The sequence below is a fragment of the Salvelinus namaycush genome, chromosome 23, assembly GCF_016432855.1.
Source record: "Salvelinus namaycush isolate Seneca chromosome 23, SaNama_1.0, whole genome shotgun sequence".
NCBI lineage: Eukaryota > Metazoa > Chordata > Actinopteri > Salmoniformes > Salmonidae > Salvelinus > Salvelinus namaycush.
The window spans coordinates 43,169,525-43,313,703 of record NC_052329.1 but is presented as its reverse complement, the minus strand read 5'-3'; the positions used below and the strand labels follow the sequence as shown (position 1 = coordinate 43,313,703).

At 42.8% G+C, this 144,179-nt stretch overlaps 2 protein-coding genes across 6 annotated transcripts; one reads left to right on the top strand and one right to left on the bottom strand.

Annotated features, from left to right (window-relative positions):
* Window positions 1-26,374: 26,374 nt before the first annotated feature.
* LOC120018460 (ATP-binding cassette sub-family F member 3-like) lies at window positions 26,375-50,817 on the bottom strand. 2 transcript variants are annotated; one of them, XM_038961680.1, is made up of 21 exons: window positions 50,712-50,817; window positions 42,231-42,378; window positions 41,812-41,888; window positions 41,515-41,570; window positions 41,272-41,369; window positions 36,683-36,805; window positions 35,901-36,167; window positions 35,659-35,739; window positions 33,504-33,563; window positions 33,357-33,413; window positions 33,116-33,138; window positions 32,928-32,983; window positions 32,078-32,278; window positions 31,759-31,835; window positions 31,459-31,503; window positions 31,228-31,360; window positions 30,740-30,828; window positions 30,539-30,630; window positions 29,757-29,889; window positions 28,222-28,309; window positions 26,375-27,997 (listed from the first exon to the last, which is right to left on the bottom strand). In XM_038961680.1, exons 1-21 carry the CDS (start codon window positions 50,782-50,784, stop codon window positions 27,839-27,841), a joined length of 2,136 nt encoding a protein of 711 aa, XP_038817608.1. In that variant the 5' UTR covers window positions 50,785-50,817; the 3' UTR covers window positions 26,375-27,838. The 2 variants fall into 2 exon arrangements, with proteins under 2 accessions (XP_038817608.1, XP_038817607.1); XM_038961679.1 differs by lacking the exon at window positions 41,515-41,570 and having other exon boundaries at window positions 41,272-41,449.
* An 8,311-nt stretch (window positions 50,818-59,128) lies between these two features.
* On the top strand, window positions 59,129-137,402 carry LOC120018459 (DISP complex protein LRCH3-like). Of its 4 annotated transcripts, none has more exons than XM_038961678.1 (20): window positions 59,129-59,412; window positions 79,513-79,657; window positions 97,662-97,788; window positions 97,960-98,065; window positions 100,234-100,370; window positions 100,537-100,646; window positions 104,984-105,077; window positions 111,921-112,041; window positions 113,772-113,914; window positions 114,889-114,965; window positions 115,266-115,305; window positions 115,570-115,722; window positions 115,992-116,039; window positions 124,257-124,310; window positions 127,971-128,004; window positions 128,264-128,377; window positions 129,111-129,211; window positions 129,498-129,635; window positions 129,987-130,064; window positions 136,414-137,402. In XM_038961678.1, the coding sequence occupies exons 1-20, from the start codon at window positions 59,169-59,171 to the stop codon at window positions 136,555-136,557; spliced, it is 2,208 nt and encodes a 735-aa protein (XP_038817606.1). In that variant the 5' UTR covers window positions 59,129-59,168; the 3' UTR covers window positions 136,558-137,402. The 4 variants fall into 4 exon arrangements, 3 of the variants coding, with proteins under 3 accessions (XP_038817606.1, XP_038817605.1, XP_038817603.1); XM_038961677.1 differs by having other exon boundaries at window positions 111,921-112,053; window positions 127,974-128,004; XM_038961675.1 differs by having other exon boundaries at window positions 111,921-112,053.
* The last annotated feature ends 6,777 nt before the right edge of the window (window positions 137,403-144,179 follow it).

Genomic DNA, 144,179 nt, shown 5'->3' with positions numbered 1-144,179 from the left:
CCCAGAGACTGTTATACAGTAACGATTCTAGCTGTGTCGACACAGCCAACACATTGATGAGGAGAGCGGGCTGTTTGGGCTTAGACAAGCACCGTTTCCTCTTAAAGCTGGAGGGGGGTGATTTGCCTGGCCTGACTCCATTCTATGAGTCTGTTATGCAGGCTTGGAGAGTTCTTGTCAAGTCCCGTAAGGCCGGCACGCTACCAGGGATGTGGCTTTTTGAAGAGCTTCTTTTTCACAACACTGCCATCCAGTCTCATGCTCTGGGTTCAGCTAGCCTACGTTCATGCCTTTTAGGTGTGGGGGTGTACCAAGCTGGGTCATTTGATGTTGAGCAGGAGCAGATCGTTGGAGGAGCTGGGAGAAAGAGCGGGGATCCGGTCATCTCGCCTACTGAGAAAGGTCATCGCTGAGGTCTGTGACTCCTTGCCAGTACTTCATCTGCAGTATGTGACTGACACTTCCAATTCTGATCGGTGGAAGGAGGGTCTGTATTATGTGTTTCCTGCACTGATTGTTAGTGCTGCGGTGGGGGCATTCGAGGAGGACGTGGGGATGCTGCTTTCCTTCGATACCCCGGAGCTGGGGGAGTTCAAGGAGGTGGGAAAGAAGGCCATGTACAGAATATGTATAAAAGTATCCCATGCCTCTTCCCTGGAAGGGGTAAAATCGACGAGGTGGGCGGGTGTGTTTGGTTCAGGTGCATCCCCAAAAGGCTGTTGGCGGTCTTTATACAAACTGCCTATTGAAAAGAGGACAGCTGACCTCCAATGGAGGATAATACATGGAGCCATAGCCACCAACATGCATCTGGTACACCTGGATCCTACTGTTGGGGAAGGGTGTCCATTCTGTGCTGAGTCTGAAACTCTGGCACATCTGTTTTTACAGTGTCCCAGGTTGGTCGGGATGATTGACCTGCTCACTAGTTGGTTCTCAGCTCTGGGAGAGGTTTTCTCTTCCCAACTGTTTATATTTGGGCTAAAGTACAGGTTTAGTCAAAAGGGTGTAGTTGTGTTGCTTAATTTTGTGTTAGGGGCAGCTAAATTATCGATATGGAAGACCCGAAAGAACAGTATTCGGGGACAGGGGTCGGTGGATGTGGTGGGAATGCTGGAGGGAATGTTGGCAGCGAGACTGAGGGTTGAGTTTGCCTATTATAAACTGGTCAACAATATTGATCTGTTTATGAGTATATGGGGTATTCAGAGTCTTATGTTTAGTTACTGTGGAGGAGGATATGGAGTTGTGTTTTTAATTGATGTGTAACTATGGTTTTGTATGAGTATTTATTGTGTTGTGGGCTCTGACCCAATAAAGAGTATTTCAAACTCGCTCGCTCTCTCTCTCTCTCGCTCGAATGGAATCTCTATTCTCAGTGGGAGTGCCCTTTCCCACGCAGACAATTCTCTCGAACTTAAAGGTTGTAATTAATATAACTGTGAAGTATCCACCCTTTCTGTAATTATCCAGGGCTTTGTTTCCCAAACATTAAAAAGCAGACATATTGTACACTGCAGTAGTAAGGGTGCGTAAAAAAGGAAATGCTGAGAAATGGAATTATGTTATGGTCTGGATTATCTGTATCTTTTCCATGTGTCACTCTACCTGTACTTAGAAAAGTCCCCCCCCCCCCCCCCCCCCCACACACACACACAGAGATTCAAACGGTGGCGTCGTGAGTGCGGAAAGTGGAAAAGGTAGCCAATGGTTAGAGATATGGAGAGAATTAGGTTGATGCATTTACAGTGCCTTCAGCTTGAATTTAAAATTGATTAAATTGGGATTTGTGTCACTGATCTACCCACAATACCCCATAATGTCAAAGTGGAGTTAGAGTCAAAGTTATGAATTACATTTTGGAAGGTGTATAAATACACCCAGTCACTACAAAGATACAGGCGTTCTTCCCAACTCAGTTGCCGGAGAGGAAGGAAACCGCTCAGGAATTTCACCATGATGGCTATGGTGACTTCAAAACAGTTACAGAGTTTAATGGCTTTGATAGGAAAAAACCGAGGATGGATCAAAAACAATGTAGTTACTCTACAATACTAACCTAATTGACAGAGTGAAAAGAAGGAAGCCTGTACAGAATCAAAATATTCCAAAACATGCATCCTGTTTGCAAAAAAGGCACTAAAGTAATTCTCCAAGAAATGTGGCAAAGCAATTCACTTTTTGTCCTGAATACAAAGTGTTATGTTTGGGGCAAATTCAATACAACACATTACTGAGTACCACTCTCCATATTTTCAAGCATAGTGGTGGCTGTATCATGTTAAGGGTATGCTTGTAATTGTTAACTGGGGAGTTTTCAGGATAAAAATAAACAGAATGGAGCTAAGCACAGGCACATTCCTAGAGGGAAACCTGGTGCAGTCAGCTTTCCAACACACTGGGAGATGAATTCACCTTTCAGCAGGACAAAACCCAAAAACACAGAGGCAAAATCTACACTGGAGTGGCTTACCAAGAAGATATTGAATGTTCCTGAGTGGCCGAGTTACAGTTTTGAAAATCTGAAGCTTGTAGTGTGTAAAAATCGTTTGTCCATGGTTGCAACACTCACTACCGAGTTCCAACTTCAGTCAGCACGAGAACTGTTCATCAGGAGCTTCATGAAATGGGTTTCCAACAGCTCAAATCATGAAATACAGCCTCAGACCATTATTCCTCTTCCACCAAGCTTTACAGTTGGCACTATGCATTTGGGCAGGTAGCATTCTCCTGGCGTCCACCAAACCCAGATTCGTCTGTTGGATTGCCAGATGGTGAAACGTGATTGATCACTCCAGAGAACGCGTTTCCACTGCTCCAGAGTCCAATGGAGGTGAGCTTTACACCACTCCAGCCAATGCTTGGCATTGCGCATGGTTATCGTAGGCTTGTGTGCGGCTGCTTGGACATGGAAACCCATTTCATGAAGCTCCAGACGAACAGTTACTGTGCTGACGTTGCTTCCAGAGGCAGTTTGGACAGTTTGGAACTAGTGAGTGTTGCAACCGAGGACAGACAATATTTACGCACTATGGGCCTCAGCACTCGGCGGTTCCGTTCTGTGAGCTTGTGTGGCCTACCACTTCTTGGCTGAGCCGTTCTTGCTTCTAGACATTTGCACTTCACAATAACAGCACTTACATTTGACCAGGGCAGCTCTAGCAGGGCAGAAATTTGACAAAACTGACTCGTTGTAAAGGTGGCATCCTATGACGGTGCCACGTTAAAAGTCACTGAGCTCTTCAGAACTGACTATTCTACTGCCAATCTTTGTCTATGGAGACTGAATGCATGTTTGCTCGATTTTATACACCTGTCAGCAATGGGTGTGGCTGAAATAGCCGAATCCACTAATTTGAAGAGGTCACATACTTTTGTAGATATAGTGTCTCATCGTCTGACAAACACCACTCTAGCTCTGCCACCTTTCACCGCAGATGCGGAAGTGCGACATCGGCGGATGTGGTGGATTGAGACACATCCAATGCATCCAAACAGATATCTCTAGTTTAAACTGACGGATTGTGATGGGGATTTTTTGTTATTATGTTACTTAGAGTGACGCAACCGTGAGTCAATTGAATCTCTAGGGGGTTTAATAAGTGACAACAAACAACAACTATTTAAAGACAACTTCATCCAATTACTCAACAATATGAAAACAGATCTAATTAAATGGAGCAGTCTTCACATAAATCTTACAGGTAGAATTAAACCTCTTCAGAATGGCATGGCTCCCAAAGTTTTTATATTTATTCTCGGTAATAATCACCCCACCGAATACTTTCTTTAAAAAAGTATACTCGGTCATAACAGACTTTATATGGGCAAAAAAACTCGAACATAGAACATCTGAGAACATCTGAGGGGCGTTTTAACCTTCCAGACTTGGAATTGTATCAACTAGCCACCCAAGGCTTTTACTTGGGGTATATAGTTAAAGCTGCAATATGTAACTTTTTGTGCGACCCAACTAAATTCACATACAAATGGGCTTTATAAATCTTTCATTCTCATTGAAAGCAAGTCTAAAAAGCAGTAGATCTGTTCTATGTGCGCTATTTCTACTCTTCCCGTTCTCAGGTTTCGTTTCGAACAATGGGTACATATTGAAGATGCGCATGTTCATCCCCAGAATATTTTCATGTGTCTATTTCAAAGGATATAGCTAAGAACATTAATAACTTCATAGTTAAGAACACTATAACAATATGTAAGAAAATTAAACGTATTCTACAAGAAGCAATATCATTCGCTAAAAACAAAACCCTATGGAACAATGCTTGAATAGATTTTCAGAAATCACTGATAAATTGGTCCACATAGAAAACTAAAGGCATAGAAACTGTAAATTACTTGGTAATTGGAAATACATGTAAACTCAGCAACAACAAAAAAATATCCTCTCACTGTATTTTCAGCAAAAATAATTGTATGAACATTACAAGATTCAACAACAGAGACATAAATTGAACAAGTTCCACAGAAATGTGTCCCTGAACAAAGGGGGGGTCAAAATCAAAAGTAACAATCCCCTCGCACAGTCCCCGCAACCGGACAACTTTCTCATGGCTTCTGGAAGGAAATGCTGTAGGAATGCTCAACCGGTGTCGCTCATTCAGCCGACAAACTTTCAACCGGTTCTCCCCATTAAGCAGCGAGTCGGAGTCAGAGGCCGAGCCTTCTCTGGTCTCTACTCCTCCCGTTACGGGGTCTGAGACACCGAATACTCCCACCATTAGCTCTGACAAATTAAAAACCCTAGGCATTACCTGCAGTATTGGACTTAAAATGAATCATCCAGCGATCATACACTGTTTACCAGGGGGCAGGGCTACCGAAGTTAAGGCTAATCTGAAGATGGTGCTGGCTAAAGCTAAAACTAGCAAGTGTAGAGAGTATAGGGATATTGTTATCCAGCTGGTGGCCAAACCAGATACAGACTGTTCAATCAATCAATCAATCAAATGTATTTATAAAGCCCTTCTTACATCAGCTGATGTCACAAAGTGCTGTATAGAAACCCAGCCTAAAACCCCAAACAGCAAGCAATGCAGGTGTAGAAGCACGGTGGCTAGGAAAACCTCCCTAGAAAGGCCAGAACCTAAGAAGAAACCTAGAGAGGAACCAGGCTATGAGGGGTGGCCAGTCCTCTTCTGACTGTGTCGGGTGGAGATTATAACAGAACATGGCCAAGATGTTCAAATGTTCATAGATGACCAGCAGTGTCAAATAATAATAATAATCACAGTGGTTGTCGAGGGTGCAACAGGTCAGCACTTCAGGAGTAAATGTCAGTTGGCTTTTCATAGCCGATCATTGAGAGTATCTCTACCACTCCTGCTGTCTCTAGATAGTTGAAAACAGCAGGTCTGGGACAGGTAGCACGACCGATGAACAGGTCAGGGTTCCATAGCTGCAGGCATAACAGTTGAAACTGGATCAGCAGCATGGCCAGGTAGACTGGGGACAGCAAGGAGTCATCAGGCCAGGTAGTCCTGAGGCATGGTCCTAGGGCTCAGGTCCTCAGAGAAAGAAAGAAGGAAAGAAAGAGAGAATTAGAAAGAGCATACTTAAATTCACGCAGGACACCGGATAAGACAGGATAAATACTCCAGATATAACAGACTGACCCTAGCCCCCCGACACAAACTACTGCAGCATAAATACTGGAGGCTGAGACAGGAGGGGTCGGGAGACACTGTGGCCCTATCCGACGATACCCCCGGACAGGGCCAAACAGGCAGGATATAACCCCACCCACTTTGCCAAAGCACAGCCCCCACACCACTAGAGGGATATCTTCAACCAACTGAGACAAGGCCAAGTATAGCCTACTAAGATCTCCGCCACATCACAACCCAAGGGGGGGAGCCAACCCGGACAGCAAGATCACGTCAGTGACTCAACCCACTCAAGTGACGCACCCCTCCTAGGGACGGCATGGAAGAGCACCAGTAAGCCAGTGACTCTGGAATAGGAATAGGGTTAGAGGCAGAGAATTCAGGTGGAGAGAGGGGAACCGTCCAGGCAGAGACAGCAAGGGCGGTTCGTTGCTCCAGGTGCCTTTCCGTTCACCTTCACACTCCTGGGCCAGACTACACTCAATCATAGGACCTACTGAAGAAATGAGTCTTCAATAAAGACGTAAAGGTTGAGACCGAGTCTGCGTCTCTCACATGGGTAAGCAGAACACCCCATGAAAATGGAGCTCTATAGGAGAAAGCCCTAGAAATTCTATGGACAGTAAGGAGGCCTGCGTCTTGTGACCATAGCGTACGTGTAGGTATGTACGGCAGGACCAAATCGGAAAGATAGGTAGGAGCAAGCCCATGTAATGCTTTGTAGGTTAGCAGTAAAACCTTGAAATCAGCCCTTGCCTTAAAAGGGAGCCAGTGTAGAGAGGCTAGCACTGGAGTAATATGATCCACATTTGTTGGTTCTAGTCAAGATTCTAGCAGCCGTGTTTTGCACTATCTGAAGGTTCTTTAGTGCTTTATCCAGGTAGCCGGACAGTAGAGCATTGCAGTAGTCTAACCTAGAAGTGACAAAAGCATGGATACATTTTTCTGCATCATTTTTAGACAGAATGTTTCAGATTTTTGCAATGTTACGTAGATGGAAAAAATTCTGTCCTTGAAACAGTCTTGATATGTTCGTCAAAAGAGAGATCATGGTCCAGAGTAACGCTGAGGTCCTTCACAGTTTTATTTGAGACGACTGTACAACCATCAAGATTAATTGTCAGATTCAACAGAAGAACTCTTTGTTTCTTAGGACCTAGAACAAGCATCTCTGTTTTGTCCGAGTTTAAAAGTAGAACATTTGCAGCCATCCACTTCCTTACGTCTGAAACACAGACTTCCAGGGTTGGGCAATTTTGGGGCTTCACCATGTTTCATCGAAATGTACATCTGTGTGTCATCCGCATAGCAGTGAAAGTTAACATTATGTTTCCGAATGACATCACCAAGAGGTAAAATATTTAGTGAAAACAATAGTGGTCCTAAAATGGAACCTTGAGGAACACCGAAATTTACAGTTGATTTGTCAGAGGACAAACCATCCACAGAGACAAACTGATATCTTTCCGACAGATAAGATCCAAACCAGGCCAGAACTTGTTCGTGTAGACCAATTTGGGTTTCCAATCTCTCTAAAAGAATGTGGTGATCGATGGTAGCAGCAGGAGCACGAGGACAGATGGAGCACGAGGACAGATGCAGAGCCACGGGCTGACACCATTAAAAGGTCATTTACCACCTTCACAAGCGCAGTCTCAGTGCTATGATGGGGTCTAAAACCAGACTGAAGCGTTTCATATACATTGTTTGTTTTCAGGAAGACAGTGAGTAGCTGCGCAACAGCTTTTTCAATTTTTTTTGAGCGGAATGGGAGATTCGATATAGGCCGATAGTTTTTTATATTTTCTGGGTCAAGGTTTGGCTTTTTCAAGAGGCTTTATTACTGCCACTTTTAGTGAGTTTGGTACACATCCGGTGGATAGACAATCGTTTATTATGTTCAACATAGGAGGGAAGCAGCTATTTCAGTAGTTTAGTTGGAATAGGGTCCAGTATGCAGCTTGAAGGTTTAGAGGCCATGATTATTTAATCATTGTGTCAAGAGATAAAGTACTAAAAAACTTGAGTGTTTCCCTTGATCCTAGGTCCTGGCAAAGTTGTGCAGACTCAGGACAACTGAGTTTTGGAGGAATACGCAGATTTAAAGAGGAGTCCGTAATTTGCTTTCTAATGATCATGATCTTTTCCTCAATTAAGTTCATGAATTTATCACTGCTGAAGTGAAAGCCGTCCTCTCTTGGGGAATGCTGCTTTTTAGTTAGCTTTGCGACAGTATCATTTTTTTTAGGGGATTGTTCTTATTTTCCTCAATTAAGTTGGAAAAATAGGATGATCGAGCAGCAGTGAGGGCTCTTCGATACTGCACGGTACTGTCTTTCCAAGCTAGTCGGAATACTTTCAGTTTGGTGTGGCGCCATTTCCATTCCAATTTTTTGGAAGCTTGCTTCAGAGCTCAGGTATTTTCTGTATACCAGGGAGCTGGTTTCTTATGACAAATGTTTTTTGTTTTTAAGGGTGCGACTGCATCTAGGGTATTGTGCAAGGTTAAATTGAGTTCCTCCGTTAGGTGGTTAACTGATTTATGTACTCTGACGTCCTTGGGTTGGTGGAGGGAGTCTGGAAGGGCATCTAGGAATCTTTGGGTTGTCCGAGAATTTATAGCACGACTTTTGATGATCCTTGGTTTGGGTCTGAGCAGATTATTTGTTGCGATTGCAAACGTAATAAAACGGTGGTCCGATAGTCCAGGATTATGAGGAAAAACATTAAGATCCACAATATTTATTCCACGGGACAAAACTAGGTCCAGAGTATGACTGTGGCAATGAGTAGGTCCGGAGACATGTTGGACAAAACCCACTGAGTCGATGATGGCTCCGAAAGCCTTTTGGAATGGGTCTGTGAACTTTTCCATGTGAATATTAAAGTCACCAAAAATTTGAATATTATCTGCCATGACTACAAGGTCCGATAGTAATTCCGGGAACTCAGTGAGGAACGCTGTATATGGCCCAGGAGGGCTGTAAACAGTAGCTATAAAAAGTGATTGAGTAGGCTGCATAGATTTCATGACTAGAAGCTCAAAAGATAAAAACGTCTGGGTTTTTTGTAAATTGAAATTTGCTATCATAAATGTTAGTAACACCTCCGTCTGTGCGGGACGCGCGGGGGATATGGTTACTAGTGTAACCAGGAGGTGAGGCCTCATTTAACACAGTAAATTCATCAGGCTTAAGCCATGTTTCAGTCAGGCCAATCACATCAAGATTATGATCAGTGATTAGTGATCAGTCATTGGCTATAACTGCCTTGGAAGTGAGGGATCTAACATTAAGTAGCCCTATTTTGAGATGTGAGGTATCACAATCTCTTTCAATAATGACAGAAATGGAGTAGGTCTTTATTCCAGTGAGATTTTTTATTTAAAAAATTATTTCACCTTTATTTAACCAGGTAGGTTAGTTGAGAACAAGTTCTCATTTGCAACTGCGGCCTGGCCAAGAGAAAGCAAAGCAGTTCGACACATACAACAACACAGAGTTACACATGGAATAAACAAACATAGAGTCAATAATACAGTAGAAAAAGTCTATATACAGTATGTGCAAATGAGGTAGGATAAGGGAGGTAAGGCAATAAATATGCCATGGTGGCAAAGTAATTACAATATAGCAATTAAACACTGGAATGGTAGATGTGCAGAATATATATATATATTATATATATGAATGTGCAAGTAGAGATACTGGGGTGCAAAGGAGCAAGATGAATAAATAAATATGGTATGGGGATGAGGTAGTTGGATGGGCTATTTACAGATGGGCTATGTACAGGTGCAGTGATCTGTGAGCTGCTCTGACAGCTGGTGCTTAAAGCTAGTGAGGGGGATATGAATCTCCAGCTTCAGTGAATTTTGCAGTTCGTTCCAGTCATTGGCAGCAGAGAACTGGAAGGAGAGGCGGCCAAAGGAAGAATTGGCTTTGGGGGTGACCAGTGAGATATACCTGCTGGAGCGCGTGCTACGGGTGGGTGCTGCTATGGTGACCAGTGAGCTGAGATAAGGCGGGGCTTTACCTAGCAGAGACTTGTAGATGACCTGGAGCCAGTGGGTTTGGCGACGAGTATGAAGCGAGGGCCAGCCAACGAGAGCATACAGGTCGGAGTGGTGGGTAGTATATGGGGCTTTGGGGACAAAACGGATGGTACTGTGATAGACTGCATCCAATTTGTTGAGTAGAGTGTTGGGAGGCTATTTTGTAAATGACATCGAAGTCGAGGATCGGTAGGATGGTCAGTTTTACGAGGGTATGTTTGGCAGCATGAGTGAAGGATGCTTTGTTGCGATATAGGAAGCCGATTCTAGATTTAATTTTGGATTGGAGATGCTTAATGTGAGTCTGGAAGGAGAGTTTACAGTCTAACCAGACACCTAGGTATTTGTAGTTGTCCACATATTCTAAGTCAGAAATATGTTTGTTAACTAGGCTTTCGAAGACCGTAGAAAGGCAGGGTAGGATAGATGTAGGTCTGTGGCAGTTTGGGTCTAGAGTGTCTACCCCTTTGAAGAGGGTGATGATCGCGGCAGCTTTCCATTCTTTGGGAATACGAAAGAGACGATACGAAAGAGAGTTTGAACAGGCTAGTAATAGGGGTTGCAACAATTTCGGCAGATAAGTTTAGAAAGAGAGGGTCCAGATTGTCTAGCACAGCTGATTTTTAGGGGTCCAGATTTTGCAGCTCTTTCATAACATCAGCTATCTGAATTTGGGTGATGGAGAAATGGGGGAGTGCTTATTGAAATTCTCAATTATAGTGGATTTATCGGTGGTGACAGTGTTTCCTAGCCTCAGTGCAGTGGGCAGCTGGGAGGAGGGTATCTTATTCTCCATGGACTACAGTGTCCCAGAACTTTTTTGAGTTTGTGCTACAGGATGCAAATTTCTGTTTGAAAAAGCTAGCCTTAGCTTTCCTAACTGCCTGTGTATATTGGTTCTTAACTTCCCTGAAAAGTTGCATATCACGGGGGCTATTCGATGCTAATGCAGTACGCCACAGGATGTTTTTGTGCTGGTCAAAGGCAGTCAGGTCTGGAGTGAACCAAGGGCTATATCTGTTCTTCGTTCTAAATGTTTTGAATGGAGCATGCTTATTTAAGATGGTGAGGAAGGCACTTAAAAAAAATAGCCAGGCATCCTCTACTGACAGGATGAGGTCAAAATCATTCCAGGATACCCCGGCCAGGTCAATTAGAAAGGCCTGCTCACTTTAGGGAGCGTTTGACAGTGATGAGGGGTGGTCGTTTGACCGCAGACCCATTACGGATGCAGGCAATGAGGCAGTGATTGCTGGGATCTTGGTTGAAAACAGCAGAGGTGTGTTTGGAGGGCAAGTTGGTTTGGATGATATCTATGAGGGTGCTTGTGTTTACGGATTTGGGGTTGTACCTGGTAGGTTCATTGATCATTTGTGTGAGATTGAGGGCATCAAGCTTAGGTTGTAGGGTGGCCGGGGTGTTAAGCATGTCCCAGTTTAGGTCACCTAGCAGCACGAGCTCTGAAGATAGATGGAGGGCAATCAATTCACATATGGTGTCCAGGGCACAGCTGGGGGCAGAGGGTGGTCTATAGCACGTGGCAATGGTGAGAGACTTGTTTCTGGAAAGGTGGATTTTTAAAAGTAGAAGCTTGAATTGTTTGGGTACAGACCTGGATAGTAAGACAGAGCTCTGCAGGCTATCTCTACAGTAGATTGCAACTCCACCCCCTTTGGCAGTTCTATCTTTTCGGAAAATGTTATAGTTAGGGATGAAATTTCAAGGTTTTTGGTGGTCTTTCTAAGCCAGGATTCAGACACGGCTAAGACATCCGGGTTGGCAGAGTGTGCTAAAGCAGTGAATAAAACAAACTTAGGGAGGAGGCTTCTAATGTTAACATGCATGAAACCGAGGCTTTTACGGTTACAGAAGTCAACAAATGAGAGCAGCTGGGGAGTAGGAGTGGAGCTAGGCACTGCAGGTCCTGGATTAACCTCTACATCACCAGAGGAACAGAGGAGGAGTAGGATAAGGGTACGGCTAAAGGCTATCAGAACTGGTCGTCTATTACGTTCGGAACAGAGAGAAAAAGAAGCAGGTTTCTGGGCGCGATAGAATAGATTCAAGCCATAATGTACAGACAAAGGTATGGTAGGATGTGAGTACATTGGAGGTAAACCTAGGCATTGAGTGATGATGAGAGAGGTATTGTCTCTAGAAACATTTAAACCAGGTGATGTCATCGCATCTGTGGGAGGTAGAACTAAATGGTTGGTTAAGGCATATTGAGCAGGGCTAGAGGCTCTACAGTGAAATAAAACAATAATCACTAACCAGAACAGTAATGGACAAGGCATATTGACATTAGGGAGAGGCATGCGTAGCCGAGTTATCATAGTGAGTGGTTGGGCTGGCTGGAGACACGGTGATTCAGACAGCTGGCAGGCCGGGGCTAGCAAGCTAGCACAAGGGCCTTAGAGGGATGTCGCGATGGAGGAAAGTCTGTTTTAGCCTCCTCGTGCGGTTCCGTCGATAGACCAGTCATGATGGATTAGTAGGGTTCCGTGTAGCAGAGGGGTCCAGTCCAATTGGCAAATGGATCTATTCAGCTAACAGTCCAATATGCTCTAGACAGCTAGCGGGCCGTGGCTAGCAGGCTGGCAGATGGGCATTCAGGGGACGCCGCAACGGAGGGGCCTGTTGGTAAAAAAAAACCTCGGGCAGATTACGTTGGTTGTCCAGTCGTGATGGATAAGCAGGGCTTCGTGTATTAAAAGGTGCCAGGGCCGATATGCAAAATACGAATAGTGGCCTGAGAAATTGGCCGATGGACCTATTGGCTAACAGTCCGATATGCTCTAGACAGCTAGCGGGCCGCGGATAGCAGGCTAGCAGATGGGCATTCAGGGGAGGTCACTACGTAGGAGCCAGTTGAGTAACCCCCTCGAGCGGATTTCGTCAGTAGTCCAGTCGTGAAGGATCGGCGGGGTTCCGTACCCCGTACCAGCAGTAAAAGGGGTCCAGGCCAGTTGGCAAAATAGGTATTGTAGCTGATGGAGTGGCTGATGGGCCTAGCATGGGCTAGAGACATTAGCCAGGAGTAGTCACTCGGATTGCAGCTAGCTAGCTGCGATGATCCAGGTGAGAAAGTTCAGAGCTTGCGGTAGGAATCCGGGGATATGGAGAGAAAAATAGGTTCGGTATGCTCTGGTTTGAATCACGTTCTACAAACTGGTGAGAGCTTTCCGAGCTAAAGGTAGCTGAAGACCGCTAGCAGTGGTTAGCTGACTACTAGCTAGTAGCTAGTTAGCTGGCTAGCTTCTGTTGGGGGATTCCGGTTCAGAGGTAAAGAAAAATACTTTAGAAAAAAGCAGATCCACACCACATTGGATGAGGCGGATTGCAGGAGAGTATTTTGAAGTTGAGGTTTAGATAAATATTTTTTAAAGATATGTGAAGAAAAAGATATAAAAGATATATACATGGGACACGACAAGACGAAGGACAAAGACGTCTGACTGCTACGCCATCTTGGATAAATTCATGAGTGATCAGCATCTTCAGAAATAGTCTAATTTGCCTGCATGCAAATGAATGCCAGGCCTATAAAAGTGGGGATGTTTGATAGCCAAGTGTTTCTTACTGTCTTAACACACCACCACCAATAAGCAAATCCTTTAGCTCACCTCTTGGAACCCCATAGACCTGCTCAGTGACGGTGCCATACATTTTCCACTGGGGTAAATATGGGGTAGCTTAGCCATTGCATAGGGGTAGAGGGCTGCATTACTGCAGGATGCCCCGACATAAATCATTGTGGCGCAGTCAGACATATAGGATGAGTTTTAAAACAGGTGTCGTTAAAATAAAATTGTCAAGGTAGCCGGTGTTGACAGATATATTGGCACGGGTGTTGTTCGTTGAGGGCCGACAAACCATGCCTATAGGCTATCCTCCAAACAAGGGATTCGAGGCCATTATGGCTTTTATACAATGGTTACCAACATATTCAAAATATGAGGGGGGAAATACAGGACTAATAAAGGCCTAGTTCACAAATTTTGTGCAATTTTTTATTTATTTATTTTTTATCAGGGGGTGCTGCAGCATCCTCAGCAACCTTACCTCCCATGGTCATTCATTCTATCGGTTAGGTTGCCAGAGAGGAGACCCAGTCGTAAAGTATTTTTGTTCTATATCTAAGGTAGCGACCCAGTCGTTTGTTCTAAATATTACGTTGCCATGCTGGCTGGCAAACTTCTTATCCCTTGCTTGCTAGCCAGCTAACTTCAGCTAACACAGTTACGTCAAACAGTGCAACCAGAATAAAGGAAAAGTAGGCCTAGCTGCATTTGCGTCTGCTTAAGCTGTTTTCTAGTGACATTTATTTGTATACATCCATAACAATGAGCTAATGATGCACGATTTCGCCTGGCATAGAACATTTGCTTTCTCGCCAGGACACTGTTCAGAGGAGCTAGCCAACTACACAGCTTGTACTAAAACTTCAAACTGAAGCTGGAAAGACCGCAAACGAGTTGAATCTCATTTTGATTGACCTGTATTTCTATTGACATTACTTTGTATATATCCATAAAGATTATGCTGATTCATGATTTTGACTTGTGAAGAAAAGCTGCCTGTCTGTCTCGTCCAACTCCCGACACGATCATTAAGCCTACTATGGGACAGCTGGAAATCAATGTCTGCTGTTGAAAATCAAATGCTAGTCTAAAAGAAATTAGAGATAATGTCTAGACAAACAAACGTTTTGGATGCTGATTCGCTGCTTCTCACCCACAACTCTGCCCATAGTTACTGTTGTTACAACTAACAGACACCTGCAAGAAAAAGAATGATAGATCGGGAAGTCCTGCACAGAGGAAGTGTCATAATACCCATAAAACCTAGCTGTAAAACCCAGTAATGGTTCCAATTAGCTTTTTCCCCCATAAATATTTGCATCTGGAATTTTAGTACTACTTCATATAAGGTCTGTGTTTCATGTAGGCTTACCCTGGCTTGACATTTTGATAGTTTTAATAGCCTCTCTCGGACAAGGTGAGTTTTCTCAAGATAGTCGCCTCAATTTACTCAAAATTTGTTTTAATGCTAATTAGCAACAGAGAAGACCTCAGCAAGACTACAAATTCCAGCAGGAAGCTCCTGCATATAATCTCTGTCAACTACCGTTCACCAGCTCGAACAGAGAACTTTGTGCCCAGAGACCTTCTGTGCCCAATCCATGAATTTATGTCTCCTTTCTCTGTCTTAGTATGTCGACTTTGGTGTCTATTTTAGACCTTATGGCATTTTTCAAGGATGAGCACAATAGCATTAAAAGGGGAGAATATCACTATAAGTCTGGCCATGTGGAGAAGTGCCGCTATAGAGAGGGGCAAGTTACTGGTTTGGTCAGGGCCAGAATGAGGGATCCTGTGTCGTTGAATGTAGCTATTAAGTTAAGTTTGAGCATCTTAGCAATACAATGTGTTCTATAGCTGTCAACATTCTACAAGGAAAGCACCACTTAATCAATTATATAATCATTAACCAGATTACCCCAGATACCAGACTTCAAGGACTGATAACTCAGTTCTAGAATTTTATCATTGATGAGAATGAATCAGAAAATGGACTTTGTGTAGACATGTAGTTTCATGACCAGAGACAAATCTTCAAAAGCACAGTATTTATTTATTTATTCAGCGTGGTACATGCATTCAGTCTTGATTTATAGGATCCTTCCCATTATATGATTATGTCAAGTGATAAAATCCCAAGCTATCAATTAAAAGTTTTATGGAAATACGGCACTTGTCCTCGTGAAAATGTATAGTTGATTCAATATTCTATAGCTGTAATGTCAATCTAATCAAACTTTATTTATATAGCACATTTCAAGTGTTCAAAGTTTAATTGAAAGTTGTATTGAAAGGCATGTAAAAGGCGACATCCTTCCTCTTGGCAGGTCTCTATAGGTGACCAGTGGGTTCTCTCTACCACATGCGAAGGCCTCAGTGGAGCAATGCAGCCTATTTTGGCGGATCAGAATATCGGCCGTACGCATGTGGAATGACACAGGAGGAAGCCATCCGTGCCCAACCAGGTGCAGTCAGTGGAGGACCTGTACCTGGCTGAAGACTACAACCCTCTGTCCCGAGAATCCACAGAGGAGCATCTTCAGTGGCTAAGGAACCGTCTCCGGGGCAGGTTCAGAAGAATAGCATGTCTCCTTGAACCTGAGCCATACCAACCGCTACCCTCCCTATCATCCCTGTCTCTACCGGACATTGGTAATGAGTCAGGGAGATGGTCTGATGGTCTTAGTGACAACAGACCTAGATATGAGGGGAGGATTTAGTGGGGGGAATATTAGGACAATTGGAGGTTTACACAGTTGCAGCTACACTATGCTTAAAAGTGAAAATTATTATGTACAGCTATATGGACACTTAATCATCATGGTGCTTTTTAATGGTAAGTTTACAAACATTGATTGTGGTAAGTATAATTGAAACGTGGGTACCATTATGGTAAGTGGGGAAATAAGTATAGCAAGTCATAATTGTAATGGCTTAGCAGATCATAAAAAAAGAAAATACATTTTTACCTGGCTAAAAGAGTAATACAAATATAGATGAGATTGGGTGGAAAAGGATTGAGAGGGAAAAAAATATTTTTCTCATGGGCAAAGAAACTCAAAAGGGGTGATTATACTAATTTAATAAAAAATGTTGATCCGATTGTGCAAACAGATTCGCAAGGAAGATGAATTATTTTAAACATGCTATTGAACCAAAAACAGATCTGGCTAATTAATCTATATGGGCCAAATAATGATGATCCACACTAATTCAAAAATATATATAATAATCTATTGAGCTCACAAGCAACGTATGAATCTATTATGGTGGGAGATGATAAAACGGTTTTAAGTACCTCAATAGATCGTAAAGGAAATCACTCTACAAACTATCCCCCTCACGCACTGAAGGAGATCATGAAGATCATGGATACATTAGAACTAGTGGATATATAGAGGTTGAAAAACCCTGACCTAGTGAGATATACACGGAGGCGACTTAATTAAGTTAGCTGTCTTAAATACTTCCTGGTCTCATTCTTGCTGGCATCAAAAGTTTTCAAATTATTAATAGGAGACCGAATGCGATCGGACCACCATCTAATTGGCCTCCATATAACTCTTACAAAATTCCACGTGGACGGGGATATTGAAAATGTAATCAAAGCCTATTGGATAACAATTTGTTCTTAACTAAGACAAAATAATTCATAATTGACTTTGTTTTGCACAACATAGGTACAGCAGATCCCCTGATTGTATGGGACACTTTTAAATGTAATTTTAGAGGCCATTCAATGCAATACTCATCTTTAGGTCAAAAGAGATTAGACTAATGAAGGATATAGAGGAAGTAACAGCACAGGTAGTAATGGAAACTGTTCTATAGAGGCACAAAATAAGTTAGAGGAAAAACAAAAAGAAATGGAGGTACTTATTCAAGAATGATCAAGTGTAATGTATTACAAAAATAAATCGAATTAGGTGTAAAATGGTGTAAAATGCACAACATTTCTTGAAACTTCAACATAGAAATTCTACCAAAAATAATTTACAGAAACTCGTTTCAAATGGAGTCACCCATGATTCACCAAATTATATTTTGAAAGAGGAAGCAAAATATTTTAAGCATATGTTTTCTTTTCAGTCTCCTCCATTTCAACTGAATGATGTTAACTGTTAGGATTTCTTTCCTAGTAATAATAATATTAATAATAATAACACATTTACAGAAAGACCTGTGTGAAGGCCAACTTACAGAAGAGGAACTTTTTGAGGCTATAAAATCTATTCAGTCTGGAAAAACACCACGGCTTGACGGTATACCAGTAGAGGAATATCAGACTTTTTTTTAATGTACTCAAAGATCCATTATTAGCATGTTTTAATTACTCTTAGACAAAATGGTATACTTTCAGGTACTCAGATTTCATTACTACTAAAACAGGACCCAGGTGGTAAGTATAAAGATCCAGTCCATTTAAAAAACTGGAGGCCTCCAACACTTCAATGTTGCGATGTGAAAATCCTGGCGAAATGCATAGCACATAGAATTAAAGGTTTCACCAGATATTGTTCATCCTGATCAGACAGGTTTTTTACATGGACGATATATTGGAGATAATGTACGACAGTTACTTGAGACAATTGAACATTATGAAACATCAAAGATATCAGGCCTGGTCTTCATAGCAGATCTTGAAAAGGTGTTTGATAAAGTACGACTAGAATGTATATATAAATGCCTGGATTACTTTCATTTTGGTGAATCTCTTATACAATGGGTTAAAGTTATGTACAGAAACCCCAGATGTAAAATAGTAAATAATGGATACTTCTCAGAAGGTATTGAGCTTTTAAGAGGAGTGAAACAAGGGTGTCCAATACATTTAAACTCAGTTTCACAATTCCTGACATTTAATCCTTGTAAAAATTCATTGTCTTAAGTCAGTTTAAACCTCTTTGGGCTAGGGGGCAGTATTTTCACGTTCGGATGAAAAGCGTGCCCAAAGTAAACTGCCTGCTACTCAGGCCCAGAAGCTAGGATATGCATATTATTAGTAGATTTCAACTGTGTAGTGTTGCTGTACATGTTTTTTTGCTGTATGGGGCTCTACTACTTGCAGCAGTGTGTGTGCTGCCAGGCCGGCCATGCTAGTTAGCTCCGTTGTCGTTTGGCCCAGCATCGATGGCATTACTCAGTCCCTTCATGTGACAAACATGAGGTGGTATTGCAACACAACACTAGCCCTTTCTGGGACGGTCTCAACCCAACTCCCTCCTTCCTCTTCAAGCCCTATCCTCACCCCTCTTTAATTGGTGTTATTCTTCCTCCCAAGCATCACACCTCCACTAAGAGACCCATTAGTTATTCTTGTACAGGTCCCTGCTCAGGAGAAAATAATGACCCTTGCCGACCAAACATCTCTTTCCTCTTCATCGTCTAACTTCATTCCATTACCCCGGAATCCATCCTCTCTTATCATCCCCCAGATTTTGTTACCGATTAGTAATTAAAACCCAGATAATCTGCCAAAATACTATGTTAGTTAGCTCGCTGAGCTATGGCCTAGGCATTAGCTAAAAAGAGAACCACACGAGTCCTCAGGTTTTATGCAAAGTTACTTATGAACATGGTTGACTGAACAACCTACATCACACCACCACTGATCACTCCTGACTTCTCTACGGCCAGTACAGCAGCAGAGAGACAATTTAACTTAAAGGTCACGTTGGGCCTTCCAGACAATCAATATTAACAAAGATACATCCCGATATGCACTCCGTGTGAGTTAGTTGTCTACAGGTCAGCTGTTTGTTCAACCGCACCCGCCCGCAATTAATTATAACCCATCTGCAACAGCCTAACTATATCTGAGGACTGCAACCAACCCTAACCTGCGAATATAATAATGCCCTGTAGGCTAGTCAGCGACGGCAAAACAAATTTTTTGACAGGGGGTGCAGGAGTTCATTTTCCCAGATTTAGATATGTTTCTGCTTATAATTTCTGACATTTTGGTAGGCTATTTGTTAGTAAACTTGCCTATAATATAGATACAAGCAGCTTCTCGTCATTATATGTTGCCCTAAAAAGACGAAATAAACCCTTGCTCAACAGAATGTCATAAAATGTATAGAATGAATGCTTCAATCTAGTTGATATCGGTTAAGTTCTCTGTCATCTCTGCTTCATTGGCGGAGCAAAGAAGTTTAGGGACCGGGGAGAAAATGTAATAGGAAATAGAAAGCTGTGAAAACGACCCAAATATTTTCTGATAAGATTTCAATTCGGCTTCGATGCATATTTTATGTGGTTGAAATACTATCAGCTTTTATGATGCTGATAAAGATGGCACCCCTACAGACTAACTTCGCATTTGCATTTTCTTAAAATGCTAAAATAAATATTTCCCCACTCCTGTTCAAGTCACAATCTTACCTACATTTGGTGTATAATTTTACTGCAAGAAATGGTTAATTCTACAGGAGTTAATATTAAGGCTGTGAGAGGTTATAGACCTACAGGCAGTGTCCAGATTTCAGTTTCAATTTAACCTCTGAACAGTAGGCTACTGTTACCTTGACATGCCATAGGCCTATTTGAAGTCCCCGTCTTGTGACTGTTAAATTTGTATAGCTCCTCACAATCACATAACATAGCCGAGACTGGCATCCTCCTCTTTTACAACTTTCCCAAAGAATTTCTGTCCCTCCCTTGTCTTTATTTTCAACTCTCCATTTTGCAGCGTTACTGTTTTTCAATTAAACTCCGATTATTTTCCTACGTGGACGATGTTCACTTTCTGCTGTTCCCAACATCATTTGGCGTGTAGGCTATTTGACATGTGTACAGTTATAGGCCCTAAAGCTTAGAGGTTTACGCACTAATGCATGATAGGCTTTTCTTAAATTATTTTACGCTAAATATAGCCTATAGATATAAATTGCTTTCTCTTTTGGCTATAAAAGTGGAACTGACAGCGTTTTAACTACTTCGCATATATGAAACAGACAATCATATCAGTCAAAAATATAAAATTCTTAATTTACGGCTACAAAACACACTTTGAGAGGTTTACAAATACAGTACCAGTTAAAAGTTTGGACACCTACTCATTCCAGGGCTTTTCTTAAATTGTACTATTTTCTACGCATTTTGTCTCCTAGAGATGAACGTACTATGGTGCGAGAAGTGCAAATCAATCCCAGAACAACAGCAAAGGACCTTGTGAAGATGCTGGAGGAAACGGGTGCAAAAGTATCTATATCCACAGTAAAACGAGTCCTATATCGACATAACCTGAAAGGCCGCTCAGCAAGGAAGAAGCCACTGCTCCAAAACCGCCATAAAAAAGCCAGACTATGATTTGCAACTGCACATGGGGACAAAGATCGTACTTTTTGGAGAAATGTCCTCTGGTCTGATGAACCAAAAATAGAACTGTTTGGCCATAATGACCATCGTTATGTTTGGAGGAAAAAGGGGGAGGCTAGCAAGCCGAAGAACACCATCCCAACCATGAAGCACGGGGGTGGCAGCATCATGTTGTGGCGGTGCTTTGCTGCAGGAGGGACTGGTGCACTTCACAAAATAGATGGCATCATGAGGAGGGAAATTATTTGGATATATTGAAGCAACATCTCAAGACATCAGTCAGGAAGTTAAAGCTTGGTCGCAACTGGGTCTTCCAAGTGGACAATGACACCAATCATACTTCTAAAGTTGTGGCAAAATGGCTTAAGGACGACAAAGTCAAGGTATTGGAGTGGCCATCACAAAGCCCTGACCTCAATCCTATAGAAAATGTGTGGGCAGAACTGAAAAAGTGTGTGCGAGCAAGGAGGCCTACAAACCTGACTCAGTTACACCAGCTCTGTCAGGAGGAATGGGCCAAAATTCACCCAACTTATTGTGGGAAGCTTGTGGAAGGCTACCCTAAACATTTGACCCAAGTTAAACAATTTAAAGGCAATGCTACCAAATACTAGTTGAGTGTATGTAAACTTCTGACCCACTGGGAATGTGATGAAAGAAATAAAAGCTGAAATAAATCACTCTACTATTATTCTGACATTTCACATTCTTAAAACGAACTGGTGATCCTAACTGACCTAAGATGGGGAATATTTACAAGGATTAACATGTCAGGAATTGTGAAAAACAGTTTCAAATGTATTTGGCTAAGATGTATGTAAACTTCCGACTTCAACTGTACATATGAAATGAGTAAAGCAGTACATAAACATTATTAAAGTGACTAGTATTCCATTATTAAAGTGGCCAGTGATTCCAAGTCTATGTATATAGGGCAGAAGCCTCTAATGTGCAGGGTTGAGTAGCAGGTGGTAGCCATCTAGTGATGGCTATTTAACATTCTGATGGCCTTGAGATAGGTGTTTTTCAGTCTCTTGGTCCCAGCTTTGATGCAGCTGTACTGACCTCGCCTTTTGGATGATAGAGGGGGGAACAGGCTGTGGCTCAGGTGGTTGATAGCCTTGATTATATTTTTGGCCTTCCTATGACATGGGGTGTTGTAGGTGTCCTGGAGGGCAGGTAGTTCGCCCCTGGTGATGCGTTGAGCAGACCGCACCACCCTCTGGAGAGCCCTGCGGTTGTGGGCGGTGCAGTTGCTGTACCAGTCGGTGATACAGCACGACAGGATGCTCTCAATTGTTCATCTGTAAAAGTTTGTGGGTCTTAAGCCTCACTGAGATTTTCAGTGACGTGTACGCCGAGGAACTAGAAGCTTTCCACCTTCTCCACCGCGGTCCTGTCAATGTGGATAGAGACCTGCTCCCTCTGCTTTTTCCTGAAGTCCATGATCAGCTCCTTCTTTTTGTTGACGTTACTTTCCTGGCACCACTCCCCGATGTCCCTCACCACCTCCTTGTAGGCGGTCTCGTCATTGTTGGTAATCAGGCTTACTATGGCTGTGTCGTCTGCAAACTTGATGATTGAGTTGGAGGCGTGTGTGGCCACGCAGTCATGGGTGAACAGGGAGTACAGGAGGGGGCTGAGCATGCAACCTTGTGGTAGGAAGGGGATGTGAAGTGTTGAGGATCAGGGAAGTGGAGGTGTTGTTTCCTACCTTCACCACCTGGGGGCAGCCCGTCAGTAAGTCCAGGACCCAGTTGCACAGGGTGGGGTTCGAGCCCCAAGCTTGATGAGCTTGGAGGGTACATTGGTGTTGAAGGCTGAGCTATAGTCAATGAACAGCATTCGTACATAGGTATTCCTCTTGTCCAAGTGGGATAAGGAAGCGTGCAGTGCAATGGCGATTGCATCGTCTGTGGATCTATTGGGGCGGTAAGGAAATTGAAGTGGGTCTAGGATGTCAGGTAAGGTAGAGGTGATAGGATCCTTAACTAGCCTCTCAAAGCACTTCATGATGACAGAAGTGAGTGCTAGTCATTTAGTTCAGTTACCTTTGCTTTCTTGGGTACAGGAGCAATGGTGGAGACAAATTTTGCTTTTTGGCCAACAAGGAAAACGCTATATCTGGCGCAAACCCAACACCTCTCTCCCCCTCCCCTCTCTCCACTGGGATTCTCTGCCTCTAACCCTATTACAGGGGCTGAGTCACTGGCTTACTGGTGCTCTTTCATGCCGTCACTTGAGTGGGTTGAGTCACTGACGTGATCTTCCTGTCTGGTTTGGCGCCCCCCCTTGGGTTGTGCCGTGGCGGAGATCTTTGTGGGCGAAACTCGGCCTTGTCTCAGGATGGTAAGTTGGTGGTTAAAGATATCCCTCTAGTGGTGTGGGGGCTGTGCTTTGGCAAAGTGGGTGGGGTTATATCCTTCCTGTTTGGCCCTGTCTGGGGGTATCATCGGATGGGGCCACAGTATCTCCTGACCCCTCCTGTCTCAGCCTCCAGTATTTATGCTGCAGTAGTTTGTGTCGGGGGGCTAGGGTCAGTCTGTTATATCTGGAGTACTTCTCCTGTCTTATCCGGTGTCCTGTGTGAATTTAAGTATGCTCTCTCTAATTCTCTCTTTCTTTCTCTCTCTCGGAGGACCTGAGCCCTAGGACCATGCCTCAGGACTACCTGGCATGGTGACTCCTTGCTGTCCCTCCTTGCTGTCCCCAACATTCCACCTGCTGCTCCAGTTTCAACTGTTCTGCCTGCGGCTATGGAACCCTGACCTGTACACCGGACGTGCTACCTTTCCCAGACCTGCTGTTTTCAACTCTCTAGAGACTGCAGGAGCGGTAGAGATACTCTCAATGATCGGCTATGAAAAGCCAACTGACATTTACTCCTGAGGTGCTGACTTGCTGCACCCTCGACAACTACTGTGATTATTTATGAACATTTGAACATCTTGGCCATGTTCTGTTATAATCTCCACCCGGCACAGCCAGAAGAGGACTGGCCACCCCTCGTAGCCTGGTTCCTCTCTAGGTTTCTTCCTAGGTTTTGGCCTTTCTAGGGAGTTTTTCCTAGCCACCGTGCTTCTACACCTGCATTGCTTGCTGTTTGGGGTTTTAGGCTGGGTTTCTGTACAGCACTTCGAGATATTAGCTGATGTACGAAGGGCTATATAAATACATTTGATTCGAACACCTCTCGTCACCCCGAGAACACCATCCCCACAGTGAAGCATGGTGGTGGCAGCATCACGCTGTGGGGATGTTTTTCCATCGGCAGGGACTGGGAAACTGGTCAGAATTGAAGGAATGATGGATGGTGCCAAATACAGGGAAATTCTTCAGGGAAACCTGTTTCAGTGTTCCAGAGATTTGAGACTGGGACGGGGGTTCACCTTCCAACAGGACAATGGCCCTAAGCATACTGCTAAAGCAACACTCGAGTGGTTTAAGGGGAAACATTTAAATGTCTTGGAATGGCCTAGTCAAAGCCCAGACCTCAATCCAATTGAGAATGTGGTATGACTTAAAATTGCTGTATATCAGCGGAACCCATCCAACTTGAAGGAGCTGGAGCAGTTTTGCCTTGAAAAATGTGCAAAAATCCCAGTGGCTAGATGTGCCAAGCTTATAAAGACTCGCAGCTGTAATTGCTGCAAAAAGTCTCTCTACAAAGTATTGACTAGTTATGCACGCTCAAGTTCTGTTTTTTTGTCTTATATTTTGTTTGAAGATGCAAAATATTTTTTATTGTGAAACAGTGGTAGGCATGTTGTGTAAATCAAATGAAAGGCAACAAAATAGTCCATCATTGTAAATAAAATGGTGTCCTTAACTGCTGCCTTGCCTAGTTAAATTAAAAATAAAATGTAAGCCTACCTGTCCCCTTCCATTTAGAGACCGTGTCTCCCCCTCTCAGACCCAGTAAAGGACTAGGACGGCTGACTATGGTGATTTAAAAAAAGCAATTTTATTTAACCCTTATGTAACTAGGCAAGTCAGTTAAATTGTATATAAGAGTTTGTTCTTATTTAACTAGGCAAGTCAGTTGAGAACAAATTCTTTTTTATAATGATTCATCACTAGAAACCAAACAATGACGGCCTACCCAGGCCAAACCCTAATGACGTTGGGCCAATTGTGCGCCGCCCTATGGGACTTCCAATCACGGCCGGTTGTGATACAGCCTGGAATCGAACCAAGATCTGTAGTGATTCCCTTCAGCACTGGGAGCAGCTCCTGAACGTGGGTGTGTTGACACCTACGCCCCAGTGTTTGAGGACATAGCAGGGCTGCCAATGGAACAACCACCTGAATGGGACAGGCAAAGCGATCTGGAGATCATATGACAGGCTAAGAAAATAAAATCGAAATATACAAGAATTATGGTAAAGAATTTTTTTCATTGTAAGAGAGGGAATAAGTTTAATGTTTTTATTCAAGCAGGTGTTTGCATAGTAATTGAGGGTAAAGTACATCCCTGTCGGTATGTGTTGTCAGTGTTGAGGACTTCAGAATGTACTGTAGGCAGAATCACTATATTTAAGCACCAGTCTGATTTTAAAATGTCAAAACATGTAACATTAATTAATACATTATGTAGTGACTCAGTTCGTCCTGAGGTGTATTCATCACTAGGAACCAAACGGAACCATACAGGGAGGGACCTACCTGAATTTCTCCAATAGAAAACGTTTACTGTTTGCAAATGTACCCATAGTGGCACAGGCAATGCTTTACTTCTGCCACCAAGAAGCACTGATGTCAAACATCCTATCCCTCCCATTTCTCTTCAACTGTTGCATTGAAATAGTATCACGTTCCAAATCTGTGTGTTATTGTTTTGTTTAGTCTGATTCGGTTTTAGATCACTTTTGTCTAGTTTTGAGAGGCAACAGTGTAGGGTTGTTGAATGCACAAACAGCTAGGTACCAGGACTACTCTTTTTGGGCGGCAGGTAGCCTAGTGGTTAGAGCGTTGGGTCAGTAACCGAAAAGTTGCTTTGTCAGCTCGAACCCCCGAGCTGACAAAGTACAAATCTGTCGTTCTGCCCACAAACACTGGTCCCCGGTAGGCTGTCATTGTAAATAATAATTTGTTCTTAACTGACTTAACTAGTTAAATAAAAATAAAACTGTTATTTACGTTGGTCCGGGTTAAACCTGGCAATGCCCCGTCACGTCATCGGGTGAAAGCGGGGAGGGAGGAGTGCACTTCTCAAATCAAACCGTAATCTGCGCATTTTGTCAAGGCAGCATGGTGCATCGTCCAGAAACATACATTTATTTTCTGTAAAATAAATGTTTGAATTTTAAAACTCGTTTTCATTGGGAAGGCAGATAAACGCTTTATCTAAATAAATTACTTTTGCATATGAAAACACTGAATGCATCACTCCACGTGCTTGACTTCGGCACCTGGCTCACGCCCGGGAGGCAGTCCGGTTCCCAAAACGAATGCAATCACTTTTTAAATAAACCCCCCGTGTCAAGTAACTGACGATCTCCTTTTTACAGGTACACCAATCTGTAGAGAGCATTGAAGTAATCGACTAAAATAAATTAATCTTGACAAGTCTGTAGGGAACCATATTCACATGCGCGCACAGTCCACACCTTCTAGAACTCAAATTGTGATTGATTATGCATCTGTTTAGAATGGTCACAAAACATTATTTGAGTGTTTGTCGTTTGGTAGATCTTCTCTAGATTGTTATGGATACAGGTTCCATTTTGTCTGAATAATAAAGTAATGTTGCATGGTGTTAGTTGAACCATAGAGTAGATCATCAGACCTGGTGGATGGATTATTAAAGCTGTTTTATTAGTATGGTGTTATGATTGAATAGTTCTTAAAACACCTATTTATAAGTTAGCAAAATAACAGGAGGATTAAAAAATATATATATATATTCTGAATTTCTCTAAGATAAATAAACTGGGTGGTTTGAGCCCTGAATAGCTTAGTCGTATGGATATGACAGACTGTAGCATGGGTTTGACAAAACATTTATTTTAACTGCTCTAATTATGTTGGTAACCAGTTTATAATAGCAATAAGGCACCAAGGGTTTGTGATATATGGCCAATATACCACGGCTAAGGGCTGTGTGCGCGTAACAACAGCCCTTAGTTGTGGTAAATTGGCCATATACCACACCCCCTTGGGCATTATTGCATAAATAGTTTACTTGGTTGTAGATTCTGGGGAAGAAGCAGCAGTGAGACCTGGAGCCAGCTGCAGTTGCTGTAGAAATCGTTGTTTTTGTGCTGGTGGTTTCCCATGCTGACACAGATATGGATGTTTCCAGGATTGTGTTCATTAGGGCACGTAACAGGAAAGGTTTTGCAACAGAAAATGAGAATTTCTTATTGGACAAGTCCATGTAATCTCTCCCTGTTTCAGACTGTTTTATTTAGTTTGGTGCCTAATGAACAAGACCAGGGGTGTCTGAAATGACAATTTTGTCTAGTTCCCAAAATACTACACTATGTTGGGAACAGGGAGTCATTTCAGCTTCACCCCGGGTTCCACTGACTAAAGAGATGCTCCCTCTCAAGAACACACATGTTCAGGAGAAAAATCAATCCATATGCACTTAAAATGTATCCTCACTCTCTCCCACCCAATCACATAAAACACATGCACACATATTCGACACAGATTAAGAAATCGAGAATTTTTGTTAATTTTCTGATGTACATATTCGGCCCTTAACTGATATTACTCAGAGCTAAAAGGATGTAGCGTTATTCCAAGATGGTTGCCCACATGGGGTTAACAGTTAGAGGGTACAGCACCCCCACCTTCACATGATGGAATATCCTCCTTGTTAAGTGAACCAAACCAGCCCCAACTATTATGATCAGGAAGGTTGGGAGTGGGGAGGCCAGAGCAGTTTGAGTATACAGAGTGCACGCACAATTGACATTCCATTTGGACAGAGTTTGCACTCCATGTAGCCTAAAACCTGCCTGCTTCAGGACAATAGACAAGAGTATGTCACTTTGAACTGCCGGGCTGAGCTAAATGACAAACAAAACACAAACGGTGGTGTGGGGGAGCAGAGAGGATGATGGGAAAGCAGCCGGTAAAACTCAGTTCTCCCTCTGAGGATGATGATTGGCAGTCGGGGAATGGAGAGTGGGGGGCCTTTAGGTTATTGGGGGTTGAAGTCAGTTGGTAACTTGGCATGTCTGTCACAGTTGGCGTAATGGGCAAGTTGTCTGGGGTGGTAGGTTTTGGAAAGTCCTTCCTCCCCCTCACAGGTAGCCCTCCTTGCGGAACTGTTCCTGCAAGATATCCCGGTACTCGTCAAAGCCCCCCTCCACTCGCCGCACGTTCCCGTGCTCACAGACCCACAGCTCTCTGCACACCATCCGGATCAGACGCTCGTCGTGAGAAACAAGGACCACCCCACCCTGAGGAGAGGATAGAGTTTTAAAAAAGGGTATATACGCACATTAAAACTTCAAGTGTTCAAGTGCTATCACTTACATTGATTGTTAGACAAAATAAGCTTGTAGTGGCTGTTTAAAGAAAACCGATTTCATAGGTTTTCTCCAGATTTACTCTATTGATTAACATTGTGAGATAAATAAAAAGGACATTTTTCTCAGCGACTTAGTTTATTTAACAAGCTTACTTTGAATTTGTTGAGCGCCTTCGCTAGAGCCTCGATCGTTTCCATGTCCAGGTGATTGGTCGGCTCGTCAAGGATATAGAAGTTTGGGCTGAGAGAGAAAACGTGCATAAGAGATAAAATATGCTGCAAGCAGCAATATAACAGAATGCGGGTTTATGAGCAGGCTGAAAGAGACGGCTGCATTGAAGCAATATACATCCTTGTACATGGAACAATTCAAAATACTATGTGCAAGTGTTCACTAAATATAATAAATGATTTATAGCGTCATGAAATGGCTGTTTGACGTAGCAATTATTCCTTTGCAAACTTTGTTGGGACTAACAAACACTGTAAATCGCCAAATCTCTCGACCTTATTTGAAGAATCTCTTTTTAGCATTAGCATAAATGCTAGCTGTTGGAGGTTCACAACTGAATTACTTGCTGTTTCCATGTTCTTTTTTTTGTATTAACACTTCCTACTAGTGTCGGCAAGAGCCTTAATCAGTTTCAAGGTGATACAGCGAAGACAAGTTATTCATCTTTTTTACAAAGTTGCCATTTTCTCTTCCATCTTTTGACGTAACGCTTCTCTCAAACTTAGTAAAGACATACATTCTGAGTTTCTAGTCAAGTCAACCGGATATATGGTTCATGAGAAGATTTGAGTTGGAAAATTCAATATGGCGGACTTCATGGGTCCTTGAAGCAAATTTGTTCCTTATGAGAAACACTGATATACCAAATTCCGTGGTTATACGTCAAACAGGGTGGTGGGGCTGAGCATTAGACTCTGAATACAACGCCACCTAGTAGTAGTGGTTTTGATATACATTGATATTGCCAGTCTACATGTTTTGACCAATCGGGCATTGAGCTATTCTGACGAGCTATTCCAACAATATTATTAGGGGTGCTTCGCTACCAGCAACCCTAATAATAAATTCTGCGACGGATTATAACCATCTCATCAATAGGATCTTGACACTTCTCAAAATTAATAGCGTTTTCATGTCCCCTCCAGTTCTGTTCCAATTGTTATTACTTCTCAAACTGAATAGCGTTCTCTCATGTCCCCTCTCCAGTTCTGTTCCTAGTGTTATCAGGGCAGTTTGACAGATGTCCAGTATATTTCTTACTTACAAGGTAAGTTGGTTTGAAACAAATTATCATTTACAGCAACGACCTGGGGATGAGTTACAGGGGAGATGAGAGGTTGAACAAGCCAACTGGAAGCTGGGGATGATGCTTAGGTGGCCGTGGTGGATAAGGGGCCATTAGGGAATTTAAGCCGGACACCGGGGTTATCACCACAACTCTTGCAACAACTACCATGGGTTCTTGAAAAGACCACAGAGACGGTTTAACATCGGAAGGATAGAGAAATGTAATCCCATTATTAGACATCATGGTCAAGTTGTATACTGCTTGTACAAGGACGTTTTTCCCAACTCAACTAAACCCAGTTTACTACCATAAAATGACTATTTGACATTGTGAGAGATCATGTGTGAAATATTGGGTTCATGAAGTGTAATAATAAAAAGGCATTACCAAGGCATGGTCATCTGAGCGAAGGCCACCCGGCTCTTCTGCCCTCCTGACAGACTGGCCACCGGCCGAGTTGCCAGCTCACCGGTTATCCCATAACCACCCAGTTGGTGCCTGTACTCCTCCTCGTTACGACCTGGGAGGGAGGGACGAGGAGAGAGCGAGAGAAAAAAAAAGGGGTTACAAATTACAAAGATTGCAGGCTATAGATGGGTTGGTTGTTAAGCAACATTGGCCCAAACAGACAAGGTTGTCTTAGATTGTTGCCAGCACGTAAAATATATTTAGTCTCCAATGTTTATTGAAAACAAATACATTTGCACAATGCGCTCTTGTTGTCTCTCTAATAAATCTTTACAGTTGTTGGTTAGCTAGCTAGCAAATTTGAGTCATATTAGCATATAGTGACAGTCAAAACACCTCAAGAACAAGATAAAACTAGCTGAAACGAGCTACCTACGATTCCTCACATGACAGCTTCATGTCATTGTTGCTAGCTATCTGGCCATCCAGAATCACAGCACACTGCTTTTTGCACCATTGAAGCGTGTGCATTGTTTTTGTGACGTTGTCAGCTAAGCCATCTACAGGGATCCGTAACAACCACCAGGGTCGTGTTCATTAGGGTAGGCAACAAAAAAAACAGGGCATTTCTTATTGGACCAAGTCCAGGTAGCCCATCTCTGTTCCAATCGGTTTCCTTTGCATTTGGTGCCTAATGAACAAAGCCCAGGCTTTGATAATGATCAGTATTGGTATGTTTTGGTGGTGGTGGTGGTGGTCACCTGGGAATTTGTTGAGTAACAGCTCAATTGAACACACGTTGAGGTCCAGTTGATCCACGTGGTGTTGACTGAAATAACCGATCTTCAGGTTCCTGAGCGAGAAAGGGAAATAAAGCTGTCATTTACTTCCCTGCACGCACACCCACCGAGACACACACTAGCAGCAGAGGAACATGGCTGACGTCAAGCATGGAACCTCACCGATGGGCGTGTCTGATGCCATTGACAGGCGTTAACTCTCCCATCAGTAGCTTGAGCATGGTGGATTTACCCGCCCCGTTCTCACCCACCTGAGAGACAGAGAGAGACAAGAGACCGACTGTAGGTACTACTTTAGCAGTTGGAAGGTTGCACAGAGCATCGTCTGTGGAAGTGTGTCACAGATTTAAAGTACAATATTAATGGATGCACAATATATTAGTGACCATATTGACCCGATGTGGGGAAAAAGGCAGATATGTTCTTACTAGCCTTATGAACATAGAAACTTGTTTGCAGTTCAGATATGTGCTAGGATGATTAAAAATGGCCATAAAATGAAAAAATATCTGAATCAGTCGATATCGCAAAGAAAATATTGGATATTTGCATCAGCCCAGAATTATCACATCGGTGCATCCCTAACTATTAGCAGTGCATGTGATTTAGATCTGGTCATCAGGATTGAGAGCAGTGTGATTAATACGTACGATGCAGATGCGAGACTCCAGGTCTGCAGACACAGACAGCTGTGTGAAGAGGCGCTGGTCAGTGTTATAGTAGAACTCCACCTCATCCAACTGGAGCACCGGGGGAGACAGCTTCTCAAAGTTATCAGGGAACCTGTGGACAGACGCACGCACACACACACACGTTAGCGCTCAGATTAATATGAGAATTGAAACCTGACTTCATTTGGGACAGGAGGAGCGGTCTCTTACTTTAAGGTGACTTCGGTTTCCTTCTCCAGGGGTTTGAGTTCAGGCCTGCAGGAGACAAGAGAAGAGCAGCGAGGGAATGGATAACGGATGACAACAACAGATATTCTTTAATTCTTTACAATGACCATTCCGCTGTGCACAGGCAAACAAACACGCAGAGGTCATGATGCATGTGCAAGATGGAAGTTATCCTTTACAATGAATTGGACTTTCAGGCTGTAATTCCCAGGGAGCACTACGTGAGAGAAAGCAGGGTGGGGCGCATGTTAACATCTTATTTTGAAATATATGGTTACTCACAGTTTTTCTAAGAGCTTCAGTTTGCTCTGCACCTGTGCCGCTCTGTTGGCGTTGTATCTGAACCGGTCGATGAACACCTGTGACAGAGGAAAGTAATCAATCCACGATTATAATATAGTAATAAGACACTATAATATATATTCTAATAAGTATTTAGCAGGATGTTGATAAGTTAGGCATATCAAGATCTAAAGCAAACAAACACTAATCAGCAAAGATAAATGCTTAGAAGGTGCATTGTTATTACACTTGCCATAGGCCTTTCAGTTTATCTGTATGTAAGCAGGACTGTGTGTGTAAGCCAGTGTGGGTTCCTAACCTGGATGTGCTCTCTGTACTGAAACTGGGCCTCGTACTCCCTCTGCTGGTTCTTCAGGCGGTCCTCTTTGGTCTTGACAAAGTTCTCGTAGTCGCCGCGGTAACTCTCCAGCCGCTGCGAGTGCAGGTGGACGATGTCAGTCACCACGGCGTTGAGGAAGTTCCGGTCGTGGGACACCACCAGGATGGTGGTCTGCCAGGTCTGTGGGGGGTGGAGGAGTTAAACAGGCCATATGGACGTTGAACTTGTTGCTCATGCTTTAATCTCTCCATCCTCCCAAAGTGTGCATTCGTTCACTTCCATTCACTGATCAAAAGAAAATAAGTGGTATAAGAAATATGGTGGTAACTCCACCGAGCCAATGCCTCCACCAATCCAATGTCTTTAGATTTGTAGGAAGTATTGAACGAGTGCACACCATTTCATAAGTGGTGAAAGAAAACAATCCATTTGAAGCTAACTATGTATGCGTCACTGATGGGTGTGTCCCTTCCTGCCAATTTAGCGGAGCCTCTTTTTTATTGTTGCCGGACCCCTTTTTGGCTCAAGAGGACCCCCAGAGGCAGAAGTTGACAGCAAAGTAGAATTACCCACCACAATCTAGCAATGCAAAATTCCATATGTTCCTATTCTCTACCCTTCTCCCTGAAATGTCCACTCATTCACACCCCTTGCCTTGGACTGGTGTAAGAAATATGACGGAAAGTCCCTCTAGTCCACGCATGCCCATGCTTTCACCAAGCCAATGCTTTTAAATACTGTAGTGAGAATGTGCACACTTTGGGGAGAAGGGAACCGAATTGGATTTGGCATGCAATGTTAAGTGTGTCGGTAAGCAGGAGTAACCTACCTGCAGGTAATTCTCCAGCCAAAGAATGGCTCGGACATCCAACATGTTGGTGGGCTCTGAGAAACAAACAGACAGAAAGACAGAGACAGACAGTCAGTCAAAAGGGCGTTTTGCACTGACTATTGGACACCGTCAAACTGTTCAAAGATACTCAATACAAAAATACTTAATGTGGTTTAATCACTCACCATCAAGTAACAAAAGATCAGGCCTAAACAAATGAAAAATACACACATTATTTGGAGAGTTGAAGCTAGCCTTACAATATTTAGCAGAGCCACACCAATTGATGGTGTTTAAATTGAGATTCAGGAAACAGCTCATAAGAGCGTTATAAATGTACATCAATATTCTAATATAATCTCTGTCCTTGTATTTTAATTGGGTAGACTGTCCTTTGGATAAAAGAAGTGACAAGGAGAAACTCACTTGGCAAAGAGAGCTCTAGCCAGAGCTAATCTCATCCGCCAACCTCCAGAAAACTCCCTGTGGAGAACACCGAGATCAGTTAATCACATCTGCGCGTGCGTGCACACACACACACACACACACACACACACACACACGGTAACTTACTTGGTTGTCTGCGTTTGCATTTTAGGAGAAAAACCTAAACCACATAGGATGATTGAAGCTCTGTGTAAGAGAAAGAGAGAAAAATCGAACAATCATTAAATCAGAAAACGCATACACCCTGGCTACAATTCTACTGCACAGTCATCTGTTTTAGAAACACCATTGGCAATATGTATGAATATAAATGCACTGCTAATAGTGATGCACCGATATGACATTTTGGGCCGATACCAATATTTTCCTTCCCAAAAATCCCCCGATAGTTAATGAAGACAAATGTGGCTGTCTGTTGAATTGATGGTCTATAAATTGAGATATTCCTTGCCAAAAAACCCCGATCCAGATATTTTCCTTGCCAAAAAAAACCCCCAATACCGATATTTTCCTTGCCAAAAAACCCCGATACCGATATGTTACATTTTTGCGGCCTTTTAAGCATTCCAGTACAGTTAAATAGTTAACACACACACACGGACGCAGCGGTCTAAGGCACTGCATCTCAGTGCAAGAGGCGTCACTACAGTCCTGGTTCAGATCCAGGCTGCATCACATCCAGCCGTGACTGATTGGCCCAGCGTCGTCCGGGCCGTCATTGTAAATAAGAATTTGTTCTTTATTTAACTAGGCAAGTTAGTTAAGGTTACACACAGACCACACTGACCAAAAAGTTATTTTGTTGGCATTTACATATATGTCTCAATTACCAGTAAAAGATCATCAAAACCTATTTCTTTCACTTACTTGCTGTGCTGTTTCGTTGTTCAGTCATTTCATTCTCAACCAGGATTTCTTTGCGTGTCAAAAAATGTACTATTTAACACGGTCAAATAAGCTTGTTGACCAATCAAGACCTGAATATGACTGCACGTCACATAAGACAGTTCTTATTTGATTAATGGTGGTCGGACCCATCTATGTTAAGCTAGCCACAATAAGGATTAGCCACACTAGTGGACTTTGCAGTTAGCCTTCAAAATAAAAGTTTAGCATAAGTTTACTATTTGTATTAATTGAATTTCACTTTTATTTTGACGGCAAACCGCAAATTCCACTTTTGTGCCTAATCCTTATTGTGGATAGCTTCACAACACAAAGCTAGCTGGCTGCTTATAACGTTAGCTTTGGGCAATTTTCATGATCTGAAGTTCAATTTCAATAGGCGAACAACAAGTGGCAACCTAGCTAATACTTACTCACAAGGATTCCTAAACCATTGCTAAGAATAATAAAAATGACTGCAGTTTCTACTGATCATTATTTTCAGGCTGGTTGTATTGGTGCTAGCTAGGTACAAAGCTAAAGCTAGCTACCCCAGAAGTTGCTGTCGAACAAATTATGCTTTATTACCAACGCGATATTGTAAACACATCGTTCGTGGCCGGTGTTTGCAGACTTTTTTTTGTACAGCTTTGACAGTGCTACTGTATCTTTTTTGAAACAAAGATTCAAACGGTGTCCCACAGTATGTATGTCGTGAAGCTAATAGCAGTAACGCTATTACTGTAGGTAGGGCGACATCTGAAAAATAGCGGTGCTTGACCAGTTGGCGAAAGCCAACCATCACCCACGACAGAGAACGGTTGATTGTCAAGGGCAATGAATTCCATTATCTTGGCTTTAATGGATTTTGCCTTTGAGTTGTCTCGCTGAATTGTTCATACTCTTACAAATGACTGCTCGACTTGTTGACTGCTCAATCCACACAGCAGACATTTGTGGGCTAGATATGGAATGCTATGTGGTAGTGGTGGAGTAGGGGCCTGAGGGCACACAGTGCGTTGTGAAATCGGTGAATGTATTGTAATCTTTTAAAATTGTATAAACTGCCTTAATTTTGCTCGACCCCAGGAAAAGTAATAAATACAAATACACAGCAGACATTGTGGCTAGGTTAGGAATGCTGTGTTGCATGTGTAGCGCAAAATTTGATGTGGCGTTATTACGTCATGTACCTACGTTATATAGGTACGCACGGTAGCTTTGACATCGGTTTCTAACGTCGCCGTTAAACTAGTCGTCGGCCAATACCGATGTTGGCATTTTTAGCTAATATCGTGCGATTCCGATATGTTCAGCGATATATCGTGCATCCCTAACTAATGTAACAAACACAGATATGATATTATGTACAGACATGCTAAGTGTGGCTCTTTACCGGGCAGGTGCCTTGTCTGCTTCAATCTCCTCCAGTTTAGCATAGATCTCCGACAGTCGAATAGTCTCCATTCCTTCAGCTCTAAAATGGAATAGAATAAACTGCAAGTTTAGTGACTGTTGCAGTTTCAAATCTAAAATTCCTGCAACAATAACATTTAAGTCTGCCAGTATTGCCTCCTTCCAATATGAGCCGTCCGTTGCCAACTTCGGGGAGAATTTGGGCAAGTAAGACTGACTTACGTTCCGTTGGCTATGCGCGCATTGAGCAGGCGTTCCTCTGTCAGGAGCCCCTCCCGGACCGTGTCGCTCTCCAGCACGCTCTGAAGCGCCCCTGTTTCGTCTCCAGCGACCTCCTGCTCCACGTGCAGGATTGTGATGTGGGCAGGGACACGCAGGCTGCGGCTCGCCAGCATTTTTAGCAGCGTGGTCTTCCCCAGGCCGTTGCGGCCAATCAGGCCGTAGCGGCGACCTGTTGACAGAGACAGCTCCGCCCCCTGCAGCAAAGACCTGGAAATACAGAGCGAGAGAGAGAGACAAGTTGCTTGCATATTGCTTTATGGTAGAGACTAAGAAATGTCTCCGTCTCTCTCCTACTCTTTGTCTCTCTAGTATTAACTAAGAAATTACATAAAATTGTAATTACGCAGTAATAACTTTTGATTTACTCAGTTTGTAATTAATTTAAACAAGCACTGCTACTCACCATGTGATATCAGGTAGTTGTGTTGAATTCTTAAGTCATTTGCAGAAAGTAACAACCATAACCACACCAATGCCTTTTAAATGCAAGGTAAATACCGGTGGAAACGGTGTCCAGCTAACAACATTGCATGATGCTAATTAGAATGAATCACCTGCTCCAGTGCTGGATACAGTAGGAGAAAGCGTAAGTATGGTTTCATACCAAATGACACCTTAATCCCTATATGGCGCACTACTATACTTTTGGCCCTTGTCAAAAGAAGTGCACTTAATAGGGATGGGGTGCCATTTGGGACGAAGCCTAAGGGTTAAACACTCACCTCTCGCCAAACGACACATCAAAGTTCTCGATGCGGATATCGTAGCTGCGATTCTTCCCGGACAAGTCGACGCGACTGTCTTTCTTGCTACTGGCCTGGCTGGCTGATGCCTCCTCCAGTACCCTGAGACAAACAGAGACAGAGGGGATAAGGACAGAGTGAGACAAACACAGAGGGACACAAAGAGATAGACAAAGGGAGAGAAATAGAAGTACAGAGAGCAAATACAGAGCAAGAAAGTGTAAGAGGGAGAGAGAGGTGAAACCAAACTTCATCACACATTGGTGAATGGAAAAGTGTATTTTGCTATCGCAATACCAAACCAATGATCAGTGGTGTAAAGTACTTAAGTAAACATACTTTCAAGTACTACTTAAGTCGTTTTGGGGCAACTGTACTTTATTTACACACACACACTACCAGTCAAAAGTTGACACACCTACTCAATCCAGGGTTTTTATTTGTACTATTTTCTACATTGTAGAATAATTCTACAATTTCTACATTGTAGAATAATAGTAACCAAAACAGTATTAAACAATTTATATTCTTCAAAGTAGCCACTCTTTGCCTTGATGACAGCTTTGCACTCTTGGCATTCTCTCAACCAGCTTCACGAGGTAGTCAGCTGGAATGCATTTCAATTAACAGGTGTGCCTTGTTAAAAAAGTTACTTTGCTGAATTTCTTTCTTTTTTAATGGGTTTGAGCCAATCAGTTGTGTTGTGACAAGCTAGGGGTGGTATACAGAAGAAAGCCCTATTTGGTAAAAGACCAAGTCCATATTATGGCAAGAAAAGCCCAAATAAGCAAAGAAAAACGACAGTCCATCATTACTTTAAGACATGAAGGTCAGTCAATCCGGAAAATGTCAAGAACAGTCTCAAAAAACCATCAAGCGCTACGATGAAACTGGCTCTCATGAGGACCGCCACAGAAAAGGAAGACCCAGAGTTCATTAGAGTTACCAGTCTCAGAAATTGCAGCCCAAATAAATGCTTCTGAGTTCAAGTAACAGACACATCTCAACATCAACTGTTCAGAGGACACTGAGTGAATCAGGCCTTCATGGTTGAATTGCTGCAAAGAAAACACTACTAAAAAGGACACCAATAAGAAGAGACTTACGTCAAGAAACACAAGCAATGGCCATTAGACCGGTGAAAACCTGTCCTTTGGTCTGATGAGTGTGGTGGAATTAAGATTTCTTCAAAACAATCAAACTTTATTATTTAATTAGTGCAGTAATGGAGCTGGTCGGTAATCACCCCTGTAGGTGATCACTGAGAACTCAACCAGCTGGTTTGAGCCACAACATTTTATATCAAAGTCCATCCTCCTTCAGTCTACATGACACACAACAGATGTATGGAATGGGTCATGGTTAAGATTTGTATGAAAGATATTTATAATTCACTGCAGACAGTACCTGCTGTAAAAACGGTTGTCATTGTGTAGAGACCAGTGTCTGGCCACCCAACTCCATACTGGAGCCATCTCCCCCTGGTACCCCAGTACAGAAACATGAACTCATGCTCTGGAATGCGGTATCCCCAAAGACATGGTAAATCTTCGAGGCCCATCCTCAGTAGAACACACACACAGATGAGCATTCTAAAAAAAAAAATGTATTGTTTCATAAAACAGCCTTTTGATGCAACAGCAGCAGCATTATACGAGTCCAAATTTGAGATTTTTGGTTCCAGCTGGCATGTCTTTGTGAGACGCTGAATAGGTGAATGGATGATCTCCGTATGTGTAGGCACGAAGGTGGTGGTGTGTGGGGGCTTTGCTGGTGACAATGTGTGATTTATTTAGAATTCAAGGCACACTTAACCAGCATGGCTACCACAGCATTCTGCAGTGATACGCCATCCCATCTGGTTTGCGCTTAGTGGGACTATAAGCGGATAAAGAACCAAAACACCTCCAGGTTGTGTAAGGGCTATTTGACCAAGAAGGAGAGTGATGGTGCTGCATCAGGTGACCTGGCCTCCACAATCACCCAACCTCAACCCAATTGAGATGGTTTGGGATGAGTTGGACTGTAGAGTGAAGGAAAAGCAGCCAACAAGTGCTCAGCATATGGGGGGGGAACTCCTTCAAGACTGTTGGAAAAGCATTCCAGGTGAAGCTGGTTGAGAAAATGCCAAGAGTGTGAAACGCTGTCAAGGCAAAGGGTGGCTACTTTGAAGAATCTAAAATATATTTTGAATGAGTAGGTGTGTCCAAACTTGACTGGTATTGTACATACACATTTTTTGTACATTCCACAAAACAAAAAACGTATACATACGAACGACAACTTACAGACACATACAATGACTACATCTCTTCTGCCCAGACCCGCATGCTCACCCCCCCATCCCTATTGCCTGCATTATTGTGTCACTTGGCCTTAAATTATACCAACTTGTTTTCTCAGTCGCACATGCTATTTCAATATTTAAATAAGAAATCATTAGATGTTTTCCATTGTGTCAATGATGATTGACGTCTATGTTTTTAGTAACCTTATTTTTTTCTTCTCAGTGATGAGAAAATAATCGTGCATCTCACTACCTCCCCTGAATGTAATGTCTTGAAATATGCAGAGAGATGGATTAAAAGTACATTCACATAGTAATATTTCTGACAGCCAACTTTCAAGCTCCGCTCACAACTTTCAAACTTAATAGCATTCCCAGAAAGCATGGATTATTGAGTCATTATTAGTTTTACACAGAGACCGGACTCTGCTGTTGTGCTGTAGAATGTGAACTTTGTCTCATATAATATATTCTATACATTAGTTTATACTGGATGAATTTAGTTAGTTATGCTCCAACTTCCACTCCATTTTGTACTAACATCAGATCTTTTTCAATCTTGGTTCCAATCATTTCAATTTTTTTCTAATAGGTTGTCAGTTGGATATGATCTCTGCAAGGTTTAGCATATCTTCCCTATCATATGAACATCCTTTACTTACTCAAATAAGATTACCTCAAGGTTGTACTGATGTCCAAAAGATTTCAAATTGAAATTTCGTGATGCAACTAAAGTTTCATGTATTCCAAACTATCTACACTGAACAAAAATATTTTAAAAAACACAACATGCAACAATTTCAAACATTTTTACAGAATTAGAATTGATAAGGAAATCAGTCATTTGAAATAAATTCATTAGGCCATAATCTATGGATTTCCCATGACTGGGCAGGGGCGCAGCCACGGGTGGGCATAGGCCCATCCACTGGGGAGCCAGGCCCTACCAATCAGAATACATTTTTCCCCAAGAAAGGGCTTTAGAAATACTCCTCAGCACCCCCACCCTATCCCGCAGGTGAAGAAGCCAGATATAGAGATCGTGTGCTGGCATGGTTACACGTGGTCTGCGGTTGTGAGGCCGGTTGGACATACTGCAAAATACTCTGAAACGACGTTGAAGGAAGCTTATGGTAGAGAAATGAACATTCAATTATCTGGCAACTGCTCTAGTGGACATCCCTGCAGTCAGCATGCCAATTGCACGCTCCCTCAAAACTTGAGACATCTGTGGCACTGTGTTGTGTGACAAAACTGCACATTTTAGGGAGGCCTTTTATTGTCCCCGGCACAAGATGCACCCGTGTAATGATCATGTTTAATCAGCTTCTTGATATGCCACACCTGCCAGATGGATTATCTTGGCAAAGGAGAAATGCTCACTAACAGGGATGTAAACAAATTTGTACGCAACATAAAAAAATAACCTTTTAGTGGCTATGGAAAATATTTCTGAGATGTATTATTTCAGCTCATGAAACCAACACTTTACATGTTACTTTTATATTTTTGTTCAGTCCCCAAAATTACTTTTTACATTTTGGCATGGAAATAAATGTATCTCCTGTTACAAAGTAATTTACGGTTTCTATTCCTTCGGTTTTGCATGTGAACAAATTTAAAATCGATGAATTCTGAAAAGCGATCCAAGGATTATTCCATAAAGTTCTGTTTCTGGTTCTTGTAAAATAGGTTTCATTTTCTACCATATCGTTATAGTATTCTTAATTAAGAAGTTGTTACTGTTCTTTTTCCTTTTTTACTATTTATATATTTCACAACTTTTACTTTATTACATTCCTAAAGACAATAATGTACTTTTTACTGCATACGTTTTCCCTAACACCCAAAAGTACTCGTTACATTTTGAATGCAAAGCAGGACAAGAAAATGGTCTAACTCACACTTCAAGAGAACATCCCTGGTCATCCCTACTGCCTCTGATCTGGCAGACTTACGAAACACAAATGCTTCATTTGTAAATGGTGTCTGAGTGTTGGTGTATCCCTGTCTATCTGTAAAAATAATTTAATGTGCCATCTGGTTTGCTTAATATAAAGGAATTTAACATACCTACTTTTACTTTTGATACTTCAGTATATTTAAAACCAAATACTTTTACTCAAGTAGTATTTTACTGGGTGACTTTTACTTGAGTCATTTTCTATTAAGGTATCTTTACTTTTAGTCCGATATGACAATTGGGTACTTTTTCCAACACTGCCAATGATAAACTGTTTGCATAGTCTTTGGGTGTAGATGAAAAGCATATGAAACTCACAGTGGATTAGTTGTTTTTTGCGAATCACGTTCATTTCTCCTCCCTTGTTTTTGCTTCAGCTTGGCTTCGGCCTTCTCTAGCTTCCTCGCATCCACAGTCTGAGGTGGTGTGTGTGTGGAAGAAGACAAAGTGGATGAAGTTGACAGGAGAATAGCATAGCTACAGGGCTGACTCGAGCCTTCGACAAAAAACATAATACACAAGAAGTTACAACGCAACAAAAATGATTCTAAAATACTTTACTGTATTCTGGCCCCTCTTCATCATCCAGATCCCTTGGACATCGTTAGTGGCAGATACTGAGACGAGAAGGGAAAGACAGAAGGAGTGGAATGAGACGCAACGATAAGTCAGAGTATATTAAAAAGACATGGGAGAGGTGGTAGAAAGGGAAGAGAAAATAGGAAGTACGAGCAGTAGAGGACGGGAAAAAAGACTAGAAACAGATTACATATCAACAGGCTACCAAAATGAATATCAAACATGGACCGTAAAGCTGACAGAGGAATACCTAAGTCCCCCTGCAGACAAGGGACTCACCACACTCTGCAGATATCTGAGACAACCGCACCGGAGCGTCGAGCAGCACCTGCTTTGAAGCGGCATGGCCGTTACTCCTGATGGAAAAGACGAGTATATTTTTGATGAGTCAGCAAGCGGAAATACATAAAATATTAGCTTTTGGTGTGTGACAATTAGTCTTTGTGTTGTATGCTGGTTGTGAAAATCTCCACCGGCACAGCCAGAAGAGGACTGGCCACCCCTCATAGCCTGGTTCCTCTCTAGGTTTCTTCCTAGGTTCTGGCCTTTCTAGGGAGTTTTTCCTAGCCACCGTGCTTCTACACCTGCATTGCTTGCTGTTTGTGATTTTAGGCTGGGTTTCTGTACAGCACTTTGATATATCAGCTGATGTAAGAAGGGCTTGTGTGTGTGTGTGTGTGTGTGTGTGTTGCACTTACAGTTTAAGAGTGTTGAACATCTGCTGACAGATGTCCCGAATGTCATCCTCGTTTTTACAGTCAGACGACGACCCCTGCAACAGCCCTCCAATCGCATCATACACCTCCTCTCCATCCTCAAACTCCACCCCTCCACAGTCCAACACACCTATCACAGAGGAATGCCACAGGCTAGAAATCAGGGGTGCATTTAGAAGGATGCAGCTTTTAGAACCTTCAGATAGAGAAATGCTAATCATGTGGCCCTCTGAAATGTAGAGTAAGGAAACACGTTGGCTCCATTCATTCATTCTCTCCAATTTTGTGGTATCCAATTGGTAGTTAGTCTTCTCTCATCGCTGCAACTCCCGTATGGACTTGGGAGAGGCGAAGGTCGAGAGCCGTGCGTCCTCCGAAACATGACGCAACCAAGCCGCACTGCTTCTTGACAATGACCGCTTAACCCGGAAGCCAGCCACACCAATGTGTCGGAGGAAACACTGTACACCTGGTGACTGTGTCAGCGTGCATGTGCCCGGCACGCCACAGGAGTCGCTAGTGCACGATGGGACAAGGACATCCCTGCCAGCCAAACCCTCCCCTAACCCGGATGATGCTGGGCCAATTGTGCGCCACCCCGTGGGTCTCGCCGGTCGCGGCCAGTTGCGACAGAGCCTGGACTCAAACCAGGATATCTAGTGGCACAACTAGCAACTGCGATGCAGTGCCTTAGAAATCTCATGAAGTGGTGCAGTGGTCTAACAGCAACTTTCAGCTACTGAACATGGCTCAGGATCAATCTTACTTTGTCTGAGAATCTATAGGTAACACACTGAGGGACACAACACAAAATGTTATCATGAAGCAGTCTTCTAAGCAGCTAGACGTAGCCTGGTTCCAGATCTGTTTGTGCTCTTGACAACTCCATGCGCTGGTGTACCAAGATATTTGGTGTCCATTACTGGGGGTTACAAGAAAGCCCCATACAAACCACAGGCATAGATTTTTCACCTCAAGTATGTTAGAAATGTCAGTTTCTGGGAAAAGGCATTTCCTAGATGCTCTCTTCGTTCTCGAGTCGGTGAAAAAAGTATCACCAAAAACAGGTTAGTTAAATTCATGGCGGCAGTTTCTATGGTTATAAGCATTGGCTTGTGAAACTACTTCTAACTTCCTTCATACTGTACAAAGAGACACAAAAATGGTATCCACGACTCCATCTGACTCCGGGGAAGTAGATAAAGTAGGGCCCTATGATTTCCGTGGTGTGGAAAATGAGGACGGAATTGCGGAATTTGGTAATAAAGATGGAATCAACAGTAAAACGTGGATTATTGTTGAATTTTCCATAATTAGTCTGAAATGTATTAATAATCACAAGTAGGCTTAATGTTTGTAGTAACCAGCCAAGTCGTCAAAAAAAACTAAAATTCTACCCTAACCCCTAAATTCAGAGCAGAGCAATACCCAAAGGACTATTATGAGTCAGGCGATAAGCTGTTTTGCAAATTCTGTCAACATACTATTGATTGGACCCGTAAAAATATGTGTTATGACCACTTAAAGTCTAAAGCCCATGTGAAGAACAAGGAAAAGCACTGTGTTAGCCAGAGCAAGCCCTTTTTAAAACAGCCATTACCAGCCGATTCAAGACGAGAATTTAGTCAGGACTTTGTGACTGTGGGCGCCGAGTCTGACATCCCCTTAGAAAAGCGAAGAAAGCTACGGCCGTTTCTAGTGAAGCATTGCAAACAGGGAGGAGCATTGCCCGAAAATGAGAGCAGCCTCCGTCAAACTCACCTGCCCCGTGTGTTCGACCAACATACGACTGCCGTTCGACAGAAGATCAGTGGGAAGAAGTTTGCGGTGGTCATTGACGAGACAAGACGCAAGGGATTGCAGCGTTCTAAACATCGTCATTGGTGAGTTGAACTTAACCTATTAATATACAGTTGCAATAACCTACATTTACATTCTGCAATGTGAATTGTCCACATGCAAATTGTGTTATTCCAAACGACGAGCTATCGCTGTGAAATACAGGGATGCATAATGTCAGCAGCTGTCTGCCTCTCCATCTAGCTAACCATCTCTGTATCTATATTGCGTTAAAACACTTTATTTAAATAACACTTGGTCACAATATTATTTTAGGTTAAAACATAATTAAAGTCGTTCTTTATCTTTCAGTGCAGGTGTTGAAAACCAGTACTTTCTAGCAGATGTCATTTTCATGGACAGATGCGACTACTCAAAGTTTTCCCAAGCTATACTAGCCTCCCTCCACAGCAACGATCTGAACCTGAATGATGCCTGGGCAGTGGTCACAGATAATGCCTCCTACTGCCTGAAGACATACAAGGAGGTTCTGAAAGGAGTGATGCCCAACAGTTTCAATGTAACCGGTCTCTGCAATGTCATCAATCTGGTGGGTGAGACCTGGCAGCACTACAAATACTTCTCTGAAGTTGCATCACTTGTGACATAGATGAGATCTGTCTTCTTCAAGAAGCCTGCCAGAAAGAGAAGATGGGTGGGCTTCCACATTATGAAGGCGTTTGTGCAGGCCAAGGATCCTCCTGAAGTTGTGAGCTCCAGATGGAATAGCTGGATTGAGGCAGTGAAGTACCATGCAGAGCATGTTCATCTATACAGAGAGTTTTTGTTGGCAGAAGAGTCAGCACCCCAGGCAGTCACAAACATCCTCAGCCAGCTGGAAACAGAAGAGAAGGTGCAGGCCTTCACTGTTAAGCTAACCTTCCTCTCGGACAGCTGCTCCAAACTGAAGACAGCTCTGTCAATCCTGGAAGGAACCCACCTTCCCACAGCAGTTTCTGCTTACAATGTCATGGAGGATTTTTACACACAACTCGGTGGTACCGTTCTATAAGCGTGTGGCCTATCACTTCTTGGCTGAGCCGTTGTTGCTTCTAGACGTTTCCACTTAACAACAGCACTTAGAGTTGACTGGGACAGCTCTAGCAGATTAGAAATTTGACTAAATGACTTGATGGAAATGTGGCATCCTTTGACGGTGCCACGTTGTCAGTAAAGCCATTCTACTGCCAATGTTTGTTTATGGAGATTGCATGGCTGTGTGCTCAATTTTATACACCTGTCAGCAACGGGTGTGGCTGAAATAGCCAAATACACCACTTTGAAGGCGTGTCCACATTAGAGGTCGACCGATTAATCGGAATGGCCGATTAATTAGGGCCGATTTCTTTTTTTTTTTTACACCTTTATTTAACTAGGCAAGTCAGTTAAGAACACATTCTTATTTTCAATGACGGCCTAGGAACGGTGGGTTAACTGCCTTGTTCAGGGACAGAACGACAGATTTTTACCTTGTCAGCTCAGGGATTCAATCTTGCAACCTTACGGTTAACTAGTCCAACGCTCTAACCACCTGCCTCACGAGGAGCCTGCCTGTTACGCGAATGCAGTAAGAAGCCAAGGTAAGTTGCTAGCTAGCATTAAACTTATCTTATAAAAAACAATCAATCAATCATAATCAGTAGTTATAACTACACATGGTCGATCATATTACTAGTTTATCTTGCGTGTCCTGCGTTGCATATAATCGATGCAGTGCACATTTGCGAAAAAGGACGGTCGTTGCTCCAATGTGTACCTAACCATAAACATCAATGCCTTTCTTAAAATCAATACACAGAAGTATATATTTTTAAACCTGCATATTTAGCTAAAAGAAATCCAGGTTAGCAGGCAATATTAACCAGGTGAAATTGTGTAACTTCTCTTGCGTTCATTGCACGTAGAGTCAGGGTATATTCAACAATTTGGGCCACCTGACTCTCTGCGAACTAATTTGCCAGAATTTTACGTAATTATGACATAACATTGAAGGTTGTGCAATGTAACAGGAATATTTAGACTTATGGATGCCACCCGTTAGATAAAATACAGAACGGTTCCGTATTTCACTGAAAGAATAAACATTTTGTTTTCGAGATGATAGTTTCCGGATTCGACCATATTAATGACCCAAGGCTCGTATTTCTGTGTGTTATTATGTTATAATTAAGTCTATGATTTGATAAAGCAGTCTGACTGAGCGATGGTGGGCACCAGCAGGCTCGTAAGCATTAATTCAAACAGCACTTTCGTGCGTTTTGCCAGCAGCTCTTTGCAATGCTTCAAGCATTGCGCTGTTTATGACTTCAAGCCTATCAACTCCTGAGATTAGGCTGGTGTAACTGATGTGAAATGGCTAGCTAGTTAGCGGGGTGCGCGCTAATAGCGTTTCAAACGTCACTCGCTCTGAGACTTGGAGTAGTTGTTCCTCTTGCTCCGCAAGGGCCGCGGCTTTTGTGGAGCGATGGGTAACAATGCTTCGAGGGTGGCTGTTGTCCATGTGTTCCTGGTTCGAGCCCAGGTAGGAGCGAGGAGAGGCATGGAAGCTATACTGTTACACTGGCAATACTAAAGTGCCTATAAGAACATCCAATAGTCAAAGGTATATGAAATACAAATCGTGTAGAGAGAAATAGTCCTATAATTCCTATAATAACTACAACCTAAAACTTCTGACCTGGGAATATTGAAGACTCATGTTAAAAGGAACCACCAGCTTTCTTACATGGCACATATTGCACTTTTACTTTCTTCTCCAACACTTTGTTTTTGCATTATTTAAACCAAATTAAACATGTTTCATTATTTATTTGAGGCTAAATTGATTTTATTGATGTATTATATTAAGTTAAAATAAGTGTTTATTCAGTATTGTTGTAATTGTCATTATTACAAATAAATAAAAGAAATCGGCCGATTAATCGGTATCCGCCTTTTTTTGGTCCTCCAATAAATCGGTATCGGCGTTGAAAAATCATAATCGGTCGACCTCTAGTCCACATACACAGAGCATTCGGAAAGTATTCAGATACATTACAGCCTTTTTCTAAAATTAAAATTCCTCAATCTACACACAAAACCCCACAATGACACCGCAAAAAGAGGTTAAGAGATTTGTGTAAATTTATTAAAAATACAAATCAGAAATACCTTTTTTTAAATAAGTATTCAGACTCTTTGCTATGAGACTAATTGAGCTCAGGTGCAACCCGTTTCCATTGATCATCCTTGAGATGTTTCTACAACTTGATGAGTCCACCTGTGGTAAAATCAATTGATTGATTTGGAAAGGCACACACCTGTCTATATAAGATCCCACAGTTGACCTGAAAGTCAGAGCAAAAACAAAGCCATGAGGCCGAAGGAATTGTACGTAGAGCTCCGAGACTGGATTGTGTCGAGGCACAGATATGGGGAAGGGCACCAAAAAAATTCTGCAGCATTTAAGGTCCCCAAGAACACAGTGGCCTCCATTATTCTTAAATGGAAGAAGTTGGTACCACCAAGACTTTTCCTAGAGCTGGCCCACTGGCCAGCCTGAACAAACTGGGGAGAAGGGCCTTGGTCAGGGAGGTGACAAAGAACCCAATGGTCACTCTGACAGCGCTCTAGAGTTCCTCTGTGGAGATGGGAGAATCTTCCAGAAGGACAACCATCTCTGCAGCACTCCACCAATAAGGCCTTTATGGTGGAGTGGCCAGACGGAAGCCACTCAAAAGTAAAAGAAACATGACAGCCCACTTGGGAGTCTAAAAGGCACCTAAATGACTCTCATACCATGAGAAACAAGATTCTCTAGTCTGATGAAACCAAGATTGAACTCTTTGGTCTGAATGCCAACATCACATCTGGAGGAAACCTAGCACCATTCCTATGGTGAAGTGTGGTGGTTGCAGCATAATGTCGTGGGGATGTTTTTCAGAGCCCGGACTTCAACCCGATCGAACATCTCTGGAGAGACCTGAAAATAGCTGTGCAGCGACACTCCCCATTCAACCTGACCGAGCTTGAGAGGATCTGCAAAGAAGAATGGGAGAAACTCCCCAAATACAGGTGTGCCAAGCTTGAAGCTTCATACCCAAGAAGAACCGAAGCTGTAATCGCTGCCAAAGGTGCTTCAACAATGCACCGAGTTAAGGGTCTAAATACATATATAATGTGATATTTCTGTTTTTTTTTGTCATTATGGGGTATTGTGTGTAGATTGAGGGGCCTCCGGAGGCGCCGCAATTGTCATAAACGCCATTTGGAGCCAGCAACCAGATTTTTGGATTAAGCATTAATTGGCTTTTAGTCTAGATTAGTTCACGGAGATAGGGGCATATTTATTTTTATTTCAACCTTTATTTAACTGGGCAAGTTATTAAAAACAAATTCTTATTTTACAATGACGGCCAAACCCTCCCCTAACCCGGATGACGCTGGGCCAATTAAACGCACTATTGGAATCTCGATTGCGGCCGGTTGTGATCGAACCAGGATCTGTAGTGACACCTCTAGCATTGAGATCCAGTGCATTAGACCGCTGCGCCACTCGGGAGACACCAGTCGAAAGTTTGGACTTGGCCTGCAAGTGTATACTCGTCAGACGTCATGATACGTCATCAGTAGAGTCCACCAAATTTGAGGACTGAGGGGGGGATATGGTGTGTCTTAAGTGTTTGGACCGCACCCCATGACGTCTGACGAGTATTCACTTGCGGGGCGAGGAAGGAAGTAATTATTTTTAAATGGACCACCCTTGCCCGGACATTTGTCACTGTTAATCCCGCGATGATTGTGTTTTCAGCCACAGGTAACGTAAACTCACGTAAACTCGTACATCGCCTTGGTCCGTACAATTGCCCTTATTTTAGCACCCCTAAACGTAATACTTCCAGATCAATTGTAATGTCAATACCATTGTAAAGCACAATTTCTCCCCTTTCCAACAGAATAAATTACATGACCTAAACACTGCCCGTTTCTGCATAATTCAAGCAGGCAATGAGCGCCGTCGGGTCTTTTTAAAAATGGAGGGTGGGGAAGCGAAACTAATGCGCGAGAGTGAGAAGGACAGATGTCGTGTGGGAAAATTTATTTTTTCACTCGATCTGTCCAACTTATCACCTTATCGCCTCTAAAATGTAAATAAAACACTATAAAGAGTTTATATAATGTGTCAATACATAACTATTTGAAGGTTTGTATCGAAATTGAATCTGTTTTTTAGGGCGGTGCTAAAGTGATCTTAGAAGTAAACAGCGGCTTTGAGAATGATGATCGCATGCAATGAAGACGCAAAAAATTACTAGGTATCCCCCCTTACCCCGTCACTGTCCATTTCTTGTTTTTAAACGATGAGAGAAGTGCTACACCAGGTGGAGAGAGATTGTAAGACAGAAATTGTTGCTTCATGCGTACGTTATGCTTCATGCGTACGTTACGACATGACACGTCTAGATGTAACGGAGGGTCCGTTTTTTCAACTTTTCTCCAATAGGATAGAGCCATTACCATGTCGATCAACGCTTGAATAGAAACCTAGTTCACGCCCCCGATTTTGAGATCAACACAGTCCCATTAGTTTTCTTTGTAGCCTCGTTTGAATGTTGCGGTTGCGCACATTTGTACGGAATTGGGTGAGTTTACGTTAGCTTGTGTGAGCTTTATGTGCGCTACAGTCAATTATGATTTAATGTCTACTTATATTAACTATATAATTATTAATATACGCCTACTGTATGATAGCTAGCAAATTAATTAGCTAACTAACGTTAGCCTGCCTAACTACTCCTGAGGAAGGAAAATATTTTATTTCTACAATTTCCAAAAGCTAACCAAACATTACTTTTATGGGACGTTTGTGCATTAGTTGTACAATTTCTAACTTATTTACATTCGTTTTTACTTACACTTGTATGTTGACTACATATTGATGTTGGTTTTATGTTTGGCAGAATTTTCTTAGCGGATGTACAATCATCGCGAATTGAATTATGGGGCGTTTCAGGCCCCGAGGTTAACATAATTGTACACTCGCAAACTCCATTAAAAACGAGGGCTGAGCGGCTTACGTTGCAAACTTACCTTGCTTGGCTAATCATTTGAACCGACGACATATGGCCGCGGGGATTCCCCCAAGGTGCTGAGGGCCGTCTACTTTGAGTTTGAAACGCAGTCCGGGTTCGTATCCAAACCCCCAACCTCCCCACACACTGATAGATTACGCGTTCACTTCCCTGAGCCCACCCCTCTCCTTGTTCAGGTTGTTTTAACTCCAGTTTTGTTTTGCGACTTTGGGCCCATGAAAATCGCAATATTACTAAGTCCATTGTATTATTATTGCCGGTAAACGTACACATTAGCAACTAGTTGGCTATTAATTGAAGGCAATAAATTGGCTAGCCTAGGTCATCTGGTTAGTGGTTCAAATAGGCCGATTATTAGCTAACTACCGGCATGTTAGGTGTTGGCTAACGTTAGATAGTCTCCCCCTTGACTGTGCCTCAATGCTGTGTTGCACGGCTATGCTAGCTAACGTTACTTCACGTGGCAAAGAAGCCACCAGCCACTCATCTAGCCGGTGGCATTTTAAAGTGTACGAGATCCACACACCATCTCCATTAATTTACAGTCTCTTACCCGTGATATATTCGAACACTTCGGTGTCAATTTCGGGAAACTCGCTCTTCAGAATATCCACGTATGTCGCCATGATACACCGGCTCTTCCACAAGAACAGCGCATGTGCCCACAATATGCGACAAGGCATGTCCTCAAACTATGCATCATGGGTATTGTAGTATTTTTTTTAAATGCGATTTTATTATCTCAGCTTTACCTCCCTCCACCTCTAATTTGTGTTTGGTTCAATCAACCTCTCATGTAATGACGTCAAAGATCACTATAACTTAATCAATATAGATCACAGCCCGTCGTTTCGAATGGAAACAAATGAGTCATAGCTAGCTAATGAGTCATAGCTAGCTAGCGTTCTAACATTATTTTGCATAAATCCTTTAGGGAACGCCTACTTTGTGAAGCGTTCCATCTTCTCCCACTACCGGCTATTGGGTAGTGAGTAAAAACTTCAGATGGATGCTTCACATTTATACATCCGGTGAAATATCTGTCTAATTGTTATATCTGTGATGACATTACATTCACCAAAATAAGAGTTGTTGTTTTGTGCTGTTATTGTATCCCACGATTAAATCGGGAGGGAACTGTGGAACTGTCTCCATCGATTACGTTATTACTTTCATGCGTTGGTCACACGCAATATCTAAAACGTGGACCGATTTGGCGGAACTAGGGTGAATGATTCTATTTGTCATAGATGACTTAGCTGGCAACGTCACGAAAACGATGCCCACGCTTCAATGGGGAAGAAGTCCATGAATTGTGATTCTGAATCGCCAGATAGCTACCAACAATGACGAGAAACTGCCATGTGGGGAATCATAGTGACTCGTTTCAGACAGTTTAATCTTGTCATTGATACCATGTTTTGTTTAGACTGATTTCAGGTCAATGCTAATACTTCTCAAATTTGCTACCTAGCTAAACAACAACTGTAACGATGTATTTGAGATATGTGCTCCTTGTGCAAATGTATTTGTTTTAATAAATGTTTGATGCAAAATATAGTTATCCTTCTTTAAAAATTGGATTGGCGGATTGCATCCAACGTTTAAGGTGCATACAGCGCCACCTACTGTACTGGAGTGTGAGGCCAGTCACAGCCTACCTCATTAAATTCTCTTAATTTGTCCTGTTCCTCTAAGAAAGTGAAATAGAGCAGTAGGCACCACTTCCCTCCCCCCACTACACCACCCAATCTCTCAAATCCTTTCACACAATCTCTCCCTATCTAGGCCATACTGTTCACAAAATATCAACACATGCTCCACCGTTTCCACCACTAAACACTCATCACACAGACCTGTTTCATGTCTCCCTGTCATACACAACGAGGCATTCAAACCTGTGTGCCCAAACTGTAGTCTACTCCACATAACTTGCTCTCTCCTACATCCCACACTCCCCACCTCTTCCTTAACTGACTGGTACACGCAATAAAATTGCTTCCCTTACTACTAGCATCCCACTCCCTATGCCAAAGATCGAGTTATTTTGCCCGGATCAAAAACTTGACTTCCCTTCGGCCCAACGGGACCTGAATATCTACCCCCTCACTCCACTCTTAGCCACCACATCAGCCTTCTCATTATCCTCCACACCCACTTGGGTGGGAACCCAGCAAAAGCTTATCACCACTCCCATCCTCTCCAATCCCATTAACAGCACCATCTCCACAAACAAGTCTCCCCTATCTGACCTGCCCGTCTCCACACCACTCAACACTGCAGCCTTATCAGAACAGATCACCACTTTGAGTGGTTTCACCTCCTCCACCCATCTCAAACCTATAATCATGGCCATCAACTCGGCCGCAAACACTGACACATAATCAGTTAACCGCTTACATTAACATTGAAATCTGGGATATACACCCCTGCCCTACCGCTGACTGGATCCTTTGAACCATCTGTATATGTCCTTTAAAAATGAATAAAATCGATTGTCTATGTATCTCTCCATTCCCTGCCTCACCCCATTCTCTCCTACTCTCAATCATATCCACATCTACACTTGGTTTCGGAAACAGCCATGGAGGAACGTTCCCCAATGCAATTGCCGGCCTGATCTCGCTCTCCCCCAGTCCATATTCTACAACTTTCTGCTCAATTGTTCACCCGTACGCCCTCTGCTTACCCACTCCTCGCAGGATGTCCTTTTGAACTCCCTTTCAACCTCGCCAAGTACGCTAATCCAAGTTTGTCCCACCTTATCCTCAGTGGCAGTTCCCCACTATCCACCTGCAATGCCTCAACAGGTGTCGTCCTGAAGGCACCCACACACAATCTCAGGGCCCTTGACTGTATCCTATCCAGGCGCTGTAGTACCGTTTTGGCTGCCGATTCATATACAAAGCACCCATAATCCTTAAAATGACCTGATCAATGCCTGATACATACACAACAGTGTTTGTCTATCCGCCCTCATGAGGTTCAGCACCTTCCTACACTTCCATGTAAGCCTCTCATCAAACCACATACCTAAATACTTAAACTCAGACACCCTAGCTATATCAATCAAATGTATTTATAAAAGCCCTTCTTATATCAGCTGATGTCACAAAGTGCTGTACAGAAACCCAGCCTAAAACCCCAAACAGCAAGCAATGCAGGTGTAGAAGCACGGTGGCTAGGTAAAACTCCCTAGAAAGGCCAGAACCTAGGAAACCTAGAGAGGAACCAGGCTATGAGGGTGGCCAGTCCTCTTCTGGCTGTGCCGGGTGGAGATTATAACAGAACATGGCCAAGATGTTCAAATGTTCATAGATGACAAGCAGGGTCAAATAATAATAATCCCAGTGGTTGTCGAGGGTGCAACAGGTCAGCACCTCAGGAATAATAAATGTCAGTTGGCTTTTCATAGCCGATCATTGAGAGTATCTCTACCGCTCCTGCTGTCTCTAGAGAGTTGAAAACAGCAGGTCTAGGACAGGTAGCACGTCCGGTGAACAGGTCAGGGTTCCATAGCCGCAGGCAGAACAGTTGAAACTGGAGCAGCAGCACGGCCAGGTGGACTAGGGACAGCAAGGAGTCATCTGGCATGGTCCTAGGGCTCAGGTCCTCTGAGAGAGAGAAAGAGAGAGAGAATTAGAGAGAGTATACTTAAATTCACACAGGACACCGGATAAGACAGGAGAAATACGCTCCTGACACAAACTACTGCAGCATAAATACTGAAGGCTGAGACAGCAGCATAAATACTGGAGGCTGAGACAGGAGACAGGCTGAGACATTCCCACCTATATCCTGACTGTATATTTGCAGCCTAACATCTGTATCCTTTCTCCTAGAAAACACCAAGCAGGACTTGGCCACAGACATCCTAAACCCTTATGTTAGAGACCAATCTTCCACAGCTTCTTGAATCTTCCTCATCACACATTTCACATTCCCACCTCTCTTCCATGCAGCCCCATCATAAGTATACATAGCCACACCCACTCCCTGTCCCACCTTTTCAAATATATAATCTATCATCAGGGTGAACAACACCGGACTAACCACACTTCCCTGAGGAGTATCATTGTCCACTTCAAACCACATTGACAATTCTGAGCCCACCCTCACCCGCATGACCCGATCGAACACGAAGTTCATGACACAGTTATAAAGACGTCCCCCAGTGCCCAATGCACTCAGCTTGATCAACAACCTATCCCTCCACATGGTATCGTAAGCTTTCTCAATGTCCAAATACACAACACTCATCACCTCTTTTATCATCAGGGCCTTGGCCATCTCTGTACTAACTGTCACCAGGGCATCAATGGCAGACCTTCCTCCACTGAACCCACTCTGAGCTACGCTCAACAAACCCCTAACTTCCAAGAAATACAGTGCATCACTCTACTCACTATCATCTATTCCATCAACTTACACATATTGGATGTCAACGCGATAGGCCTATAACTGGCTGGCCATCGGGATCTTTACCTGTCTTTACAAATGGCAACACCACCGCATGTTTCCACCCAGCATGTATCACCCCAGTCCTCCACACCTAATTATACAACCCTAACACTGCTTCCAACACACTGTTCGGTGCATGCTTAAACATCACATAACACACCCTATTTTCTCCAAGAGCAGTCCACCTGCATCCCTCCAACGCCCTTGTCATCTCATACATAGAAAACTGCATCCATAGCTTCTCCTGACTCCCCTTTTTTTCTTTAAAACATCTCCTTGCACCTTTAACTTTTCCCTACGTCTCCTTTTGCTCTCATCACACAGGTGCCCACACCTATGAACCGCTGCAAGTGCACTACAAAATATGTTATCAACAATCTAAGCCAACACCGTCTGTTTGCCCCATAGTTGCCTATAGGTTGTTTTTTTCCCTTCTTCTGTGGATTTTTTAATGGTGGTTGGCAACCAAGTTTAAGGTGCATTACCACCACCAACTGGACTGGAGTATGGACCAGAGACGGAAGGTCTAAATCCTACCCAATAGTCTCGTCTCCCTAAGGAAACAAAATACATAATTAAATACTACATCCCCTGAAGATTTCCCAAGCAGTTCACTTAATCTCGGCTCTTCAACCCCATTACTCCTCAAATCTTATAACAATCGCTCTCTTTCCTTCCCATATTTCTGGCACTGAAATAGAACATGTTCCACTGGCCTCCCGAATGGCACAGCGTCTAAGGCACTGCATCGCAGTGCAAGAGGTGTCACTACAGACCTGGGTTCGATCCCAGGCTGTATTACAACCGGCCGTGACCGGGAGTCCCATAGGGCGGCACACAATTGGCCCAGCGTAGAGCGAGTTAGGGGAGGGTTTGGCTGGGGGTGCTTTACTTGGCTCATCGTGCTCTAGCGACTCCTTTTGGTGGCCGGGCGCCTGCAGGCTGACCTCGGTTGTCAGGTGAACCTTGTTTCCTCCGACACATTGGTGTGGCTGGCTTCCGGGTTAACCGGGCGGATGTTAAGAAGCGTGGTTTGGCGGGTCATGTTTCAGAGGACGCATGACTCGACCTTCGTCTCCCGAGCCCGTTGGGGAGTTTCAGCGATGAGACAAGATCGAAATTGGGGAGAAATAAAATTGTGTTCCATTGTCTCCATCTCCTCCTGACAATGAACACCCCTCCCAGTCGGATGTTTCTTCGCCAATTTCAATGTACTATTGAGCGTTCTGGGTCCCAGTCTCAGACGTGTGATTACACTTTCCTCCCTTCTCTCTCTCGGCCTGATGACCTCCCTGACCCAACCTTTTCCTGAATCGTATACAGGTCTCTTCCCTTTCCCTCCCGTTTCCACAACAACTCTTGCCATTTGTTTTAACCACTGTTTTTATCAACCCCTTGACTCCTCCTCCTCCTGATTGACAATTCCATCTTAACATTAGGATGTTTAAGAGCCTGCATGGTGATAACATCCACCTCCTCCTTCCCTTCTACTCCCACATGAGCTGGTACCCAGAGGAACATCACAAATTCCCCCATCTGTCTCACCCTATATAAGCACTGAAAAACCACATACAATACATCCTGTCAAAAATGTATTTAAGCTCATCACTGCTGTACAGGAGTCAGGGCAGGTGACTACTCTGTCTGGCCTCACCTCCTCCACCCACTCTGCAGCCAAGAGTATGGCCTTCAACTCCATTGTGTAAACAGATAAATGATCCGTTTCTCTTTTTGTCCCTGCCACCTTAAACTCAGGATGCATCAGTTTTGTTCCTAAACAACAAACCCGTAAAGAGAGATCCGTGTCCATTGAGGTCATTTACAAAATTAGACTGATTGGCCAGATGGTGGCGCTATAACAAGAGATTGAAAATGCTTAATTTGACAGGTCAAGGGCCTAACCCCGTTTAACCTAAAGTCATTAAATTTGGTAGCTAGGTCCCTCACCTCACAAGGAACACATGTTCCAAAGGCCAGGGACCAATAAGGTTCGCCATGATGAATTTTCCACCATTTTGAATTTTGTGAAAAACACTTCAAACGCTACCAAAGATTTTTATAACTGTTCTGTCTGTGACGGTACTCTTCCGGCACCGAATGACCGATCTGCACGAAAGTATTCACACCCCGTGACTTTTTCCACATTTTGTTGTGTTAAAGGCTGAATTGAAAATTGATTAACTTTTGATTTTTTTGTCACTGGCATACACACAATACCCCATAATGTCAAAGTGGATTTATGTTTTTTGAAATGTTTACAACAACAAAAAAATATGAAAAGCTTAAGTGCCTTTAGTTAATAGGTATTCAACCCCTTTTTAATGGCAAGCCTAAATAAATTAAGCTGTAAACATTTGCTTAGCAAGTCACATAATGAGTTGCATGGACTCTGTGTGCAATAATAGTGTTTAACATATTTTTGAATGACTACCTCATTTCTGTACCCCACACATACAATTATCTGTAAGGTCCCTCAGATGAGCATTGAATTTCAAACAGAAGTGCAACCACAAAAGCAGACTTTGATATCCTTTAGAACATTGTAAAGTTAATAATTACACTTTGTATGGTGAAGCCTAGCGGTTAAGAGCATCGGGACAGTAACGGAAAGGTCGCTGGTTTGAATTCTGCCATTCTGCCCTGCAAGGCAGTTAACCCACAACAACAACTGCTCCCTGGGCGCTGATGACGTGGATGTCGATTAAGGCAGCCCCCCGCACCTCTCTAATTCAGAGGGGGGCTGAATTCACATGCCCATGTGAATTATTATTGGTCAACAGTAAACATGTTAACCCCTACGAATGATGTTGTTTTAGGTACAAGTCTGGAAAATATTGTGTTTTGAGAGACCTTTGTCCATAGATGTCTTCAGAAAGTATTAATTCATACCCCTTGACTTGTTCCACATTTTGTTGTGTTTTACCACCTGAATTCAAAATGGATTAAATATACACTGCTCAAAAAAATAAGACCAAAACATCAGCCAGGAAGCATAGGAACTGAGAAGTGGTCTGTGGTCACCACCTGCAGATCCACTCCTTTATTGGGGGTGTCTTGCTAATTGCCTATAATTTCCACCTGTTGTCAATTCCATTTGCACAACAGCATGTGAAATTTATTGTCAATCAGTGTTGCTTCCTAAGTGGACAGTTTGATTTCACAGAAGTGTGATTGACTTGGAGTTACATTGTGTTGTTTAAGTGTTCCCTTTATTTTTTTGAGCAGTGTATATTTAATCCATTTTGAATTCAGGTGGTAAAACACAACAAAATGTGGAACAAGTCAAGGGGTATGAATTAATACTTTCTGAAGACATCTATGGACAAAGGTCTCTCAAAACACAATATTTTCCAGACTTGTACTTAAAACAACATCATTCGTGGGGGTTAACATGTTTACTGTTGACCAATAATAATTCACATGGGCATGGTCTGGCACATAAATGCATATAAATCAGTCAAGGATATTCATATTGTAACAAAATGTGGTGCACATGTTGCAAACACTGTCAAGACTCAACAAGAAGATTCATATGGACCACATGGTGGCGCATGGGCACAGAGTGAAGAAATTTGGCTAACATGCTCAGGGATGAGTCTAGCTAACCTACGAAATATCTCAGACACCATTGGCCTGATTTTGACTAAACGTGGGTGAATGATGTCTTGTCATAGAGATCCATCATTTACAAATTTACACTGAGTGGCCCAACGGGGGGGCTGCGTCATTCGTGGGGGACAACATGTTTACTGTTGCCTTGTTTTTTATTAACTTTGTAAACTTTGTCTAATTGTGGTTATTCTCATTGATAATTTGAGCACTGACTGATACCTGTTGAGTAAATTCTATATTGTTGCAATACAATGAATTAGTACTGTAGTGGGATAGTGGACAGTTCAGTGGAGGAAGCTTTTATGTTTTGTTTGTTTGTTTTGCTCTTGAATGTGATTTGACCTTGTTACCTTTTGGATTATAAAAGGTTCAACCAATCTAGCTGTTTTCATTAGTGGTCAGGCAGACCAATGGTCGGTCAGCCACACTTGCATTGTTGGGCTATCGTCTCATTATAGGCCATAACCTAAGTACTATTGCTGGGGTTCTCAAACGTTTCCTTTCTGAGGCCCGCTACTTCGTTAGATTTATATTATGGTTCTTCTGTTTCATCTCTGCTTTTTCAGGGACCCCTGTAAACAACTCCCTTGGGCCCCCTATTGAGAACCACTGCTCAATCGACATAATTTTTAGGCTATGAAATGCCTAATGATAGTCTAGTGAACAGTGACATTCACACAAGATGATTGTGAGAGTAAAATCCAAATCAGTCAGGAACGTCACACCAAGGGTAGATGATGTCATTCATATATCATTACTTTGAAAGTATGGATGGGATGGGGAGGAGTGAGAGCTTACATTTGTATTATCACTGCGCATGGCCAATTCCCAAACTAGCCTCTCCCTTCTACGACGCTTCAGTCTGCCCTCACATTCTGCGCTTGCGTACTATCAACGGCAGGGTAGGGAGAATCGGTGGGAGTTAGCTAGGTGTGTAATGGCGGCTTCGGTGTTGTTGTCTGCGGAGAACACTGGACCGACTTTTGCGGTCGGTAATTCTGGAGTGGTAGGGGCTCCCGGCAATGGAGTAGGGGCACCGGGTCCTGCGTCTTGGAATCGGTCTCTGGACAGGGCATTAGACGAAGCCTCGGCAACTGGTTGTCTCAACCTCAGCGGCAGGAAACTGAAGGAGTTCCCGAGGAGCGTCGCCAACCACGACCTCACAGACACAACTCGGGCCGGTGAGTGTGGATCGAAGCTCGCGCAGTAGAATAGATGGACATGTTTATAATAAACCCAGACACTTCAACGATGGCTGTGGGTATCTAGCTAGCCAGCATAGACTCGAAAAATAAACTTGTTTTGACTTGGAGTAGCTACCAAGTTAGCCTGCTAGCTAATGTCACGACACTGGCCAACATTAGCAAGCTAGCTGACGTTAGCCAGCCAGCCAGCGAGCGAGCGCCCAGACGTCTCCAGACTGAGCAGAGTTGGTAAACACTAGTGTGAATGAGAGTACATTTTCTGATGAACGATGTTGCTTGTTTTGGCTGCTAGCAAACTAATTAGCTAATTTAGTTACAGTTAGCTTACTATTTGCTTTGGGAAGTTAGCAAAGTATCGCTCAACTAGCTAAAGTATTAAGCATGTCGCTATATAACAATGCTCCTGTTAATTTGGAGAGCTTCTCAGCTAGCTAACGTTAGCGGCAACCTTAAATTAGATAACTGGCTAGCTAGACCATAACGTTAGTTATTTGACGGATGGATAGTTAATGCTAGTTAGTTACCTAAGTTATTGCCAGCCTAACTTTCGTCAGCTCATGTTTTCATATGGATGTAGGTAGTTATAACATGTGCATGTGTCTGCTGAAAATACATTCCCAGACGCACTCAAAACGTTATAATACGTGGCGCGAGAATTGACAGATTTGCACCCTCATGGAATGTGTAAGGACTCTTATCAAGAACCAGTTTAGACACCATTACCTGTTTTTGCAGTTAACTCGTGGGACAGAAAATGAGGGAGGGAATACGGGGAACTATTTGTTCTTGTTTGTGATACGATGTTCATCTTTGGCATGGTGCACTGCATCGTCCCTCACAGCTCGTGCGGTGGACAGTCATTTGAGGGCCTGGGGTTGGGCTTTGACACGATGTCGCACATTCCTGAACTCACTCCAGACTGTCACTAACGGCTACTAAACACACACGACATGTATAATTTGGATGGCTCATGCCATACCAGTATTTCTGGCTTATATAGTTTTCCCCTTTATCTATTTCACGTTTTTTTTCCAGTCTCCTATAGGCATAATGAATGCAATAATTAACCTCTTATGAGATTTTTTTTTCCTCCCCAGGACCCTTACACAGCCCCTAGCCCACACACACTTGCAGGGGTTGACTCATAACCCGAAGTTCCCTCAATTATATCCATGGGCCAGGTGGCTTTAGGGTAATTAAAGTGGAACTGACATTATTTTATCAACTTAATCTTATTAAAATCTGTTCATATACACACCAAGAATAATATGACACTTAAAAAATATATTTATAAATATATATTTTCTGACAAGGGAGCACTTTGATATGGTCATTATCATGTTTTCATAAATTCTTGCAATGTTTGGGAATTACCTATACTAAGACATTTTGTGAAAATTATATAGCAATATAGAGTGGGAAAGCAGCCTTGCTTTTGGACAATGAATATACACTGCAGTAAATAAAACTGAATAAAAACATCTCTGGTTCAGCACTGGAGTCTATCAAGGCTATAGTAGGCCTTTATGCAAACAAGCCATTTGCCACAGGCCTGGGATCATTCACTTTAAACTGGACTGTGTGTTTACAGGCATTTGCAACAGCGTGACTTTAGATCATTAGAATGCATTCGCCACAAAATACACCTGAATGGATTTCTGCAAATACCAGGGGAGTCCTCTTACATTTGACAACTTTACAGTCCTTTTGAACAAACAACCATGAAAAAGCAGGCTCTCTCCCTCAGTTATGTACATCAACTAGATCAAAAATGAATACTAGCCAGAGCAAGGTGTGCTAAAATCTAACGAAGTAACATCAGATAAATCTTTTCAAACTTTTTCAGCTAGTTGTCCGTCAACATTTCACTGATGAACGATGTGGAATTGTAGCCTACTCGTCCTTCTCCAGCTTGCCTGCGAATGCATGCTTGTCGCACCCAAGCCAGTTGGCTAGCTTGCTAGCTAGCTACTTCCAGACACAAATGAGAGAAATCTCACTCTGACCATTTTACTCGCCCTAGCAGATTTGGTTAGGGCTGTTTACATGTTATTGAGAGAGTCCATGACAAAATATTACTTTTTTTTGCCTACGTTTACTGACACCGGTTATATTCAGGTTTTTAAATTCATCAGTTATTCTGTGCTCTGAAATTGGAGTAGCGAGCTAGATAGCCAGAGTGAATTTGCAAACACAAGAGACGCTAGCTAACTGGAGATGTCTTACATCTCTAGCTGTGTATAGCCACAGAAAAACGATATGAGGGGGACAATTCAATTACTTGCCCACTCCTCCAATGACATGCGATCTTCCTAGTAGCTACAGAACCAGTTAAAAGTTTGGATACACCTACTCATTCCAGGGTTTTTCTTTATTTGTACTATTTCCTACATTATAGAATAATAGTGAAGACATCAAAACTATGAAATAACACATATGGAATCATGTAGTAACCAAAAAAGTGTTAAACATATCAAAATATATTATATTTGAGATTCTTCAAAGTAGCCACCCTTTGCCTTGATGACAGCATTGTACACTCTTGGTATTCTCTCAACCATCTTCATGAATTAGTCACCTGGAATGCATTTCAATTAACAGTTGTGTCTTGTTTATTTGTGGAATTTCTTTCCTTAATGCTTTTGAGCCAATCAGTTGTGTTGTGACAAGGTCAGGGTGGTAAACAGAAGATAGCCTTATTTGGTAAAATACCATGTCCATAGTATGGCAAGAACAGCTCAAATAAGCAACGAGAAACAATAGTACATCATTACTTTAAGACATAAAAGGTCAGTCAATATGGAACATTTCAAGAACTTTGAACGTTTCTTCAAGTGCAGTCGCAAGAACCATCAAGCACTATGATGAAGCTGGCTCTCATGAGGACCACTACAGGAAAGGAAGACCCAGAGATAAGATAATTAGTTACCAGCCTCAGAATGGCTCTGTGTTCTTAGCTTGCTACATAAATAGATACGCTAGCCTATTAGCCACGTTATGACTGACTTGTGATCATTTCCCTTGCTAGTCAGATTGAATTGATATTCCCAGGCTTAATTACATTAATCCGTTTTTGTCCAATATATTGAGTCATTGAAACTGAAACAGTGAATCCCGAATGGAGGCAGTAAGCAATGTACCAGGCCAGCTGTGATTTAGTGTACGTCATGGAATGTTGAGTCAAATAGAACCTTCAGTACCAGTCAAAAGTTTAGACACAGCTACTCATTCAAGGGTTTTTCTTTATTTTTACTATTTCCTACATTGTAGAATAATAGTGAAGACATCAAAACTATGAAATAACACACATGGAATCATGTAACCAAAAGTGTTAAACATATCAAAATATATTTTATATTTGAGATTTTTCAAAGTAGCCACCCTTTGCTTTGATGACAGCTTTGCACACTCTTGGCATTCTCTCAACCAGTTTCACCTGGAATTATTTTCCAACAGTCTTGAATGAGTTCCCACATATGCTGAGCACTTGTTGGCTGCTTCTCCTTCTCTCTACGGTCCAACTCATCCCAAACCATCTCAATTGGGTTGAGGTCGGGTGATTGTGGAGGCCAGGTCATCTGATGCTGCACCATCACTCTCCTTCTTGGTCGAATAGCCCTCACACAACCTGGAGGTGTGTTTTGGGTCATTGTCCTGATGAAAAACAAATGATAGTCCCACATAGCGCAAACCAGATGGGATGGCGTATCGCTGCAGAATGCTGTGGTAGCCATGCTGCTTAATTCTTATGGCTTAAATCCCATTAACAGGATCGATATGACAACAGCCAGTGAAAGTGCAGGGCGCCACATTCAAACAACAGAAATCTCATAATTAAAATTCCTCAAACATACAAGTATTTTACACAATTTTAAAGATAAACTTGTTGTTAATCCCACCAGTGTCCGATTTTCAAAAAGGCTTTACGACGAAAGCACACCATCTGATTATGTTAGGTCAGTACCTAGTCACAGATAAACACAGCCATTTTTCCAGCCAAAGAGAGGAGTCACAAAAAGCCGAAATAGAGATAAAATTAATCACTAACCTTTGATCTTCATCAGATGACACTCATAGGACTTCATGTTACACAATAGATGTATGTTTTGCTCGATAAAGTTCATATTTATATCCAAAAATCTTAGTTTACATTGGCGCGTTATGTTAAGTAATGTTTTGCCTCAAACATCCGGTGATTTTGCAGAGAGCCACATCAATTTACAGAAATACTCATAATAAACATTGATAAAAGATACAAGTGTTATCCATGAACTTTAGATAAACTTCTCCTTAATGCAACCGCTGTGTCAGATTTCAAAATAACTTTACGGAAAAAGCACACCATGCAATAATCTGAGTAAGGCGCTGACACAAAACAAGCCATACAGGTACCCGCCATGTTGTGGAGTCGACAGAAGTCAGAAATAGCATTATCAATATTCACTTACCTTTGATGATCTTCATCAGAATGCACTCCCAGGAATCCCAGTTCCACAATAAATGTTTGTTTTGTTCAATAAAGTCCATAATTTATGTCCAAATACCTCCTTTTTGTTCGCATCTTCAGTTCACAAATCCACCAGCTGGCTGGTGTGTTTACGGACATATTCAATCTCTCCCTATCCCAGTCTGCTGTCCCCACATGCTTCAAGATGGCCACCATCGTTCCTGTTCCCAAGAAATCTCATTTGTCATCATGAATTGCTTTGAGACTAGTCAAGGATCACTTCCCCTCCACCTTACCTTCCACCCTAGACCCACTTCAGTTGGCTAAACTCCCCAATAGGTCCACAGACGATGCAATCGCCATCACACTGCACACTGCCCTATCCCATCTGGACAAGAGGAATACCTATGTAAAAATGCTCTTCATTGACTATAGCTCAGCATTCAACACCATAGTACCCTGCCCAAGCTCATCATTAAGCTTGTGGCCCTGGGTCTCAACCCCACCCTGTGCAATTGGGTCCTGGACTTCCTTGCAGGGCTCCCCCAGGTGGTAAAGTTAGGAAACAACATCTCCACCCTGCTGTTACTCAAGGGTGCGTTCTCAGCGCCCTCCATTACTCCTTGTTCACCCATGACTGCGTGGCCATGCACGCCTCCAACTCAATCATCAAGTTTGCAGACGACACAACAGTAGTAGGCTTGATTACCAACAACGATGAGACAGCCTACAGGGAGGAGGTGAGGGCACTCGGAGTGTGGTGTCAGGAAAACAACGTCTCAATCAACGTCGACAAAACAAAGGAGCTGATCGTGGATTTCAGGAAATAGCAGAGGGAGCACCCCCCTATCCACATTGACGGGACAGCAGTAGAGAAGGTGGAAAGTTTCTCAGCGTACACATCACTGAAAAACTTAAATGGTCCACCCACACAGACAGCGTGGTGAAGAAGGCTTGTCACCTAAAACCCTCATCTTTTACAGATGCACAATTGAGAGCATCCTGTCGGGCTGTATCACCGCTTGGTACAGCAACTGCACCGCCCACAACCGCAAGGCTCTCCAGAGTAGAGGTCGACCGATTTATGATTTTTCAATGCCGACACCGATTTATTGGAGGACCAAAAAAAGCTGATACCGATTAATCAGCCAATTAAAAAAATTAAAAAATAATAATAATAAATGGGGAAAAAAAAAATATATATATATATACACTGCTCAAAAAAATAAAGGGAACACTTAAACAACTCAATGTAACTCCAAGTCAATCACACTTCTGTGAAATCAAACTGTCCACTTAGGAAGCAACACTGATTGACAATAAATTTCACATGCTGTTGTGCAAATTGAATAGACAAAAGGTGGAAATTATAGGCAATTAGCAAGACACCCCCAATAAAGGAGTGATTCTGCAGGTGGTGACCACAGACCACTTCTCAGTTCCTATGCTTCCTGGCTGATGTTTTGGTCACTTTTGAATGCTGGCGGTGCTCTCACTCTAGTGGTAGCATGAGACGGAGTCTACAACCCACACAAGTGGCTCAGGTAGTGCAGCTCATCCAGGATGGCACATCAATGCGAGCTGTGGCAAGAAGGTTTGCTGTGTCTGTCAGCGTAGTGTCCAGAGCATGGAGGCGCTACCAGGAGACAGGCCAGTACATCAGGAGACGTGGAGGAGGCCGTAGTAGGGCAACAACCCAGCAGCAGGACCGCTACCTCCGCCTTTGAGCAGGAGGAGCACTGCCAGAGCCCTGCAAAATGACCTCCAGCAGGCCACAAATGTGCATGTCTGCTCAAACGGTCAGAAACAGACTCCATGAGGGTGGTATGAGGGCCCGACGTCCACAGGTGGGGGTTGTGCTTACAGCCCAACACCGTGCAGGACGTTTGGCATTTGCCAGAGAACACCAAGATTGGCAAATTCGCCACTGGCGCCCTGTGCTCTTCACAGATGAAAGCAGGTTCACACTGAGCACATGAGCACATGTGACAGACGTGACAGAGTCTGGAGAAGCTGTGGAGAACGTTCTGCTGCCTGCAACATCCTCCAGCATGACCGGTTTGGCGGTGGGTCAGTCATGGTGTGGGGTGGCATTTCTTTGTGGGGCCGCACAGCCCTCCATGTGCTCGCCAGAGGTAGCTTGACTGCCATTAGGTACCGAGATGAGATCCTCAGAGCCCTTGTGAGACCATATGCTGACACATGCGCATTTGTGGCCTGCTGGAGGTCATTTTGCAGGGCTCTGGCAGTGCTCCTCCTGCTCAAAGGCGGAGGTAGCGGTCCTGCTGCTGGGTTGTTGCCCTTCTACGGCCTCCTCCACGTCTCCTGATGTACTGGCCTGTCTCCTGGTAGCGCCTCCATGCTCTGGACACTACGCTGACAGACACAGCAAACCTTCTTGCCACAGTTTGCATTGATGTGCCATCCTGGATGAGCTGCACTACCTGAGCCACTTGTGTGGGTTGTAGACTCCGTCTCATGCTACCACTAGAGTGAGAGCACCGCCAGCATTCAAAAGTGACCAAAACATCAGCCAGGAAGCATAGGAACTGAGAAGTGGTCTGTGGTCACCACCTGCAGAATCACTCCTTTATTGGGGGTGTCTTGCTAATTGCCTATAATTTCCACCTTTTGTCTATTCCATTTGCACAACAGCATGTGAAATGTATTGTCAATCAGTGTTGCTTCCTAAGTGGACAGTTTGATTTCACAGAAGTGTGATTGACTTGGAGTTACATTGTGTTGTTTAAGTGTTCCCTTTATTTTTTTGAGCAGTGTATATATTTTTTGTTGTTGTTGTAATGACAATTACTACAATACTGAATGAACACTTATTTTAACTTAATATAATACATCAATCAAATCAATTTAGCCTCAAATAATGAAACATGTTCAATTTGGTTTAAATAATGCAAAAACAAAGTGTTGGAGAAGAAAGTAAAAGTGCAATATGTGCCATGTACCCCGACTCTGCGTACAATGAACGCAAGAGAAGTGACACAATTTCCCTAGTTTAATATTGCCTGCTAACATGACTTCTGTGTATTGATTTTAAGAAAGGCATCGATGTTTATGATTAGGTACATTCGTGCAACGATTGTGCTTTTTTCGCAAATGGGCTTTTGTTAAATCATCCCCCGTTTGGCGAAGTAGGCTGTCTTTGTTCGGAAGAAATAGTCTTCACAGTTTGCAACGAGTCAGGCGGCCCAAACTGCTGCATATACCCTGACTCTGTTGCACAGAACGCAAGGGAAGTGACACAATTTCTCTAGTTAAAATAATGTTAGCAGGCAATATTAACTAAATATGCAGGTTTGAAAATATATACTTGTGTATTGATTTTAAGAAAGGCGGTTTTTCGCAAATGCGCTTGTTAAATCACCCTTTTGGCGAAGTAGGCAATGATTCAATGATAAATTAACAGGCACCGCATCGATTATATGCAACGCAGGACAAGCTAGATAAACTAGTAATATCATCAACCATGTGTAGTTAACTAGTGATTATGTTAAGATTGTTTTTTATAAGATAAGTTTAATGCTAGCTAGCACCTTAGCTTGGCTCCTTGCTGCACTCGCATAACAGGTAGTCAGCCTGCCACGCAGTCTCGTGGAGTGCAATGTAATCAGCCATGATCGGTGTCCAAAAATGACGATCACCGATTGTTAAAAAAACTTGAAATCAGCCCTAATTAATCGGCCATTCCGATTAATCGGTCGACCTCTACTCCAGAGGGTGGTGCGGTCTGCACAACGTATCCAGGACACCTACAGCAGTCGATGTCACAGGAAGGCCAAAAAGATCCTCAAGGAGAACAACCACCAAAGCCACTGCCTGTTCACTCCGCTACCATCCAGAAGGCGAGGTCAGTACAGGTGCATCAAAGCTGGGACCAGGAGACAGAAGCTGTTTTTCAGTCTCAAGACCATCAGACTGTTAAACAGCTATCACTAACACCGAGAGGCTGCTGCCTACGTACAGACTTGAAAACATTGGCTACTTTTTAATAATGTTTAGTTTAATAATGTTTACATATCTTGCATTACACATCTCATATGTATATACTGTATTTTAGACCGTCTATTGCATCTTGCCTATGCCGTTATGTCATTGCTCATCCATGTATTAATCTTCTTATCCCATTCCTTTACTTAGAGCTGTGTGTATTAGGTAGTTGTTGTGGAATTGTTAGATATTGCTGCACTGTCGGAACTAGAAGCACGAGCATTTTGCTACACTCCGAATAACATCTGCTAACCATGTGTATGTGACCAATACAATTTGATTCTGCCTGAGCTTTGTTGATGTAAATTGAGAAGAGCGTGGAGCCTAGGATCAAGCCTTGGGGTACACCCTTGGTGACAGGCAGTGGCTGAGACAGCAGATGTTCTGACTTCATACACTGCACTCTGAGGTAGTTAACAAACCAGGCCAAAGACCCCAATACTCCTACCGTATCAAGTCAATAGAAATAGCAGAATAACATTGCTTAGAATCAAGGGCAATGGTGACATCATTGAGGACCTTCAAGGTTGCAGTGACACATCCATAACCTGAGCGGAAACCAGATTGCATACCAGAGAGAATACTATAGACATCAAGAAAGCCAGTCGGTTGATTATTGATAAATAGGGCAAGGGGCCTATAACAGTTAGGATCAGCTTGATGTTCCCCTTTAAATAAAGGACTAACCGTGGCTGCCTCCCCAGAGAGGAGAGACCGATTTAAAAAGGTTGGAGATAGCCTTGGTGATTTATAGGGAGCAGCAACCTTAAAGAAGAAAGGGTCTAAACCATCTGACCCAGCTGTTTTTTTGGGGTCAAATTTAAGGAGCTCCTTTAGCACCTCGGACTCAGTGACTGCCTGCAGGGAGAAACTTTGTAGCTTGGGCAAGGGAAAAAGAGGGAGAAGCACTGGGGATAGTCACATTAAAAGGGGTGGGAGATGAGGAAATGTTGGACGGGCAAGGAGGCATGGCGGAGTCAAATAGGAATCCTGACTTAATGAAGTGGTGATTAAAGAGCTCAGCCATGTGCTTCTTGTCAGTAACAACCCCATCATCAACTTTAAGGGACATGGGCAGTTATGAGGAGGGTTTATTCTCCAGGTCGTTAACCGTTTTCCAGAACTTCTTGGGGATAGATATACAGAGAGAGAACTGCTCCTTAAACTAACTAACTTTGGCCTTCCGGATAGCCCGAGTACACTTATTTCTCATTTGCCTGAACGTGAGCCAGTCAGCCTGAGTATGCGTGTGCCGAGCCTTTTGCCAAATGCAATTCGAGGTGGAGTAACTCTGCAAGATCACGGTCGAACCAGGGGCTGAACCTGTTTTTTAAATCTCATTTTCTTTATGGGGGCGTGTTTTTTAACAATATCTCTGAAAATATCAAAAAAGAAGGTCCAAGAGTCTTTGACAGAGGGGATCAAACTGATTCTATACCATTTTACAGAGGCCAGGTCATGAAGGAAGGCTTGCTCATTAAAGTTTTTTTTTTAGCAAACGTGTATGACAAATCAGGACAGATCATTTCACTGAGCAGCCATTACGAACACAGGCTGTAAAACAGTGATTACAAAGGTGATTACATTGAACACCAGACTGATACCTATCAGGATTATTTGTGAGGATAACATCGAGGAGAGTAGCCTTTTCTGGGTGTTTGGAGTTATACCTTGTGGGATTGGTAATAATCTGAGAAAGATTTAGGGAGTCCCATTGCTTTAGGATTTGGTCAGGTGGTTTAAGCATGTCCCTGTTTAGGTCACCGTGCAGGACAAATTCAGTCTTAGTGTAAGGGGCCTGGAGAGAGCTTAGGGCAGGTAGGGTACAGGCTGGTGCTGATGGGTGACGTTAACACCAAGCAACAGTCAACAAAGAGGTGATCCTTGGTAAAGATTGCCGTTCAAAGTCAACAAAGCATACAGGAGTCATGAGGCAAATAGCAAAATGTGCAAGTTTTTTTTTAACGATTTGCAGCTTTCCATGATTAATTCAGAGTCACCTGCCTCAACAGTGCCTGTGTGCTGGAGGCGAGCGAAAGCTCAGGAGTGTGGTGGGGGTACCTGTACCAGACGGGGAGACAAGCCAGGGCAGCCGTTGAACAAATCGCCAGGTGAAATCTGTCGGACAATTAGTTTGGAGCTGCTGCTTGGAGTATTGCTTCTTCAACCTTTAATGTTTTTTCCCCGTTCAGAGAAATTCTTTACCATAAATTACTATGAAAGTGCCAAATGTTGCCCACTAGATGCCGGTGTTCCTGGTACTGCCACCACACCCTTTTATCCATTTTGCTTGACCAATTGCTCAACATCAAAAAATTGTCGAGCAGCCGCTGATAGATGATTTTATTTCATGGCTCACGAGACACCAGTCTGATTTGCACCTGTCTCAGTAGACTAATCCATTGAGGCCTCGGTCCAAGAGGAAGGGGAGTGTGGCTAAGATGCACAAGGCACGTCTCTCTTCAGAATGCACTCCTGCAATTTCACGCACATTCATTGTTTCATAACTTAATTGTGTGAATTGTTTGGCCTTTGGTTAGTCTATCAATTCCCCATTACATACATTATATCACCAGTAGTAGCCTACATACTCTTAATTTCTAATCTACAATGTTTTTGGTTATGGAAATTTATGTTAATGAATTCAATATTATTAATATTAGTAGTTTACAATTTCCATTGTCAGAGTGGACACGTTGTTTGTAGAGCTCACAACCTATATGCTACACTTGTGAGAAACAAGTTTTGGTTATTTTATTACATTTGAGTTTTGTCAATATATTCATTATTTTGTTTGGAGCGTTCCTGTCAATGTTGAGTAAGAACGCGCATCTGATGACGCATATAGGAGTAGGCCTAGGCTACCTGGCCAGCGAGCAAATGTAGGCCTATAAATGTGCCCATTTGTGGATGTCTGATTTGTCTTAACTCACCACCACTAATGAGCCGTGGAGCTTCTCAAAGTAATGTTTTCTTCACCTCAATCAAAGTAAACCGTCCTGTTTTTAGAATCCATTCAGTGACAATAGTTCCTCAATGTATTTGAAAAATATTTCCAGATCTCTCGCTTTAGATAACCACTCGCCATGAAAGGGAAAAATGTAATGCTCTGATCAAGTGGAAACTATATAAAATACCTGATTACTTGCACAAATAGACTACAGCTGTGTCTAAAGCTAAAGCTCACAAAACTGAGGGCCAAGAATATTTTATGCAATATTCCATGTTTGCTAGCAGGAGCTTTAGCTGGACACAGTTGATACAATGTTTCAAGTTGGCTACACATGGCATGTCAGCAACCAATGTGAATTATAGTGTACTTATTTTCATCAGTGTATTTTCTACCTGCAGGCTGCAATGTTTTTATTGGTTGGCTTTATGTAGGTTATTTTTACATAGTTGGCAATAGAAGTAACTTTTAGATTTGTATCTATTTTATTTAGATGAGCCACATTACAATGCTTTTGAGATACAAAGACACTTATAAATTAAATAAAACTGTTCCATGAAAATGTGCATATGAGAATCATAACTGGCATGCAGATCAGTAGAAATGGTAAGATAAATTGGCTCTCCAAATGAAAAAGGTTGCCGACCTCTGGTGTAGCCTATTCCCGGCAACTTGAGCAGCTTAATGGCAGAATCTGCCAAGGCCAGCGGGAGGAGGAAGGTCAGGAACAGGTATTGAAGTGCCTTTGAACAGGTTTGTGTGAAGAACTGAAACGCTGCTGGGTTTTTCATGCTTTTCACACTTAACAGATCCGGTGTGTATCAAGAATGGTCCACACCCAAAGGACATCCAGCCAACTTGACAACTGTTGGATGCGTTGGAGTCATTGTAGACTCCATGCCCCAACGAATTGAGGCAAATGGGGGGTGCGACTAAATTTTACTAAGTTGTACTTAATATTTTGTACACTCAATGTATATTTGCTTGCTTACATGGTGGAACAGTTTAACTGTTATGAATACACCCTTCTGTCTGTCTCTAACTGTTTGAACAACAGTCTGTTCACGTTGTTTACATATTGAAATCAAGTGACCTACCTGGATAAAAAAAAAATGCTTTTCTCAAAATGAGAAATGTTGCTTACGGTAGTCCTCAGTCACATGTCATGTGGTGTTTGTTTACAAGCACACAATTTAGTAGCTAGTTAGCTGTCTAGCTAAGTGGTTAGCGTCTTCCAAAATCAAGCATTCGCTTGGTAACAGCAGAGAATCCACTCCTGGGTCAAGAGCCTCGCTGGCTAATATTATTTTTGGTGCGTGCAGCAAACTGAGTAGCATTTTTTAGTTACTTGTATAGTTTAGGTGAGAAACTGTACAAAATGTTTACAATGCGCATGTTAGCATTTAGTTGGCGTCCCTGAAGAGGATTCCTTAGTACTTGTTAGCATTTTAGTAGCATTCTGGTAAGTGATGTTTTTTAGGCTTTGAAAATTTGTACTTTAAAAAAATACTTGCATTCAACTTGCACACTAAGTAATAGATAAAGCAGATTACGTTCATTTCGCCCATTTTGATAATTTTTCATTTAAGAACCTTTTCATTAGGAAGCTTACCAGTCCTTGTTTCCCAAAACAGCAGTTTGAGATAGTCATGTGTTTTGTTTACAAAGAAAATAAGTAAAATGGGAACTTGGTAAGTTGAGTCTTGAGTTGATTAAGTTACACTTGTGTGAAACTCACTGTTTGCCAGCTATATATATCTTATAACTATTAAGTTAACTATGTGCCAAATGCAGCTGGGTTTTGCTAATGTTAGCTGAGTGGCTAACTTGAGCGTGCAAGATCAAGCTTATTGATAACGGCAGCAGAGACAAAGCCCTCCTGGATTAAGATCGCTGCTGCCTAATGTTTGTTTTGTGCATGTTGCAAACTGTGTTTTGAGATACTTGCGTAACCTTGAGTTGGGTTGTCTGTCTTTGTAGTGAATGTTTGCACGCTCTCGTTAGCAATTTCCTAGCATCCGCTGAGAATACCTTAAGTACTTCTTAGCATTTTGTTAGCATTCTGGTAAGTGATGTTTTTTGGCCTTTTTATTTATTTATTTGGGGGAAAAATGCACATCTTGTGTGTGCACTACCAGTAATAACGTAAATCCTGGGATGGCACAGGCACGGTATGAAGATATGGAAATCTGGTTAACACCCAACCAGTAGCGGTAATTTGCATACTCTTATTTCTATTACAGCATGTTGGATGACTCATTCCATTCACCCAGTTCAATGTAACGGTGACAGGTTTAGGCTACTACATGATATTCAAATTTTCCCTGTACCTATCATGAGGTTGCTACAACCAAGCATATGGAAAGTTTACAATGTAGGTGCACACAGGTCAAGAGACAAATTTAAAGTGACATGGACAGACGGTGACATTCAATACCATCTTGCACACACTTCCCTGCATCTAGCTGATATAGGGTGTAATCATTAGTCCAACAGTTGCAAACGAGAGTTTCTATTGGACAAATTCATGTATGTTTATTCCCGTTTTGTTCCGTTTGCTTCTGTTTAAGAAACGTTTTTCAACAGAATCAGTGGAATGAATACACCCCTGATCACACGCAAACAGTTCACTTTCATAGCAGCCACGTTGTATTCCTTGTTTCATCTATGCACTCACCTCTTCCCTTCGCTTGTGGACTTCAATGCACAACACATCAACTGTATGTGATCAGGCTCAAAACCCTTTCCAAGCCAAACCATATCATAACTTCAACACACAGCCAACATCGTTGTAACCATATTAGCTAAAGTAACGTCTTAGTCAACATAGCTAATAGAACTAAAGTGTTAGTAAACCCATACCATCATGCTGTGACAATGTACAGTCAGTAAACAGTTACACCAGTGGGCCCCGGTGGCGATAAATTAGTAAATCCAAAAGCTTACCTTGACTTGGAAGAGTTCCAGTGTGGTGTTGGTTAGTCATAGCCAACTAGCTAACATAGCATCCCTCTGTTTGAGCAGGGTGTTTCAGTAGGCTGAACTAGTTAGCTGCTTTTTTTCTTCTTCATTTTCAATCTCTATTTCTCTCTTGCTTAGTCTTAATTTTGGAAGAAATTAATTAGTTCAAAACTGTTCAACGATTGTCTTTCTCTCTTTTGGATCAACTACTCACCACATTTTGTACACTGCAGTGCCAGCTAGCTGTAGCTTATCCTTCAGTACTAGATCAATTCTCTGATCGTTTGATTGGGTGGACAAGATGTTAGTTCATGCTGCAAGAGCTCTGATAGGCTGGAGGACGTCCTCCGGAAGTTGTCATAATTGCTGTGTAAGTCTGGAAGGGGGTGGGAACCATGAGCCTCCTAGGTTTCGTATTGAATTCAATGTACCCAGAGGAGGACGGGAGCTAGCTGTCCTCCGGCTACACCATGGTGCTACCCCACAGAGTGCTGTTGAGGCCACTGGTAGATCTTCTTTGCAAAATAGTGTTTAATTATTTGGTGTCTTGATTATATTTAGAATAGTTTTATCTTTAAAAAATATCTATGTTTTACAATACATGTATAAAAAAATCCACTGGTGATTGTCCTCTCCTTCCTCCACAGAGGAGCCTCCACTGCACCCAACCCTAGTCTGTTATACATTTTGGGAGATGAGGCATAAAAAAGGTATTGTTAGAAAGGTTTAGTTCAACTCTATGGTAAAATGTCTCTCGGCATTTTGGTGTCAGAATGGCCTACCTGTTGGACCAAACCTCAAATGTAAATAGCGAGTTTAAATGGCTTGTTGTCACAGAGGAAGAAGTCAGCTTTCGTCTTTGTTGTTGAGTGGCAGGAGGAGGGGCTTGGTGTCTGCGAGTCGCAAGGTGCTCATAGCACAAAATGAGCGAAGGAGACAAGGACAGAACGCGTATAAAAATGCAATAGAGGCATTTGGAACATGGCGCTAAAACATGCGTTCAAATGAATTTGATATATTGCCCAACCCTGACTGTATAGAGCGAGCGAGACAGAGAGGGGGTATACATGTCCTTGTCTGAGTAAGTCTGTAATCCTCTTGTCTGGGCGCTCCACTGATCATTGTTGTCTGTGTGCACTGACTGAGGAATTGGAGCATAGTCAATGCAGTGTGTGTGCCCTGCAAGTTTGGCGATGCTTGGGGGTTACATCCAGACACAGTTCACACTGCCAGACCCTTACAAAGGAAAAGAGGAAAACGGAGAAGAGATCGAGACTGAGGCCTTACTTGGTTAACTTGGCAGAAGCCTCTCTTGTTGTTCTCTCTCCCTCTGTGTTTTGTTCCGCCAGACCCATGTCTCTGTGGCCAGTCCACACCGGTTATCTAAGGCAGGAGATCGCTGGAAGAAATTAAAGGGGAACTGCACCCACTGATTTGGTATAGTTTATTTTGGCTTTCTCAAGAAATGCTGGCTGCCGTGACAGAAGCCAAACGTGATTTAGCTTGGGGTTGTGGTTTGTCAGTGTTTCTTGGGTGTGTACTTGCCACCACCAAGACACACCCATATGTTTGTCAGAACCTGGCCCGCAGCTGTTTCCACCCCCATCTCAATCACAACAAACCAACCTCCTGCAGGTTGAGTCAAATAACTACAGGCAGATGTATGGTGAGATGCAGGAGGAAGCTTTCAATAGGAATGCAATTTGAGAATTTATGTAGATATTCTAAACTGTTTTGATAACTTTCAAATGTAGTAACAGGTCCATTAAATAAACTACCCTTTACATAATACAATGGAAGTAATGTTCTGCAAAAGTAACAATGTGCACCTCTCACCTTTAATTGTAATTCCCAGCTGATATAGTTACTGTGCATACCAGCATTTTGTCTGGTGGTAATGGGGCTGCCTTGGCAAACATGTCAGTGGTCATACTTTCCTGTGTGGTGTCCAGTATAAATCAATTTTGATTTCCCGACGTACAGTTACTGTGCTTTCAGAGGCAGTTTGGAACTCGGTAGTGAGTGTTGCAACTGAGGACAAATTATTTTTACGCGCTACACACATCAGCACTCTGCAGTCCCATTCTGTGTGCTTGTGTGGCCTACCACTTCGCGGGTGAGCCGTTGTTGATCCTAGAAGTTTCCACTTACAGTTGACCGGCGCAGCTCTAGCAGGGAAGAATTTTGACGAACTGACTTGTTGGAAACGTAGCATCCTATGACGGTGCCACGTTGAAAGTCACTGAGCTCTTCAGTAAGGCCATTATACTATCATGGTTTCCATTAACCTTGGATAAAATCATGCATTTCCAAGCATGGCACTGGTATTACAGAGGACACAATATGAGAATATAATTTTTAGCAAACTTATGTAAGGTATGTTTATTTTTTATAACTCTTCAGACCCTTTGCTATGAGACTCGAAATTGAGCTCAGGTGCATCCTGTTTCCATTGATCATCCTTGATGTTTCTATAATTTGACTGGAATCCACCTGTGGTAAATTCAATTCATTGGACATGATTTGGAAAGAGACACACTGGTCTTTATAAGGTCCCACAGTTGACAGTCCATGACAGAGCACAAACCAAGCCATGAGGTCAAAGGAATTGTTCGTAGAGCTCTGAGACAGGATTATGTGTTCTGAATACCCTGAGGATGGTATGAAGGTTCGACAATCTGGATACCGCCCAAGCCTAACTTGCTTTCATAAATTATGCTACTACTATCATATATCCTGATCAGGGTTTCCGTTAGCCGGCTTTTGGCCGTTAAATAAATAGAAAAGCCAATAAATAAAAGACAACAGACAATTGTCAAGGAGAAGAAGAAGAAAAATCCCATTGCGAAATGATGCTTTTTTTGCCTATTCGTTGATGGAAAATAGCAGTTGATGGAAATACATTTGACCGGTAATGTTTATCGGTCTATGGGTTCACTTGCATAATTTAGTGGAATTAAATTGGCGTATGTGTATATTCGTTATGAACCTTATTTTTCACACGCACACATCATACAAATACAGAGCCTTTATAAGCCCAATAATTGAGCATCAATTCTAAATCCAATCGTGTGTTAAAAATAGTTTTTGGGCCACAATTAAAAAATAGCTAATATTTGTATTTCTCAACTGGTAATTGAAGCGCGCTTCCCATTCATCATTCAAAGGCAACGGAAGGCAGGCTTCATCACTTTGCAATAAGCTGGAAGCATTATGCATTTTGAAAACATATAGTTACTTAATTGTTTGAAAGCTGAACGTTTTACTACATATTATTAGGCATGTTTTACCTTGCTTCGAAGTAGCCTAGGCAAAATCCGACCGTATTCCTCGAGGCAATTTTATAAAACTTCTTATGCCATTAAAACCAGTAGCCTATTTCTCTCATGTTCTATTGGTTTAAAAAAAAAAAAAAAACGTTTTTTAAATTGTCCGTTAGCCAAATGTACATTTGCGCATAGCCTATTGCCTTGTGCACATTGCTGCACTAAGAATTTTAAGAATAATAGTTTATAAAAATGTAAAGCTAAACGTTTTGATCTGTTGCATCAGATTCATTGCTTTTTCAATTTTTCTTTATGTAGCCTCAGCCTATTTGGGATTTATCGTACTGTCCTGGAGACTCTTTGGGCTATTTCTTTCTCGACAAGCTGACCAATAGAAAAGGTCAACTTTTCTACTATGGGGGATAGTATATTAAAATAGGCTCATAAGGCTAATTTGAGCAGCGCACGCGGCAAATACCAAATAGATGATTTGAGTTGGGACTGTCAGTGGAAGAAAAAAATTCAATTGCGGGAAAACAGTTTGGAAAGCAAATGGCTTCTCTTTGTTAAAAGAGAAGACAATTAAAATTCCCAACTTAATTGAGTGAACAACAGTAGGAGAGAGAATTTGGACTTAGCCCATATTTCTGTCATTGGGCATCTTTCGGCGTGGTTGTCTTTTGGTTGGAGTGAGAGCCTGGCTGGCGTAGGAAGCAGACAGCATTGCGGAGAGCAGCAGCTTCCTGTATCCTGGATCCTCACACAGCTGCAGGGGATAAATATAGACTTGGCTGGGAATGCCATCGGGATACAGCAACACTCACTGCACAGTATTACTGAACAATATGTGACAGACACACACAGAAATACTTGCTCGCAGATGATCATGAACTCCTGAAAAAGCTATCCCTTTTGTCTGCCTGTGACCCCAAATGTTTGGATATACTGGTCAAGTTAAGAGGTAGTTAGTTAGCTCATAAGGTAACATGACGGAGCAATGTCTAAACAAATGGTTAACAACATGCAAGTAGTTTTAGAACTGCCCACGGCGTGGTTTATGAATGGAAAATGCTGTCCCGGCGATCCACTATAGGAAGATATAAATGAGCTATTAGGCTCGTTCGGCATTACTTATTAGACAAGCACAAGAAGAGCTGCTTAAAGATACCGAGGCCTTTGATCTGACTGGAGGGAGAAGAACCTCCCTTTATCTCTGTCAGCTATTTTCAGACGTCACGGGTGTGTGTGACAGTCTGTCTGTGTGTGATGGTAATGGTCTTTTGTGTCGCTGTTTGTAACATAGGCCTACTCGTATATAAACCAACAAAACACATTTAGTCAGAATGAGTGGTCTATTAAAATACCTTTTAGTTATAAAATGAGTACTTTTGTAGATAAGTTTTCCAGCATTCACCCCTAGTTCTTATCACAATATTACATCACGATAAGCAGTGGAGAAAATAAAGACCTATGCTTGGGAATAGGATAGCAAAATCACAATCATATCTTTAACTTAAATGTATGTCGTCACTGTAGCATATTTTTATGCAGCTAGCGTAATAAGAAATGACCAGCTTTTAGGCTAGCAAACAGAGTGGACCCAGAAGCTATGTGGATTGAGGGAGGGGATAGGGGTTGAATATTGCTTTACAGCTGCTGTTCAGGGAAGTTTTTTTGTCAGATATTTAGTAGTGATGGGCGTTTGAAAGAATGGCTGTGTTGGAGTACTCTCTTGAAAATAATTTTGAGTACTCATGTTGGCGTGAAACAGGGCTGAAGGTATTTACAGTATTGTTGTTCCATTTACTGTTTGTTCTGATACAGCTGAAAATAAAAATGTAACAATTCTACTGCATTTCACATACTCCACAGGCAATAAGCACATCTCAGTTTGACATTTCGACAGTGTTAATAAATGTAACCTGCTAATTGAGTGGACTTGTACATTTAGTATACTTTTATTAGGTTATGAGCAAACCAAAGCATTCGTAATATCTATAAACAATTCTGATTTAGACTTTTGAAAGGAACAAACTGAAATAAATCTGTTTTATTCATTAAGGATACATTTAGGCCTACAGAACACATGGTAAATGTAGCTGCTGTGCAGGGTTTTCCCCAGGACAGTGACTGGGAACTGTAAAGTGTGCTGTCCATCAGTTGAGATGACAACCGATGTCCTTACAGATCCCATGGCACTTGTCACAGGAGTATGGGTTGGGTTGAGCCCAAATGTCCTGTGTTTTATTCATTAGTGCATACCAAGTTCAAGTAATCACTCCCTGTTTCAGTACAATTTCTTCTATTTGGTACCTAGTGAATACAACCCTGGCTAGATCCCAACACAGCCTTTCTTGTCGTTGAGAATGTGTTCTTAACCAACTTATCAGTCTGAATAAATTAAATAAACTGTGGCATGACGTACACGTCTCTCTCCCCTTGTTTAGATCTGTCCCGTAACCGTCTGCCAGAACTGCCCGTGGAGGTGTGTATGTTTGTTTCTCTGGAACACCTTAACCTCTACCAGAACTGCCTGCGCTCGCTGCCTGAGAGTCTTCTCAATCTCCAGGCCCTCACCTACCTGAACATAAGGTAACGGGGGGGCACACACACCAGTGGTGTAAACTACTTATATGCAGAAATTGCTCTGACATTTCCTGGTTTATAAACACCCCCCCCCCCCCCCCAAAAAAAAAAATTTAAAAAAATCTTGGACCTGAGATGCAAAAAGTCCTAAATGCAATGGCCCAAGAAGGAAGTTAGCCCACCAAAATAATACAAAAGTATCACGTCGAGTGAAATATGAATTCAATACATCAACAGTACAATAGACTTCGATATCGGCTATATATCCCGCGTATGGTTGCAAAGGGTCTGAAACTTTCCAGTAAATTTCCATATATTTTCCATGTGAAGTTGAGCCTGGGAATTTTGCTTAAATTCATTAAAACAAGTTAGCTTATAACAGTGAACATTTTTTTGTGGGATACTACACAAGGCAATTCTAGATCTTGTGGCATATTTTGGTTAAACTCCCCAATTCAAGGGAATTGCAACCCTCTGCATGCACAGTGCATTCTTTCAGCACATGTGCAGTGCACTCTTCCGTCACATGTACAGCTGGTTCTCAAGATCTTGCACACTAATGAGATGCTATTGAGCCCACACTACTACACTGTCTGAGCCAAGGACTACATGCTTTCTGGTAAGTTTTGATTACAATACTGGGTGGGGTGAATATATTTTATATGACATACATGATTTTTTGTTAACTAGTAAATAGTAGCCTACAGCAAAGTGTGTTTAAATCATTTCTAACTTGTTAACAATTTCTGCTAGTTAGTTTTTGCTACCATGTGGGTTTTAGCTTGCTTGAGCCTGCTAACTGAGGAGTGCTAATTCACCTGTTTCCATACATGTTTCATTTTAAAACATTTATCTTACAAAGGAGTTGTTTAATGTAATTGCTTAACTATTTATCTGTACATGGAATTGTGTGTATATATTATTTTTTTTACAAATGTTTTTCTAATCTTTACAGAAAAATGCCACGGCACTATCTGATGTGTGGAGACATTTCGCTGCAGCTAATGTAGAAGGAAAAGCTGTGTACATTTGCAAATACTGTGCCAAATCATATGTGAAGAATGCAACAAAAATGCAGAATCATCTGGCCAAGTGTATAAAGTTCCCTCAGCGCTCACAACAAGCAATCTCTGACAAAAGTCCCTCTACTTTTATTCGAGGTGAAAATGATGAATCAGACACCTTATCGATAGCAACAGCTCATGGTCCACCTGGAATCAGAAGTTTTCCAGAAGTTTTTTGGACTCAATGGAGGAACGTAGTCAGAGAAATGCTGATTAATGTCTTGCTCAAGCTGTGTATGCAAGTGGTTCACCTCTGATACTCACAGGCAATGTGTGTTGGAAGAGATTTCTGAACGTTCTTCGTCCAGCGTGTACACCCCTCCAACCAGACATGCTTTATCTACCAATTTGCTTGATGCAGAGTTCAAGTGAAGGTCAAGCAAATCATAGAGCAAGCAGACTATATTGCAGTCATCTCTGATGGGTGGTCGAATGTTCATGGGCAAGGAATAATTAACTACATCTCCACCCCTCAACCAGTATTCTACAGGAGCACAGACACAAGGGACAAGAGATACACCGGTCTCTACATTGCAGATGAGCTGAAGGCAGTCATCAATGACCTTGGACCACTGAAGGTATTTGCACTGGTGACAGACATAATCATGATAGGTATTAGTCTGGTGTCTTCTGTAATGACCTTAGTGATCACTGTTCTACAGCCTGGGTTAGTAATGGCTGCCCAGTGAAGCAACCTGTCCTGATTTGTCATAGATGCTTGCTAAAAAACTTTAATGAGCAAGCCTTCCTTCGTGAACTGGCCTCTGTAAAATGGTATAGAATCAGCTTGATCCCCTCTTTTTTGATATTTTCAGTGGTATTGTTAACAAACACGCCCCCATAAAGAAAATGAGAATTAAAAACGTGCTCAGCCCCTGGTTCGACCGTGAATTCTTGCAGAATTACTCCACCTCGAATTGCATTTGGCAAAAGGCTCGGCACACGCATACTCAGGCTGACTGGCTCACGTTCAGGCAAATGAGAAATAAGTGCACTCGGGCTATCCGGAAGGCCAAAGTTAGTTCGTTTAAGGAGCAATTCTCTCTCTGTATATCTATCCCCAAGAAGTTCTGGAAAACGGTTAACGTCCTGGAGAATAAACCCTCCTCCATAGCTGCCCATGTCCCTTAAAGTTGATGATGGGGTTGTTACTGACAAGAAGCACATGGCTGAGCTCTTTAATCACCACTTCATTAAGTCAGGATTCCTATTTTGACTCAGTCATGCCTCCCACCCCTTTTAATGTGACTATCCCCGATGCTTCTCCCTCTTTTTTCCCCTGCCCAGCTAAAAAGTTTCTCGCTGCAGGCGGTCACTGAGTCTGAGGTGCTAGAGGAGCTCCTTAAACTTTACCCAAAAAAACCAGCTGGGTCAGATGGTTTAGACACTTTTTTCTTTAAGGTTGCTGCCCCTATGATCGCCAAGCCTATCGCCAACCTTTTTAATCTGTCTCCTCTCTGGGGAGGTTCCCAATATCTTGGAAGGCAGCCACGGTTTGTCCTTTATTTAAAGGGGGAGATCAAGCTGATCCTAACTGTTATAGGCCTATTTCTATTTTGCCCTATTTATCAAAAGTGTTGGAAAAACTTGTCAATAATCAACTGACAATCTGAACTGCAATCTGGGAGGCATTCCTTTTATATTCCCGTTCCCAGCCATTGTAATCAGTGTTGAGCTGAAAAATAAATTCTGGATGAATTGTCCTCGGGTTTTCGCCTGCCATATCAGTTCTGTTATATACACAGACATCATTCTAACAGTTTTGGAAACTTTAAGAGTTTTCTATCCAATACTGCCGTGCATATGCATATCCTAGCCTCTGGGCCTGAGTAACAGGCAGTTTACATTGGGCACCTCATTCATCCAAACTTCCGAGTACTGCCCCCTAGCCTGAAGAAGTTAACCTTGTTCTGAACACCTCCAAAAAATAGGTAATGTGGTTTGGTGAGAAGAATGCCCCTCCCCACAGGTGTGATTACTACCTCTGAGGTTATCACCTCATACAAGTACTTTGGAGTATGGCTAGATGGAGCACTGTCCTTCTCTCAGCACATATGAAAGCTGCAGGCTAAAGTTAAATCTAGACCTGGTTTCCTCTATCGTAATTGCTCGTCATTCACCCCAGCTGCCAAACTAACTCTGATTCAGATGACCATCCTACCCATGTTAGATTACGTAGACATAATTTATAGATCAGCAGGTAAGGTTGCTCTTGAGCGGCTAGATGGTCTTTACCATTAGGCCATCAGATTTGCTACCAATGCTCCTTATAGGACACATTACTGCACTCTATACTTTGTCTGGTCATCTCTGTATACCAGTCGCAAAACCCACTGGTTGATGCTTATTTATAAAACCCTTGCTCCCTCCTATCTTAGCTATCTGCTGCAGCCCTCATCCTCCACATACAACACCCGTTCTGTCAGTCACATTCTGTTAAAGGTCCCCAAAGCGCACACATCCCTGGGTCGCTGGTATTTTCAGTTAGCTGCAGCTAGCGACTGGAACGAGCTGCAAACACACTCAAACTGGACAGTAATATCTATTCATTCAAAGACTCAATCATGGACACTTACTGACAGTTGTTGTTGCTTTGCGTGATGTATTGTTGTCTCTTCCTTCTTGCCCTTTGCTGTTGTCTGTGCCCAATGTTTGTACCATGTTTTGTGTTGCTACCATGTGTTGCTACCATGCTGTGTTGTCATGTGTTGCTGCCTTGCTATGTTGTCTTAGGTCTCTCTTTATGTAGTGTTGTCTCTTGTTGTGATGTGTGTTCTGTCCTAATTATGTTGTTTTTTTATTTATTTTTAATCCCCGTCCCCGCAGGAGGTCTTTTGCCTTTTGGTAGGCCATCATTGTAAATAAGAATTTGTTCTTAACTGACTTGCCTAGTTAAATAAAAAATGACTGCTGCGAACGTGAAGGCTGCTTGGTCTAAAGTGGAGGAGTCCTACCCTCACATCATACCTATTGGCTGTGCTGCTCATGCATTGAATCTGCTCCTCAACATCATGGATGGCATGGAAAACAATGGATACACTCTACAAGGGAGCCAAGGAAATGGTTAGGTATGTGAAGGGTCATCAAATTTTGCAGCAATTTACCTCACCAATCAAAGTTAGAAGAATAAGAGCACCACATTGAAGCTGCCCAGCAACACCTTTGTGGTGTTGTCATCATGTCTGACAGTCTCCTGGAGGGGACGGAGTCTCTCCAAGAAATTACCATATCAGTCTGCCGATATGGACAGCCACATCAAGAGGATCCTCCTGGATGATGTATTTTGGGAGAAAGTGGTAAGCAGCCTGAAACCTATAGCAGTAGCCATTGCACGGATTGAGGGAGACAATGCCATCCTGTCTGATGCTCTGCTTGCAGATGTAAGAGAAGAAATCTGTACTGCCCTATCCACTTCACTGTTGCTCCAAGCAGAGGAAACTGCAGTTCTGAAATACATCAAAAAGTGTAAAGGCTTCTGCCTGAAGCCCATACACGCCACAGCGTACATGTTGGACCCCAAGTATGCTGGCAAGAGCATCCTGTCTGGTGCAGAGATCAACCAGGTCTGTGGTGTCATCACTACCGTGTCTCGCCACCTTGGCCTGGACGAGGGCAAGGTTCTTGGCAGTCTGGTGAAGTACACTTCCATGCAAGGGCTTAGGGATGGAGATGCAATATGGCAGTCGTGCCAACAAGGGACTTTGTGGATCTGAGGCTCTTTCCCCTGTTGCCCCCATCCTCCAAATCCCACTATCAGCCGCCTCAGAGCGCAACTGGTCTTTGTTTGGGAACACACACATCAAAGCACGCAACAGACTGACCAATACAAGGGTTGAAAAATTGGTGGCCATCTGAGCAAATTTTAGGCATTTTGAGCCTGACAACAAGCCTTCCTCAACAAGGTTGGACAGTGAAGATGAGGCCGCAGAGTCTGGTGACCATTGAGGAGGTCCAGGTAGAAGACATGGAAGCCTGAGAGGAAGACAAACAAAGCTTTAGTTTCTAGACTATAATTTTACAGATGTATGTTGAAAACGTTATTAGGAGATGCGATGGATCGTTGGGGATCATTCAATATTCCATTTATTTTGTTATTCAGTAATCATCCCATGCGAAGAGTCAACACATTTAATTACAGTTCAATTCGTAACATAATTGTTTTATATTTCTATTGGAAGGATTTAATCATTTGCAATTATGGCTACTAATAATAAGGTAAAAGGCTTATGTTTCTGTCTCCATATGATATGGTAAATATATCCAATGCAAAAAAAATCTACATTTTAAATGGTATTGATATTAATTTGCATATATTCCCATTAATTCCCATGGAAAGGTTCCACTTATGAATATTCCCCAAAATGTGCAACCCTAATCCCGCCTATAGTTTACTAGGATGCACTCAACTCTATTTTTACCCCTTTTTCTCCCCCATTTTGTGGTATCCAATTGGTAGTTACAGTCCTGTCTCATCACTGCAACTCCCGTACGGACTCAGGAGAGGGGAAGGTCAAGAGCTATGCGTCCTCCGAAACACGACTTAACCACTGCTTCTTAACCTCTAACGAGTCACAAACCCGGATCCGGGATCCCCCCCATCAAAAAAGCTGACTAGCATAGCCTAGCCTAAAGCCACAGGGATATCATATAATAAAATGTTCATGAAATCACAAGTCCAAGACACCAAATGAAAGATACACATCTTGTGAATCCAGCCATCATTTCTGATTTTTAAAATGTTTTACAGGGAAGACACTATGTATTTCTATTAGCTAACCACCATAGCAAAAGACACCACTTTCTTTTTTCACCATTTTTTTCCTGCATAGGTAGCTATCACAAATTCGACCAAATAAAGATATAAATAGTCACTAACCAAGAAACAACTTCATCAGATGACAGTCTGATAACATATTTATTGTATAGCATATGTTTTGTTCGAAAAATGTGCATATTTCAGGTATAAATCATAGTTTTACATTGCAGCCACCATCACAACTCTCACCAAAGCGACTAGAATAACTACAGAGAGCAACGTGAATTACCTAAATACTCATCATAAAACATTTATGAAAAATACACAGCGTACAGCAAATGAAAGACAAAGATGTTGTGAATCCAGCCAATATTTCAGATTCTTTAAGTGTTTTACAGCGAAAACACAATTTAGCATTATATTAGCTTACTACAATAGCCAACCACACAGCAGCATTGATTCATGCACGTTAGCGATAGCGAATAAACCAGCAAAAGATATTACATTTTTCACTAACCTTCTCAAAACTTCATCAGATGACAGTCCTATAACATCATATTACACAATACATATATTGTTTGTTCGAAAATGTGCATATTTAGCGGCACAAATCGTGGTTATACAATGAATAGTAGCCAAGCTGCAAAGAAAATGTCGGGAGAAATCTTGGGAGAGGCACCTAATCTAATCAATAACTAATCATTAACTTGACTAAAAAATACAGGTTGGACAGCAAATGAAAGATACATTAGTTCTTAATGCAACCGCTGTGTTAGATTTTTAAAATTAACGTTACTACGACATACAGCGTGCGTTAAAGCGAGACCGCACCGAAATTAATGGCGGAATAGTAGTTTTACATTTTTCAACAGAACAACGAATTAACATCATAAATAGTTCTTACTTTTTGATGAGCTTCCATCAGAATCTTGGGCAAGTTGTCCTTTGTCCAGAAGAATCGTTGCTCGGTTGTAGATTGTCGCCTTCAACTTTGGAATTAGCAGTAAACATTAGCCATGTGGCGAAGACGTGTCCAACTCACTATAACGCAGCACAAAGAAATATCCGAAAATCGCAATATACTGATATAAACTGATATAACTCGGTTTAAAATAACTACATTATGATGTCTTTAACACCTATATCGAATAAAATCAGAGCCGGATATATCTAAGGCCTATAACGAGAGCTTTTCAGAATGCCATCCTGAGGTCTGTCTTGCGCCATGACGAACGTTGAAAAGAGTGCACCCCACGTTCCAAGACCCTTTATATGGCCTCAGATCTGCCTAGCAACACCATTCCAATTCTCACTGCTTGCTGACATCTAGGGGAAGGCGTATGCAGTGCATGTCGACCAATAGAATACATGCAAATTAATAAACTGACCCTGGAACAGACTGCCTGATTTCAGATTTCTCACTTCCTGACAGGAAGTTTGCTCCAACTTGAGTCTTTTACTCACAGATATAATTCAAACTGTTTTAGAAACTAGAGAGTGTTTTCTATCCAATAGTAATAATAATATGCATATTGTACGAGCAAGAATTGAGTATGAGGCAGTTTAATTTGGGAATGAATTTTTACAAAGTGAAAACAGAGCCCCCATATTGACAAGAAGTTAACACAATGCCAGCTTAACCCGGAAGCCAACCGCACCAATGTGTCGGAGAAAACCCCATACACCGTGTCAGCGTGCATGCGCCCGGCCTGCCACAGGAGTCGCTAGAGAGCGATGGGACAAGGACATCCCTGCCTGGCCAAACCCTCCCCTAACCTGGACGATGCTTGGTCAGTTGTGCACCGCCCAATGGGTCTCCCGGTCGCGGACGACTGCGACAGCACCTGGACTCGAATCAGGATCTCTAGTGGCACAGCTAGCAACTGCAATGCAGTGCCTTAGACTGCACCACTCAGGAGGCCAACTAACTAATATTGAGGGTATCTCAGATTTCAATGTTCAAAGTTTAATTGAAATACAATTAACATGAATCCACAGAAAAACCCAATTCAGAATGACTGACTTATAAACCACTATGAGATGGAATCAAATGTGAGTGACTGTGCATATCAAACGCTGGTGCTTAAATGTGCTTATGACAGTCCCATGGGATGGTGCAATGATGTCTTGCAACAAATAATCCTACCACACTAGTATGGCAGTGCAAATTCATTGTCCTCCAAGGAAAAGGGAAATAGGTTTTTGCATGCAAATCTTATGGATGTCCTGGGTTCTGGCGGCTCGCCATCCTTGGTGGAACTGAATCCATACTCAAAAAACCTGACCTGTTTTAAACAGGATCACACAATATATATATATACCATGAGTACCTTTCATATAAACATGAATATAGCTCTTAGCTTTTATCTCTTACAGGAATGAGAAAATAAAACTTTGTCAAAATGCTTTACACTTTAACTACAGCACCAGGCTCACATGAACTAAACATTAAACTAACCTGGACAATGCAAAGGACTAGCGCTTAGACCTATACACGTTTTGATATTTCAATTGATTGATCGATAACTGAGCTAAACTAAATGTTAATGGCTTGTGCCTATGCTTGGGTCAGTATGAACACTCTCAAAATGCTAGCAATAGCTTAGCTAGCCTAATCGCTGGTAGCTCGTTCTCCTTATGAAAACTCACCATATCCTGGCGTCAATCTGTCCCTCAACCCTTTCACAGCACATTTGTATAGATAAGGGAGTGTTATTATCTATTTCTCTTTTTAGTTCAGTTTTATACAACTTCTCACGACGATTTGAAACGTAGTTTTTCTTCCATAGAATGGCGATAGCTCTTCACATTCCGTTCTAGCTCCTTTTTAACATGTTGGCGCCCACTGGTGTAGAACGTGGCGCCCACTGGTGTAGAACGTGAGGTTAGGATAGGGACTAAGATCAAAACTCAATAATTCGAAAAATAAACTGCTCGTCATGCAGCTTATGACAACTGATTTTGTAATAGCTGTCAACTTTTAAATACATCATAATATGATTGGTTACTGGGATCTCCCTAGTAACGATAAATATTCAACATTAGTTGACCTGCGTTTTACATTCATTTAAAGAAAAGTCTTGGGATAGCCCGCTCCTGTCATGACAGAACAAACAGAAAATACTGTCAGCATGAGACCTAAATAGCCCTGGATAAGCACTCACAATAATGTTAGTAGCCCATGTAACTGTATTATGTAAATACTAAGTGACTTAATGGAAAAAGTAGCATTTCCCCTTCAACACGATCTTGTGGATGTCGGGGAGATGGATGTGATTTTGAGTCATTGAAGATTTATTTTGCAAATCTTTATTCCTCAGAACTGACAATGATGCACCCAAACTAATTGAGGACTTATTTTATAAGATTGAACTCCCTATTATTTCCGAAGAACAGAGGTCTCCTTAATGCCCCTTACCAAGGAAGAGATGTTTGCATTTGAGAATTTGCAAAATGGTAGGGCCTTTAGGGCCAGACGGGTTTTGTAGTGAGTTCTCTAAGGAATCCCAAGGCCTGATCCTTGAGCCATTGCTTGATATGTTTAACCACTCATTTTCAAATGACGACCTCCCTCAAACTCTGAGGGAAGGTAACATATCACTTATTCTCAAAAAGGGGAAATGCCTAGAGTCTTGTTCCTTCAACAGACCTTATTGCCCTTCTGAACGTGGATAGGAAATTGCTTTCTGAAATCCTAGCCACATGACTAGAGGACTTATTGCCACAGATCTGACAAAATGGTGCCGACAGATAGGGCTGCCATGATTCTAGTTCTTAAACTTTTTTATTTCTTACATTGTTAGCCCAGAAAATGTTATTTTACATACAGCCGAGAAGAACATTTGGATATCAGAGCGGCGGTAACTCACCAGCATTATGACCAGGAATACGACTTTCCCGACTCGGATCCTTTGTTCGTACCCCACAGGGCAATTGAGCTGATTCTAGAGGCTGACCCAAATCACCGCTGGCGGAGGAGAGGTAGTCGACTTCTAGTCCAACTCAGGAGGCAAGCACACCGCCCACCGCTTCTGAGTATATTACTCGATTTTGTTAAGTCTCTGGATAATAAAGTTGACGAGCTCAGGGCGAGGATTTCCTTCCAGGGAGACATCAGGGATTGTAACATACTCTGTTTCATGGAAACATGGCTCTCTCAGTTCATCGTGAAGAGAGGAATAAATATCTCTATGGGAAGAAGGGCGGGGATGTATGTTTTATGATTAACTGCTCATATTGTGATAACGTACAGAAACTCAAGTCCTTTTGTTCACCCGACCTAGAATACCTCACAATCAAATGCTGACCGTATTACCTCCCCAAAAGAATTCTCTTCGCTTATAGTCACAGCCGTGTATATTCCCCCTCAAGCCGATACCACGACTGCTCTCAAGGAACTTCACTAAACTTTATGCAAACTGGAAACCACATATCCTGAGGCCACATTTATTGTTGCTGGGGATTTTAACAAAGCTAATTTGAGAAACACTACTGAAGTTCTATCAAGACAATGACTGTAGTACTTGCGCTGCGAAAACCCTCGACCACTGCTACTCCAACTTCTGGGATGCATACAAGGCCCTTCCCCACCCTCCCTTCGGCAAATCTGATCACGACTCCATTTTACTCCTATAGGCAGAAAATCAATCAGGAAATACCTGTGCTAAGGACAATTCAATGCTAGTCTGACCAATTGGAATCCACTCTTAAAGATTGTTTTGATCACGCGGACTGGGGTATGTTCCAGGTTGCCTCCGAGAATAATATTGTCAAATACACTGATACAGTGAGTGAGTTTATCAGGAAGTGTATAGGAGATGTTGTACCCACTGTGATTATTAAAACCGTGGATAGATGTCAGCATTCGCGCAAAACTGAAAGCACGAACCATCGCATTTAACCATGGCAAGGGGACTGGGAATATGGCCGAATACAAACAGTGTAGTTATTCCCTCCATAAGACAATCAACATGCAAAACATCAGTATAGAGACATAGTGGAGTCACAATTCAACGGCTCAGACACGGGACGTATGTGGAAGGGACTACAGACAATCACGGACTACAAAGGTAAAACCCAGTCACATCGCGGACACCAATGTCTTGCTTCTGTACAAGCTAAACACCTTCACCCGCTTTGAGGATAACATAGTGCCACCGACGCGGCCCGTAATCAAGGACTGTGGGCTTTCCTTCTCCGTGGCCGACGGAAGACATTTAAGTGTGTTAACCCTCGCAAGACTGCCGGCCCAGACGGCATCCCTAGCCACGTCCTCAGAGCTTGCGCAGACCAGTTGGAGCTGGAGTGTTTGAACATGTTCGGAATCTCTCCCTACCCCAGTCTGAGAGACTAGTCAAGGATCATATCGCCTCCACCTTACCTGACACTCTAGACCCACAGACGAAAGATCCACAGACAATGCCATCGCACTGAACAAATCAAATCAAATTTATTTATATAGCCCTTCGTACATCAGCTGATATCTCAAAATGCTGTACAGAAACCCAGCCTAAAACCCCAAACAGCAAGCAATGCAGGTGTAGAAGCACGGTGGCTAGGAAAAACTCCCTAGAAAGGCCAAAACCTAGGAAGAAACCTAGAGAGGAACCAGGCTACGAGGGGTGGCCAGTCCTCTTCTGGCTGTGCCGGGTGGAGATTATAACAGAACATGGCCAAGATGTTCAAATGTTCATAATTGACCAGCATGGTCAAATAATAATAATCACAGTAGTTATCAAGGGTGCAGCAAGTCAGCACCTCAGGAGTAAATGTCAGTTGGCTTTTTTAGCAGGTCCGGTGAACAGGTCAGGGTTCCATAGCCGCAGGCAGAACAGTTGAAACTGGAGCAGCAGAAAGGCCAGGTGGACTGGGGACAGCAAGGAGTCATCATGCCAGGTAGTCCTGACGCATGGTCCTAGGGCTCAGGTCCTCCAAGAGAGAGAAAGAAAGAGAGAAGGAGAGAATTAGAGAGCATACTTAAATTCACACAGGACACCGGATAAGACAGGAGAAGTCCTCCAGATATAACAAACTGACCCTAGCCCCCCCGACACATTAACTACTGTAGCATAAATACTGGAGGCTGAGACAGGAGGGGTCAGGAGACACTGTGGCCCTATCCGATGATACCCCCGGACAGGGCCAAACAGGAAGGATATAACCCCACCCACTTTGCCAAAGCACAGCCCCCACACCACTAGAGGGATATCTTTAACCACCAACTTACCATCCTGAGACAAGGCCGAGTTTCGTCCACAAAGATCTCCGCCACGGCACAACCCAAGGGGGGGCGCCAACCCAGACAGGAAGATCACGTCAGTGACTCAACCCACTCAAGTGACGCACCCCTCCTAGGGACGGCATGAAAGAGCACCAGTAAGCCAGTGACTCAGCCCCTGTCCCATGTGGACAAAAGGAATACCAATGTAAGAATGCTGTTCATTGACTATAGCTCAGCATTCAACACCATAGTACCCTCAAAGCTCATCATTAAGCTCGAGACCCTGGGTCTCAACCCCGCCCTGTGCAATTAGGTTCTGGACTAATTGACGGGCCGTCCCCAGGTCGTGAAGGTAGGAAACAACACCTCCACTAAACTGATCCTCAACACAGGGGCCCCACAAGGATGTGTGCTCAGCCCCCTCCTCTACTCCCTGTTCACCCATGACTGCGTGGCCATGCACACATCCAACTCAATCATCAAGTTTGCAGACGACACAATAGTAGTAGGCCCGATTACCAACAATGACGAGACAGCCTACAGGGAGGAGGTAAGGGCCATGGGACTGTGGTGCCAGGAAAATAACCTCTCACCCAATGTCAACAAAACATAGGAGCTGATCGTGGACGTCAGGAAACAGCAGAGGGAGCACCCCCCTAACCACATCAACGGGATCACAGTGAATGTGTAAAGCTTCACGTTCCTCGGCATACACATCACGGACAAACTGAAATGGTCCACCCACACAGTGTGGTGAAGAAGGCGCAACAGCGCCTCTTCAACCTCAGGAGGCTGACTACATTTGGCTTGGCACCTAAAACCCTCACAAACTTTTACAGATGCACCATTGAGAGCATCCTTTCGGGCTTTACCGCCGCCTGGTACGGAAACTGCACCACCCACAACCACAGGGCTCTCCAGAGGATGGTGCGGATTGCCCAACGCATCACCGGGGGCAAACTACCTGCCCTACAGCACCTGATGTCACAGGAAGGCCAGAAAGATCATCAAGGACAACAACCACCTGAGCAACTGCCTGTTCACCTCGCTATCATCCAGAATGTGAGATCAGTACAGGTTCATCAAAACGGACCGAGAGACAGAAGCTGTTTTTCAATCTCAAGGCTATCAGACTAGCCATCACTAGCACGTTAGAGGCTGCAGCCCTATATACATAGACTTGAAATCATTGGCCACTTTAATGTTTACATTTTGAATTACTATTCTCATATGTTTCTACTGTATCTTAGTTTATGTCGCCCAAATACTTTTAGATTCTTAATTCCATTCCTTTTCATTTGTGTGTATTGTTGTGAAATTGTTAGATATTACTTGTTAGATATTACTGCACTGCTGGAGCTGGAAACACAAGCATTTCGCTACACTCGCAATAACATCTGCTGAACACGTGTAAGTGACCAATAGCATTTGATTAGATTTTTTAATTGTAAAAGGGGACCAAACTGGCTTCGTTAAGGGCCGTAACTGATGTAATAATGTCAGGCGTATCTTAATGTTATTCAAGACTACCAACGAATGCTGCTAGCCTTACTAAGGACTAATAGCTTCTCCACACACCGAGGTACCAGACAGGGCTATCCTTATTCCCCTCTCCTGTTTACGCTCAGAATGGAACCATTGGCCGAGGCCATCAGAGTAACGCCTGCTATACAGGGTCTGCTCATTGGTGACGTTCGTCAAAAAATAAGCTTGTATGCTGATGTTTTGATATTCATCTCGAGCCCCGAGACTTCAATTACATCTCTTGTTAATATTATTGAATTATTCAGTGTATTTTCAAGCTACAAGATTAATTTAACAAAATCAGAGTCTATGCCACTTGGTAGTCTTAGCTCTGTACCTACTACCGCTCCCCCATTTCCTTTTAAATGGTCTCCTTCAGGTTTTATGAATCTGGATATATTCGTAACTCCCAAATTCCAGCAAAAGTATAAAGCTAATTTTGTTCCCTTATTTGACACAATAAGACAGGATCTGGAGCGCTGGAACTCTTCTCTGATTTCATGGTTGGGTAGAATATCCCTATTGAAAATGAATATTTTACAACGACTACTCTACCCAATCCCAGAATCGCAGACATGTTTTTAGCCCCCCCTCGTCCTCTCCTCAGTGTCTTAAATGTAGAAGTTATACAGGCACCCTAACACATTTATGGGCATGTTTCAAATTACAATGGTACTGGTCTAATGTTCTTTAAGAAATTGAAAAATAATCTAATTAACGGACATATACACACAACTGTGCTACATCAGTGTTGTCATCAATAGCCAGGGGAAAATGATCAACCTGATTGAGCCCCTCCAGAACAATCCTATGCACATCATCCACCAGTGCATGGACATGGCGGCCTGCTGTTGATGCAGACAGGGGCCCCGGTTTGACAGTCTCAATTATACTATCCATAGACTTGTCCGTAGCCAATTCCACCAAAGCTGTCACCATGCACTTTTTAAACACCTCGACGTCTGTGAAGGGCATGTTGTGTTTGGTTAGAACCCAGGACGCTTTTAATGGAGGCACTTGTGACCTTCTGTTGTTGGGTCAGGCCACAGAGGAGGATTCTGCTTCCGTGTGCTAACTCTTACATTTTTCTACATCATGCCTCTCTCTGGAGTGGGAAGACCACTGAAAGTACCATGCTTAGATTCATAATGATTTGTGAGATTGAATTCTTTGCAAACAACATTTTCATTGCAAATAACCCACAGGCTTGGCATCGGAGAAAGGTGGTAAGATGAATGCGTATCGCTGTCCATTCAACCCTTAAATGTCGATTTTTATTCTCCACCTTTTGATACTTGAGATTAAAATTTCCTCTTGCTAGCTTCTTAGGGATCAGCGTCCTGTCAACGGGACCGCTGTAAATCGTGCAGAGCCTGATCGCAGATTTTAGAGAAACAACAAATTTTGGTAGATTTAAGTGTCTTATATCGGCTGAAAGATTAAATTATTGTTAATATTAAAAAAATTAAACCATACATTCCTTAAACTTAAACTTTTTATTCTCCATCTTTTGATGCTTGAGATACATTTTTTTTTTTTTGTGTGTGTAATCAGAAAAAAATTATTGCCATTGAATTTATGTTCTCGTCAGAAGTGTGTAGAGTAGGCCTATTAATTGTGCTAATATTATATGCCAATTATTTTCTGGCCCACCGACTATTAGCTCAGAAAACATTTGGCCCAAGGCCAAACCTAGTTGATGAACGAACCCTGATGTAGAGCGTCATTGTACCATCTAAACCAATGTGAAATACACTATATATACAAAAGTATGTGGACACCTCTTCAAATGAGTGGATTCCGCTATTTAAGCTCAATTACTTATAACATGGCACCGTCATTGGATGCCACCTTTACAACAAGTCAGTTTGTCAAATTTCTGCCCTGCTAGAGCTGCCCGGGTCAACTGTAAGTGCTTTTATTGTGAAGTGGATACGTCAAGGAGCAACAAATGGCTCGGCCGCAAAGTGGTAGGCCACACAAGCTCACAGAACAGGACCGCTGAAGCATGTCCTATGTTGTAACACTCACTACCGAGTTCCAAACTGCCTCTGGAAACAACGTCAGCACAAGAACTGTTCGTCGGGAGCTTCCTGAAATGGGTTTCCATGACTGAGCAGCCGCACAAGTGTCGCCTGGAGTGGTGTAAAGCTTGCGGCCATTGGACTCTGGAGTGATAAATCACGCTTTACCATCTGGCAGTCTGATGGATGAATCTGGGTTTGGCGGATGCCTGGAGAACGCTACCTGCTCCAATGCATAGTTCCAACTGTAAAGTTTGGTGGAGGAATAATGGTCTGTGGCTTTTTTCATGGTTCGGGCTAGGCCCCTTAGTTCCAGTGAAGGGACATCTTAACGCGACAGCGTACAATGACATTCTAGACGATTCTGTGATTCCAACTTTGTGGCAACAGTTTGGGGAAGGCCCTTTCCAGTTTCAGCATGACAATGCCCCCGTGCACAAAATGGGGTCCATACAGAAATTGTTTTTTTCAAGATCAGTGTGGAAGAACTTGACTAGCCTGCTCAGAGCCTGACCTCAACCCCATCAAACTGCTCAGGCATTACAGCAATATGGTCCATATATCAATAGAACACGTTGTCATCCCTACTGACTCTGATCTGGCAGACTCACTTAACACATACTGTGTTTGTAAATTATGTCTGAGTGTTTGTGTGCCCCTGTCTGTCCATAAATAAAAAGAAGGGAGGAAAAAGAACATTGTGCTGTCCGGTTTGCTTAATATAAGTAATTTGATGTATGGCTTTTACTTTTATAAAATTGACAGTTGAGTACTTTCTCCACCTTTACACTTAAGTACATTTAAAACCAGATACTTTTAGTCAAGTAGTGCTTCACTGGGTGACTCACTTTTAATTGAGTCATTTTCTATTGCTTTTACTCAAGTATGACAGTTGAGTACTTTTTCCACCACTGATACTCAGGCCCTCGCATACCTGAACATATGGTGATAAACACACAGTAGAGTAAATTCTGATGTACACATCTATTTACAAATTTGACATATGTGGTAGTTAATTTCTGCATTACCAAATGAGGAGAGTTACAAACTTCACACACCAGTCAGAGTTATACTTAAACTACATCTTTAATAATAAGAGCTTTGCAATAGCATTTGACTTTCAATGATGCACCATTTCTAATGAACCATTGAAAGTGACAACACAAAAGTACAAATATCTTTTATAGCCAAGATACACCCCTCTCAACCTACATGACGAACCACAGATATTAGGAGCACTTCACAAAGGGACTTTATAATTGAGAAAGGAGTATCCCATAGCCAGATAACATTCGCTATAAATTTCCGTTCAGTTTGGTCCCTAAGACGAGGTTCTAATCCCGTTCTTGGTACTTCATAGCACAAAAACACCATCTCATCCAATGGCATAAATCAATTGTCAACTCTAGATACGCCCATCTCAAGTAAACCCCCTCTTGACCCCACTCCTGTACAAGCTCACTGAAGGGAGTGAGCCTCTAGGTCATACACTATCCCAGGATAAGTGCAACATCAGAGAGGACATACAATGGTTCCAGACACTGCCATACACTTCCCCCCAATGCCAAAGGAGGGAGTGAATTGCACACAGACATTGTGGAGACAAGTAATTGGTTCCCCCTTAATCACGCCATCCCTTCACATGGTTTAACAGATACATTCACATATGAAGACAATGTTCCATCCTGTCCTCTTCCCTTTCTGATATTCTGCATAGCACCAGGGATATGTGAAAGATAAGCCTGACCTCTCCCCTCTCTGGGCCCCAAGTGACTGAGCCCCAGCTGAGGGAAGAAATGCAACTGCCAACACTAGAGTCCAAAGAAATACATTCTAATAGACACGTATATCACATAAACATATTATGCAATACAAGCATTATAACATAATCTTGCAATTTTCCACGACATAACACTTGTACACTTAACCGTAGAAAGACGGCCTATGCATGCATACTACACACACACCTGTGTAAAGATGTGTGATGCTTAAAACAGATGGTCAGCATCCCAAAGGCACCCTAATTCCCTATAAAAGTAGTGCACTAAATATGGAATAGTGTGTCATTTGGAACGACACCCATGTTCATTCATAAACTAATATTAAAGCGATCTGTTTTGGGCATAGAGAAACTGCACAACATATCTGATAAACAGGTTTGAAAGATTTTTGGTCTGTAACATCAACCTGTTTGGTAAGAAGTATTCCCAGACAATAGCAATAGAATGTCAAGAACATCATTGAACATTGTAACTTTGTTTAATAATAATCAACATTTGCCATCTTGCCAGTACACTTAAGAAAACATCCACCATCACAACTATTTGAATGGACATAAATTTACTAAACTTTAGTCAAAAACATCTCTTACATTTTCTCTCCGCCCTCTCTCCTGTTGGTCTTTTTTTCATCCGGATTTCAGTCGAAACCAGTTGTCGACCCTGCCCAGCCCGGTGTGCAGTCTGCCGTTGAAAGTCCTGATCGCCTGTAACAACAAGCTGGTCTCCCTTCCCGAGGAGCTGGGCCAACTACTACAGCTCACAGAACTGGTCAGTACGGACAGACGCACACAGTTAGGGCTTAATTGGCCGTGGGTTTTAATCACCATGTTGATTTGCCGTTTTTTTCCCCCCTTATTGGTGGTCTTTTTGTGTTGTGGTTTGATTACCGTTTATCCAGGCCATCCTTTTAATCTCCTCTCTCCTCATCCCTCTCTCCAGGACGTGAGTTGTAATGAGATCCAGACACTCCCTCCTCAGGTTGGTCGACTGGATTCGCTGCGAGACCTTAACATCCGCCGCAACCACCTGGCCCGCTTGCCCCCAGGTCAACACACACACTCAACCACCTGGCCCCACACAGTGTCTGCACTGCTCAACACACACACACACACACCAGTGGCGCTCAGTGTCGTTTAAGATGAGGATTTCTTTTTATGAGCATGGCCTTATTTCTATTACAGCATGTTGGATGACTCCCATTCATATTCCATTCACCCAGTACAACGTATGTGCACACAGGCCGAGAGACAATTTGAGGTGACAGTGACATTGAATACCGCTTTTCACACTCTTGCCTGCATCTAGCTGATATAGGGTGTAATCATTAGTCCAACAGTTGCAAAAGAGTTTCTATTTGACAAATTCAGATATGTTTATCCCCGTTTTGTTCTGTTTGCTTCTGTTTAAGAAACGTTTTTCAACAGAATCGGCGGAATGAATAGAGTTCACTCTCATAACAGCCACGTTGTATTCTTCTTCGCTTGAGAATTTCAATGCACAACAAATCAGCTGTATGTGACCAGGAGAGGAAAATAAACTTTCTCAGCCAAACCTCTACAAACAGCCTACATCATTGTCACCATATTAGCGAAAGTAACGTCATGGTCACCATAGGTAATATAACTAATGTGTTAGTAAACCCGCCACAATCATGCAGTAACGTTAGTAAGTCAGTAAGTCAGTAAGCAGTTACACCGGCGGGCCCCGGTGGCAATAAATTAGTAAAACCAAAAGCTTACCTTGACTTGGAAGAGTTCTTGGAAGAGGTTTGACTATCCAAGAGTTGTGTTGGATAGTCATAGCCAACTAGCTAACATAGCATCCCTCTGTTTGAGCAGGGTGTTTCAGTAAGCTGAACTAGTTAGCTGCTTTTTTTTTCACTTTCAATCTCTCTATTTCCCTCTTGCTTCTTCTTAACTCTGGAAGAAATTAATTAGTTCAAAACTGTAAAACGATTTTCTTTCTCTCTCTTTTGAGTCAACTACTCACCACATTTTGGTGGGGTGGGACGGCAGGTAGCCTAGTGGTTAGAGCATTGGACTAGTAACCGGAAGGTTGCAAGATCGAATCCCCGAGCCGACAAGGTAAAAATCTGTCGTTCTGCCCCTAAACAAGGCAGTTAACCCACTGTTCCTAGGCCGTCATTGAAAATAAGAGTTTGTTCTTTACTGACTTGCCTAGTTAAATAAAGGTTAAATAAATCAAATTGTATACACTGCAGTGCTAGCTAGCTGTAGCTGTATGCTTCAGTACTAGATTAATTCTCTGATCCTTTGTTTGGGTGGACAACATGTTGGTTCATGCTGCAAGAGCTCTGATAAGCTTGAGGACGTCCTCCGGAAGTTGTCATAATTACTGCGTAAGTCTGGAAGGGGGTGAGAACCATGAGCCTCCTAGGTTTTGTATTGACGTCAATGTACCCAGAGGAGGACGGGCGCTAGCTGTCTTCCGTCAACACCATGGTGCTACCCTAATGCGTGCTGTATATTTAGTATAGTTTTATCTAAAAAGGAAAACTTTTGAAATGCTATACAATTTATTTTGTATTACATTCACCGAGGAGGATGGTCCTCCACTGACACACACACACACAACCACCTGGACCACACACAAAAGTATATTTCGAAAGAAAAAATAAAATAATAATAATTGCTTGATTAGATAAATCTGGAATGTTAGAGCTTGACAACACACGTTGGGGGGGGGGGTTAAATAAGAAAGATCAGGATTTAGTTGACCCATATTTAACCCCCCTTTTTTGGGCACTAAACTAGATCCATTAACACTGAGTATAGAAAACAGTAAGAGCCCCTGCTGTTTTTATGACATATAATGACCTGGTGAAATCTGATCCCCTTATTGATGTAACTTGTTAAATCCACTTCATTCAGTGTAGATGAAGGGGGGGTTTAAGAAGGATTTTTAAGCCTTGAGACAATTGAGACATTGATTGTGTATGTGTGCCATTCAGAGGATGAATGGGCAAGACAAAATATTTAAGTGCCTTTTGTACTGGATATGGTAGGAGGTTCCAGGTGCACCGGTTTGAGAGTCAAGAACTGCAGCGCTGCTGTTTTTTTAATGCTCAACAGTCTCCCGTGTGTATCAATAATGGTTCACCACCCAAAGGGCATTCAGCTAACTTGACAACTGTGGGAAGCATTGGAGACATGGACTCTTAAAGTTTAACCTGTGTGTCCTATGTCCATACAGAGCTGTCTGAGTTGCCCCTGGTGCGTCTGGACTTCTCTTGTAACAAGGTGACATCCATCCCTGTGTGTTACCGCAACCTGCGCCACCTACAGAGCATTGTGCTGGACAACAACCCACTACAGAACCCACCTGCACAGGTAACACACGCACACAGTCTGACTATACAAACACACCTTTTGCTCCTAGTCAGTGACTAGGAAACACTCTCAGCTTGACTACGGTTGACCTGCACCACACGTGTTAATATAACCTAGTGAGACTGTTCCTTCTATTGTCATGTGTTTCTTTCCCTGTCATTCCCAGATTTGTATAAAGGGGATGATCCATATATTTAAGTATCTGAACAATGAGGCCAACAAGACTACACCTGAGCTTCCAGACTACGACAGGAGACCCCTCCCCTTCGGATCCTGGTGAGACACACTTGCACACACACGCTTCCACTGCCAGTCTTGGAAGCAGCTGTGTGCAGAGGAACAGCTGGAGAGAGGCAGAAAGAGGGGGCACTCTTTCCTCTACATCTCCCTGCTCCTGTCTTTTTCTGTCAGTATCTCTACTTTAATCTCTCCCTCACAATTGTTATATTTTCTGCTCTACAATCTCTCATGCTTTCTCAGAGCCCTCTGTAAATGTTAATAGGTACTTTACTAGAAACTGTTTGGGGAGGAGAGATAGAAATTGAGATCAATGGGAAGTGAGGGAGTGTTAAAAAGAAAAGGTAGAAAGGTGGGTAGAGTTTACGAGGGCAGCACAGCTGAAAGGGATAGTTTATCCATTGAGTTGAGAATGGGAGGTACCATAACAACAACCTTGCAAACACTCAGATATACAAAATGAATCATGCTCACTGGATCCCAGGGGTGTATTTCGTAGAAACCAAGCAGGTCAAAACAGGTCAAACCTGAATTTGTCCAATAAGAAAACTCTGCATGTCCTTGCAAATAATTTTCCATTTCAAAAAGTTTTGCGACAGGTAGGTGTTGTGGACATTCTTACACAGGGACACTCAGTCAAACTTAAATTAATCATTGTTTATTATCAGTGCGCTGGAGAGGTTCCAACAAACTTGATGCACCATAGTGAACGTCTGTCAGGAGCACTAACCTGGCAGTCCCGTTTAGTTCCCTTTATATAGGCATATTTCATAGAGTTGGTTCCGGCATTTCTGGCACCGTCTCCTATCTTAACTTAAAGAACATGTTCTGGGCGTTCTGCCAAATAGTTTAAAGGAGGAGGTCATGACGGCCCCTCATATCTTTACCAGGCTCAGGCAGGAACCAAGGAATGTGTATGACACCGAAGACAAGATGCGCAAAGTAACATTTCCTTTACATAAGCTAGCCACGCAACTCACAAGTTTATTTATCCAGACCTGCATAGTCACCCTAGTACAGTTTTACACACACACCTTTTCCCTTCAGTCACATAATAAACTCAGCAAAAAACAAACCTCCCTTTTTCAGGACCCTGTCTTCAAAGATAATTCGTAAAAATACAAATAATTTCATAGATCTTCCTTGTAAAGGTTTTAAACACTGTTTCCCATGCTTTTTCAATGAACCATAGACAATTAATGAACATGCACCTGTGGAACGGTCGGTAAGACATTAACAGCTTACAGACGGTAGGCAATTAAGGTCACAGTTATGAAAACTTGGGACACTAAAGAGGCCTTTCTACTTACTCTGAAAAACACCAAAAGAAAGATGCCCAGGGTCCCTATTCATATGCGTGAACGTGCCTTAGGCATGCTGCAAGGAGGCATGAGGACTGCAGATGTGGCCAGGGCAATAAATTGCCATGTCCGTACTGTGAGACGCCTAAGACAGCGCTACAGGGAGACAGGACGGACAGCTGATCATCCTCGCAGTGGCAGACCAAGTGTAACAACACCTGCACAGGATCGGTATGTCCGAACATCACACCTGCGGGACAGGTACAGGATGGCAACAACAAGTGCCTGAGTTACACCAGGAACGCACAATCCCTCCATCAGTGCTCAGACTCCGCAATAGGCTGAGAGAGGCTGGACTGAGGGCTTGTTGGCCTGTTGTAAGGCAGGTCCTCACCAGACATCACCGGCAACAACGTCACCTATGGGCACAAACACACCGTCGCTGGACCAGACAGGCAATAAGTGGTCTTTACTGACGAGTCGAGCTTTTGTCTCACCAGGGGTGATGGTCAGATTCGCGTTTATCGTCGAAGGAATGAGTGTTACACCGATGCCTGTACTCGGGAGCGGGATCGATTTGGAGGTGGAGGGTCCGTCATGGTCTGGGGCGGTGTGTCACAGCATCATCGGACTGAGCTTGTTGTCATTGCAGGTAATCTCAAAGCTGTGCGTTACAGGGAAGATATCCTCCTCCCTCATGTGGTACCCTTCCTGCAGGCTCATCCTGACGTGACCCTCCAGCATGACAATGCCACCAGCCATATTGCTCGTTATGTGCGTGATTTCCTGCAAGACCGGAATTTCAGTGTTCTGCCATGGCCAGTGAAGTGCCCAGATCTCAATCCCATTGAGCACGTCTGGGACCTGTTGGATCGGAGGGTGAGGACTAGGGCCATTCCCCCCAGAAATGTCCGGGAACTTGCAGGTGCCTTGGTGGAAGAGTGGGGTAACATCCTCACAGCAAGAACTGGCACATCTGGTGCAGTCCATGAGGGGGAGATGCACTGCAGTACAGTGGCCACACCACATACTGACTGTTACTTTTTATTTTGACCCCCCTTTGTTCAGAGACACATGATTCCATTTCTGTTAGTCACATGTCTGTGGAACTTGTTCAGTTTATGTCTCGGTTGATGAATCCTATGTTCATACAAATATTTACACATGTTAAGTTTGCTGAAAATAAACACAGTTGACAGTGAGGATGTTTCTTTTTTTGCATACAATGCATTTGGAAAGTATTCAGACCCCTTCCCTTTTTCCCCATTTTTGTTACATTACAGCCTAATTCTAAAATCTATTAAATAAGTGTTTTGCCTCATCAATCTACACACAATACCTCATAATGACAAAGCGAAAACAGTTTAGAATTTTTTGCAAATGTATTACAAATAAAATTAACAAATACTTTTTACGTAAGTATTAAGACCCTTTGCTATGAGACTCGAAATTGAGCTCAGGTGCCTCCTGTTTCCATAGATCATCCTTGAGATGTTTCTACAACTTGATTGGAGTCCACCTGTTGTTGTAAATTCAATTGATTGGACATGATTTGGAAAGGCACACACACCTGTCTAAGGTCCCACAGTTGACTCTTTCTAGAGCTGTTTGCCTGGCCAAACTGAGCAATCGGGAGAAAAGGGCCTCAGTTGGGAAGGTGACCAAGAACCCGATAATCACTCTGACAGAGCTCCAGGGTTCATCTGTGGAGATGGTTGTCCTTTTGGAAGGTTCTCCCATCTCTGCAGCACTCCACCAATCAGGCCTTTATGGTAGAGTGGCCAGACGGAAGCCACTCTTCAGTAAAAAGCATATGACAGCCCGCTTGGAGTTTGTTAAAAGGCACCTAATGGACTCTCAGACCATGAGAAACAAGATTCTCGGGTCTGATGAAACCAAGATTGAGGTCTTTGGCCTGAATGCCAAGTGTTACATCTGGAGGAAACCTGGCACCATCCCTGCCATAAAGACTTGATTGGTGGTGCTGCAGAGATGGTTGTCCTTTTGGAAGGTTCACCCATCTCCACAGATGAGTTCTGGAACTGTCACTGACCATCGAGTACTTGGACACCTCCCTTCTCCCCTGATTGCTCAGTTTGGCCAGGCGGCCAGCTCTAGGAAGAGTCTTGGTGGTTCCAAACTTCCTCCATTTAAGTATGATAGAGGCCACTGTGTTCTTGGGGACCTTCAATGCGGCAGACATTTTTTATTACCCTTCCCCAGATCTGTGCCTCGACACAATTCTGTCTCGGAGCTCTATGGACAATTCCTTCAACCTTATGGCTTGGTTTTTGCTCTGATATGCAACTATGGGACCTTATATAGACAGGTGTGTGCCTTTCCAAATCATGTCCAATCAATTGAATTTACCTCAAGTGGACTCCAACCAAGTTGTAGAAACATCTCAAGGATCATCAATGGAAACAGGATGCACCTTAGTCTCATAGCAAAGGGTCTGAAAACGTATAAATAAACAATTTAATTTTTTGCATTGTCATTATGGAGTATTGTGTGTAGATTGCTGAATGTAGATTGCTGAATGTTCCATTTTAGAATGAGGCTGTAACGTAACAAAATGACAAAGTCAAGCGGCCTGAAAAGTTTCCAAATGCACTGTAGATACTAGAGGTCGACCGATTATGATTTTTCAACGCCGATACCGATTAATCGGACGATTTAAAAAAAAATATTTAAAAAATTATAATAATAATAATATATATTTTTTTAACTTTATTTGTAATAATGACAATTACAACAATACTGAATGAACACTTATTTTAACTTAATATAATACATCAATAAAATGAATTTAGCCTCAAATATATAATGAAACATGTTCAATTTGGTTTAAATAATGCAAAAACAAAGTGTTGGAGAAGAAAGTAAAAGTGCAATATGTGCTAACGTTTAAGTTCCTTGCTCAGAACATGAGAACATATGAAAGCATGACCATCTTGAAAGCATGACTAAAAGTAAAGCGCAGCTCAAGTGTTTGAAAGCATTTGACGTTGTGTTTTGACCCACGTCCTGTTCTCAAGGTGATCTTAAAGTTGATCTTATCTTCTGTACTCTTAGTGTGGAGGAGCTGTACCCTTGCCGGCCATACGGCGCACTGGACTCTGGCTTCAACAGTGTGGACAGTGGAGACAAGAGATGGTCAGGCAACGAGGTGAGAATGCACACACACACACACACACACACACACACACACACACAAGATGGTCAGGCAACTAGGTAAGACACACACGCACACAAGATGGTCAGGCAACTAGGTAAGACACACACAAGATGGTAAGACACACACACAAGATGGTCAGGCAACTAGGTAAGACACACACACAAGATGGTCAGGCAACTAGGTAAGACACACACACAAGATGGTAAGACACACACACACAAGATGGTCAGGCAACTAGGTAAGATGCACACACACAAGATGGTAAGACACACACACAAGATGGTCAGGAAACTAGGTAAGGCACACACACACACAACATGGTCAGGCAACTAGGTAAGGCACAAACATACAAGATGGTAATACACACACACACACAAGATGGTCAGGCAACTAGGTAAGACACACACACACACACACACACACACACACACACACACACACACAAGATGGTCTGGCAACTATGTAAGACACACCCACAAGATGGTCAGGCAACTAGGTAAAGCACACACACACACAAGATGGTCAGGCAACTAGGTAAGACACACACACACACACACACACACAACATGGTCAGGCAACTAGGTAAGGCACACACACACACAAGATGGTCAGGCAACTAGGTAAGACACAAACATACAAGATGGTAAGACACACACACAAGATGGTCAGACAACTAAGTAAGACACACACACACAAGATGGTCAGGCAACTAGGTAAGACACACACACAAGATGGTAAGACACACACTCAAGATGGTCAGGCAACTAGGTAAGACACACACACAAGATGGTAAGACACACACACAATAATGTCAGGCAACTAGTTAAGACACACACACACACACACACAGAAGATGGTCAGGCAACTATGTAAGACACACACACAAGATGGTCAGGCAACTAGTTAAAGCACACACACACACACAATATGGTCAGGAAACTAGGTAAGGCACACACACAAGATGGTCAGGCAACAAGGTAAGACACAAACATACAAGATGGTCAGGCAACAAGGTAAGACACAAACATACAAGATGGTCAGGCAACTAGGTAAGACAAACACACACACTCACACGATGGTCAGGCAACTAGGTAAGACACAAACATACAAGATGGTAAGACACACACACAAGATGGTCAGGCAACTAGGTAAGGCACACACACACACACACACAACATGGTAAGGCAACTAGGTAAGGCACACACACACAAGATGGTCAGGCAACTAGGTAAGACACAAACATACAAGATGGTAAGACACACACACACACACACACACACACAAGATGGTCAGGCAACTAGGTAAGACACACACACACACACAAGATGGTCAGGCAACTAGGTAAGACACATACACACACACACAAGATGGTCAGGCAACTAGGTAAGACACACACACAAGATGGTAAGACACACACTCAAGATGGTCAGGCAACTAGGTAAGACACACACACACTCACACGATGGTCAGGCAACTAGGTAAGACACACACACAAGATGGTCAGGCAACTAGGTAAGACACACACACACAAGATGGTCAGGCAACTAGGTAAGACACACACACACAAGATGGTCAGGCAACTAGGTAAGACACACACACACAAGATGGTCAGGCAACTAGGTAAGACACACACACACACAAGATGGTCAGGCAACTAGGTAAGACACACACAAGATGGTCAGGCAACTAGGTAAGACACACACACACACACGATGGTCAGGCAAATAGGTAAGACACACACACACACACACACACACACACACACAAGATGGTCAGGCAACTAGGTAAGACACACACACACACACAAGATGGTCAGGCAACTAGGTAAGACACACACACACACACACACATAAGATGGTCAGGCAACTAGGTAAGACACACACACACAAGATGGTCAGACAACTAGGTAAGACACACACACACACAAGATGGTCAGGCAACTAGGTAAGGCACACACACACGATGGTCAGGCAACTAGGTAAGGCACACACACACACAATGGTCAGGCAACTAGGTAAGGCACACACAAGGTGGTCAGGCAACTAGGTAAGAAACACACAAGATGGTCAGGCAACTAGGTAAGAAACACATAAGATGGTCAGGCAACTAGGCAAGAAACACACACACACACCCAAGATAGTCAGGCAACCAGGTAAGGCACACACACACACACAAGATGGTCAGGCAACTAGGTAAGACACCGACACACACACAAGATGGTCAGGCAACTAGGTAAGACACACACACACACAAGATGGTCAGGCAACTAGGTAAGACACACACAAGATGGTCAGGCAACTAGGTAAGACACACACACACACACGATGGTCAGGCAAATAGGTAAGACACACACACACACACACACACACACACACACACACACACACAAGATGGTCAGGCAACTAGGTAAGACACACACACACACACAAGATGGTCAGGCAACTAGGTAAGACACACACACACACACACACACATAAGATGGTCAGGCAACTAGGTAAGACACACACACACAAGATGGTCAGACAACTAGGTAAGACACACACACACACAAGATGGTCAGGCAACTAGGTAAGGCACACACACACGATGGTCAGGCAACTAGGTAAGGCACACACACACACAATGGTCAGGCAACTAGGTAAGGCACACACAAGGTGGTCAGGCAACTAGGTAAGAAACACACAAGATGGTCAGGCAACTAGGTAAGAAACACATAAGATGGTCAGGCAACTAGGCAAGAAACACACACACACACCCAAGATAGTCAGGCAACCAGGTAAGGCACACACACACACACAAGATGGTCAGGCAACTAGGTAAGACACCGACACACACACAAGATGGTCAGGCAACTAGGTAAGACACACCCACAAGATGGTCAGGCAACTAGGTAAGACACACACACACACACACAAGATGGTCAGGCAACTAGGTAAGACACACATGATGGTCAGGCAACTAGGTAAGGCACACACACACACAAGATGGTCAGGCAACTAGGTAAGACACACACAAGGTGGTCAGGCAACTAGGTAAGAAACACACACACACACACAAGATGGTCAGGCAACTAGGTAAGACACACAAGATGGTGAGGCAACTAGGTAAGAAACACACAAGATGGTCAGGCAACTAGGTAAGACACCGACACACACACAAGATGGTCAGGCAACTAGGTAAGGCACACACACACACAAGATGGTCAGGCAACTAGGTAAGACACCGACACACACACAAGATGGTCAGGCAACTAGGTAAGGCACACACACACACACACACACACCAGATGGTCAGGCAACTAGGTAAGGCACACACACACGGTTAGGCACTTGGGTAAGATTAGAAGTAACTCTGGGTCCTCCTAGTAATTTTTGGGTTGTGTAACTTCGTAAAAAAAATATTTAATAATTTCTTATACTAACTAGGGGTTAAATAAAGAGTACTATAGTTAGTGCCAATGAAGTGAAGCTTGTTGTGTGCATCAGGTAGGGACAATTAAATGCACGTCTCTAGAAATGTCTAGAAATGTTTTAACAATTTACGTTTTTATGTATCTTTCTATGGGTAACAGGATTGACGTGTTTATGCTCAACCTGCTCAGTTATCCACCACAAAACACCAGAAAATGGCCAAAAAGAGTAGAACCAGCTCACCTGCTTTTACTCTGTGATTTGACTATTAGATGTTCAATGTTTATAAAAATGTATGGTTTCACCAAATTAAAACGAGAGTTCAGTTCACGTAACGGGGTTGACCTTAAAGTGGAACTGACAGCATTTTAGCCACATGAAATCTTATTAAAATCTGTTAAATTACACCCCCATGTAGAATGAAAAAAATAGCATTATTTTTTTGGGACATGCAAGCGCTTAGATTTTCATTAATTTTCATTAATTCTTAGAATGTTTGGGAATTACATATACCAAGGTATTTGTGAAAATTCTATAGCAATATAGAGTGGGAAAGCGGCCAAGCGTTTGGACAATTAATAGACACTGCAGTAAATAAGTACCGGAGTCAACGCAGACCGGTGCGCCATAGCCAATCAGAGCTGCAGTAGCCCTTTATGCAAATAAGCCATTTGCCATACAGGCCTGCCATCATTCACTTTGAACTGGACTGTGTTTTTACAGACAGTAGCAACAGCGCAACTTTAGATCATTAGAATGCATTCGCCAAAAGCCACAAAATACACCTGAATGGATTTCTGCAAATACCAGGGGAGTCCTCTTACATTTGACAACTTTACAGTCCTTTTGAACAAACAACCATGAAAAAGTAGTCTCTCTCTCTCTGTCAATTATGTACGTCAACAACAATACGATTAACAACTAATGCTAGCCAGATCAAGATGAGCTAAAATCTAACAAAGGAACATTAGATAAACCCTCTCAAACTGTTTCAGCTAGTTGGCCGTCAAAATGTCACTGAGCTGCCGCTTTCAAGGAGCGGGACTCTATGAAATCCCGCTATGCCCTCCGACGAACCGTCAAACAGGCAAAGCTTCAATACAGGACTAAGTTCGAATCGTACTACACCGGTTCCGACGCTCGTCGGATGTGGAAGGGCTTGAAAACTATTAGGGAAGCACAGCCGAGAGTTGCCCAGTGACACGAGTCTACCAGACGAGCTAAATAACTTCTATGTTCGCTTCAAGGCAAGTAACACTGAAACATGCATGAGAGCATCAGCTGTTCCGTACGACTGTGTGATCATGCTCTCCGTAGCTGATGTAAGACCTCGACAGGTCAACATTCACAAGGCTGCTGGGCCAGACGGATTACCAGGACATGTACTCTGAGCATGTGCTGACCAACTGGCAAGTGTCTTCACTGATATTTTCAACCTCTCCCTGTCCGAGTCTGTAATACCAACATGTTTCAAGCAGACAACCATAGTCCCTGTGCCCGAGAACAGGAAGGTAACCTGCCTAAATGACTACCGACCCGTAGCACTCACGCCTGTAGCCGTGAAATGCTTTGAAAGGCTGGTCATGGCTCACATCAACACCATTATCCCAGAAACCCTAGACCCACTCCAATTTGAATACCGCCCCAACAGATCCACAGATGATGCAATCTCTATTGCACTCCACACTGCCCTTTCCCACCTGGACAAAAGGAACACCTATGTGAGAATGCTATTCATTGACTACAGCTCAGTGTTCAACACCATAATGCCCTCAAAGCTCATCACTAAGCTAAGGACCCTGGAAGTAAACACCTCCCTCTGCAACTGGATCCAAGACTTCCTGATGGGGTGCCCCCAGGTGGTAAGGGTAGGTAACAACACATCCGCCACGCTGATCCTCAACACATGGGGCCCCTCAGGGGTGTGTGCTCAGGCCACTTCTGTAATCCCTGTTAACCCATGACTGCACAGCCAGGCACGACTCCAACACCATCATTAAGTTTGCCTATGACACAACAGTGGTAGGCCTGATCACCGACAACGATGAGACAGCCTATAGGGAGGAGGTCAGAGACCTGGCTGTGTGGTGCCAGGACAACAACCTCTCCCTCAACGTGATCAAGAGAAAAGAGATGATTGTGGACTACAGGAAAAGGAGGACCGAGCACGTCCCCATTCTCAACGACAGAAACAAATTAATCACTAATCACATTAAATAAATAATAATCTTCAGAAAGGACTGTCAAAGTAAGGACATCTACAATGATGGTGATTAACTTTACTGCTGGCACTAAGTAAAGCCTGTGTGTATGTTTGCTGACTCAACATTATCATGTACACCACTGCAACACTTAACAAAGAGCTAGAGTCAGTTTTAGAATGGGTGGCAACGAATAAACTAGTACTAAGCTTTATATTTGGGACAAACCATTGACTTAACCCGAAACCTCAACTAAATCTGGCAATGAATAATATGGAAATTGAGCAGACAACTGCTTGGTGTAACCCTGGATTGCAAACTGTCATGGTCAAAACGTATTGATGCAATGGTAGCTAAGATGGGGAGAAGTCTGTCCGTAATAAAGCGCTGCTCTTCTTTCTTGACATTGCTATCAACAAAATAAGTCCTACAGGCCCTACTTTTGTCACCTGGACCAGTCATATGGTCAAGTGCTACAAAGAGGGACATAGGCAAATTTACAGTTGGCCCAGAACAGAGCAACATGTCTGACCCTTAAATGAACATCAATGATGTGCATGCCAGGCTCTCCTGGCTCAAAGTAGAGAAGATATTGACTGCATCACTACATGTCTTTGTTAGAGGTATTGACAGAGGTTAGAGGTTGAACACACCCAGCTGTCTATTCAAACGACTAGCACACAGCTCAGACACCCATGCATACTAGACATGCCACAAGCGGTCCCTTCACAGTCCCCAAGTCTAGAACAGACTCCAGGAAACGTACAGTACTACACAGAGCCATGACTACATGGAACTCTTTTCCATATCAAGTTGTACATGTAGTTACACTACTGAAGGTTCCTAGTGCGTCCCAAATGACAGACCGACTGAGTTCCAAGCGGTCAAAACCATTACATTTTAAGACAGGGGTGTCTCCAAAGCTGTGTTGTCGCTAATTGTCAAAGATGCATTATGTTGCATTACAAGCTCAAAACATTTAACAAAGATGACAATTATGACAACTGTGGTTATATACATGATCTAAAATTCCATAATCATCACAGCCCTACACCACACACGTGCACACGTCAGTTATCATGAATGGAAACAAAGAGCAATCACAAAGGTTCTATGTTTGCAAGGTAGTGTAATATTTCACAGTTATGTTGAAGCTAATCTCTCCATTCATGTGTTTATTCCTCTCCCATCCATTTTCTCTTTGATTCCTTGTGTACCTACAGCCCACGGATGAGTTGTCGGACCTGCCACTGCGTGTGGCAGAGATCACCAAAGAACAGAGACAGCGGCGGGAGAGGGAGGAGCACAGGACGTCTGGCTCCCATCCTGTGACCAACGGCACATGTGAGAATCAAGGCATGTCTGTCTGTGTGTGAACTGTACTGTAGTGTATTTCCAGTATTATTCTATGGTTTTCTAGCTTGGGAACCAGTCTGTTGGTTTAGCATTTCACTCCCTGCCACTCCTTGTCATGTCAGACTGTTTGGGATATGACACGGAGTACAAGGAGTGGAATGGTAGCACAATGGGCCTGGATTTCAGTCTGATTATATTATACATCTGTGGAAATATACACTGAACAAAAATATAAATGCAACATGCCATGTTTCATGAGCAAAAATAAAAGATCCCAGAAATGTTCCATATGCACAAAAAGCTTATTTCACTCCAATTTTGTGCACAAATTAGTTTAAATCCCTTTTCGTGAGCATTTCCCCTTTGCCAAGATAATCCTTTTCACCTGACAGGTGTGGCATATCAAGCAGCTGATTAAATACCATTACACAGGTACACCTTGTGCTGGGGACATTAAAAGGCCATTCTAAAATGTGCAGTTTGTCACACAAAACATTGCCGCAGATGTCAAGTTTTGAGGGAGCGTGCAATTCGCATGCTGACTGCAGGAATGTCCTCCAGAGCTGTTGCCAGATAATTGAATGTCCATTTCTCTACCATACGCCGCCTCCAACGTCGTTTTAGAGAAATTGGCAGTACATCCAACCGGCCTCACAAACTCAGTCCCCGTGTAACCATGCCAGCCCAGGACCTCCACATCCGGCATCTTCACCTGAGACCAGCCACCCGGACAGCTGATGAAACTGTGGGTTTGCAGAAGCAAAGAATTTCTGCATAAACTGTCAGAAACCGTCTCAGGCAAGCTCATCTACGTGCTCGTCATCCTCACCATGGTCTTGACATGACTGCAGTTCGGCGTCGTAACTGACTTCAGTGGGGAAATCATCTTTGATGGCCACTGGCACGCTGGAGAAGTGTGTTCTTCACGGATTAATCCCGGTTTCAACTGTACCGGGAAGACAGCGTATGGCGTCGTGTGGGCGAGCGGTTTGCTGATGTCAATGTTGTGAACAGAGTGCCCCATGGTGGGGTGGGGTTATGGTATGGGGAGGGAAAAGAGGTCAACAAACACAATTGTATTTTATCATAGTTAATTTTAATGCACAAAGATATTGTGACGAGTTCCTGAGACCAATTGTCATGCCATTCATCCGCCCATATCACTTTATGTTTCAGCATGAAAATGCACAGCCCCATGTCGTAAGGATCTCGACACAATTACTGGAAGCTGAAAATGTCCAAGTTCTTCCATGGCCTGCATACTCACCAGACATGTCACCCATTGAGCATATTTCGATCCTCTGGGTCGATGTGTACCACAGCGTGTTCCATACTCAGCAACTTTGCACATCATTGAAGAGGAGTGGGACAACATTCCACAGGCCACAATCAACAGCTTGATCAACTCTATGCAAAGGAGATGTCGCGCTGCATGAGTCAAATGGTGGTCACACCAGATACTGACTGGTTTTCTGATCCACGCCCCTACCTTTCTCTTTTGAAGTTATCTGTGACCAACAGATGCATATCTGTATTCCCAGTCGTGAAATCCATAGATTAGAGCCTCTTGATTTTATTTTAACTGACCAATTTCCTTATGAACTGTAAATCTTTGAAGTTGTTGCATTCATATTTTTGTTCAGTGTATATTCTACATCTTTGGTCGTCTTTACTTTGAACCTGGTGGTAATCTGTCTTTCTGTTTTATCTGTCTGTAGTAGAGGGAGAGCTGGAGCAGATAGACTTTATAGACAGTTGTACGGGAGAGGAGGAAGAGGAGGGTAGGAGAGGAGAAGTAGCAGAAACCATCAGCCTCAGCTCCCAGTTCATGGCATACATCGAGCGCCGCATCACTGGAGAGGTGAGTGTGTGTGTGATATAAAATAGAATATATGCCGTTCAGCAGACTCTTTCATCCAATGGGACTTACATTTTTGTACAAGCGCCGTACTCCGCCTACTGGACCATCTGTGTGTGTGTTCATGAGTGCGCTTGTGTGTGACTGGCCCAGTGTGTACAGGACTGTATGTAGAAGGCTGCGGGCCTGTTAATCACGACAGAACAGTATGCCATGTTTAATTCGACGGAAACGGCCTCCTGAGTGGCGCACCAGTCAAAGGCACTGCATCGTAGTGTTGTGGCGTCACTACAGCCTGAGGTTCGATGACCGGGAGTCTTATAGGGCGGTGCACAATTGGCCCAGTGTCGTCCGGGTTAGGGGAGGGTTTGGTGGGTGGGCTTTACTTGGCCCATTGCGCTCTAGCATCTCCTTGTGGCGGGCCAGGTGCCTGCAAGCTGACTCCGGTCGTCAGTTGAACAGTGTTTCCTCCGACAGATTGATGCAGCTGGCTTATGGGTTAAGCGAGCGGGTGTTAAGAAGCGAGGCTTGGCGGGTCATGTTTCGAAGGACTCATGACTCGACCTTCTCCTTTCCCGAGCCCGTTGGCGTTGTAGCGATGAGACAAGATCACAATTATACATCATGAAATTGGGGAGGGAAAAAATATTATAATTCAACCGAAACTACTGTTCTGAATGACCAGTTGAAGAACCTGATTATGGTGACCAGGAAGCGATAGTGTATGGTGTGCTGCGTGAGTTTTGCAATTTGTATTGATCAGGCCACACTCCCCAAACAGGAGCAAATGTACCTCCAAAAGGCTGTTGAAGAATGGTGCGCACTGTTTTAGGGAAACGTGTCATTCAGGGCAAATCTTCACACAACATAGTAAACATTGAACCGAACTGAACGCACTCCGTGTGTGAGTGCGCGTTTGTGGTGTGTGGGGTAAGAGCGAGATCGTGGCTGGTGTATTGATGACTGTCTCTTTGTAGAGCTCTCCAGTCAAGTCCAACTCCTCCAGAGACTCAAGGACAGACGACCCGAGGCGACACAATTCTCTGCAGAACAGGTAGGAAGACGCGTGTACACACACACCCTACCTTTCTTGTAAGTTGACCTATAGCAGTGATGTATAACACTCTCACACAAACACATGAGCCCATCTCTATGGCAGATTCTCAGCCTGTGTTACTGTCGTGTCTCTGTTTGGTTTTTAACAGAACAAATTGACTTACCAAATGACTGTGCCCAACAGACCATACAATCTCCAGTCTAAATAAAGATCCCTAATCTAATCTGTATTTAGTTAGATCACACATCTAACCCCCTCCCTTCCTCCATCTGTCTCCCGCCCACCCCCCTCCCTCAGGACTGTCCATGATCCAACCTCTTCTGCCTCTCATAATCAGGTAATCCGAGTATGTCTAATGCTGTGTACAGCTTCCAATACTGATTATTACTGCGTAATTACTGCCATGTTTTTAAACTTGATGTATTGAGTCTAAATGTTGATACCGCCTCTTTTCAACTCCGCTCTTCTCTTCCTCGTTCCGCCTCCTCTCCCTCCGTTTCCCCGTATCTTCCTTCCTTCATCTTTCTCCTCTCTTGGTTTCTCTCCTCTCGCTTTGTTTCCTTCCCCTTCCTCTCTCTCCCCCCTCCCTCTCTGTGTTCAGAGAGGGGCTGGGGTTGGTGCGGGTCCGAGCGGGGCGCCGGGTGGGGGCGTGGAGCGTGTGCGGAGGATGGCCCAGTTGGCCGCCCTGCGGTACGAGGAGGAGAGGCAGAAGTCACGCTCGGTGCAGCGGGATGCCGTCATGACCTACGTCAAGGTTCCTCCGACTACTATTAATTTTTATTGTTGATTTATGTCTTGCTCTTGTATCACTGTTAGTGGTGGATTTAGTGGGGGAACGTTATTGGAGTTTACACTGATGCTGTGTATGTCTACAGTAGCCTTATGTTTAAAAATGTTAAAGTAAAAGATAAATAAGAATGGCCTCAAATGAATGACATTCTCTAGCGCTTTTTCTAAGTAGACATTTTGGATACTTTTTGAGAGCATTGTGTATGACTGAGACTGGTCTCTCGGTCTCTACAGCACAAAGTGTCTCAAAGTCCTACCAAGCTGAGTCCCACGGAGAACGAGGTGAGTCCACACACTGCGCTCTCTCTCTCTGACCTCTTTGCTCTGTGTTCTCTCACTCTAAAGGTCTCGCCATGCTGAGTTAATGTATGTGTTGGCATGAAAGGTTCTAGATATAACAACAAAAAGCATAAGTTTGAATAAAAATTCACAGGGGCTCTCCGTAAACATGACCACGCATGTTCTTCAGCGGTCACGTCCGGTGTTCATTCCCCCCATGTCATCCCCCTTTCAATTGTCCTCCATTAATCCTCCACCTCACCCCACATACATACACACACACACACACATATCCCTCTCTTTTGCTCCTATTGTGGTCACGTGCCTTCCTTCACACTCCCTCCCCTTCAGTTATACCATCACTGATTCTTGAGGGTAAAGACGAAACATCTACACGGTCATTCATCTAACACGGTCATTCAACTCGTAATTCCAATTCGGAAACTCTGGCATCTTTCTAGACTTTCCGAACGTAAATTCACTGACGTCATGATTTGAACTCGTTTTTTGAAAAGCACCGTTAGTTCTTTACAGTAACTGAACTTGCCCGTGCATGCAGGAGGGCAGACTTTAGTGTAAATACTCTACAGGGAACAATTTGGTGGTGGAGTAAATTAAATTGTATAAAGAAATGTACAGTAGCATGGATACATTTATATGTAACAGACATGTTATTCATTACACAATTTACTACAGTAGACTGCATAAAATAGATGAAGGATAAACAACATGTAAAGTCGGCTTCATAAGCAGGTCAAATCTTTCCGTCATAAAAAGCATATTCAAATCCGTAGTAGGCACTCTATTCCTCTTCCCCAAATGACATCTTGCCCACAGGGTAACTTGCCGATAGGCAGTCAATCTGTAATGACTGAAACATGCATATTGATTATTAAGTTGCCTAGTTAAATAAAATAAAAGTGCGCCCTTATTGTAAGAAATTCATGAGGTCCTTACAATAGAATGCTTATGATTGTAAAAGTAATCAGAAGTATGGTAATAAGAAAATAGCTAATTATAGATGGAATGGATTCAAGGTAGCCTACAAATAACAGACATTGAAAGTGGATTGTGTCACGATCAAAAAAATGTTTTACAATGACAGGAGCGGCAGTGGTTAGAGCGTTGGACTAGTAACCGAAAGGTTTCAAGTTCGAATCCCCGAGCTGACAAGGTAAGAATCTGTCGTTCTGCCCCTGAACAAGGCAGTTAACCCACTGTTCCTAGGCCGTCATTGAAAATAAGAATTTGTTCTTTAACTGACTTGCCTAGTTAAATAAAGGTAAAAAAATATATATATGTAAAATACAGTAACCAGCAATCAACTATCTTGTGGGCGACAAGTTATTTAGCTGGCTTGCTTTCCTAGCAAACAAACGCACTGCCTCTGAGTAGGTTTTGACGTTTATGACATCCACGTTCACCCAATCGATACACATCAAAATGATCAAACCGTGCAGTGCCAATGCGGGAAAATCTGTGATTTAGCTAGCTACTTCCTTACTAGCCAACTAGCTCTTCTAAAATGTAAACAATGCGTAGTAGCGTTACGGTACCTGCTGTTTATAGGGCGCTCCAAACCTTCTGCCCGTACATCCTTCAGGCATAGCATGGCCACCTCCAAAAGGTCTCGCTCTTCACAGAGCATGGTGAATAGCCTGTGATTAACATTACAAGGTTGTTGTCCTGGTCCACCACCGATGCCCATGTCATGTAGGGCTGCTTCTTTGCAACAGATCTACTCTGACAGTGGGCATGGCGGCGACCTACATTTTACAAGTACTTACGAGGTGTTTGGCAAAAGTCTAATATTTTGCTTTCCTGGCATTTAAAAGTTTCCTTTAGCTGTATATCGTTAAATACATACAGTGCATTCGGAAAGTATTCAGACCCCTTCCATTTTCCCACCACTTTTTGTTACATTACAGCCTTATTCTAAAATTGATGAGGAAATGTTTGAATTCAATCAATCTACACACACTACCCCTTAATGACAAAGCGAAAACGGGTTTTTAGAAATGTTTGCAATTTTTTTTACATTACCTTAATTACATAAGTATTCAGACACTTTGTTATAAGATTAGAAATTGAGCTCCGGTGTATCCTGTTTCCATTGATAATCCTTGAGTTGTTTTTACAACTTAATTGGAATCCACCTGTGGTAAATTCAATTGATTAGATATGATTTGGAAAGGCACACACCTGTCTATATAAGGTCCCACAGTTGACAGTGCATGTCAGAGCAAAAACCAAGTCATAAGGTCGAAGGAATTGTCCGTAGATCTCTGAGACAGGATTGTGTCGAGGCACAAGGCTACCAAAAAAGGATACCAAAAAATGTCTGCAGCATTGAAGGTCCCCAAGAACACTGTGGCCTCAGTCATTCTTTAGGAAGAGTCTTGATGGTTCAAAACTTCTTCCATTAGAGTTGGCCATACTGAGCAATCGGGGGAGAAAGGCCTTGGTCAGGGAGGTGATCAAAAACCCGATGTTGGCTCTGACAGAGATTCAGAGTTCCTCTGTGGAGATGGTTGTCCTCCTGGAAGGTTCTCCCATCTCTTGCAGCACTCCACCAATCAAGCCTTTATGGTAGAGTGGCCAGACAGAAGCCACTCGTCCATAGAATGGATACAAATGCAAGGCAAACTTTAATGCTGCCATCTTGACTCCCATACACAAGTATATAACTATTGCTATTAAGTGCCAAATATTTATTGGAGTGTACCATTGTACCTGAGGCATACTAATGAGGCAGCAACAGCATTTTTGACATGACCGGACAGGTAACAAAATGAACAACAGCTAACTTATCGATCAAAATAAGGTTATTTTTGGTCAAGGTTGGCTAAAAGTATACCTGTCTCATAGTTTGTGTTAGACACTGATCTAATATGACTTACTTAAATTCTATCCAAATAAAGAAATTAAAGTCCACTCTGTCCTCATCCATCCAACACCAACAAAAGGCACAAAAATGGCTATACAATCTAGCCAAAATACTTTTTGGATGTTATTTTGAGAGAGAGAGACATGCAGGTCATATTATACCATTAGGAAAAAATCTTTAAGTTTCACCCTTTTGTTAATCGTTGCTCAAAATTAACCCAATAATTCAGACACGTGGAACATGTATCATCCACAATGGGGCAAAACTAAATTCAACTAATGAGCTAAATAACATTTTAAAAAACTGAAAAATAATTGGGAATAAAATCGGATAAAGTAAGATCCCAAACAAATATTACAACCTATATTACAGAACTGCTCCTCCTGCTTCTCTCTTTTGATGCTTATTTTGTGGGTGGATGCATCAAACTGTACCTCCTATTTTTAAAGGTGGCAAAGTGGTCAATAATACTATTATGGCTTAGTGGCCCAAACACTTCACCCTCAATGGACATGGCTGCAAAACTTGCAAGCCTTTTCTGACCCTTTAACTTGCGCAACCAGGAGTGCAGCCGGCACAGTGCACTAAAGGACCTTTCACAGGAGCTGCTGCTCACAGGAATTGTGAGGACAACCTGGATGACTTCCTTCAGAGAAGGAAACATATCATCATCCAGGAGGTTATGCACAGCAGGCATATCTTTGGGAGGACATCCAGCCTCTCTTTTCCGGGCAAGGAAGTTTCTGGCCACCAACATCTCTTCTGTTTCAACATCAATACCGTAGTGCTTGGCAAACTCAGTTTAGCATGATGTATCTAGGAAGTTGTTTTGGGCTGCATGCCTGTATGCCTTTGAGCAGACCTGCATCTACAGTCAAGAATCGCTGGTCAAGCTCACAAACCATCCTGTCCAAGCAGGGGAGCAACAACTCTGTTTTCATTGTTTGTGAACATGACAATTCTGTGCCTAAACCCAAGGAGGTCCCCACCACAAAATTTTCCTTTGTTTTTCGCTTTCTTGCTGCGTCTGCCGCTGGACTTAATGGGAATTTCACAGAGTGCTTTGGTTCTGTCAAAGTTCTGTGGCAAATGCATCTGTGCGTTTGCCTATCAGTGTGTCACATACAGCTTGTTTGCCGACACAAGCTTCTGCCAGGTCTACAGTCTCTTTCTGGATGAACTTGTGTAATCCCTCAGTTATAGAAAGAAGGGACTGAAACATCAGTAGCAAATACACGGTGGAGAACTTATGAAGCTTTGCTCTCAGACCAACAGTCATGGGGGATCCAATGGTAGATAAACAATCAAAAATAGCAGTTTAAAGTGTCCAGGACTGCATTTATGGACCGCAGCTGGCATGCCCAGCGAGTGTTTAAGAGCTGTACAAGTTCAGCTGATGCTATTCCAAGTTTGGCCTGGGCTTCTTTGAACTTGTGGTGTTTAACGAGGGATGTACTGAAAAACGAATACACATTCTCCAAGAAACTGAAAAACTCAGCAGCCGCCGGAACAGCCCTGCAACTATGACACAACACCAAATTAAGCTCATGAAATTAGCAATGTACATAAATTGCCTCCGGATGCAGCATTCTGACATGTGCTTGCACACCTCCTTTGAACCCACTCATGACAGCTGCACCATCATAGGTCTTTGCAATGAACTTTAGGCCTGCTACCCCTCTCATTTGGAGTTGCTATTGCAAGTCATTTGCTATCGATTGGGCATCAAAATGACTTGATTTCTGCTAGTGCTAGTAAACGCTTCTTAACTGTCCCCTCTGTCACATACCTAACACACAGAGCCAACTGTTCAAACTGCCCTTCCCTGGCCTCATCTGCCATAATGGCATACATTCCAGACTTTGACATCTCAGAGACCATGGTGTCCATAATCTCTTGAGCACAGCTTTCGATCATGTCATTCTGAGATTCTGGAGAGAGATACATCGCATTTGATGGAGTATTGTACCTTTGCAGGAAAGGGTCAAACTCCTTCAAAAGCTCCATACATTCAAGAGTTCCATCTATTTGTGCTTTCATTAGATTCATCATTGGCACGGAAAGAGTCCATCTTCCTAACATTGAGGTGACCGCCACAATTCTCCTCAGATACTCCCTTCTCTCTGCAATATCACAAGCATGGGCAGATGTTAAAATCTGAGCAATGTTCTCATGACTGCTAGTTGCCTGGTAGCTTTGCCATGCCACAACACTGTCTGTGTGGTTGTGCCATTTCATGTTTACCAAAGATAAACAAAGCTTTTTCCAATTTTTGCAGCCATTACTGACAAAATAATCAAATTGAATGTTTTTGCCAAAAACTCTACATAGAAAGCTGCAATACTCTACCTAATTGTGTTTCTTAAACCAGCAGTGCTGAAATGCTCTTTTCTGTGTACCAAAACTTAAGTGTGGGTAGCTATTCAGCTTCACTTGTCTGGGCCCAGTGTCTAAATTGCTCTCATTTCTGGAAGGATATGGTGCAGCGGCTTAATTACTTTCTTTCTCTGGATCTTTTGTTGTCCCTCCCTGTCTGGATCGGTTTGTTGTCCCGCTCTCTGGATCTGTGTGTTGTCCCTCTCTCTGGATCTGCTTGCTGTTCTTCTCGCTCTGGATCTGCTTCTTGTCTCTCTTTCTCTGGGCATGGTTGCTCTCTCTCACTTATACAGCTCGCATGTTGATCTCTGCCTTGCATAGAAGCCTCTCTTTCTGCATGACCCTTTAAGATAACATGAACATAATTTATTTATGCTTAACAAAAGTAAGACCTGCTGTCACATGCTGTACACATTTAACTGAAAGCTTAAACATCTACTTGATTTTTTTTATCACTAACCTTCATCAGACATGCTCCATCAGCTCTGTCAGCCTCCAGCTTCTTTCCGTCATTCTTGTCTGCTGTGTTTTGACATGTATTGTTATTAAACTCATATTTACAATAACTCAAGGCTTAATAGGTGATTAACCTCTACAGGATTGGTGGGTCCCCCTCTGGACTGTTGAGCTAACGTTAGGGTACTGCGATTAGCATGAGGTTGTAAGTAACAAGAACATTTTCCAGGACATAGACATATCTGATATGGGCAGAAAGCTTACATTCTTGTTAATCTAACTGCACTGTCCAATTTACAGTAGCTATTACAGTGAAATAATGCCATGCTATTGTTTGAGAAGAGTGCACAGTTATGAACTTGAAAAGTGATTAATAAACCAATTAGGCACATTTGGGCACTCTTGATACAACATTTTGAACAGAAATGCAATGGTTCATTGGAACAGTCTAAAACTGCACATACACTGATGCCATCTAGTGGCCTAAATCTAAATTGCGCCTGGGCTGGAATAATACATTATTATTCACTTGCATTTCAAAGACGATGGTACTAAAAAAAATTACGCTTTTTTCTCTTCTTTATATTATCTTTTACCAGATCTAACGTGTTATACTTGGGGCGGCAGGTAGCCTAGTGGTTAGAGCATTGAACTAGTAACCAGAAGGTTGCAAGATCGAATCCCCGAGCTAAAAATCTGTCGTTCTGCCACTGCCCCACTGTTCCTAGGCCGTCATTGAAAATAAGAATTTGTTCTAAACTGACTTGCCTAGTTAAATAAAGGTTAAAACATTTATATTCTCCTACAGTCATTTCACATTTCCACAAACTTCAAAGTGTCTCCTTTCAAATAATATCAAGAATATGCATATCCTCGCTTCAGGGCCTAAGCTACAGGCAGTTAGATTTGGGTATGTCATTTTAGGCGAAAATTAGGGGGGAAAGGGTCTGATCCTTCAGAGGTTAAGCACACACACAGCCACTCCATTGAATAGCAGGCTAATGTTACTGATTGCTTTGCACTGCTTGCAGTTAGCTGCTGATTTCTTCTAAACCACTCATTGTTAAATTTGCGATTTCCAACGTGTTGTGTAATGTTAATGTCCAATAGCCGATGAGTACCAATACGTTTTAGCTGTCATTTCTCTTCATTATTTCTCTTCATATGACAAGGATTTGCCAGTAGATTGTTGACTTGATTTATGATGACTGCTAGCTAAGACTTTGAAAGTAAGATGTTGACATGATCAGTCCAATTAAAGCTACTGTCGATATAACGTGATTTGATGTCATTCTATGTGTTGCCAATGACCTTTTTGGATGGACACTTCTAATATACATTTTCTAGCTCTAACCTTAGACTTGTACTGTCCCATGAGTGATAAAAAAAATGAATCTACGCAACGCTCTGTATTTTCTGCTGGCTTGCCCCACCACCACAGAAAGCACTGAGCTAGGCTGAAACACCTGCATTTTGGAGCTGCCTTACTCATGAAAACAAAAATGAGACTTAGTTTGTATGCTGCTTTATGAACTCAATGAATGTTTATTTTTTATTTTTTACATTGTTTGCTGACTGATGTGGCAGGTATTAATGCCAAAATAACAAGCAAATCAGCCCCACATGCCCTGAATGACAGGTCGCCACTGGATACATTATACATTTCATAAACTGTTGCACCTACAAACTTATTCAGTCCGAAAGGTGGCAAGTCTAATGCTCATTTTATGGACGCTGTGGACTCGTATTAATCCGACGTCTAGAATTTGAGCTAGGTTTGGGGAAAAATAGTCTGACGACCCTAATGCTAACAACGGTCAAAAATCCGGTATAGTGGTTCCCGCCAACGGCCAGACAAATCATGACAAGAGGCGGGGGAGTGTGTTGTGTACCGCCAAACAGGTTAATTTGCAAATTTTCATCGACATTGGTGTCATATTGGTTTAGATATGATGGTAGGGGAATTTGAATGTAACATTGAGCTTCAACCAATGCATATTCTATAACCCAATAATATTAGTGCACATCAAGACAAAAAAAACATCTGAATTCTGGAGCCCTATAGTGACAGTAAAATAGAACAAAAGTAGCTTAATTGTCAACCCAAAATTCCTGACAATAACTGGTTTAGGGTTGTGTATCAAAGTATTTTTTATCATGCATTCCTGCTTGGACATGTTAGATGTAATAACTTATTTATTGAATACCATCTCTGTAGTCTATGACACTTCTTAATAAAGCTTTGTAAAGGACTTTTTATAATGACTTAATAAGGTGCTGACTCAAATGTATTCTATTGTGGGACGCTGCACAATTCTTTTGGGGGGGTGCCACCAAATCATGTGCTGGTGCCACCAACTGAAAATGTTTGTGCCACCAGGGGTTAAATGTTAGTCTAGAGCCCTGGCTATATATCCTAGCTATCTCCCCCTCACCCCCTCTCCATCCTCACTTCCTGTGTGTTCTGTCCTCATTCCCTCTCTTCCACTCCTCCCTGCCAGAACGCGTACCCCTCCAGGCGTTCCACCCACACGGACGACTCAGCCCTCTTCATGGTAAGGCGCCATGGCTGTGCTCCCATTCTCTTCTTCCCTTCTTCGCCAACAAGTGTGCACTACTTCACTCTTTCTCCACTAATATAAAACAGTTGTCAATTTAGGTTTTGACATCAACAAATTACCTTCAACTCATTCCATTTTCATCTCTTATCAAAATGAAAAGAAACCAATAAATACATTTACTCAATAAACATTTCTTTTTCAAGGTATCTTTATCAAAAACTTTTATCATTCCATACAATAATCTGTCATGTTAATTTAGAAATAATACTTGGCGACCCCATCTGCAGTTCCCGGTCGGCCACACAAGGGGTCTCGACCCAGGCTTTGAATAACACTGTTTTAAAAAGGAGCAACTGGGGAAAGAAATATGGTAGCCCATGGCATGCTTACACCAATCTAATGATGTTCTGGGGGAATAAAAAATAATTTAAAAAACATTATTTCAACAAAAATTATTCTTTATGCTTTTCAACCCTTGTGGTGGAGTAAACAAGTGCCCACTTTAGGAAAACAGTAGGAAATGGGAACACGACCTGTGTGTCACCTGCTCTCTATCCATCCTCTACCCACCTGTCAACACCCAATAACCTTTTCATAGTCCTCCCCCTACATCTCTAACTAGTCATCAATGGTTAGATTGACACTCTTGTCTACTGTTTGGTTATATAGCTAAACACATTCACACTATAATGAATCTATAGACTTACAGGTAACTGCCCCAAAAAAAGGAAACGCAAGTAAATGAGGGATACAAAGTATATTGAAAGCAGGTGCCTCCACACACGTGTGGTTCCTGAGTTAATTAAGCAATTAACATCCCATCATGCTTAGGGTCATGTATAAAAATGCCCAGTTGCCCATTATTTTGGCTACCATGGTTAGATGAGATCTAGATGACTTTGAAAGAGGGGTATCAAAGAGCATACAGGGTTTAAAGGGTGTTTATCTCAGTCACCAGATCTCAACCCAATTGATCACTTATGGGAGATTCTGTAGCGGCACCTAAGACAGCGTTTTCCACCACCATCAACAAAACACCAAATGATGGATTTTCTCATAGAATAATGATACTCATCCCTCCAATAGAGTTGTAGACACTTGTCGATTCTATGCCAAGTCACATTGAAGCTGTTCTGGCGGCTCGTGGTGCCCCAACGCCCTATTAAGACACTTTATTTTGGTGTTTCCTTTATTTTGGCAGTTACCTGTTTCGTCATATGCCTGTGTGGAAATGTGGTCTTTCTGATTGCATCTAACAATCTTTTGGTCAGTGAGCGATGCGTTCCGCCATTCACTGCCACTGTAAAAGAAGTGGCGTTTGACAACATTAACTGGGTCGTGTTCATTACGCACCAAATGGAAGAAAGCAGATTGAACTTCCATGTGGGACTAGGATAAAACGCAAATTTTCATTTTCTGTCAAGTGCCCTAATGAACACAACTCTGGGTATTAACCTTTTTCACAGTAACGTTCCTCCGACCCAAACTGTACCCCTCTGGCTCGCGTACTCTGAGCAGAGTACGGTGTAACCCAAGGATCAGCCTGCTTTTGTTACACATGGCTTATTTACAGCCTGGTTTGGCGGGACTTGTCGCGCTAACCATGCCCCTCAGCTCACTTAAAATGTATATTTTACTAAAAAAAAACTTTTAGTTCGAGCACTTTCATTACAGTGCTTCGTCTTGAAAAGTTAAACTGTTGACATGCACATTTTGTGACTGTCAACAGTAGACTAATGAACAAAATACACAAGTATTTTTTTGTATAATGTCCCTTTTTAAAAGGGGCCTGGCACCAGATACGTAATCGGGTGCATGGAAGGAAATGGAAATATCTACACCAGCATGGTATGGTTTGGGTCAGCACGGTAGTGTGAAAATGCTGTTATTTTAGTTATGAGATGACCTGCTGCTTGGTTCTGGGTTTCAGCTGGCTGTCGGAATCCTTGCCTGTCCCGATGCTTTCTAACTCTAAACTTTTTTGCACTAACATGTTCCAGAGACAGTGGTTGTGTCCCAAATGGCATCCTATTCCATATATAGTACACTACATTTTACCAACGCCCGTAGGGCACAACAAATAGGTCCGTTTTTCCTGGTGCATTGTAACCAGCTTCCACCTGTCCTGGCTTAACCCCTCTTCTCCTCCTTCTCTTCTTTCTCTTCTGATTCCCCTCTTTCTGTGTTTATTTTCTGTCTCTCTCTCTCCCTTCTCCGGCTGGTTCACTGTTAGAGCGAGTACCAGCCTCGCATGGTGTTTGAGGTAGACACTGACACCAACACCATAAAGAGGAAGCCTGGCACTCACAAGCAGGTGAAACACACTTTTGGTTACAGTACTACACACACACACACATTTGACTTGTTTCACATGCACATTTGGGAGCAACTATGTGTAGACAGCATACACACAGTCGCACATTGTTGGAGTACTACACAGCAATACATACATACAAACAAAAAAACAAACCAACCAAGTCATAGGCACTTAACCCAAATTGCTCCTTTAATTCGCTCTAGATAAGAGCGTCTGCTAAATTACTAAAATGTAAAATGATATACGGGCTGTCTGCAAACATACCATCCCACACACACATGCACAAAGTTGTTGTTTTGTGGCCTGCATCTGCAGCATGTTGTGTGTGCACTGTGCTTACTCAATTAACAGAACAGTACTCCATTTTGTATCGCTCTCTGCTTATAAATCTCTCCATTATTCCATGTCTCTTTTTATTTTCCTTCACACTTCCTTGTTACTCTTTCTCCTCAATTCTCATTGGATTTTATTTTTAAATCCCTCAATCCACCTGTTGCCATTCCTTCCTTTTATTTTTGTCCTCCTGCACTCTTTCTCTCCGACCACCTTCCCCCAGTCTCTTACTGTGTCTGGGATGTCCATAGATGGGCGTCTCTCCTATCCTGACGATATTTTCCCCGCGTGTCTACTGCAGGTACTGCAACCTTGCACGTCTTCTTTTCAGAGCAACCTCCCTTTTCCGTCTCTTTCTCTTCATTTCCTTATACTTTGGATTTTGGAGCATGCTGCTAAACACTGGTCCAGGGCCAGTTTAGTGATGGTTAGAGTTTGGCTAGTGCATGTGTGGTGCGCTCCCCTGTGCAAAATGCCTGCCTTGGCATCACCCAGGTGTGAGTTACACTTTGGCTGTGGATGAGGTGAGTTTCCCCTTTACAATGGAAATGCGTTGAGCACCAATTAGGAGAGCACTAGGTGTCTATAAATCTAATCCATGAATATGATCATTATAAGCTCACCCTAAGGGGCACTCTACCTACCTGCAGCCAGAGAGCCTGCTCCATGGCTCTATGCCCATAGTCCACCCTCTTCTATGTAACAGTTGCCCATCTTTGATGTAGCGGTAAAAGATAGGTTTGTTAACACCAAACAGGCAAGATGAATGCTAATGCTAACAGCGCTAATGTTGATGTCAAAAGGTGCTCTCGTGATATTTACGGGCCTTTACTCTCCCCCATTACATCTCTGGTGCCAACGGAGGTGTGATTATATACCTGAGTATTGTTGAGAGAACCGTTTATGCATGACTGCTGGAGTTTCAGTCCTGACTCAAATTGAAAGAGGGATGAAATTAACCCTCTCTCCCTCTGCTCTCTGCTGGGACTCGACTGGCCATTCAGCAGGGCGAGGATCGCTCCTCCCTGTCTCCCACAGGTAAGACACCCAGTCACACTATTCCTGCTGCCCTTCACTGCTAGGTGCAGCTAGTCACACTGGCTTCCATGGAAACCAGAGTATAAATGGCTGTGAACTAGAGCAGCTTCCAACACACCCTTCCCCTCTCCTTACTAATTTACTGTATCCCAAATTGACTACTACTCCCTAGACGTTCCTGTGGATCTGAAAGGATTTTATTACACGCCCTATTCACTCTACCACTCTCCCACCTGCTCACTTCCTGTTCTGCTTGCAGCCCTCCAATCACCTTCTTACCCCGGCCCTGTTACTCCGCCCTCCTGCTGGGGACCCGCACAGAGGCCCGACAGCTTCTTGTTTCGCCTCAGCCAGAAGGAAGAGCAGAGGAGAGGTATGTCACCGGATCACAACCTCTGGATCTTGGCTGCATGGCCTTGGGAGCTTTCAGAAGAGAGTGTTGGTACCTCTTGAGTGTGCAATGCGCATGTCGCAATTGAGTGTCATGTGACATTGCTCTGGTAACAAGCTGGGCTGATGGACACGTCTGGATGGGATCCTGCACAGTCGCTGAGCGATACTGTGGATAGTCAAACAAAATAGATGGTTCGCACCCTTAGAATTAAATTGGGGGTCGGGGAGGGGGGGTAGTAGTATTAGATCATTTTGCTTATGGAAAGATTTTCTATGTTTTAAATGGGGGAGGGGATATTGTCGGCTTTTGTTTTGACTGTTATGTATGATGGTCTGCTCTGTTGGTTTTGTGATCCCATCTATTACTTTGATTTCTGTCTGTCTATAGGTCAGAGTTTTGTCTGTCTGGTTCAGTGACTTCCAAGTTCAGTTCAGTGACTAACATGCATCTGTGGCCTACAGTTTCGTAGCTCAGTTTTCTGTTGGTTTTGTTCCAACTCTATTACTTCAAGTTCCTTCTGTTGCTGTAGAGTTCTATCTGCTGTAGTTTGCCTTCTGAATTGTTTGCCAGCCGTCTGATCATGCCATTGTGTCTGTAGAGCTGGACTTTCCCCCTCTTCAGGATAAATGATTAGCATCCATTCTGCTTTCACCAGCTTTTGATCTTGTGTGTGTGTATGTTTGAGCCTGTCTGGTTCTGTCTTCCTCCCCAGGTGATGGTTCTGCCCCCAGGTCGGAGCCTGAAGAGGTGACCCCTACCCAGCCTCAAGGCCCCATGGGAGAGGAGGCTGCTCTGGTGGAGCAACTGCGGAAGGTGAACAGATTCTCCCCCCTTTTGACCAAGCCATTAGGGCCTGGAGTTTCTACTGGGTTCCTTGGCCCATATTCATAAAGTGTCTCAGAGTAGAAGTGCTGAACTAGAATCAGTCTTTCCTTTCAGATCGTAATGAGTACAATTATATGGACAGGGGACCTGATCCTAGATCAGCAATCCTACTCTGAGATGCTTTATGAGCCCAGGTGAGATCACAAGGTCAGGAAAAACTCCTGTCCCTACATGTGCTGATCCCCCTGGAATTGTGTCGTACTCTATTTTGTAGAACATCGAATCGCGTCTGAAAGTGTCCTTGCCAAGCGACCTAGGAGCAGCACTGACCGACGGGGTCGTGCTCTGCCATCTAGCCAATCACGTGCGGCCACGATCCGTACCCAGCATCCACGTGCCCTCCCCTGCTGTGGTGAGTGTTTGTGTGTTTGCGCACCTTGTGCGTGTGCTGTGCGTGCATACCATGTGTGCATTGGTGAGATATCAGTTTTAGAATACATTTTGTCTGTGTCTTCCTGTCAGGAACACTACACTTCAAGCATATCAATACAACAATGCTACTTTTTACATTTGCATTTGGGTTATGATCAGACACTGATTACATCCCAAATGGAACCCTATTCCCTATATAGTGCACTGCTGTGACATAGCCCTATAGGTCCTGGTCAAAAGTAGTGCACTATACAGGGAATAGGGTGCCATTTGGGACATAACCGCTGTCATTGTGCTTACCATTGTCCCCGTTCTGTCTCTGTCCATCAAGCCCAAACTGACGATGGCCAAATGTCGGCGGAACGTGGAGAACTTTCTGGAGGCGTGTCGCAGGATCGGGGTTCCACAGGTAAGACCTGCACACTAGTTGAATAAAGGACTGGCATACTCAACTCACTAGTCTTCATGCTAAAACGTCTGTGTGTTTGTGACGGGTTATAAAAAGCATATGATACAAGAGCACCTTCAATTTGCTAGCAGCAGACAGTGACCTCAACAAATTAATTAAATAGCTGAAACCTACTTTCAGACAGTGCAGGTTTTTCTCTTCTGTCATAAGATTTCTTGTACAGAGTAGGGAGACAGACTCCCTCTACTGCTCTGCTATTTGTATCAACAACAGTTTAACCTACTTCTCTGTTCCTGCTGTTTATATCAGTTGACTCCAGCTAACTCAATTGACAAACTGGCAACCTGCATAGCTTTTGTAAACCGAATAATAACAGTAACTTTCTCTCTCTCTTTCCGTTCCTCCGCTTCCCTCTCAAATGCATCTTCCATCTGTCCATCCAAACACAAAACCTCCCCTATCTGTGTGATCTTATCCTTTGCCTTCCCCCCCACCTAACCCCTTCCTCCACCATTCTCTTCCCCCACTCCCATGGGACAGGAGAGGCTTTGCACAGTGGAGGAGGTTCTGGATGGCCGGGGAGGCTGTGTTTACGGGACGCTGGGGGTCCTGCTCTCCATGGCTCCCCCCCCCCTCCTAATGCCTTCTCCCCCAGCCCAGCTGGCAGGCTTCGCCCTCTTCTATCTGTCCATCATGTCTGTACTGTGTGCTCTGTACTGTCACCTGGTGCCCCACCTCTGAACTGTCTGTCTGGACAACACAATCCCTTCCTCACCTTCCTCGTCCCACAACAAACTGACTCTCTACCACTTGTGCACACACACTCGCGCTCGCACACACACACACTATCTCAAACACACACACACCACTCGCATTCCTCTGTACTTCTCATTTCATATTGCGGTGTTTTCCATCAATGCAGCAGTATCTATTCAGACACAGCAGTCAGCAGAACTCAACAAGGGAAAAACACAAGAATGAGTGGACCACTCCCTCTCTCAGTCCCACTCTGCCTTAACAAAGAGGAGCGCTCGCAGCTGCCTGGTTTGCCATCCACTGAAAAGGGCACAACTCCATATGCCAAATACCATATAGTAGGTTTTATCTTTTCTTCCAGTTGTTTGTTGGGGAAGGTTACTTGCATCTCCTCAAGGAGTGGCGAGGTGGACCTTCAATGCTCCCTCGTAACCCTTCTGTCATGTACTGGCACTGCCCCCATTGAGAGAGACAGCAAGACCCTGGAGGTTGCTGTGTTGTCACTGAACTGTCTGCTACTGTACCTACCTACTGAACCTCCTTCTGTGCCTTAAGTTTGTCCGCCTGCCGGTGTGTGTGTTTTAGATGGAACCTTCCCACCCGAAGCCACTTCCATTGCACTAATAGCATCAATCAAGTCAGAGTGCTTGTCATATGTAGCCTACGTGCTGCTTCCTCCCTCCTCCGGCCCCTGAGAAGAACCAACCACGAGTAATCTGACTAATCAATGCCGAGCGCTTCTCTTCTCTCCTGACTCTAGCACAGCTTAGCCTAAGCTGCAAAGTCAGTCTGAAGTTTTTGCCTAATCATAAAGAGAGCAGGTCGGCGAGGGTCATTTGTTAGCCTTTGAGTCTTTGCTGACGCACAATCAAGTATCCTACAGGAACCTTTTTTTTCCTTGATCGTCTGTGATCCAGCCCCCCTCTCAGTCATAATGCTCATTTTGTGGCTCTGGGGAGATGTTTCCCCTAGATACAGATTTACGATCAGCTACACCTCCCCAATCCTAACCTTTAAAGAGGAACTGAAACGCTCAAATCAACCTACATTTTACAATTTTATGTTCTGAAAATACTTTTTAAACATAATATGATACAGTCTTAGAGTGCCTAGCACAAGCTTATTTTATTTATTTTACCTTTATTTAACTAGGCAAGTCAATTAAGAACAAATTCTTATTTACAATGACGGACTAGGAACAGTGGGTTTAACTGCCTTGTTCAGGGGCAGAACGACAGATGTTTACCTTGTCAGCTCGGGGATTCGATCTTGTAACCTTTCGGTTACTGGCCCAACGCTCTAACCACTAGGCTACCTGCAGCCCCATAGAGAGGTGTGGCCACAGCCATATTGAAATAACCTCATGGGAATGGTAGGGCAGCCGCGCGCCTACTGTACTCATGGCTTTTTGATCAAGACTGATTAAGAAGTGAAGAAACTAAAAGCTAGAACTACCAATTTGAGAGGGAACATCAATAAAATAATAACAATCATCTTAACAAGCCTGTATAGCCTGGTCAAAAATCCACTTGCATAAGTTTTTGAGCTCATTCAGATGTATGCTACATTAGTGATTTTTGCAGGGGCATCGGATCTACTGTTACCCGACATTAGTAAGGTAGTTAAATGCATGATTTCCACAATAACAAAGCAGTTAGCTTTGAATAAGCTTGTATAGTCCAGTCAAAAACCCACTTGCATAAGTTTTTGAGCTCATTCAGCGGGCAAGGTCTAGCTGTGTTAAACATTACAGGAATTTTGACATGGGCATCGGATCATACTGTGTTAGCAAGCTAGCTAACAGCAAAAAGCTTAGCTTACTGCATGGTAGTACCCACAATAATAGTCACTTTTGCAGGCAGATGGTGTACACTATGCATAAACAGTATTCAATATGGTTTACAGTGAGCGATTTATGATGTGCCAAACCTAAGAGGCTAGCTGGGCTAGAAAAACAAGTATTCAGTTAATGCAAGCTAACGTTAGCTGCAGACATGTAGGTTGTTAGATGTCTACTCCTATTAAATCAATTGCAGCGAGTTGTGAGATTTACCAAATGATCCTGCCAGTTTCCATAGTTAAATTAATAATCCATAGTAAAATTCTGCGCTGTAGCAAGCTGTTCTGATAGCTACAGTAGCTCGTGGTGTTAACTGACAAAATATCCATCAATGATAGCTGAGCTTGCCATGGTTTTGGACTTGCTAGCTAGCTAGCTATGATAGCCCACCTTGCACAGTTTATTTGTTTTTTATTTATTTAACTTTTATTTAACTTGGCAAGTCAATTACGAACAAATTCTTATTTACAATGACTGCCTACCAAGAGGCAAAAGGCCAACTGGGAGAATGGGGGCTAAGAAATGTAGGACATAAACACTACATAGAGACCTAAGACAACCACACAACATGGCAGCAACACATGACAATACAACATATTAGCAACACATCATGACAACATTCACCACAATGGTAGCAACACCACAATGGTAGCAGCACCAACATGGTAGACAGCAATACACCACGCAAAGCAACCACAAGTGTCAGTAAGAGTGTCAATGGTTGAGTCTTTGAATGTAGAGATAACTGTCTAGTTTGAGTGTGTTTTGCAGCTCGTTCCAGTCGCTAGCTGCAGCAAACTGAAAAGAGGAGCGACCCAGGGATTTGTGTGCTTTGGGGACCAGAATGCGACAGGCAGAACGGGTGTTGTATGTGGAGGATGAGGGCTGCAGTAGATATCTCCGATAAGGGGGAATGAGGCCTAAGAGGGTTTTATAAATAAGCATCAAGCAGTGTGTCTTGCACTGGGTATACAGAGATGTCCAGTTTACAGAGGAGTATAGAATGCAGTGATGTGTCCTATAAGAAGCATTGGTGGCAAATCTGATGGCCGAATGGTAAAGAACGTCTAGCCGCTCGAGAGCACCCTTACCTGCCGATCTATACATTTCGTCTCCATAATCTGATTCAGGGTTTGGCAGCTGGGGTGAAAGAGGAGCAATTACGATAGAGAAAACCAAGCCTGCAGCTTGGATATGAAACATTCTCAATAAAGAAACTAACATGCATTGTAATCTGGGCTGCCTGTCAGATGAACCATTCAAGTGATGTCATTTATGGCGGCACGCATTAGTCCATGAGGCAATTTTCTAATGTTTTTGTCAGCTACTTTAAGGGTAGGAACTTGCTTCTTTATCACATTTGACTTAATAAAATGTTTCAGTTCGTCTTTAACCATTAGTAGGGAAAACTGACCCACGATCAGTGTCCAGGGGCAACTTCACTCTACTCCCATTTTAGCACTTGCCTGATCCCAGGTCTGTTTGTGTGTTAAAACAAATCTGGGACCAGTCTAGGTAGGCACAAGCTGTGGTAACAATCAGCCCCAGGATATGACTGGACTGCCTTCAGGAAGTATTCACACCCTGAGACTTTTTACAAATTTTGTTGTCTTACCAATGGGATTTAAATGGATTTAATTGTCATTTTTTGTCTACGATCTACAGAAAATACTCTGACAAAGTGGGGGGGAAATTATGAAAAGTAAAACCCTAATCTTGATTAGGTAAGTATTCAATACATGAGTCCAATGCTTGTTAGAATCCCCTTTGGCAGCGATTACAGCTGTGAGCTCTGTGAAATTGGTTGTTGATCATTCGTGGACATCCATTTTCAGGTTTTGCCATAGATTTTCAAGCAGATTTAAGTCAGAACTACAACTATGCCACTCAGGAACATTCCCTTTCTTCCTTGTAAGCAACTCCAGTGTAGATTTGGCCTTGTGTTTTAGGTTATTGTCCTGCTGAAAGGTGAATTTGTCTCCCAAGTTTTTGCCTCTGCTTAGCTCCATTCCATTTATTTTTTATCCTGAAAACTCCCCAGTCCTTAATTATTACAAGCATACCCATAACATGATGCAGCCACCACTATGCTTGAAAATATGGAGAGTGGCACAGAGTAATGAATGCATTACAGAGTAATGTATTCAGGACAAATTGTGTATTGATTTGTAAATGTTTTATGCAGTATTACTTTAGTGCCTTGTTGCAAACAGGATGCATGTTTTGGAATATTCCTCTGTACAGGCTTCCTTTTCACTGTCAATTAGCTTAGTATTGTGGAGAAACTACAATGTTGATCCATCCTCCGTTTTGTCCTGTCACAGCCATTACACTGTTTTAAAGTCACCATTAGGCTCATGGTGAAATCCCAGAGCGGTTTCCTTCCTTTCTGGGGCGTTGTATGTTAGGAAGGACGCCTGTATCTTTGTAATGACTGGGTGAATTGATGCACAATCCAAAGTGTAATTAATAACTTCACCATGTTCAAAGGGATATTTAATATCTGCTTTGTTTTATTTTACCCATCTACCAATAGGCGCCCTTCTTTGCGAGGCATTGGAAAATCTCCCTGGTCTTTGTGGTTGAATCTGTGTTTGAAATTCACTGCTCAACTGAGGGACCTTACAGATAATTGTATGTGGGATACAGAGATGAGGTAGTCATTCAAAAATAATTTTAAACACTTATTGCACACAGAGTGAGTCCATGCAACTTAATATGTGACTTGTTAAGCACATTTCTACCCCTGAACTTAGGCTTGCAATAACAAAGGGGTTAAAGACATTTCAGATTTTTTATTTTGTAAAAAATTACACATTTGACATGGGGCGTTGTGTGTAATCAGTTTTAAATTCAGGCTGTAACACAACAAAATGTGGAAGGTCAAGGGGTGTGAATAGTTTCTGAAGGCACTGTATATGGCAATGAGTGCTCTTATACTGTTCTATACGAAGACAAAGCACATATTCTGTGAGAAAGAGCGAGCAAGTGACTCTGGGTTTGTTCCAAATGGGTCCCTATTCCTTATAGTGCACTACTTTTGATCAGAACCCTATGGGCCCCCTGGTTAAAAGTAGTGTACTCAATAGGGAATAGGGTGCCATTCGGGACGCAGGCTGCGTGTGTAGTTTGTTGTTGGTCTATGCTGAATGACAAGGAGTAATGTCTCCTCTGGCTCTGAAGAGCGGTGTGTATGTTCTCTGTGTCAGTGGTCTGTTTGGTTAGAGGATGTGTACCCACGTGCCGATCTCTACTGTTGTTGACCTTTCAACTCTTTCCCAGAGCTCCTCCTTGCACAATAAAATGAACCAAATATTTGCTGTTCTTTCCTTCCTCTCTGCAGTCTGTCTTCTCTCCGCGCTACTTTAGATTGTGTTACCACATTTTCTCTCACTCACTCACACACTTATATTTGCTCCTGTGGGATATGTTGTCCAGTGGGTATCTCAGTGCACCAGTCCCTACTTATTGTAATCCTGTGCTTCTGTTTGCACACCTCTGCTCCTTTTCCATGCTCTCCTCAAGGTCATGCTTTTGGATCCCATTCACTTTCTCCATTATGTTGAGTTTCATGTCTTTACATTTTTGTTGATGATTTCTGTTATCTTTTGGTTGTAGTTTTTGATATTATTATTTACCCATCCATTGACATATCCTTTTTTGTTCTCCCCTCCTGTTTTCCGTCCTCCTTTTGCCTTGCGTGTGTGTGTGTGTGTGTGTTTTTGTGTATGTGTGTGCATCGTCTGGCCTCAGACCCAGCTGTGCCTGCCCCTCCACATCCTGGAGGAGAGAGGGCTCGCCCAGGTGGCCGGGACGGTGTGTGCGCTCCTGGAGCTGGCCCCGCCCAAACACACAACTTCCCCCACCACCACCATTACTACCCCTCTAGCCATTTAGGGCAGCGGAGTTCCACATTCACTCTCATGGATGGACAGACACAGGACCCACTCTCTCCCTCTCCGAGGGTACGTTACATGGCTTTCCCTCTCGACCACCCCTGGCACAAGGGTGTGAAGAGAAGACTGCTCCCCCATTTTCCCCTCAGCCATACAGGGGCACCCAGCCTTCCCAGACATGTCTTCCCCAATGGAGAGAGGGAACAAAGGGATGACTGTCTTTCCCCCAGTGTCCCCACACAGACTGCTTACGACTTGCATCCTCTAAAGACAGACAGACAACCGAGATTGTTCCAGACAAACGGTCAGTTGGACGGCAAGGAAGAGGGTTCTTTTTATTTTCTAATAGTCAGTTGTCTTCTCTCTCTTCTCTCTCCATCCTCCTTTTACTTATGTTCACCAGGGATTGTTAGATTTTACACCATTATTATTATTAATGCATCTCATATTCATGTTACTGAGTTACATGTTACATGTCAGATCCTTGCATGTCAGCGGGATCAGGTAGGGGGAAGGGTTCGGAGACTAGGAAGTTGCCTAAGTAACACAGTCATGTGCTACAAAGAGTCATTTGAGCAACAGTTACGTTGATGCTGCCAACACTTAAAATGGCTGTTATTAAATGAACCAGTCTTCTACATTTTTTTATTATGTGGTCAAATCACGAGCTAGCTGAATCAAAAGCGATGCTGGAGTAGAAAGAGAGAGGGAGCTCTGGGAATCTCTGTTTTATTCTTTCTCAAAATGTTGTGTACAAATATATGAGTGAACAAAACATTAGGAACACTATCCTAATATTGAGTTGCACCTCCTTTTACCCTCAGAACAGCCTCAATTCGTTGGGGGCATGGACTCTACAAGGTGTCAAAAGCCTTCCATAGGGATGCTGGCCCATGTTGACTCCAATGCTTCCCATAGTTGTCAAGTTAGCTGGATGTCCTTTGGGTGGTGGACCATTATTGATACACACGGGAAACTGTTGAGCATGAAAAACCCAGCAGTGTTGCAGTTCTTGACACTCAAACGGTGCGCCTGGCATCTACTACCATACTCAGTTCAAAGGCACTTAAATATTTTGTCTTGCCCATTCACCCTCTGAATGGTTCACATACACAATCCATGTCTCAATTGTATCAAGCCTTAAAAATCCATCTTTAACCTGTCTCCTCCCCTTCCCTTCATCTACACTGATTTGAAGTGGATTTAACAAGTGACATCAATAAGAGATCATAGCTTTCACCTGATCAGTCTGTCATAGAAAGAGGTGTTCCTGATGTTTTGTACACTCGGTGTATATGGGTTATTATACAGAAGTGATGCAAATTGGGGGTTGGAAAAAATTCACGTTTGTATCCTATTTTCCCCTAACTTTCTGCACACGTCTTCCAACATATGTCAGGGAGATATATATATATATATACACACACACACACACTACTCACACTTTGTATTGCATATTTTAAATCTTTACCTTAACACTAGATGTAATTTCTGAAACATAGTGTAAACGTTGCAGTAAAGGGAGAACCAGCACAGTAGTGATAATTTTGAATAACCTTATTACACATTCATTTGAGAAATTATTTGCATACCAAATTAACAAAATGACAGGCGTTGGGAAAATAACATGTTTCAGTGTCAATAGAGGACTCAGATGGATATCATTCGTTTTAGTATAGACATTGCTATTGAGGGCTTCCACCACTTTAAAAGTAGTGAACTGGGTGCGTATTCCTATGGGTTCGGAGTGATCAGCCAATGATCAGAAAGCATTGTCTTCTTCAAATTTGTAAACCAAAGAGGAAAGTAATATCCAGGAGCCAAGACCGATATTTATACCAGGGCATTGGTCCCAAGATCCAGACCCAGTGAGTTGAGACGATGACACGTAAAGACCGAATTTGTGGTCTTGAGTGTTTTATGGGGGGGGGGGGGGGGGGGGGGGGCTCAGTCCGGCTTTCAATTTACTCCTTAAAGTCGTAGTAGTGTATTGCACAAGGTGCCACTTTGAAAGTGGATAGTGCATAAGCAGTATCTCTTGTCATGTCAGTCATTGCAGACCTTAGAGAGCTATTTATGACATGTCAGAAATGTCCAGATCAACTAGCCCATGTCAGCTAAAACCATTTAGCAATGTTTTTTTAGACTATTGATTTGCAGGAAATAGGATTTAAAATGGCAAAATGTTCTCTCAGCCAACAAGAGGGGTGTGAACAGTTTGTCAGTAATGTGCTTGTGGCACAGATGTTCCCCAATGCTGGAAGGGGGCCTGAGTAAAAAGTTTGGGAACCCCTGCAGTAGAGCAGTAGAGCATTATAGACGTCTATGTTTTGGCGAAATCGATGCTAATGTTTGGGGTTTTGGATGGTTGGATCGCCCTGCTGGATATGCATCTCAATACTCTACACGTTTTCATAAAGTGTGGACTTGTCCCCTACCCACATGGTGGACCTCTTGTTGCTCAGTCGGCAGAGCATGCCGCATGCAACTTTAAAATGGAGATAGCCTCAATGGCACTGCCCATGCTGTCACAGACGCCATAATGGCATAGATACAAAGACGACACCTCTATATAAACGTTCCTTTTTCAGGACCCTGTCTTTCAAAGATAATTTGTAAAAATCCAAATAACTTCACAGATCATCATTGTAAAGGGTTTAAACACTGTTTCCCATGCTTGTTCAATGAACCATAAACAATTAATGAACATGCACCTGTGGAACGGTCGTTAAGACACTAACAGCTTACAGACGGTAGGCAATTAAGGTCACACTTATGGAAACTTAGGACACTAAAGGGGCCTTTCTACTGACTCTGAAAAACAGCAAAAGAAAGATGCCCAGGGTCCCTACTCATCTGCGTGAACGTGCCTTAGGCATGCTGCAAGGAGGCATGAGGACTGCAGATGTGGCCAGGGCAATAAATTGCCATGTCCGTACTGTGAGACGCCTAAGACAGCGCTACAGGGAGACAGGACGGACAGCTGATAATCCTAGCAGTGGGCAGACCAAGTGAAACAACACCTGCACAGGATCGGTACATCTGAACATCACACCTGCGGGACAGGTACAGGATGGCAACAACTGCCCAGACTGAGCTTGTTGTCATTGCAGGCAATCTCAAAGCTGTGCGTTACAGGGAAGACATCCTCCTCCCTCATGTGGTACCCTTCCTGCAGGCTCATCCTGACGTGACCCTCCAGCATGACAATGCCACCAGCCATATTGCTCGTTCTGTGCGTGATTTCCTGCAAGACCGGAATGTTAGTGTTCTGCCATGGCCAGCGAAGAGTCCGGATCTCAATCCCATTGAGCACGTCTGGGACCTGTTGGATCGGAAAGTGAGGGCTAGGGCCATTCCCCCCAGAAATGTCCGGGAACTTGCAGGTCCCTTGGTGGATGAGTGGGGTAACATCTCACAGCAAGAACTGGCAAATCTGGTGCAGTACTTAATGCAGCTGGTGGCCACACCACATACTGACTGTTACTTTTGATTTTGACCCCCCCTTTGTTCAGGGACACATGATTCCATTTATGTGGAACTTGTTCAGTTTATGTCTCAGTTGTTGAATCTAGTTATGTTCATACAAATATTTACACATGTTAAGTTTGCTGAAAATGAACACAGTTGACAGTGAGAGGACGTTTCTTTTTTTGCTGAGTTTACATCTCCATGGTGTCAATAGTTTCGGTTGCGACTGTTTCCCGACTTCAAAGAATCCCCATAGCGCTCTTTCATTTGGACAGATGTACATCCCACCAAACATATAATTAATGACACTAATTAAAAATAGATGATTTACCAACTTGCTCACTCATTTTCTACAAAATGTTTGCAGATGGACTACCCGCCATGTGGCCATGCTGGAGAAGGGTGCAATCCCATCACCTGGTGATATTTGTAGGGGTGTGGCTTAAGGTACATTCATTCTATTGTCTTTTAATGTGTGTGTTTCGGTCGTGACATCAAACGGTGGGACAGCATTTTTTATAGAAAGATGTTTCGAAATAAAAGTACTAATGAGATCAGTATCTTTCAATGTAATAATAGAACAATTCAAGATGTTCCATTTGAAATAATAAAAACTACTTCAATGCTTTATTTTCAAACATGACGTTTAGGAATCGGTGTAGGACAGCCAACTCTCAATAGAAATGGGTGTATAAAAAATGACTTTGTACTATATTAATTTAACAATATATTTGTTATTGCCTTGGATTGAATTACAACATATCATGAAGTAAATACATTTGTAGAGTTGTTTTTTAATATATATATCGTTTTTGGGGGTGGGACTGCAATTTGCACCACTTCTGTAGAATCACTCGTATATAAAGCTTCAATTTATGTGTTTTGCCACAAGGAGTTGCGGTCTCGTGTAGCTACATGGATTGGACACCGCACCCCAGGGTGTTGGTAGACACTGTCCGTAAGTGCTGTGCCAGGACAAGTCAAATAAAAAGCTCTATAAGAAAACAAAACAAGCCTCTTAAAAGGTTTAGTGTTTTGAGTGGGATTGGTTCAAGCTGATCCTAGACCAGTGTTTACAGGCAAGTTCTTCCTTGAGCGCAGCTCAATCAAGTCTCTAATCAAGGGCAGGTTGACTGACAGCATGACATCATAGCCTGCACCTTTGCATTCGTCTCCGTTTCTATCCTGAAGTAACGGTTCTTTCTTATTATTGTCCACTCTAGTGATGAGCGGTTGGGGCCGGCCAGTATCTGGGGCTAAACATATACACTAACTTTGTAGAAAATAAAAGTATTTTTTATTTGTGTCTTTTTTTACAAACCACCTCATCACCTTCACAGTTGAGTTCAACATGGCGAGTTGTGACACCATAGTAGTAGTGAATATGACACTGTCTCCCTCATGCACGGAACTCATCTTTTTATCACTACATGTAGCTACGCTTGCATGAAAGTAAAAGCGGTCTATAGATTTTGCTATTGACAGTGTTCAAGACACCCTTCCGATTCTCATGATCAAGTTGTTTTTAGTGTATGGTTTTTATGGACACAAATGTGGCTCTTGCTGCACACGTTGCTAATTTGGTCTGTTCATTAGGCGCCAAACAGGGAAAAAAACAGGGACTACCTGTTTTTGTCCAATAAGAAATGTTATCCATTGCAAAACATTTTCAGTTGCAGTGTTACCTACAGAAAGACAGGTTAACTGACTGACTCTTAGTTCTGAGGCAGACACAACCTCTACTTCCCAGGGAGGGGGATGAGGGAGTGCTAGCCACAGAGCTGACAATAATACTCTGGTCAGGACTGACCCGAGGACAACTGATTGAATGGGCTCTTGTAGGCAGATTCCCAGCCTCCCTTTTCAGAACTCGGAGTCTATCGAAAATCAAGTTAAAATTGTAATATCTCTGGCAGCCTACATAGCTTTTACTGTAAGGATGTGCATCGATGTAGGCTGGGATTCTGCCTACATAGCTTCTGAAGGGAAAACATATCAGAGGTATGTTTTTACCATTAACTTTCTTTTGGATAGACTGAGTTCTGAAAAGGGAAGTTAAAGATGATTTAAATATTAGTATAAATGTTTTGTTTAAATATTTTTGTGTTTTTTTCCCCCTGCCTGACTTGGACTTTCTCCAGCAGAAATAATGTGCCCCTACTGCTAGGTCTGGACCCTGTGACATTTGTACAGTAAAATAGATGCATTCCATTTGTTTACAAGTATGTACTACTTCCCACATACAGAGAGGACCTTTTTTTAATGACCTTAACATGGTCTTTACAGTTTGCTGCAATTGTCCCTGAAAACGTAAAAAATGTAATGATTTTCTGGAATGAATATTTGGCTTTATCGTTAAAGTGCATTAATAAAAGTTTCCCATTTCAGTCTCCTGAGTGCGCTTCTTTATTACCATTCTTGCCCTTGTTAGACTGCATTTAAGTAAGGACCTTGTTGGTAGTAGTATTCAAAATAGCCATGCCAACTTTATACTCTAGGTCAAAGAAAAACAGCAGTTCTCATTGAAGATATATTTGCCTACAGGCCAAGTGTCGACTTAGATTGTCTGTAATCAGGAATTGAACACTGAAAAGTAACATGTCTGGTATTGAGATCAATACTTTTTTGGAGTTTACTTTCACTGGCGCTCCTGAAGCCGGGACACCTCACTTTTTCTTTCCTGTATTGGACTTGGGCCCTACTTGCTTTTTTTACAGGGGCCCAGGCTGCGTATTACTAGCGTTCCTCTCCACCGCGACTGGATCTGCAGGCGACAGACGGGGAATAAGACTGTTGGGGTGTAATAAACAAGAGTGGACAGTTGTGACTTATTTTTTGCTTTCAGAGAATAAGAGTTGAAAATACTTGGTAGAGGGAACATGCAGTTGAAGTCGGAGTCATTAAAATTCGTTTTTCAACCACTCCACAAATTTCTTAACAAACTATAGTTTTGGCAAGTCGGTTAGGACATCTACTTTGTGCATGACAAGTAATTTTTCCAACAATTATTTACAGACAGATTATTTCACTTATAATTGTATCACAATTCCAGTGGGTCAGAAGTTTACATACACTACTTTGACTGTGCCTATAAACAGCTTGGAAAATTCCAGAAAATTATGTCATGGCTTTAGAAGCTTCTGATAGGCTAATTGACATACTTTGAGTCAATTGGAGGTGTACCTGTGGATATATTTCGAGGCTTACCTTCAAACTCAGTGCCTCTTTGTTTGACTTCATGGGAAGATAAAAAGAAATCAGCCTAGACCTCAGACCTCAAAATTGTAGACCTCCACAAGTCTGGTTCATCCTTGGGAGCAATTTCCAAACGCCTGAAGGTACCACGTTCATCTGTACAAACAATAGTACACAAGTATAAACACCATGGGACCACGCAGCCATCATACCGCTCAGGAAGGAGACACGTTCTGTCCCCTAGAGATGAACGTACTTTGGTGCGAAAAGTGCAAATCAATCCCAGAACAACAGCAAAGGACCTTGTGAAGATGTTGTAGGAAACCGGTACAAAAGTATCTACAGTTGAAGTCGAAAGTTTACATACACCTTAGCCAAATATATTTAAACTCAGTTTTTCACAATTCCTGACATTTGATCCTAGTAAAAATTCCCTTTCTTAGGTCAGTTAGGATCACCACTTTATTTTAAGAATGTGAAATGTCAGAATAATAGTAGAGAGTGATTTATTTCAGCTTTTATTTCTTTTATCACATTCCCAGTGGGTCAGAAGTTTACATACACTCAATTAGTAGGGAATAGGGTTTCATTTGGGATATAGGCTCTAAACCCCACTCGTCTAGCAAGGAAACCTGTCACATCCAGTGGCAGTGCAGTGTTTTATGCAATCCATCTTGTTTTATTTGATGACACTATTGACAAAAAAATCAATTTCTGAATTCTAAGGGGATAGCCCATGACACATTTTTATTCCCTCCTGTTACTGTTTGTTTGTTTAGATGAACGGCTTATTGTTGCTACAGTTGATGTCGGAGTATGGAAGTATGCTTGAGGTCATTGTCCATTTGGAAGACCCATTTGCGACCAAGCTTTAACTTCCTGACTGATGTCTTGAGATGTTGCTTTAATATATCCACATAATTTTTCTTCCCCATGAAGCTATCTATTTTGTGATGG

What these genes read in the sequence shown, in the direction of transcription:
- LOC120018460 (XM_038961679.1), bottom strand. Translation starts at nt 50,784, where the DNA reads ATGGCGACATACGTGGATATTCTGAAGAGCGAGTTTCCCGAAATTGAC. An exon ending in TCAGATATCTGCAGAGTGTG is followed by an intron (nt 41,450 to 41,811) that starts GTGAGTCCCTTG and finishes TTTTTGTCGAAG; the next exon opens with GCTCGAGTCAGCCCTGTAGC. An exon ending in ATGCAAACGCAGACAACCAA is followed by an intron (nt 33,414 to 33,503) that starts GTAAGTTACCGT and finishes TGTTCTCCACAG; the next exon opens with GGAGTTTTCTGGAGGTTGGC.
- LOC120018459 (XM_038961675.1), top strand. Translation starts at nt 59,169, where the DNA reads ATGGCGGCTTCGGTGTTGTTGTCTGCGGAGAACACTGGACCGACTTTT. An exon ending in TACAGAACCCACCTGCACAG is followed by an intron (nt 100,371 to 100,536) that starts GTAACACACGCA and finishes TGTCATTCCCAG; the next exon opens with ATTTGTATAAAGGGGATGAT. An exon ending in TGGTGGAGCAACTGCGGAAG is followed by an intron (nt 129,212 to 129,497) that starts GTGAACAGATTC and finishes TCTATTTTGTAG; the next exon opens with AACATCGAATCGCGTCTGAA.